The sequence below is a fragment of the Ziziphus jujuba genome, chromosome 3, assembly GCF_031755915.1.
Source record: "Ziziphus jujuba cultivar Dongzao chromosome 3, ASM3175591v1".
Classification (NCBI taxonomy): domain Eukaryota; kingdom Viridiplantae; phylum Streptophyta; class Magnoliopsida; order Rosales; family Rhamnaceae; genus Ziziphus; species Ziziphus jujuba.
The window spans coordinates 34093100-34235921 of NC_083381.1; the positions used below are offsets into that span (position 1 = coordinate 34093100).

At 32.6% G+C, this 142822-nt stretch overlaps 15 protein-coding genes and 2 long non-coding RNA genes across 32 annotated transcripts; 9 read left to right on the forward strand and 8 right to left on the reverse strand.

Moving 5' to 3' along the window:
- Window positions 1–111: 111 nt before the first annotated feature.
- Window positions 112–1088, reverse strand: LOC107435286 (NADPH-dependent aldehyde reductase-like protein, chloroplastic). Its single transcript, XM_016046854.4, has one exon. The coding sequence runs from the start codon at window positions 1075–1077 to the stop codon at window positions 259–261; it is 819 nt and encodes a 272-aa protein (XP_015902340.2). The 5' UTR covers window positions 1078–1088; the 3' UTR covers window positions 112–258.
- A 669-nt stretch (window positions 1089–1757) lies between these two features.
- On the reverse strand, window positions 1758–6187 carry LOC107435291 (pentatricopeptide repeat-containing protein At4g13650-like). The gene is given in 6 exon segments (XM_048477028.2): window positions 1758–1898; window positions 2017–4924; window positions 4927–5064; window positions 5143–5203; window positions 5479–5529; window positions 6137–6187. Coding segments are annotated over 5 exon segments (3117 nt in total). The 3' UTR covers window positions 1758–1898; window positions 2017–2108.
- Window positions 6188–16163: 9976 nt separating this feature from the next.
- On the forward strand, window positions 16164–19987 carry LOC107435296 (PHD finger protein ING2). Of its 2 annotated transcripts, none has more exons than XM_048478274.2 (7): window positions 16164–16347; window positions 16468–16539; window positions 16665–16867; window positions 17852–17915; window positions 18337–18593; window positions 18731–18769; window positions 19332–19987. In XM_048478274.2, the coding sequence occupies exons 1-7, from the start codon at window positions 16302–16304 to the stop codon at window positions 19437–19439; spliced, it is 789 nt and encodes a 262-aa protein (XP_048334231.1). In that variant the 5' UTR covers window positions 16164–16301; the 3' UTR covers window positions 19440–19987. The 2 variants fall into 2 exon arrangements, with proteins under 2 accessions (XP_048334231.1, XP_015902351.2); XM_016046865.4 differs by having other exon boundaries at window positions 16169–16347; window positions 16665–16897.
- Window positions 19988–27315: 7328 nt separating this feature from the next.
- LOC107435301 (protein SINE1) lies at window positions 27316–30424 on the forward strand. Of its 2 annotated transcripts, none has more exons than XM_016046870.4 (3): window positions 27316–27488; window positions 27970–29317; window positions 29690–30424. In XM_016046870.4, the coding sequence occupies exons 2-3, from the start codon at window positions 27977–27979 to the stop codon at window positions 30182–30184; spliced, it is 1836 nt and encodes a 611-aa protein (XP_015902356.2). In that variant the 5' UTR covers window positions 27316–27488; window positions 27970–27976; the 3' UTR covers window positions 30185–30424. The 2 variants fall into 2 exon arrangements, with proteins under 2 accessions (XP_015902356.2, XP_015902355.2); XM_016046869.4 differs by having other exon boundaries at window positions 27317–27488; window positions 27966–29317.
- A 254-nt stretch (window positions 30425–30678) lies between these two features.
- On the reverse strand, window positions 30679–32813 carry LOC107435303 (protein NDH-DEPENDENT CYCLIC ELECTRON FLOW 5). 2 transcript variants are annotated; one of them, XM_016046874.4, is made up of 3 exons: window positions 32223–32813; window positions 31496–31960; window positions 30679–30999 (listed from the first exon to the last, which is right to left on the reverse strand). In XM_016046874.4, the coding sequence occupies exons 1-3, from the start codon at window positions 32724–32726 to the stop codon at window positions 30805–30807; spliced, it is 1164 nt and encodes a 387-aa protein (XP_015902360.3). In that variant the 5' UTR covers window positions 32727–32813; the 3' UTR covers window positions 30679–30804. The 2 variants fall into 2 exon arrangements, with proteins under 2 accessions (XP_015902360.3, XP_015902361.3); XM_016046875.4 differs by having other exon boundaries at window positions 30860–30999; window positions 31439–31960; window positions 32223–32812.
- A 1798-nt stretch (window positions 32814–34611) lies between these two features.
- LOC107435302 (BTB/POZ and MATH domain-containing protein 4-like) lies at window positions 34612–42460 on the forward strand. Its single transcript, XM_016046873.4, has 4 exons — window positions 34612–35201; window positions 38220–38562; window positions 38761–39025; window positions 41843–42460. The coding sequence occupies exons 1-4, from the start codon at window positions 34810–34812 to the stop codon at window positions 42115–42117; spliced, it is 1275 nt and encodes a 424-aa protein (XP_015902359.2). The 5' UTR covers window positions 34612–34809; the 3' UTR covers window positions 42118–42460.
- An 839-nt stretch (window positions 42461–43299) lies between these two features.
- LOC107435292 (cationic amino acid transporter 4, vacuolar) lies at window positions 43300–50133 on the forward strand. Its single transcript, XM_025067895.3, has 15 exons — window positions 43300–43487; window positions 43723–44114; window positions 44567–44768; window positions 45614–45698; window positions 46227–46367; window positions 46477–46595; window positions 46678–46774; window positions 47086–47258; window positions 47352–47418; window positions 48076–48234; window positions 48391–48658; window positions 49043–49151; window positions 49378–49490; window positions 49664–49739; window positions 49830–50133. The coding sequence occupies exons 2-15, from the start codon at window positions 43964–43966 to the stop codon at window positions 50011–50013; spliced, it is 1944 nt and encodes a 647-aa protein (XP_024923663.2). The 5' UTR covers window positions 43300–43487; window positions 43723–43963; the 3' UTR covers window positions 50014–50133.
- LOC107404042 (uncharacterized) lies at window positions 50043–52027 on the reverse strand. The gene is made up of 2 exons (XR_003053944.3): window positions 50984–52027; window positions 50043–50627 (listed from the first exon to the last, which is right to left on the reverse strand). It is a non-coding gene; the product is annotated as an uncharacterized LOC107404042 (long non-coding RNA).
- Window positions 52028–52990: 963 nt separating this feature from the next.
- LOC107404045 (cationic amino acid transporter 2, vacuolar) lies at window positions 52991–61204 on the forward strand. The gene is made up of 14 exons (XM_016010978.4): window positions 52991–53647; window positions 54398–54599; window positions 54969–55053; window positions 56020–56160; window positions 56271–56389; window positions 56485–56581; window positions 56730–56902; window positions 57010–57076; window positions 57782–57940; window positions 58466–58730; window positions 59689–59797; window positions 60000–60112; window positions 60616–60691; window positions 60808–61204. Exons 1-14 carry the CDS (start codon window positions 53485–53487, stop codon window positions 60962–60964), a joined length of 1926 nt encoding a protein of 641 aa, XP_015866464.3. The 5' UTR covers window positions 52991–53484; the 3' UTR covers window positions 60965–61204.
- Window positions 61205–69876: 8672 nt separating this feature from the next.
- LOC107404041 (NAC domain-containing protein 87) lies at window positions 69877–72788 on the reverse strand. The gene is made up of 3 exons (XM_016010974.4): window positions 72011–72788; window positions 71476–71777; window positions 69877–71132 (listed from the first exon to the last, which is right to left on the reverse strand). Exons 1-3 carry the CDS (start codon window positions 72201–72203, stop codon window positions 70230–70232), a joined length of 1398 nt encoding a protein of 465 aa, XP_015866460.2. The 5' UTR covers window positions 72204–72788; the 3' UTR covers window positions 69877–70229.
- A 5478-nt stretch (window positions 72789–78266) lies between these two features.
- LOC107404046 (ricin B-like lectin R40G3) lies at window positions 78267–82293 on the reverse strand. Of its 2 annotated transcripts, XM_060815795.1 has the most exons (4): window positions 81589–82289; window positions 81287–81409; window positions 78737–78965; window positions 78267–78508 (listed from the first exon to the last, which is right to left on the reverse strand). In XM_060815795.1, coding segments are annotated over exons 1-4 (924 nt in total). In that variant the 5' UTR covers window positions 82159–82289; the 3' UTR covers window positions 78267–78506. The 2 variants fall into 2 exon arrangements, with proteins under 2 accessions (XP_060671778.1, XP_060671779.1); XM_060815796.1 differs by lacking the exons at window positions 78267–78508; window positions 78737–78965 and adding an exon at window positions 79007–79449 and having other exon boundaries at window positions 81589–82293.
- A 1337-nt stretch (window positions 82294–83630) lies between these two features.
- On the reverse strand, window positions 83631–88612 carry LOC132803201 (uncharacterized). Its single transcript, XM_060815484.1, has 4 exons — window positions 88259–88612; window positions 88109–88166; window positions 87786–87886; window positions 83631–83921 (listed from the first exon to the last, which is right to left on the reverse strand). Exons 1-4 carry the CDS (start codon window positions 88610–88612, stop codon window positions 83631–83633), a joined length of 804 nt encoding a protein of 267 aa, XP_060671467.1.
- Window positions 88613–94252: 5640 nt separating this feature from the next.
- Window positions 94253–95748, forward strand: LOC132803302 (uncharacterized). The gene is made up of 2 exons (XR_009638387.1): window positions 94253–94378; window positions 95372–95748. It is a non-coding gene; the product is annotated as an uncharacterized LOC132803302 (long non-coding RNA).
- A 7205-nt stretch (window positions 95749–102953) lies between these two features.
- Window positions 102954–106057, forward strand: LOC107404040 (aquaporin SIP1-1-like). The gene is made up of 3 exons (XM_016010973.4): window positions 102954–103637; window positions 103851–104123; window positions 105671–106057. The coding sequence occupies exons 1-3, from the start codon at window positions 103341–103343 to the stop codon at window positions 105821–105823; spliced, it is 723 nt and encodes a 240-aa protein (XP_015866459.1). The 5' UTR covers window positions 102954–103340; the 3' UTR covers window positions 105824–106057.
- A 9697-nt stretch (window positions 106058–115754) lies between these two features.
- Window positions 115755–120330, forward strand: LOC107404047 (pentatricopeptide repeat-containing protein At5g15010, mitochondrial). Of its 12 annotated transcripts, none has more exons than XR_009638315.1 (5): window positions 115756–116135; window positions 116260–116323; window positions 116535–116604; window positions 116958–119704; window positions 120170–120330. XR_009638315.1 is itself a non-coding variant. In XM_060815731.1 (4 exons), exon 4 carries the CDS (start codon window positions 117022–117024, stop codon window positions 118879–118881), a length of 1860 nt encoding a protein of 619 aa, XP_060671714.1. In that variant the 5' UTR covers window positions 115756–116135; window positions 116260–116328; window positions 116535–116604; window positions 116958–117021; the 3' UTR covers window positions 118882–119902. The 12 variants fall into 12 exon arrangements, 4 of the variants coding, with proteins under 4 accessions (XP_060671715.1, XP_060671714.1, XP_060671711.1 ...); XR_009638317.1 differs by having other exon boundaries at window positions 120174–120330; XR_009638318.1 differs by having other exon boundaries at window positions 116958–119684.
- Window positions 120331–121801: 1471 nt separating this feature from the next.
- Window positions 121802–126012, forward strand: LOC107404044 (apyrase 2). Its single transcript, XM_016010977.4, has 9 exons — window positions 121802–122708; window positions 122936–123064; window positions 123157–123213; window positions 123314–123406; window positions 124164–124369; window positions 124837–124925; window positions 125056–125273; window positions 125413–125602; window positions 125687–126012. The coding sequence occupies exons 1-9, from the start codon at window positions 122361–122363 to the stop codon at window positions 125800–125802; spliced, it is 1446 nt and encodes a 481-aa protein (XP_015866463.3). The 5' UTR covers window positions 121802–122360; the 3' UTR covers window positions 125803–126012.
- An 881-nt stretch (window positions 126013–126893) lies between these two features.
- On the reverse strand, window positions 126894–137198 carry LOC107404043 (cyclin-T1-4). The gene is made up of 7 exons (XM_016010976.4): window positions 136890–137198; window positions 136216–136555; window positions 131727–131808; window positions 131239–131373; window positions 130007–130182; window positions 129776–129927; window positions 126894–128023 (listed from the first exon to the last, which is right to left on the reverse strand). Exons 2-7 carry the CDS (start codon window positions 136458–136460, stop codon window positions 127059–127061), a joined length of 1755 nt encoding a protein of 584 aa, XP_015866462.1. The 5' UTR covers window positions 136461–136555; window positions 136890–137198; the 3' UTR covers window positions 126894–127058.
- Between the last annotated feature and the right edge of the window lie 5624 nt (window positions 137199–142822).

Here is a 142822-nt window from a genome sequence, read left to right on the forward strand (position 1 = left end):
TATAATCCATTGATCATTGATCCACATGGACCCATCTTTGACTAATATTGCTCGATATTGACTATCAATGTAAATCAATTATATCTATATATATATAGATGAGTCTTATAATTAGAGAGAAAAAAATGAAAATGAAAAAATATAAAGCACAAACGGTTTCACGTGAATAAGTCTTACAACATTAACTACAATGATTGATGAAAAGAAAAACACATAATCAGAAAGTGATGATGATTATGATGATGCACATATGGGTTTTTAAATAACAAATCCACCATTAGCTCTAATGATCTGCCCATTAATCCACTCCCCAACATCACTTGCCAAAAACCCCACAATGCCACTCACATCCTCAGGCTGCCCAAGTCTTCCGAAGGGGCATGCATCCACCAACCTCTTTATCAGCTCCTCCGTTTTACCCGCGTAAAACAGCTCCGTCGCCACCGGCCCCGGTGCAACACAGTTGGCCGTGATTCCTGTCCCCTTCAGCTCCTTCGCCAGTATCTTCGTCATCGTCTCCACCGCGGCCTTTGATGCCCCATAGGCCCCATATCCTGGCGAGAGCGCCCCAACCAGTGATGTGGTTATCATGATGATTCTTCCACCACCCCCATGTACCAATCGCTTGGCAGCCTCCCTGCTGACCAAGAATGCACCTTTGGTGTTCACATTGAATGTTGAGTCCCACTCCTCCACTGCTGTATTGGCCAAAGTTGGATATTTTGGATCCAACACTCCAGCACAGTTAACCAAAATATGGATTTCTGAGCCGAATTCTTGCTGGGTTCTGTCGAAGAGGAACTTCACCTGATCTGGATCTGAAACGTCAGCTTGAACCGTGATTGCTTGTGGGTGGTTGGTGGAGGAGGAGTTGGCGTTGAGTTGGGAGGCTAGTTGGTCTGCTTGTGTGGAGCTGGAGGCGTAGTTAACAACAACTTTTGCTCCTAAAGAGTGGAGGTGGATGGCTATGGCTTTACCAATGCCGCGGGAAGCACCTGTGATGATTGCTACTCGGCCATTGAGGGAAGAGGAAAACTCGTGATCTAATTTTAATTTGCTCATGATCTCCCCTGCCATTTATATATATATATATATATATATATGATGATGATGATGAATTGAAACTTTTGATTCCTTGAAACTGGTGGAACCGTGATTGGCTTTGCAACACTGCAAGTACCGGAAGGCGGATCTTGAATGTTGGAATTCATCGGGGAGGTGGTCATATATATATATATATATATATATATATATTTATATCATATAAATTCTTTACGAGGGGGAAGAAGAACGTCACCACATGCCTAAGCAATTACTACACTTCAAACCTTCTAGAAAAAGTCAAAACAGACTGTTAAAAAAGTTATCTTATTTTGGTTCTTACAACCAAAAAGTCAAGCACATGCCTAGGACCGACTAGTCTAGAATATGCTTTGTCACCAGCACTAAATTATTGTAAAACTTATTTTTTAATAGTTGTTTAGAGTAATTGATGATAAGTTTAGTTTGTAATATTTTTAAAAGTTTTGTTCATCTTGATTTGAAAATTGCAAAAATGCAATTGTACCTTTAAATTTTGCAACGTACTCTTTTTTACGTGTCTATTTTAAGTTGCTTTTTAATGTTAATTTGATGGCATAAAATTGATCCAGCATGTCAATGAGAACGGCGGATCAAAATGGAGAAGGATCAATACACAGAATCAAAATTATAAAACAAAAACAGGTAAAGAACTCACCATTTCTTTGGAAGCACCCAATCAGCACTAACTTTTGCATCAAATTTTCTGCTTGCTGTGAGAGTGATTGCCATTTTCATATTATGACCCCAAAAGAACTACCGCCTGTGATGTTGAGAGTAAGAAGCAGGTTGCTTGGACAAGCGGACTGGAAGGAAAACTACAAAATTTGAATGTAAAGGGGGAACAAAGTATTTAGTCAAAATTAACTAACTGGATAAAGGCTGTACAAATCTGCTAGCAAGCAGAAACCAAAATGAAGTAGTTGGAGTTCTTACCGGGCTTCTATAACAGGAAACAATAATAGAGAGCACAATCATGCTCCAAAGATATGAATTAACTCGTCTTGATCACCTGTCCACAGTCGAATCTACCAGTAATCTCTACAAGAACATAGTCCACCTTCAAAATGATGAAAACGATATGAATCCCGTACCACAATTGCACGATTTGAGATTTTTGACACATATTTAATCCAATTATGGCAATCATTACAGACACGGAGGTTCTTAATCACGTGTATAGGAATTGTATTAGTTAAACTAAGTAGTCCAAAAGCAATTGCCAGCTTCTCGCTGTGAGTATATACTGTTGGGTCCTTCTGTTCTTGTTCAAGATTGTTTAAAAGATTATAGCGTTCCTGCATATAGCCAATTTTAGCTGCTTGCTTATTCAAATCTTCTAAGAATTCATATATCTTATCTGCAGATGGATGGAGACGGTCACCAACAAAGAATGCATGAATTGAGTTCTCAACCTCAATCCAGCTCTGACCAGGCTCTTTCTTCACACCCCTTTCTTTCATTAATTGCCTTGTCTGATCCCTAAGATCCCATTTCCCGGTTACAGCATACATATTGGATAGGAGAACATATGTTGCCGAGTCTTCAGGTTCCAACTCTAGAAGGTTGCAGGCAGCAACCTTTCCAATTTCTAAGTTCTTGTGAACCCTACAAGCACTTAAAAGGGTCCTCCAAACCATGGCATCTGGTTTTATAGGCATCTCTGCTATAAATTTTCTTGCATCGCTCAGTCGTCCAGCTCGACCAAGAAGATCAACAACACAAGCATAATGTTCAGGCTTAGGAACTAATTCATGCTCTTTTGTCATAGATTCAAAGTAATCAAGCCCTTCATTCACCAAACCTACATGGCTACAGGCAGTCAATACACCCACAAAGGTGACATGAGTTGGCATCAGACCAAGTTGTTTCATCTGCTTAAAAAGAGCAAGTGCTTCAACCCCACATCCATGTTGAGAATAGCCAGTGATCATGGCATTCCAAGAAACCTCATTCTTTTCAGGCATTTCAAGAAACTCTCTTGTGGCATCATTAATGTTTCCACACTTCGAATACAACGTAATTAAAACATTTGAGACCTCTATTTCTGAAATGTATCCAGTCTTTACAATCATAGCATGGATTTGCTTTCCTTGTTTTGTATTTGTTAAATTAGCAGCTGCACTAACTGCAGAACAAAAGGTGAATAAATTAGCCTGAACTCCAACCTCATTCATCTGAGAATATACTTGCAGTGCCTCCTCACAGTATCCACTCTGTGCAAACCCAGATATCAACCCATTCCAGGATATATTATCTTTAGCATCAATTTTCTCAAATGCTAGGTATGCTTCTCGTATCCTACCACACCTGGCATAGAGACTAGCAAGAGCATTGCCGATTGAAAGATCATCAGAATAGCCAAAGGCATACGACTGAGCATGGATTTGTCTTCCTTGTTTGAGTGCTTGAATACCCGTGCATGCACTGATTGCACTTGAAAAGCCTATGTTGTCGAATTGGATTCCTCGGTATTGCATTTCTTTAAAAATCTTAAGAGCTTCAGTAAACAAATCATGCTGCATGTACCCTGCAACCATAGCTGTCCACGCAACAACATCATACTCTGTAAGCCTTCTCAGAATTCTCAGCGCAGTATCTAGCTTTCCATACTTGCCATACATATCGATAAGCACACTGCACACGTACACATTATGCTGAAAACAATTTTTAATAACTTGAGTGTGAATCTGCTCTCCTAGATCAAGAGCTCCAACAGAGGTACAAGTTCTTAAAATACTTGGATAGGTGAATTGATTAGGAATCATGCCCTTTCTCTGCATCTGCCTAAAAATCTTGAATGATTCGTCAATATCATCCAACTGTCCATAAGCAACCAGCATAACATTCCATAGGACCACATTTTCTTTCTCTGTCGCAAGGAAAAACTCATGAGCAGTTTTGACATCAGCGCATTTCACATAAAGATCAAGCAGCGAACCTTCAAGGATAATATCTGAAGACATTCCTTCTTTTATTGCATATGAGTGTAGTTGTCTTCCTTTATTCAATGCTCCAACTGATGCACAGGAACTCAAAAGACCTGCTACTGTGACACAATCAGGTTTTAAGCAATCAAGCTGCATGTTCTTGAACAATTCCTGAGCTCTATCACTAAATCCATGCTGAGCTAGACCGGAGATGAGTGAATTATATGAAACTTCATCCCTGTTACTCATTGTGTGGAAAATTTTTTCAGCTGATATTAGGTTCCCCAAGCGGGCATATAGTGTTACAAGGGCATTGCACACATATGTTTCCAAAGAAAATCCTCCCTTGAAAACAAGACAATGAATCTGCTCTCCCATGGCAAATAGCTCTATCTTGGTGCAGGCACTTAGAGCACTTGAGAATATATATGGAGTAAGGGAGATTCCCAATATATGCATTTGGCAGAATAGGAGAATAGCTTCCTTTTCACAACCATTTTGAGATAAACCAGAAATCATAGCCACCCAAGAAACACTTCCCCTCGAATGCAATTTGCTAAAGACCTTTTTAGCAGAATTTGCATGCCTGTTTTTAAAATATAAATCAATCAAGGGATTACACACGGGTGAACTAGCACCAAATCCATGATAAATTATCCTAGCATGAATTTGTTCAACATAGTGGATACCAACATTACCACCACGACATGCCTTCAACAACCCAGCAAATGTGGTCTCATTAGGGTAAACTTTAGAAGCTATCATTTGACGGAAGAGACCCAGTACTTGACCTGTCAACTTCTTTGCTAGAAACCCATCAATGATCTTGTTCCACAAAGACACACTTCTGTAAGGCATATTTTCATGAATCTTAACTGCCAAGTTCAAATCACCACATGCAAGATAAGCATCATAAGTCCATCACAGAGTACTCCATCAAAACGGAGTTTCAAAACCATGCAATGAAGCTTTTTAGAATCTAAAAGGGACCTAGAATTCAAACACCATTCTAAAAGACAGAGATAGCTCTGAGAATTAGCACGAATGCCACATACTTACCTCAAATGTAGAAAGCCATCTTCCTTAGATTTAGAACACTTAATTTCATGAAATGGAATATCATTGAGCACACAGGAAGTTGCTGGACTACTAAATCCAGCTAAACTTGGCTTGACCATACTCCCAAGGAAAAACTGCAAAAATGTTCCAGAAAAATAATTTAAAAATAATTTGTGAAAGTGAAAAGAAGGTTAGATGGTGTTTGAATTTGTACATAAAGGACAAAGGAGTATCTCTTTAAAACTTTCTCTTCCTGTCTTCTCCATGCTCTTCCATTTTTTCACTGTTGACTCCAATATCAGTATGCCTATGCATCTTTAGAGTCATAAAACTGGCTATACATTTAAAACTATGTCCACCGGTCATGTTGAAAAAACAATCTTTAGCCATTGGAAAGAGGAATATCTACCTTCCTTGCAGTCAGTTTTCTCTGTTGTTCACTTTTGGCACCTGTGTTAACCTAGAACAAACTTTAAATTTTTAAACACGGACAAAAACCAATAACAAATCCGGTTCCAAATTAATCAGAGTGCAATGAAGAGTGAACCAGTCTTTTACCAAGCAAATATCTCAACAAACAAGTTTAACACAATCGTATTAAATAATACTAAAACAGCCATGAATCCATGATTATGGTAATGCCAATAAAATACAAGGGAACCCAGAAGCTACAAGCACTGAAAATTAACAAAATCAGATAAGGCCATGAGAACAAGTCATCAAAATGATTTATAGTCATACAAATCAAAAGCCATAAGGCACAATTTACTCAATTTAAATGGATACAGAGGAAAAAGCAAGTCAAAGACATGCAAACCAATTAATGGAGAGACCTTGCATATTAGATACGAGTCATTGCACATTAGTTATAAATCTTATAACGCATTGACAACCATATGGACAAAAACAACATTAGTAACAATGGATACAACAACCAAAAGCCAAATAAATAGGAAATTAAATCAATTAAGCAAGTTACTTAATATGATAACAGGAGAAGAAAATAAATAAATAAATTACATTATATAGTTTTCAACAAGGAAAAGAAGGTACTTTAGGGGACTCACCATTCCAGAGGTATAGATCAAAGCTGCAGTTTTTGGTTCTCTTATCCTCATTATGACAGCATCAAAACACTGCCAAAAAAAAAAATTTAATAAAAAGAGAAGATAGTGAATTCTCAAAAATGATATGGCCACGAATTGAATATTTAACCATTATTTTCAATGTATACGTCAAATATTAAATGGAAGATTCAACCAAGAGTAGTCTACGTGTTAGCATTAGAATGTGAGAGAGCGTCCAAGTGCATGTGGAATGTGCACCGTTTGAGACAGAGAGACAAATAGATAAACAGAAAAAGAAAGAGAGTGAAAGAAGAGTGACTTCAATATATGCCATAAGAGGTACGTATTATCAAACTATAATCACTTGAAGAAGCCATAGTTTTCTTCAGGTATAACTTCCATCAGTGACTCACGCATGTTATTTCATAGATAATTACCGCTTAACAAGACCGCTCCTCCTTATAACATCTTCGTACAGTGATGAAGAATATCTATGTTTCAAAATACTACCGAAACAAATTAATACAAATTTATTCCATACCTTGGGGATGTATTATGCATTATAAGCTTGCAAAGCAATTGACTTAAGATTCAACTTGCAATCCAGGTCAACTGTGGGTACAATGTTCCTACAAACAGTAAAAAATGACAAATAGTGTTAAGTGAACACAAAGATTGACAGCATCAAAAGAATTTTTACTCTTTTTGAGCTATTGTTCCCATAAATATGCAGATCTTAAATTATACAGGAAAGATATAACATTAGATGTGACAGCACCTAACACAATGATCAGAATTAAAGTTGACCAGATCAGCAAAATCTTCCCCTTTTTTTTTTTTTTTTGACCGAAAACCAGACAACCAGAGATTATCAAGGCCCAGGCAAAGAATAGTCAAAACACAAGTAAAATTGTGAATCTAAAAATTAAAAGCCTTTTGTCAACAACCTTATTTGGCATGCACATCAATTTAAATCTAATGCCACCAAATTTGGCATTCATCACAGATAAAACAGTGCCCAACAGAAAAGCACAAATAGTGAAAGCAGAGTGTTGAAAACCAACTTCTGAGATTGACAACCAACTGCAAGCAGCGCAGTGGAAGACATGATTTAGTTACAAAACACAACATGACTTCCGAATCTTTTTTAACATGTTTTGATATCAACTATTGGAAGAACTTAGGAAGGAAAGCAGACCAGATTACACTTTTGAGCTATTCTAAAAAATCAACGTAAACTTGAAACATATTCGATTTCCTTGTATTAATATCTCAGTTGATATATGCCTTCAAAATGAGTCTTCATCAAATGCAACCAGATGCCGTTTGTGGATACATGGTTAAGAAAAAAATGTTAATTTCAATCTGAATATAGTAACCAAATAATTGGTTGCCCAATTATAACTAATAACACAAATCCACCAAATTTCATGAATGGCAATGGTCTTTCTAGATGCATCATAGCATTGATACATTCCCATCCAAATACAAAAGAGGGTGCATAAGTATTTGTATTTTAAAAAATGAAAATACAAGCATTGAAACAATAGCATCATTCAAAGAAAAATACTTGGCTCATTTATTCTCTTCAACTCATAGTCATGATAGATACGACCAAACCCAAGAATCTCGTAATCCCAGAATAAGCCCGACAGGCCAACGAAAACCCAAAGTGGCACAGAAGTTGAAAGGAGAGGGAGAGAGAGAGGACGCGAGAGAGAGAGAGAGACTTACTGAACCATATATATATATATATATATATATAGATATGTGTGTGTGTGTGTGTGTGTGTGTGAAATGGGTGCTTGGAGGAGGAGACTTACTTATTCAATTCTTTCAGTTTTATTCTACTTTGAAGCGAGATTCGATTTAAATAGATGCTGAAATCGACTCTGATAAAACATGCCCAATAAAAGAAACTGCAAAAAATGTTGGGAAAAAGTAAAAAACAATTGGGAAAAGAAGTGGAAGAAAACTTAAACTAATGTGCTATAATTGCTGCACGACCACAACAATGATTGAAATGAATCGTAAGAAAGAATAAAAGAGGGAGTTCAAAATACCTTTTGCTAGCCTATTCGAATTTAGGCATAAAACAGGTATACTGGGCCGGGAATGGGAGGAAGGAGGCGGATTGTAAAATAGCATGTATTTTGACCGTTGGGGACGCTGGGGTTTTGGGCGACAAATATTAGAAACCATATATCATATACACACCAATGTTCCTAAATTTATAATTTCTTTAACATAATTGACAACAAAAGTATTAAAGAAATAATGGATAATAATTTTATTTTTTTAACTATGAGTTTTTTTTTTTTTTTTTTGGGGATAAAAATTATGAGTTAAACACACACACACACACACACATATATGTATAACGAATAATTTACATATGATCAATCATACAGAACTTTTATATGAATTTCACTGAATTAGCCATGTTCACCACCATTAATAAAAATCAACTCAAATCAAATTATTTTCGATGGCAATTTACATGTTATCTTTCTCGTTTTCCCTCTTTTTTTTCCCCCCATCAAATTTATATTTTTATGTATATATATTATTTTGACCTCTAATTTGTAGCAGACTTTGTAATTTCTTTTACACTATACCCTACCATGTTATTACTCCCATTATACAATATTGTCTAGTAAAAATGCTATTCTAGCTAGCCTATAAATTTGATGATGCAAAAAATTGAAAATGTTATTGAGCATAATATAATTCAAATTTAACTTGAACTTTCTAGATTAAGATAGAGTAGTGGGAGAAAGCACCAATACATTCAAGGATGGAAAAGAAAAGAAAGGAAATGTCTAATGAGGGAAAAAAAAAAAAAAAAAAAAAGGAAAGGAAAATATTTGTTTACAATTTTTGTTTGGATAATTAATAATAAATAAAGCAAATTATTTGAAAGGCTATAAATATTTTCATACAATAAGAGTAAAAGTAATTTTGGGATATTAAAAAATTTATTTAATTTTTTCCTTTTCCATCATTTTCTGTCAATTTTAGGAGGAAATTAAACTTGATTAAAAGAAAATAAAATAAAAATCAATTCCTTCATTTTTCTTCCTTTTCCCTTCATTTTCATCTCATTTTAATGATCCAAACAAAGAATTTAAATCATGTCATTCATATTCTATTCCATCAACCAAAACATAGTGTCATTTTTTTACAAATCTTGGGTTAAATATCAATTTAGGCATTGAACTTTGATATGCTTTATCCCTTGCTCCCAAAAGTATAAGAATTCTTGCATTATCTCCAATCCATAGTTTTTGTTTTTTTTTTTTTTTTTGTTTTTTTTTTCACCATGTTGGTTTAATTATGTAATTTTATCTATTGAATTTGGCCAAATTAGTCATATTCCCTACACGAAAAATAAAATTATACTTAAAAAAAATTTGTTTCAAAACGAAGTTATATACTATAAATATCATAAATCTGTCCATTGAAGGTACTTGATTTGACTAAAATTACACAAACATAATAATTTAGGGACAAGGTGATAAAATTAAAAATTTTAAGGGCAAAGTTAAAAAAGAATCATAATTTGGGAGTTATCCTAAAATACTTTTATATCAAATGATTTTAAAGGAGTATATGAATGGATAAGTATAAAAAATTAATAAACCTAAACACATATAAAACAATTGGATCTAATTAAATAATGTAACATCATTTAGTATTTGATATTTAATAAATAGTATTATGGTTAAGATATCATTCTTCACACTCAAATTTAAAGATACAGTTTAACAAATTTAAATAATGAATCAGAAATATGTTTATAATGAAATTTACAATGAATCGCACTTGCTTCAGAAGTATTATAGAGTTTTTAAATATAAAGTTTTGAAACCATTTACATAGGCATTTAACTTTCATAATTTTTTTTTTTAATTCTTAAATTTGATTTTAATTATTACACTATCACGTGTAATTAATTTTTTTTTTTTATTAACGTGTAATTGTTATATATAAGAGTAAAGTTATCAATTTATGAAAATTTTATTTTTTTGCTAATATTTTTAATACATATAATATGTACACATACTTTGAACATAAAAAAAGATATATGTATCATTATGAATATAGATGCACCATTTATGACATTGTGTAACTTCACTTCATTATCATTAACAAAGAAATTGAGCAATCTATTTAACATCTTTATAGCCTTTTTTTGTTTTTTTGGGTGAAAACATCTTTATAGTATTAGTTCTTATGTTTATGGGTAATTATATTTTTGCAACCTTTGGCAGCATATGAGCTCATATATAGTGGTTTTGTCATGAAGAAATATATACAAAAATAAGATGAGAATATCTCTCCACTTTTTCTATTTTATTTGTGTTCTATCTTTACTATATTTTTTATATTCTTGTTAACATTTGGTTAGTTTATAATACGTTATCAGTATAAGTCTCTACCAATTTGATTTTTGATTGAATTAAGATCATAAGTTTGTTATTATTGAGATATAGTATATCAACTTGTTAGTGTTGAGGTAATCATTTTTCATATATACAATTATGTTTTGCATGTAGTATTGTGCATGATACACTAGAAAATTTTGTTATTAAGTTTTTGGTAAAATTAGAACTTTTTTTTATAATTCACGGTTTGATTTTTTATCTTGAGTAAATGTTTTATTTTGACGATTTTATATAGGATTATACCATTAAGTGCATTTTTTATTCTTATTGGTTCATAAAAAATTGAGAATCGAGATCGAGATTTTCTTGCACATATTTCTTATGGAATTCCTTAAACTATTTGTAGTACTCTTTAATTGATATAACATATTTATAGCTATATAATATATTTGATGGTTTATAATTATTTAATAATTATCTCGTAATTATGATTGTCATTATTATACTGCTACCTCTCCATAATTATTTGTCATTTTGAATATAATTGTCATTTTAGACATATTTATGTTTTGCACACATGGGAAAATTACATTTGAGATTATATATGTATTATTTATAAGTTTTAATTATCGTTTGATTTGATGGCATTATGACATATCTTTATTATATATTATTTGTCTTTAACAATTTATTATCAGGTGACAGATCATTCTTGAATGTTATAGTATTAATATTTACTACAATTTATTTATTTCTGTTTAGTTAAGTTTATTGCAATTTATTTTGAACAATAATAGTTAGAGTATGAAACCATAATGTTAATAGTTAAAACATTAACCAAATTATAAAATCATCCTTGGAGAATTAGACAAGTTTAAAGACTTTGGTTATATTTTATACAACTGAAAAGGTTTCCATTATATACAATTGGGTGAAAAACAATTTATAACCATTAATACCATGGAGTACAGCCACCCAATAGGGGAAATAAAATATTCTAGGAGGTTTGCTAATATATTTCAAACCATTCCCTAAAGCATATATTGTATTATTATCATCCCCAAAAGTGGATTCCATTTTATTTAATATGATAATTTGCTAGTAATCATAAACATATAATTCTTCCAATTGTTGTTACGAGAAAGAAACTTAAAAAATGGACATAAAGGGAAAATTTCATATTTTTTCTAATACATATATTGACCAATGTTATTGAAATTGCAGAAGTCATTGGTTTTGTAATGTTGTGCACCAAAACATTTTATTTTCATATGTCAACCCTTTAAGGTGAGCGAAAAGGAAATAAAAATGATAAATTTATCTATCTGACCAAATGGGAATATCATGAATTTTTATATACAAATAGTTTATCTTGAAGATCAAATGTTGAGCAAATGATAATATATAAAATTAATCTTGGAGATCTTATGAGATAATAAAAATATATTTCTTAAATTATTATTTATTTTTATAATGCAACTTTTATTTTATATAATGTTGTGATGATCCGTTTCAAAATTAGAAATTAGAATTTAAATTTTATTTAGTTTGACTAGGATTGATTAGTTGAACTGTTAGTGGACCCTAACTTTAGTTTTTTATTCGTCAATAATTTTCATTTGAGTAGTATACCATAGAGTAAAGCTCATCGATACGAATTTGTAAACCGGTAACATTCTTAATTCTGAGTTACTATTAGAAAGTTATGGTTTTGAAAAATTTTTAAATATCAGTATTTATTTATATCAAAACCAGTCCAGATTTTATCTTTTAATGGATCCAAGATCTATATATACCGCGAGAATTATATCCTTAATAAATAGATTATAAAATACCCAAAAGTCTTAAAAACTCTCCTTAGACCCCATGGGAACCCAAAATCGGATCAACCTAATATGCTTTATCACCAAACCGAAGTGGTCAGTTTTCATCATTTTCTAACCATCATCATTCACATGTGTCAGCCACCATGATAGATGACTAAACGGTAATCAAAACAATCAAATTTCACAGCGTAACCCCTTCAGACAAGCTTGGGTTGGGCTCGCAAAGTCGCTGTGGTGCGTTCAGAGGTCGCTAGTGGGTTGGCTTGATCTATGGCCATTTTAGCTTGACCCATATGTGTTACCTATCATTTTTGGACTCTTTGAATTCATTTACAACATCCTTTTGCAAAGACTCACTGTTTGAGAGATCCATTAACATAAAATTTGGCCAAATTTTTTAACATGTTTTCCGACCATCGGTAACATTTTTGGACCAAGGCAAGTACACCATCATATTCCTTATTTTTTGGCTTTCCAACAATATAAAGTTTGTAACTTTTAAACGTTATTTGATAATTTTTTATTTTATTTTTGAATTAATTAGTTAAATACTGGATAAATTTTGATTGCATTTGGATATAATTGGATAAGTTGGATTACTATAATTAGGTGTTAGTGGAATTCAATAGAAAGTTTAATTTTAATAAATTGGCCTCCAAATGAAAAATCTCAATTTTGGATATCAAATATTTAGGAATGGCAATATAATTAGACTGTACGGTGTTCAATTTTAGAAATTTTAAAGTTATTAAGTTATCTTGGAACATTAGCATGCATTCAATATCTTTGATTTAATTTTTAGAGCCTAAAAATATTTTATTATTATTTTTGACATCTAGACTGATATTTAAGGCAATCCAACGTAAAAGCTTATTTGAGCTGTGATCTATGAGTGAAATTTATTATATGTGATATATATTTATATATATAGATATATATATATATATATATATTACTCTAATATTATCATTTCTAGAATTATTTGAATTATGTACTTTACTACATGTTATGAAATAATTATTTAACTTATCACATTATGGTACATAAAAGGGAATGGTTTGATTAAAATAAATTTTGATTCATGGTTATACAGGTGTATATATATATGTGTGTGTGTGTGTGTGTGTTTATGTTGTTATATGTGGGAACATTTTAATACAATGATTATATATATATTATTTAAATAGTTATATAAATATACTAGATTACAGATTACTGTGTATCATGCTATAGCATAAATATGCATTTGTTGGATTATGGTTATGTGCCCTTATTTGACCATCTCTTACTTAATCATGTGATTATTAAGATTGGAGGATGTCTCTATTTATGACTCCTCTAGGACGCCGAGGGTCGCATTAATAGTTTTCCACTTTCCAAATAGTCAGCAACACATTAGAACGTTAGTGTGGTCGGACGACAAGTTATGGTAATGGATATAATACATAGAGCTATTGTTGTTACACTATGGTTATAATATATGGCTATTTATATTTTTGATTACTGATGATTATAATTCATTACTAATAAAAATATTATTTTATTATAATATGGAGGATATTATCTAATTTTAATTTTTTTATTTTACGATTTATGAAATTACTATGCTGGGGATAATTAAGGATTATATGAAAACTATTTGTCAAAATAAAGGAACTTTCAAAGGGTAAAAATGAGGTCTTGAGAGAAATAATTTTATTGAATAATATTTATTTTCATAATTGTTTACTCACTAACTTGTCTCATAGTTTTATAGTTTTAAAATTATTTCCTCCAGACTAACAGTTGGTGCTTACTGTATCTAGATACCGTTCTATCATTATCATCTTCATATATTCCATCATTACCACATCTTCATATTTGACATATTTTTCGCTACTGATGTATTGCATCTTTTCTACTTTCTTATAAGATTATTACACATTTTGTTTTATTTATATTTGTACTCATTTACTTTCTTTTAGTATGCTCTAGTGAATTAATATAATATGTATGTATTTTTTCTTTTTTTCTTTTTTTTTCTCTTGAGTTAGAACATTTGATGGGTATGACTATAATTTCAAAATTCTTATTAAAAATTGTTTTTTTTTTTTTTTCCTTTTATGCTATTAGCTTATATTTAATTTATGAGAAAGTTCCATAGAACTCTTGATAAACGGGATTTTCCTAGGCAAGGCTAACTAGGATGTTCGAAAAGGGCTTTGCGAGTAGTCCTGTCAAATATAGTGTATTATATTGTTTTATTTTGTTATTAAAGTCTCTAAGAGGGCAAACATATATGGTGAAAAATTACACCGGATTCAGAAAATCCTAATCTATCACCATGCATATATTACAAATGAGAATTGATCAATATGTGATCATTCATGCTAGAAGCATGTAATTGAAAATATTGCTTATAACAAAATTATACCAAGAGCATATTTTAACAATTGGCAATTTAATGATTTGTTAAAAAAAATAGTTTTATTATTTATAAAGCACGCTTGGAATATGAATAATCCTAGAAAAGGAAGTAGATTTTGCAAATGCAAATAGAAATATATATCTAATAATTCATGAAATATTTTGAGAAATCCCAAAGGTGGTATGTTTTTAGAATTTAAAACTTTTTCCGAGAAAGTTTAAAAAGTGATTAAAGCTCTATAAATTAATATGCTTATATTGCTATGATTGTAATATATTGAACCTTATGAAGATTTTAATAAGACAATTTTCCAGCTGTGAGGGGGAGAAAGCTAAAATTAAAACACTTGCATGAAATTTTGAAATATATTATGTTGTTTTATTTGCAAGTTATAAATTTTATCATTGTAACTATTCAAAAATGAATGGAAGTTCTTGAAGGATAATTTGCTATTACAACTATAAATGAAATCATAAAGTACACTTGAAGTATGTTAGAGTTTTTGTTGAAAAAGACAAAGTTTCTTAGAAGGAAAACTCACATGCAACATATTTTTAATATATAAGTTTTTGACAATACTATATGAATATAATGATAATTACATTGCTTATATTAAAAGAATGTTAAATATTTACTTGAAATATGTGGACTAAAGAGAGTATGCATATCAACAATAAGCATATTGTACTCTTTTTCGTTAATCAAGATTTCGTCCCATTTGATTTTCTTGGTTAGATTTTAACGAAGCAATATAGTGAACATTTTTATCATAGATAAGATTCATAAGTACTACAACAATCTAATATATGCTTAAATTTTACTATTTTTTCTTCGTCAAGGTTTTGTCATACAAGGTTTTTATAACAAATTTTAACAAGGCAATTTTGTCTTCACATGCATTGAAAGTGCTACAATCAGGGGGGGAAAATATAATGACTGTATTTTTTTTCGTTTGTTAAGGTTTTATTCCATAGAATTTTTCTGATAAAATTTTAATGAGACAATTTAACATTCACATATATAAAAAATGCTGCAATCAAGGGAAGAAATAGATTGATTATACTCTTTTTCCTTTACTATGTTTTCGTCCCACTAAATTTTTCTAACAGGATTTTAATAAATCATATTCCATATAATGGCAAACATCTAAGGGAAATATTATAAATATAAATGTCACCATTTATGACATTTATAACTTCCTTCATTAAAAGAAATTGTATAATCTATAAAACATCTTTATAATATATATATATATATTTTTTTTTTTGCTTGAAATAACATCTTTATAATATTAATTCTTATGCTTATGGATAATTATATTTTATAATCTATGACTTATATATGAGCCTATATATTGTGGCTTTATCATGAATAAATATATACAAAAATAAAATATTTCCACTTTATCTATTTTATTTGTGTTCTATTTTTACTAAACGACTTCGTTTTTCTGCTTCCTTCTCGTTACGGCGGGCAACGCAGAGCTAGCTGCAAAACCCTAAATAAGCAAACCCTAGGTAGCAGAGAACCTCAAAGCACCGTCAATGGCGATTGCACGAACTGGAGTGTTCGTAGACGACTATCTGGAGTGTAAGCTCCTCTTGAATTCCTCTGCTACTTTCTCTGATTTTCGAACTATTTTTAAAATTTAGGTTACATTCAATTTCGCGTGAATTTGAATTGGGATTTCGTTTTGGATTTTTCCAACAGATGCAAGCACTTTGCCCGCTGAGCTTCAGAGGCTCCTCAATACCATTCGGGAACTCGACGAACGCTCCCAATGTAAAACCCCCTTTTCAGATATCCTATTTTCTATGATAAATTTTATTCTTATTGTCCTAATTTTTTTTTTTTTTTCCTGGGCGGATAACTATATTTTCTGTTCAATTTTGGTGGTTGGATTAAAGCCATGATAAGCCAAACAAGACAGCAGACTAAGTACTGCTTGGGATTATCTTCACAGAGCTCAAAAAAAGGGAATAACAACAATGGTAATAATAATTACTATCATTATAATAACAACAACGACGAGGACGAGGCTGCAATTGAGAAAATGAGAAAGGAAATTGAGGCTCATCAGGACAATGCATTGAGTTTATGTACTGAGAAGGTATTGTTGGCACGGCAAGCTTATGACCTGGTAGGCCTTTCTTCATTAGTATACTCTTTTGAAGGAAAATAATAGTTTACCTTCATGGCTTTTTTTTGGATTTTCTCAGTTCTGTTGAGTTGAGTTGAGTTATATAATTTACTAAAATTCTATTTTCTTATTTATTTATCTATTTATCATAATTATTTAAAAAATTCTTTTATCTGGTTTGCTATAATGGATCATGGTTGTAGTTGAATAATTTTACCCCAAAAAAAAAAAAAAAAAAAAGGGATCATGCAGTTGAATAATGGGTTTCCGATTGTTGGATTTTGTTTCAAGATCTTTCTGTACAGAAAGCATTGCCACCTTCTCAACTGAGGATTCTCAGTAGAAACTTCTCATATCTAAGATTATTGTGCATGGTACAAACTTTAGTTGTTTTCCCTTAACAAGTGATAATAGTTTCGTATCAGCCTGATGGACTTCACCTCCTGCCGATATTATCATTCTAGTTTTTACATATAAGAATTAGGATGAACTTCGGTGACTAAATTCATTGGAGCTTTAAGCATCTAATGCTTGTTATTTGGTGAAATTATATTTCCTGTTGAATAGTAGAAGGTTTGTATCACATCATGTTTCTTCCTCATGTCCTCAATTCAGACAATATTTCAATCTTTCAAAGAGACCACATGGTACTGGTTTGTTGCCTGTACAAAATTAGATGCCTCAGTACAATTAGGAATGTGACTTTATCTTAGAGAGTCTCTGGAAATAATAAAATAGATTCTAATAACACTGCTTAATAAATCTGCCAACCCTGCTTTGTGATTGGGTGTTTACTATGTTGTGCACTGTATCTGATTTTCAATGCTAATGCAATATGTTAAAGAGCCACTTTTGTGTCTTCCCTATTGATTTTAGCTTCAAATGCTATCAGCTTTTTTGAAAAGTACTTTGTAACTGAAATTTATATAAACTGTGTATGCTGTGTTTCCTCAGATAGATAGCCATGTAAAGCGACTCGATGAGGATCTAACCCACTTTGCAGAAGATCTAAAGCAGGGTAATTAGCAGTAAACCTTCCTGTGTTGACAACATATGCTGCATTTATGAGGGCATTATGAGCCATTGTTTTACTGCCCGCAATAGAGCTACTAATGCTATATTTCCCTTTATGAAGCCAATGGATGCTTGGTAGGCCATGGAGAACATAAGAGTTCAACTTAGGCATAGTCCCAAGTCATCTAAGTTAAGTAGATTAACAATATATGTCGAAAAAGCAGCCACCCCAACCCTTCAAAAACTAGTCAATGAAAATTCACTAGTTTTCTTTAGGATTTCAGGGTAGCCTGTTCCGTAGGCTATATTAATGATTTCAGGCAGAAAGAATGTGACGACTTGAGTTTACATTCTAGAAATTAGTTCTGCGGTCAGTTTGCTGATTACTTATTTTTCTTCTATTTCTTATTTTCCCATTTTGTCAGAAGGGAAAATATCACCTGATGAACCAGCAATTCTTCCCCCATTGCCTATTGTCCCCAAAAGTGAAAAGCGCAAGTCTATTTATGGAACACCTCAATCAAAAAGGCTTGATTACAGGGATAGGGATTGGGATCGTGAGCGTGATAGGGACTTTGAGCTAATGCCTCCTCCAGGGAGCCATAAGAAGGAATTTGTTTCCCCCATTGATGCTGATCAGCCCATTGATCCAAATGAACCTACATACTGTGTTTGTCATCAGGTTCTGACTTTGGTTTTATATCTTTAATCATTTTCTTTTTGAGTACCTTTGTACTTTATTTTCTGAAGATTGCTTCAATTATGATTCAAATACAATACCAAATTGATTAAATTGTATTAATTATCTTGACTCTTCAGGTGTCCTTTGGAGATATGATTGCTTGTGACAATGAAAACGTGAGTTCCTTTACCTACACTCTTATAGTTTCTATCTAGTTTTATGTAATATAACTTTATATATGAAAAGAGATAGTGGAATGTTGACGTGCTTTAGGACGTTATAAAAATGATTTTCCATTGTTGACATCTTTTGGGCTAATGTGGTTAACTAACTAAAAGGTCTTCTGGTTAGCTCTTTTAAGCATCATGTTCATATAAATAAATCGTCTAAAGTAAACTGGTCACTGGGTTGGAATTAAAGTAAGCAGGTCAAGAATCCTAATGCAGGGATCTGAATATTTCACCCTTACTGGCATCCATAGGTGGGTGGAAGGTGTGGTAAGATTCATCATAATCGTAAAAGAGCATGTGGAAATCCAGTTCCTTATTTGTTTCACTCAGGAAACTTCCAGTTCAAAAACTTATAATACTTTAGAACTTTGGATTTGACTTTTTGAAGCATTTTTTATCTTCATCTATTCTATAGATCTTAAGAGTTCACATTACTCGTTTCATGCTATTGCTACATAACTTCTCACTACTTTTTTCTTGATATTGTGTCATTGTTGTTCATCGACAGTGCCAAGGAGGTGAATGGTTTCATTACTCATGTGTTGGGCTGACACCAGAGACTAGATTCAAGGGAAAGTGGTATTGTCCAACATGCAGGTTACTACCACAGTCTTGATGATTATGTATGTATTGCACAGCTTTGAATCACTTCGTTGAACTGTTCATTCTTCCAGTATGTTTTTGCTACACAAAGAAGTTAGCGAAAAGTTAATTGACTGGAATTAGTCAAGCTAAGGATTGTTAGGGTTGTGATCTACTCTAAGGTACAATATTTGAATGTCTTCCATTTTCCAAAAACCTTGAACAGAAAGGTTTAAAAAAAAAAAACGGATTGGAAGTTGTGTATATTTGAGCTCTACCTTTTGAAGTGGCAAATTGGTAAGTTAGAAATGAATGGTTTGAACTTTGAAGAAGAAAACGGTACTGGCAAATGATTTCTTTGTCCTAGTCATTTTGCCAGAGGAAAATGTAATAGACCTGTATTGACGAAACCTTGTTGGTGGGAAATAGTTTCAACTAGCTTTTTCACCTTTTATTTAATTTTTTGTGTTTGATTGATTGTAAATATTTATTTTGTTGGTAAATCATCTATGTAGTAAAACTGGAATGAAATGGGAAAATGACTGTGAAATTTAAATGGATTGGTATTTATTATTATTATTATTTTTTTCTTTTTGTGGTAAAGAATGGGTTGGTTGGTAAAAATCATTTGTATGCATCCATCATTGGATATGGATTGCAATGGATGCGCCTCTCCCCTCTGCGAGAGGCACATGTAAATTGTAAGGAAATAAGGATGTGTAGAGGTTGTAATGTCGAATCCGTTAGGCTTTTCTAGTTTTGTGTTGGCGCGAAGTTTTGGCAATGTTTCAGAATTTGGGGATTGGGGAGGGACCGAATTCCAAAGGGGCATTGATGCTAATTTCCAAAACCTTAGCCTGCCACTGCAAACCGCGGAAAGCCCAAATATATTACGACAACTTTTAAGTTTCCCACCAAAATTACACTACAAAATAGGGGTGGACATGAACAAAATCATATGGATGAAACCAAGTGAACCGAACTTATCCAATTTAGTTTTTGGAGTAACCTATTTTGGTTCAGCTTAAAATGTAGAAAACTGACTTTAACCAGTTCGATTGACACTGAGTTTGGTCAATTTCCAAACCAAATTTACTTGTGTATATAATTTTTAGAATTTTTTTTTATAATAATATATATTTTTTAAATCATTTACAACAATTTTGCTTTAATTTAGATTCTTGAAGCCATGATTTTACAAATGTAAGTATGAGTGGCATATTTATCAACTTAATTTCATTTTTTTTTTATTATACAGATAACATAATTTCGGATATTAAATTGCATTTCATCATATCTTAACCACGAGATTTCATCCTAATAATCCAATAACAGTTTATCAATACCACCATTTGATTGTTAAAAAAATCTAATCTCTATTTCCATAATTTCATTTAGTATTTGAAAATTGAAAAAACCCTAAAATATTAAAAAACTTTGAAAACTCTGGACTTGGAGTTGGGCAACACCACCTCTTAGTCCATCCACGATCAACGGCGTTGATAGTAGACACCACCTCATGACATCTCGAGGTCAACGGTATCTAGAAGCTAATTTTTCTGTAAGCACTGTTTGTTTTAGTTTTTGTCGTATCTGTAGTCTTTTATTTTATATAAAACACACCATTTAATAAGATAGATACACTCTGCCTACAATAACATGAAAGCAAAAGGCTTCAAGTAAAAATGAGAGGTTTTGATTGTGTAAGTTGTGTCCGAGGGCCTATGGCTACTGGTTTGAGCAAGGCTGATTGGCCTACATTCTTTGGGAGCATTTACTCATTTGTGAATTCACTCAATTGGTAAAAATCAAGGGTTGTAAGTAAATGAAAATACAAAACACAAATTGTATCCATCCATCATAGGATATGCATATATATATATATATATATATCTTGCAATCTGTGCATATGATTCATTTTGTGGTAAATTGTAAGGAGATTGAGGTTTGTCAAGTGGAATTTGTTGGGCTTTTTGTATTGGCGGGAAGTTTTGGCAACGTTTCAGAATTTGAGAAATTGAAAGGGTATCGATGCTGATTCTCTGACTCTGAATTATTTTTGACAAAGGTTTCAAAATCCTCTTTACCTTCCAAAACCTTAGCCTGCCAATGCCAGTCGCGGGAAGCTCCAAATATATTTCTCCTCCAAAACTAGTAAGTTTCCCACCAAAATCATACTACAATATAATAAATAAATTAGATCCCTTTTGAAATTACCCTCCCTAGACGTTATTATTTTAATTTTGCCATTTGGTCACTTTCATATGTATATATTTTTAATTATTATCAAGGTCATTTTCATTGACTATTTCATTTTTTCTTGACCAATCTTGATAAGGTTATGGTTTTTCGGAGGGTAGATATAAAGAGGGAAAAAAAAAAAAAAAAAAAGAAGAAGATAAAAACAGAAGAAAATGAAAATATAAAGATTTGCTGTAATATGGTCCAATTTGGCTAATTGAGCTTTGCGTTTCTTCTTTTATTATTATTATTTTTTATTTTGTCTATAATGCATTTACTTAAAATAAATTAGAGTAAATTACATAAACACCCCTTTAATTTTTAGTTTTTTTCATATACACCTTTGCTTTTTTAAAAATTGCACATACATCTTTTGCAGTTTCAATAATTTTTTTCAAAGTTTTAATTTTTCAGTCAAACTTCAAAATATGATGGTGAATAACATGATTTATTTTTTTATTTTTTATAATTAAAATACCCCCAATGTAAAATATTAAAATGTGAAAAATAATTATTCCAACTTGTTTAAGAACTAAGGTTAGGAGTTTTGGCTTAAAACTGCATAGAGATGTGGATCAACTGAAGCCTATTACCTGGAAAGTCTTATCCACAATGGGTTTGACGAGACAAATGCCTTTCAAGTTAGTATCTCAGGAGGATCATATGGATTTGATTATGCTTCCAATCGATGATTTTAATGTTATTTTGGTCATAGATTTTTTAGTTGAGAAGAAAGCAATACCCATTTCTGCTATCAATAGCTTATTGATGATCGGAGGGCAAACTGGGATGGTACTAGGGTAGAGAAAACAACTAAGTAACTCAAAATTCTTATCAGCACTTCAATTTAAAAAAGAATTTAGACGCAAAGAACCTTCTTACATAGCATTAGTAGTGACAAAAAAACGTGATAGCAATGAACCAACTCCTTCCACGATGATAGAAACTTTGAAATCCTTTGGCGATGTAATGTTAGCTAATCTATCAAGAAACCTTCCCCCTCAACAACACATTGACTACAAAAATGAATTGATACCTGGAGTGAAACCCCCAGTAAAAGCACCGTATTGGATGGCTACATCAAAGCTGGCGAAATTGTAGAAGCAATTAACATAATTTTTAGAAGTCGAGTTCCTTAGGCCCTCGAAGTCATCATATGACGCATTAGTGCTATTGCAGAAGAAGAAAGACGGAAGTCTATACTTGTGTGTGGATCACTGAACATTGAATAATATCATTGTGCGAAACAAATATCCAATCCTTTTAAATGATGACTTATTCAGCCAATTTAATGGTGCTAAGTACTTCAACCAATTTAGTGGTGCTAAGTACTTCATAAAATTAGACTTGAGATCGAGATATTAACAAGTAAGAATTACTAAAGGAGATTAGAAGAAAACTACTTGTGTTACTCGATATGGGGCTTTCGAGTACCTGATGATGCCATTTGGATTGAACAATGCACCAGTGACATTTTGCACTTTCATGAACCAAGTCTTCTAATATTTTCTTGACAAAGTTTGTTGTAGTGTATTTGTAAGGCATTATGATCTTTGATTTTACCTTTCAGGAGCATGCCAAACATACTCAGTTGGTTTTTCAAAGGCTTCAGGAAAATCAATTGTTTGTGAAAAGGGAGAAATGTGCTTTTGTTAAGAAATGAATCCAAATTTTGGGTCACATTATTGAAGAGGGGAAAATTAGCATGCATATGGAAAAAGGTCAGGGCATTTCAAGAATTGAAAACTCCTGATACTGTCAAAGAACTTAAATCATTTCTTGGATTGGAAAATTACTATTATTGATTTGTCCAAGGATGCTCAAAGATAGCAACATCCCTAAGAAAATTGTTGAGAAGGATGTGCCGTGGGAATGAAGCAATGAATGTCAATATGCATTTGATAATTTGAAGGAAGCCATTATGAGTGACCCGATATCGGTGCTTTCGGATGTCACAAAACCATTTGAAATACAAATCAATGCATCATATTTTTCTTTGGGTGAAGTCCTAATCCTACTTCAAGACGGTCATCCCATTTCCTATTAAATTAGGAAGCTATCAGGGGCCAAAAAAAATTATATTGCCCAAGATAAAGAGAAGCTTGTCATGATTTATTGTTTGAAGACATGGAGACACTACATATTAGGGTTAAAATTCATCGTAAAAATTGATAACTTGGCTGTTAGCCACTTTCTCATGTAGCCAAAACTAACTCTAAAGCAGGCTTGTTGGCACTAATTTATTGTGGAGTTTGACTTCCACTTTGAACACAAAGTGAGGACCAACAATCAAGTTGTTGATTCATTACGTTATAAGATAGAACTTGCAATGCTAAGGGTACTGGTTAATGTGGCGGTTAGCACTATAACTATTTTGATATGAGAATTCATAAGGGAACACTTGGGAAGAAATTCTTGCACATAGAAGATCATAAAATTGTGTAGAATAGGAAAAACATGCCAATTTGGGAAGAAGATGGCCAGCTTTGGACAAAAGGAGATAAATTGTTTGTCTAAAAATTTGGCGATTTAAAGAAGATGCTTTTGTGAGAGTGTCATGATACCCTATGGGCAAAACATCTAGGATGGTAAAGAATGTACACACTGATCAAACAAGGGTACTATTGGCATAAATGCATGATGACGTTATAAACTACACTTGAACTTGTCTTGTTTGTAAAGAAGATAAAGTGGAGAGAAAAAAGTCACCAAGATAGTTGGAGCTGCTTTTTATCTTTGCCTGTTCGTGAAAGAGTATGTCGCTTGATTTCATTACAAACCTTCTAAAGATCGAAGATTTTTCTAGTATTTTGGTGGTTATAGATAGATTTTCTAAATATGCAACTTTCATCCCATATTCAAAGTACTGCACGGCTAAGGAGACAACTTGTTTATTTTTCAAGTTTGTGGTAATGTATTGATGAGTGCCCCAACATATTATTGACGGTCGAGATGTCAAATTCACAGGATCTTGTTGGTCAGAACTGTTTAAACTTCTTGATTCCCAGCTAAACATTTCCTCCAATTATCATTCACAAACAGATGGACAAATGGAAAGGTTCAATGACATATTGAAGGAGTACTTGTGACAATTTGTTAATGCCAATCAAAAAAATTAGACATAACTCCTCAACCTAGCCCAATTATGCTTCAATGTGTAGAAGGGCTCTTCCACGTGTAAATGTCTGTTTGAGATATTTAATGGTTAGAAACCACTGTTACCTTATACAATAAGTAAATACCAGGGTAAGAATCCAACGGTTTTCAACTTCACGAAAGAATGAAAGAGTAATATGAAAATAGCTAATGCCTACTTAAAGAAAGTGGCAACTTGATAAAGAAATGGGCAGATAAAGGACGAAGGCTTTTGGAATTCAACATTAAAGATATGGTGATAGTAAAGTCTACACGAGAACAATTTCTTTGGCAACGAGATAGAGACCCTAGATTAACGAGAAAGTATTAAGGTCCAATGCCGATTGTTGCCAAAGTTTGAGGAGCCTTGTATAAGGTGGTGACTCTAGAATGGAGGAAGGTACATCTGGTGTTTCATGTTAGCAACCTCAAGCCATATTACCTGAATAATGAAGGTCCAACATATAACAACTTAGCGAGTGCTTATGCCAATATCAAGCTATCAAGATGATAAAGGAAGCAGAGGAAATCCTAGCCAACATAGTTAGATACATTTATCAACATCCCGTATAAGAATGCCTCGTCAAATGGAAGGGACGAGGAGATGAAGAGATTAGCTGGGAGAAAAAAGAAAACTTAGCATCTTGCAAGCAAATGATTGAAGAATTCAAAGCGGCTGCATCATCGAGACATCGATAGATTGATTGGGGGAGGTTGTGAAAGTGATATGTCCATTGTATTTTGGCTATAATCACGAAGTTAAAGTTCATCGGTGATTAGTTAAGTCCATTGTTACTTATTTTGACTTATATTTTACGTTATAAAAAACAATGCCACTGTGATTTCTCGTGTATTTTGATGTTTTTTCCCCACTAGGATAATAATAGCTAAATAAGTTCTTTAGAGAGGATGGCTAGTCGACGAGGTATTGGGCTAGACCACCAGCATAGGTGTGAACTTTTAATATATGCTTAAAACTTTTATGCTGTTCTTTCTATTGAGATTCAATAAAATGAATGCATTTCATTAAGCCATTTTATTGCTTTGTGTGCTTGTCTTTTTTAATATTAACTATTGTTATTTGCTTTATTGTTTCTTGGTGCTTGCAATATACTAATATATGATAATTTAATCCTATTTGAAAATTCAAGGTATACCTATATTTTATCCTTTTCAATTGTACTAACTTTTGCTTATGGATATTTTACATCATGATGTAATTTTTGCTATTAATTAATGAAATTCCATTTTTTACTACCAAAAAACACTAAACTACCTTTTATATTTTACGCTCATACTACAAAATCCTTATATTGCTTAGTTTAGTCAAATCATGTAATTTTTCCTAAAGAATCTGGCAAAATTCATCATGTATATTATTCAAAACCAAACTAAAATAGAATTAAATAGCTTTTAAGCAGAGTTAGATAGATTATAAATGCATGATTTTCTCAAATTTATTCATTAAAATGCATAATTGAACTTAACTAATAGTAATAAGGTAATAGTTCAAAAGTCAAGGTGAGAGATTTTGTACTAATAGGGCAAAAAATATAAAAAGTTGTATGGTTAAAAGGGTAAAATAAAGGTATCCCAAAAACTCAAATAGTTGCTTATATTCTATTGGAGTTAAATACATAGTTTAACTCTTTTTAATTTTTAGTTGCTTAAACTTTAAATTGTTCATTACAGAAAATTTCAATGGAGTTGATTATATAAATATATATATATATATATATTGATAAAGTGGACTTGTAATTTAATAAAAATATTATTTGAATGTAATAAAGTAGTAATCACAGTAATAATTAGTTTTAATTATGGTAAACATATAATTTAAGGAAGATGTATTCAATTTAGAATTTGAAGGATTTTAAAAGTTTTTTAAAGTTTTGAGGTATTCGATTTAGATTTTAAGAGAGTCCATACAAATCTAACGATATTCAATTCAAATTTTGATGGATTTTATAAAAGTCCATTAAAATCTAGATGTATTCAATTAGGACTTTATAGAATTTTTTTAAAATCTGGTGGTATTCAAAAAGTCATTGATTTTAAAAGACTTTAAAAAATGATGGATTTTAATGGATTTGAAAGGATTTTAACAGGGAAATTGTGAAGAAAATTATCAATATGAAATCCAGCTTTAAATCCAAAGATTTCATTGGATTCTTATAAAATCTTTATGGAGTGTGTAGAATTCCATAACAATCCATCAAATCCTTTAAAGTCTATAATTCATTTTAAATCAATCAAATTCTAAATTGAATACATCCCTCTAAAAGGTTCAATTGAAACTTTATATATATATATACACACACACGTATATAAATTATTGATTTATATACGCGCTCTACTATGTGGAAGAGAATCAGCGTATTAAATTATTTAATAAATGAAAATTCTCTACAAGGGGGGCATTATCGTCCAGGAGGATAATTTCATTTGATATGGAAGATGGAGAGGATAGCGGTGGAATTTGGAAGAAAGATTTGAAATAGAAGGACAATTGACTCCCAACGTAAATAGCGCCCAGAAAAGGGAAAAATCCTCAATTTCATTAGACAACCCGAAAGCCACGCCCAATTCAATTTCTTCGCTTTCTCTCCCCTCGGTCCGTCTCACACTCACTGTGAACATTGAAAAACAACAACAACAACAACAACAACAACAGAGCTTTCAGGGTTTTTACCCCTCCACACTAGAGGTACTTTCAGAGTTCCTTCCCTACTTCTTCAAGTTCTGGGTCCTTCTTTATGTTTATGAAATCTTTATGTTCTTGAAATTTGGTTTCTTTATCCACTTATCGGAACGATGTTTGTCAATTTTATGCCAGGATCTGAGTTTCCCATATGCTATTTTGAGTTGAACAGCCTTTTTTATTTTTTATCCTTTTTCTGAAATGACCCACTTGAATTTTGTTTAGCAAAATGTCGATAGAAACATGTAAAAATCTCAAATTTTACAACTCTATTGGGTTCGTTTGTCTTTTGTACTTGCAGCTTGCAAAATTTTAAAGCCATCCGCAAGAACTATTTTTTTCCCTTTATTTTGACAACTAGAAAGTTTGGATTTTTGCATGTCCGTTTGTTTCTTTCGATTGGGATTTTTTTTTTCTTTTGTTTTCCTGTATACAGCTTCTAAAATTGAACTGAAAAAGACCATTTACTTTTGTTTTTCTTAGAAAGGTTGAGGATGGGGAGAAGTCTAAGTCCGATACTGCAGCGAGAGTTGGCAAATCTGGATAAAGATGCTGATAGTCGTAAATCAGCAATGAAAGCACTCAAATCCTATGTCAAGGATTTGGATTCCAAGGCCATCCCTCTCTTCCTTGCTCAAGTTTCTCAAACCAAAGAAACTGGTTCTTTATCTGGTGAATGCACAATCTCTCTGTATGAAGTACTTGCCCGTGTCCATGGTGTTAAAATTGTTCCTCTAATAAACAGCATAATGACCACCATAATCAAGACATTGGCTTCAAGCGCCGGTTCCTTCCCTCTCCAACAAGCATGCTCCAAGGTGGTTCCAGCTATTGCTAGATATGGGATTGATCCAACCACACCTGAAGACAAAAAAAGGCATATAATTCATTCACTCTGTAATCCACTTTCGGATTCACTTTTGGGTTCTCAAGAGAGCCTCACTTCAGGAGCTGCTCTATGTCTAAAGGCTCTTGTGGATTCTGACAACTGGAGGTTTGCGTCGGATGACATGGTTAATAAGGTATGTCAGAATGTTGCTGGGGCTTTGGAGGAGAAGTCCACCCAGACCAATGCACACCTTGGCCTGGTTATGGCTCTAGCAAAACGCAATGCTATTATTGTTGAACCATATGCTAGGTTGTTAATACAAGCTGGATTACAGATATTAAATGCTGGGGTAGTGGAGGGGAATTCGCAAAAGCGATTGTCGGCCATTCAAATGGTTAATTTTTTGATGAGGTGTTTAGATCCCTGGAGCATATACTCCGAGATTCAGTTGATAATTGAGGAGATGGAGAAGTGTCATTCTGATCAGATGGCTTATGTCAGAGGAGCTGCTTTTGAAGCTTTGCAAACTGCAAAGAGAATAGCTGCAGATAAAGGGTCAAAGTTTGAGAAGTGTCCTGGCTCAGTCACTGGGTCAAATTTTAGTAGGAGAGAACAAAGCAGAAGGAGGTATTTATCAAGTGCTGGTGATCGATCCCCTGCATCTGTTTCACCTGAATCACAGACCCTTGATTCCTTTATTGACTATGATGAGTCATGGATTGAGTCCCCAATTTCAACAAGACAGGTTTCTCAAAACTCAGATTTTGACCGTAGGAGTGTGAACCGAAAACTATGGAGTTATGAGAATGGAGGAGTTGATGTGTCTCTCAAGGATGGTTTGTTCTCAGAGGTTGCTCGGGCAAATGGCATCTCTAACATGTATTTGGATCACTCGGGGAATAATGAGTTTGCTAAAAGTGAAGGAGAATATACAGAAGAGTTTGCGGGGTTCTTGCAGAAAAATCCTAAAAATGGAAAGTCAAGAAGCACCACGACCAGTCCCCTAGTAAGTTACTCAAGCATATTTCTCACTAATTTTGTTTTGTTTGATTAAATATAAAAATAGCATCTGAGAGTATAATACTATAATATAGTGATTTGAAGTTTTGCAAGCAGTACTTAGTTTCTGAAGAAGCCATAGTGTCTACGATTGTTTTGTTATTTTTTGTTTTTCCTTTTGTATTTTATTTGGCTATTTATCTCTATTTCTAGACTGTAGCCTAACTGAGCAAATTATGGATGCCATTATATATATAAAGGTTAGTGGTCCCTTGTATTACCTAAGCATGTATTTATCAAATACTGGGAAATGTTTAGTTGCCTACATTTTCATGTGGTTTTCCTTCTGACAACCAATATATTGTCATTTCGCTTGCAGAGATCACGGACTCCAATTAATGTTGACAGCATTATCTTCAGAACTCCGAGAAAGCTTGTTCACTCTCTTCAGGATCCAAACAGTGTGAATTCAGATTTTTCCGAAAAACAAGGTCGAAGGTTCAGAAGCCTATCCCTGAGCGAATTTGAGTGGAGCCCGGGTTCCAGATATGACCAAAATGATATTTCACATCAAGTAAAGTGCGATTGCAGAGAGAATGGAAGCTCATACGCAGATGGTAATTGTGAGCAGTTCCAAGGTGGTACTGAATCGGTGTCCTCCACAGATGATCTTCCTCATAACTCTAATGAACAAGTGTCACAGAAAGTGGTTCCTGAAGAGAGAGTTGAAGCTAGAAGGTTTGGCTTCCAAAAGACCCGTCAAAAGATGGCCTTAAACTTGGCTTGTGTCCTATGCTTTTTATTGTTTCTGGCACTTGCTTCACTACTTTGGATAAGCGATCCAAACGAGGGTCACTATCTTGTGCCAACTTAATGTACTCATTTTGATTTTTATGTATCATTTTCTTTTGATAGTGTTAATCAGCTCTAGAAATTAGTAAAACCTTCTGAAAAATTGAGTTTATTATGGCAGCATCTCTACTCCATATATGTTGTTTACAGCAATTAGGATTCAGTCATTCTAACCAGTTGTTGGATGTTTGCTGTGCTCAAATGAAGTAAAAGATATGTTTCTTGAGAAAAATTGCAAATTTGATTTCTCAGTTTTGCTATATTTGTTAGTTCTATCACATGTAAGACTTACAGTTGGATTCCTTCCATCCAGCATTATTGTGTGAGTTTGTGTCAGTAGAAATGCGTTATGCATCTAAATGGCAATATTGGTAAAACAAGGCCTGTTGCAAGGTTTATGTGATCAATATGCTTTGGATTAGCGCTTTTTTTGTTTTTTTTTTTTTTTGGTGGCTAAAATGGTTTGGATTAGTGTTGATTTTTAATTTGCATGAAACTTTTTGGTAGGAAAAATACTAAACATCAATAGAATAAAGTTTCTTATATAAATGAGTTAAAATACATAAAATTTGTGTTACCCTTTCACCTTAAAGATGATACTCTGCCTACAAATAGGATAAAAGCAAAAGCTTCAAGTGAAAATTAGGTATTTGGATTGTGCAAGTTCTGTCCTCCCCTCCATACTTCTTCAGGGCCTATGATTATTGGTTTGAGCATGGCTGATTGGCCTACACATATATAAGCATATTTGCCATAGCATTCATGACTTGAGCCAGGACTGAACATGTATAGTTCATCGAACCCTTCTCTTCCTACTATTATTGAGTTTCTTCTACCCTGTTGCACTCCAAAGGTACAAAATGAAAGAAAGGTGAGTCTTTTACTAATTGAACTTTATGGAGGAAAAAAAAAAAAGAAAAAGAAAAAAAGGAAAAAAAAACAACTAATGTTCTGGATGCCTCACTGGGAGCAGTTACTCATAGTGAATTCACACGATTGGCTTTAAAGCCTTGTTATGATGTGGAAACTTTTTTTTGGCAACAATGATGTGGAAACTATACAAAATGAATGAATACATTACATATAAACACTTTTACAATTAATGGAAGAATACTTCTATGTCTATCTGAATTGATAAAAATGGAGTTCCCTGTAAAGCTTGAAGTTTTTGGTTTCACATGAATTAGTTATGCAACGTTTCTTAATGATATATTCCTGGATTTTATAAAAGATTAAATGGAATCTTTTCAAACACAATTACTTTCAATGCAATTACCATGCTGCTTCAGCTTGCTAAGAGAGGTTAGAACTTTGGTTATGCAAGAAAGGGTACCCTATCAATGACTGTGAAGTTCCGAGGTGCGCTGGTGTATATTTGACTCATTTGCTCTCTCAAATGCTTGTAGCCGTCATTTTCTTCACCCACTATTTCTTCTTCAGTTTCGCTTTCAATGCTTTTGGTTTCATCAACATTATTTTCATTTCTTGGACCCCAAAGTGATATTTGGTTCCATAGTTGGCTGAAACCAAATATCTTTTTCTGTCCAAAGTCTGGAGGAATTATACTAAAATTTGACAAAAATGGCCTCCGGCCAATAAAATCTGATCCTTCTAATCCGATTGCAAAAGTAGCGTCTGGTGAGCTTACTGTCAAATGGCTTAAAATAGATCCTGTCAGTTGGAGCGGTGAAGCTTTAGAGTTTGAGATGACAAGTTCCGAGCTTAAGACATCTTCTTCGAGAGTCACAATGTATTTGAGTTCAACCATGTCCTCTGCATCAGGGCAAATCAATTCTACCTGCATTCTCAGATTTCATTATTTGTCACCTAATTAAGGAAACTTCTAAGCACCATCAGATAATAGAAGCCAAAAAACACAAATTGTATCTCAAAGGGCAGGTTTGAAGAGAAAAAAATTGTATTTGTATGTAGAACTCGAAAATATAAGAAATTAAAAAAGAGGTTTAAAATTGGCTCTAAGCAACTAAACCTGTTGATCATCCAATCTTTTTCAGTCTTAGCACTTTTCTAAAGTTGAGAGGCATAACTAGAAAACAGACCTGAATTGAGTCCTTGGAATCCCCTCTAATGTCCTGAACAGCCCAGTTAGTTGGAGTACATGAAACTTGATCACCATCACCATCAAAACTTGCTAAGTTAAAGGCTAAGGACACCCCTCCTTCAATAGCAGCAGCACCACTAGCGTCCTCTGAGACGGAAGAGTGCAGCAACTCATCAGTGCCTCCATGCCACATGGCAGCCTTATAGGATGTGATCAAGCCACTTGGCAGCATCAAGATGGCAGAGCTTCCATTTTCCAAACCCATCTTGGCAACGCAGCTTTCTCCAATACCTTCAAAAGTGACTCCATGGCCACTGAACTCATTCTCCAAGTAGTCCACATTTAGGGGCTGCGGTGGTAGTGGGTATGAGATTGAAGCCACTGAGATTGATGGAACCAATAGTTCTTTGGTTTTATAGTGAAAGTAAGGGCACTTGGAAGGTTTTATTGTGGAAGAAAATGGGAGCAAAGTGGGTGAGAAAACTGGACTGCAGCTAGCCATGCTCAAAGCTTCTCAGCACCAAGTTTTGAAGATTTTATCTCTTTCATTCTTTTCTGTTTGTGGATTGGGGTCCAGCTCTCCTTATTATATTGCATACTTTGGTTGGCAAGTGGATAACTAACGTGACAAATTTACTGGTTAGGATATTTCAAGCTAGAATAGAAGGTATTCACAGATATTTATTTGTGATATTTGTTTTTTTGGAAATCTTTATGGATATTTATGTTGGATTTGTTTATTTATTGTGTTGGTCGATGTTTATTACCATACTTTTGCTGACTAATTAATCTTCTGAAATCCTAATGCATTTCATGTTGTACATATTTATGGATTTCAATCTATGTACTTATTTTGTTAGTATTAGACTTGTGTGAAATCTTTTTATAATGGTATTGCTTTCGGGTATAAAATTAATCATACTAATAAACAAAAAACACTTGTGAATCCTGCCTGGCAGTGCCACCGCTTTCTTATCTACTGAGCTTTCATTTATCTTGTATCTTTTTTCATTTCTTTCAGTGGTAGTTTTCTTTTTGTCCAAAGTTTACTTGGGTGTTTAACTATATATAAGCAGGAGGCTTCGTTTTTTTGTTTTGGTTTTTTTTTTTGGGTAAATAGCATGAAGCTTCTTATATTTGCAGCAAAAAGGTTTTAAAATTTGGAATTTGCACATTTACCGACTAGTGCCATTCAAAGATTAATATGTCCGTATTTTGTTGTGATTTCAACAAATTTAGGAAATTTTGGAGGTGTATGTATGTATATGACTTTTCTGGAGATACGTATAAGATTGAAGCTACTGAGAATGAGTTCATCGATTTGGTAGTGAAACCGATGACATTTGGAATGTTCAATTGTTGAAGGAAATGGATCCAAGTCTTGTTGGCTCGGGCCTCATAAGTCAAAGCAACGACTGACCAATGTGGTGGTTGAAGTTGGGATATTTCCTAGTTTCAGATATTCAAAGATAATTTCTTTTATCATATCCATTCATAAAAGAAAAATTATATATTTTAAAGCTTACTACTTTATTCGTTGAAATTAAGAACATTAATTCTCAGTTTTTTTTTCCTTAATTTTTATTTATCAATATTAATAATTAAGTGCATCGAAAATCAAATCTTTAAATACATTTTTTAAAGAAAATGTTTATAAAAGATGAAATGTATAAAAGGGATGTAATGTAGTGTGAGTAAGGTTTTAAATATTCGAAATTTTCATCGAAATTTGTTTAAAATTTTTATTTTTTTAAAGATAAAAAAAAATTTAGATTTTAAATAAAAATGGATAGAATTTCTATAATATCTATTGAAAATTTTAAAATTTTATTGAAATTTTCATGATAATTTTTTTTAAAATATCCATATTAAATTTTTAATAATTTTATTAAAAAACTATAATATCTATTAAAATTTTAAAAATTTTCATGTAACTTTTTAAAATTATCATGAAAATTTTAAAAATATTTATCAATTTTTTTTTATAAAAATGTTCATAAATATTATTGATGTTTAATAAATTATTTTATTAAATTAATTTTAATGATAATTTTTTTTTATTTTTAAAATTTTTAATGATATAAATAAAATAAATTAAATAATTTTAATAAGTTTTATTCACATATAATTATATATATATTTGTTATATATATTTTGTATAATGATGTATTCCTTAAAATCCATTGAATGAAAAAAAAAAAAAAAATTCCCAAATATGTAATTTTTGAATAAAAATTATTAATGTATAGGGATAAATGTATAAATTTCAGAAATATAGAGGCAGGTAAGAAAAAAAGAAAAAAAAAGAAAGTAGAGGAAACAAACAAAACAGAGAAACAAGTTGGAGATTATTTAATATTATATTGAGGAGAGCATAAGCAAATGGGTTAATTAAATTAAATTAAAGAAAGGTGGGTGGTATCTACTTTCCTTTTTCCAATTCCATCCATCAGAATCAGAAGACATTTTCCCTCCCTCAGTTTCCCGGAAAAAGAGAAGCGCTGAAGAAGACGTATGTGTGTATATCTATATAAAATAATATGAGGAGAAGGTGAAGGTGAAGGTGAAGGTGAAGGTGAGGGAGGATGGTGAAGAAGAGTGGTGGGGGTGGAGTATGGCCGGCAAGGTCAAGCTCGCAGTCAGTAACGGAGACGGTGAACGGGTCGCACAACTTCGTAATAAAGGGGTACTCACTGGCGAAAGGGATGGGAGTGGGAAAGCACATAGCCAGTGAGAATTTCACGGTGGGAGGGTATCAGTGGGCCATCTACTTCTATCCCGATGGCAAGAACCCCGAGGACAACTCCGCTTACGTCTCCGTTTTCATTGCCCTTGCCAGCGACGGCACCGATGTCCGCGCTCTTTTCGAGCTCACTCTCCTCGATCAGGGTGACCATCCCAGGCACAAGGTCCATAGCCATTTCGATCGTTCCCTCGAGACCGGCCCTTACACCCTCAAGTATAGGGGTAGTATGTGGTGCGTGCCTCTATCCATCCCTATTTATACCTTTCCCCTTTCTTTTCTTCTTTCTTCTGCGTTTTTTCAATTTCTATATTTTCATTCTTACCTCAATTTCTTTCTCTCTTTTTTTATTCTAATATTTGCATGTTTGATGGTCGTGACTTCTCCCTCTTTTTCTCCATGATTGATGGTTCATGGTTCATTTGATAAGAAAATTAAGGGTCGTCTGAATAATCCTGTCGATAATCTCTCTCTTTTTTATTTTTATTTTATTTTATTTTATTTTTATATACAAACAACTAGGTGCTTTTCTCTTATCACCCATTAATTAGTGATATTAATTGTCTTGTGAGACTGGGAGACATGAACATGGGCCCACTATCTGTTATAAATTTATGTTTTTCACTTCATAAACAAAAAATTATTAAGTTTTTGGTTACACCAGAGTAATGCTATCGGTATCAAATTTGTTATGCATATCGAATCTCTCGAATCTTGCCTAGTTTTACTTGAGCATATTGGGGCTTTTTGCAAAGATAAATAATATAACATCACATTCTATTCAGAATTTGGTAAGCTAACTTGACGACTCTTGTTTAATATTATCGTTTAGTTGCTGTATTCTATTTTTCAATAAATGTATGTCCACACGTATTTTTTAGTTATGTAGGTCCTTTTTGAAACAGCAGAGTGCAAAGAGTTCTATGGGCAATGAGTAATTGTAGTTCCAAATGCGTATTACAAAGGCTAATAGCTGAGGATTTTACTGGAAAGAAACAAAATTTCTGTTAAATCTCAATGCAATCCTCCAAATAAATCAATTGTCTGTCCAAATCGAGAAAAAATCATTACAATCTGCGGAAGGGTATCTGGAACAATCACAGGATGAGTAGCATCAAAATAGGAGATTTCTAGGAATTGCTCCCAGGAACTTTAGGCATCACACTAAGTTTGGTCTGCATCATATGGAACCTAAAGACAAGCTTCTTTGTTTTCTTCATTAGAAATTTTCTGTATTTTATCCTTTTCATTCTTATTTTATATATGTATAGATTTAGTACATGGACCACCAAGAAACACTTCAAATACATGAACTTGAAAATATATGAACCAAAAGATAAATATTGAATTTCGGTAATGACTTGCTATCGGATGTGTGTAGATGCCTTGTTAAATGTGGTTAGCTTTATTGTACATGAATTTAGATAAGCTCATGAACATGCATTGTCATAATAAGTTTAATGTATAAACTTGAGACTCTTAGGTTGAACACATGTGGGCTTTTGTACCAGATTGTATCTAGGTTAAAAAATATATTTTGTAATAGATCATATAAGATCTGGAGTAAGTCCAACATCACTGTCATCATGCCAAATCAAAGTTTGTGCTTTAGATTCTGATTGCCCTTTCTTTTATTAGGCTTTTATGAGCTGTTTCCACTTGTCTGCATCGGTGGCTTTACTTCTCTATTGCTTTCTCTACAGTAATAAATTTAATTTTACAATTTAAGACCATTTCTAGACACTTCTACGATACAGTTTGGAAATGATTGATGTTTGAAGTTGGCCTGCAAAGTAAAACGTGAGCATATTTTGGGAATAATGACTTTTAAGAGTTTTAGTTATTAGAAAGGCTGGGGATCTGGGTGCATAGCACTCCAAGTAGTATGTATCTTTTACTGAAGGGCAGTTATTTCCTTTTTATGATTCTTTCATTGATTTAGTGCAGCCTTAGGAACATATATTTTCATGCAAAAATCAAGTTTCTTATTTTTTTCTTTTTTTTCAGTTCTACATAGTGATTAAGGAACTTACAGTGGAAAAGTTTCTAGCCTCTTTGTTGATAATCTTTTGTTAATATCTTTAATATCTTCCTGGATTTTGTCATTAACATTGCATCACCTTGTGCACAGTGCACTTCAAAAAGGGTGGTTGGACGTATCTTGGCATAACGCATATGAGATATGCATAATATCTAGAATTTTCTGTTATTTAGTTTGACCCTGCAACCATAGTTGTCAAAATGTATATCGTAACCTATGTTTTACTTGAACTCTTCACTCTATGCCACCATATCTGTGTTGGATACTTGGACATTGACAAGGGTATGGCTGTTGGATACTCCAAATATGTAGAAAAACTTTAAAAAATTGACGGATCCGACACTTGGACACATATCCACACATGAGACTGACACAACAGTCGAGCAATGTAGATCATAACATGTATTGTTTTGTGGAAAAAAAAAAAAAAAGTGTATTGTGTATCAAAATTTATTCTGTATTGTATATATGATACGCTTTCCAACTGTAATATGCTATAAATATGTATATTTTTGTGTATGCACTTGTCATATATAGTTATAGGTGTTTATGGTATTCCCAAAAAATTATTTTCCTAGTCCCTGTATGATATTGTGTTAAACATAGATAAAAGCATCGATCATTAAGGTAAACTATAAACTCCATCTTAGATCATTGAAGTCCTAAAAACTTCCTAAACAACTAAAGGTTCATTTTTCAGTCATCAAATTCGTTTTTAATGGCATCAATAATCCTTATCCTTTAATCTCAAGGAAATTTCACTCCTTAATTTTTACAAAACAAAATAGCTTTGCACTAAACTTTGCCTGTTTTACACAAAAAGACATTTTGATTAATATTTATGTATTGTATGTATCGGTGTATTATACATATTTATTATGAATCTTATTGTGTATTAGACAATATGGTGCAAGTGCTGATACACATAAGATATGTATCATTTTCTGTCTATAACTAAACATGTCGTGTGTATTGTATCATATGCTAACAACTATGACTACAATAAATTAATTGGGAACACATAAAAGTGCTTACCCACTGCTACAAGTTGCTTACGGCTTCTTTATAATAATTTTTTAGGAATCTTAGAATTCATTTATTTGTTTTTGGTATCCATTGTTGGAGAAGCTTATTATTATCCAATTCTGTAGTATGCTTGTAAGAAACATTTTTACTTCTGTGTGGATTAATCTACAACTTTTTTGTTTTAGGGGCTACAAACGTTTTTTCAAACGGACTATGCTTGAATCATCAAGTTTCCTTAAGGATGACTGCCTGAAAATTCATTGCACAGTTGGGGTTGTGGTTTCTGCTATAGATAGTTCAAGATTACAGTCTGTACATGTCCCTCAATCTGATATTGGAACACATCTTGGTACGTTATTGGACAATGAGGAAGGTTCAGATGTTACTTTCAATGTATCTGGGGTGAAGTTTCATGCACACAAGCTGGTATTGGCGGCTCGCTCTCCTGTATTTGAGAAAGAATTTGATGGAATGGAAGAAGATAATCGTGAAATAGTTATTACAGATATGGAATCAGATGTTTTTAAGGTAGCATTTCTCCTAAATAGTTTTATTTTTATTTTTTATTTCTTTGCCAATTATATATGTTTGAATAATATGTTTATTTACCAATATATATATATATATATATGTATAATTGAATTAAATAGGTTTCTGATGGCAGAACTTGATGTTTACCGTCTTGTCCTTGTTCAATTAATAATTTCTTTTATGTGTGCTGTGCAGGCTTTGTTGCACTTCATATATAGAGATACTCTTACTGAAGAGGAGTATTTAGAATCAAGTTCATCTTTATCCGAGAGGTTAGCTGCAAAGCTATTAGCTGCAGCAGACAAATACAATTTGCCTAGGCTTCGACTTATGTGTGAATCGGTTCTTTGCAAGGATATATCTGTGAGTTCTGTTGCCAATATCCTGGCATTGGCTGACCGTTACCATGCTATGGATCTGAAATCCGTTTGCCTAAAATTTGCTGCTGAAAACCTAGTTGGTATGTTTGTCCTAGTTTGTTTTTCTTTCTCATGTTTCTATTTAATATTGTTAAGTTATCATCAAGTCCAAAAAGGTTAAACTATTGGGAAGGGTGTCCACCTATGTATATCATCCCAAAACCACATACTTGACACAATGAACACTCCCGCTTACGTCTAGGCTTAGCCAGTTACAAATAGAAAGTGGCTCTACATCTGCAGTAGAATAAATGACGAGAAATGAAGGTTATTTAGGATTTGGCCTCAATAGCTGGCAACAATGAGAGCTTTGATCTCATGTTAAGTTACCATCACTCCTCAAAATTCAAGTTATTAGGAAGTGGGTTGAAGTATTTCAAGCCAATGCAACACATTAACACAGTTAACTAATATAGAATGATGTAGGCATAGCTTTCATGGCCTATGGGAAGTATTGAATAATTTTTAATGTGTTTTCTTTCAGTTCCCTTTTTAAGAGTCTCCATTTAATGGTTACTTTTTTATTTTTTATATTTTTTGGATAAGAAACCATTTAGTGGTTACTTTTAGTTACCATACTATATTTAGATGTCTGATGACATACCATTTGTGTTTTTCTAGTTTATTAAGCAATAAATATGTTTATTATGAGGTTAGGTCATTATTATGTTATGTTATTATGTTATGTAGAAAACTGGCTTTTTATGTCTTTCCTTATTATTTTGTTTTCTCCAATGCCCCAGCTCTTTTCTTGCACTGTGAGATTTAGCGATCTAAAATTTTTAACTGAAAGCTTGTTTCAAGAAGTTTAATATTATAGTTACAAGATGATTGCCATGAGGCGTTGCCTTGAGTTCAACTTGTCTTTGGAATCTTGCTTTTGCCAAGAAAGATATTTAATAAACAAAACCGAATGTTTATGGATATCACCAAGAGGGCGAAGGGCAGGGGTTTGTTTCTTCTGAGAAAGTGATGAATCAATAATAGATCTGAGAAGAGGGGGTGATTTAGGATGCAAAAGTCTAGACTTGTAAATGGAACAATGAGGTCTCATATAACCTCCATTATAAATTTTTTTAATTGATCTATCAAATTAAGCAAGAAAACAATAATTAATTATTCATAAAAATCGTTTATGTCTTTTTTTCAACTATTAACATACAGGAGCAGCCCAAAAAAAAAAAAAAAAAAAAAACAAAAATGAAAGTGGCTGGAGGTAGAAAAATTGAGTTTTTTATTCAATGATTTAACCCAGATTTGAAGGATGTGAGAATGAGAGGTCAGAACCATCCTCCAATTATATCATTTCTGGAGTAGGTTCCTGTTATTGGGGAAAATCAAATTAAATACAGAAAAATGCAATTATGGGAAGAGGGAAGGACGGAAGGAGTAAGGGTTATGTTACAACAGCAGGATTTGGTTATCTGGAAATCAGGTGCAACAGAGCATTTATTTAGGTTGCTGGAGTAGAAGTAGGTAGAAAAAGGAGAGATGTAAGGCAGTAAAGGAGGGACTATGTTACTTTTGTGTAAATCACTTCATGCAATCAGATATCTGCTAATGGCAAAAGTCGTTTAGGGAAACAGGCATTCAAAATTAAACGCAGCACTGTCTGTGTTGATCATCTGTTAAAATTGTGCCACATGGACGTGTAATAACTCATGGATAACATGATTTTGCATTATTTGTAAGTTTGACTAGATGATAAATGTCAATCTCTCTTTTCTTCCTGTTTTCTTTCTCTCTGTTATTCTTCCTATAGACTCTCTCTCTCTAAGTGGATTATTATTCTTTTTTTTTTTTTTTTAAATAGATTGTTTGCCAATCTAAATTATATTGAAGAGATCTCAGTTTCCAGAATGCATGTAAACTGTATTGCTTTTGCTTCCAAGTCATTCAATCTCAAAAAATCTGTATCATGATATTTGTTTATGTTATCCTTATACATATGGGTTCGGTAAGGAGATTAACTTTTTCTTGACAAGGTGAATGGATTTATCAGTTTGAGGTGGAGGTGAAAGTATCATAAGCTTTCCTTCACACACTCGGCATCACTAGTTGGAAATACAATTCCAGTCGGTAGGAGGTAGCAATATTAAGATAAATCAAAGGAGATAACTTTAGATAGTTGAATCCTGTAGTATTACATCATTCAATTGAGAACTCATGTGGAATTGCGTTTTCTGAACATGAATGAGCACTAAATTGACTGTAGTTGTAGGATTGGTTAGCATTAGACAACAAAACTTGTTTGTAGACATGCCAATTTATGGCTAATGGTGCAACTATATGTTAACTTTGTGATGGTACACATCTCATGATTGTTGAATATTGAAAACTGTTATGGACATGGGACGAAAGAGGAAGGGGGAACAAAAAAAAGGAAGATAAAATGGCAAGATTTGTGATTAGACATGGTTATCAATGTTAATGATGCAACCATACGGTGTATAGAGTTCGCTAGCTATTTTGTCTTAAATTGCTGGATTTTTTTTTCCTTTTTGAGAGATTCTGGTCATGCCTATGTTGTCCCATCTCCTGTGTGTGTTGATGTTGCACACAGAATCTCCAGCCTTTTTACAAGCAAGATTTTAGCTGTTGATGATGCTTTAGCTTAGCTAGATATTACATTCAGTACTAAAACAGAACCTTGGCATTATTAGTTATGCTCCTTATGATTCAAAACTGCAGCATATTGTGTTAAAAGGTAGTTTTTGGCTCTTCAGGAGATCCTGAAGTAATTGAAAACCCAGGAATCAAGGAAGGAGCCTGAGGTTTTCGTTACTTCTATATGCTATTCTTCCCACGGTTAAACTTATCAATTTGTGGTCTCTGATTGTTATCTCATCCTCATGCAGCTGTGATGGAATCTGATGGATTTGAGTATCTCAAAGAAAACTGTCCATTGCTGCAGTCAGAGCTCCTGAAGACAGTTGCTGGATGTGAAGAGGAACTCAGTGAAGGGGGAAAGACTCGAAGTGTTTGGGCTCAGTTTTCCGATGGTGGTGATACAAATGATAGGAGTGTTAGGCAACAAGCTTGGGAAGATGGCGGGGAGAGAAGTCGAAGTTTGTGGGTACAGCTTTCTGACGGTGGTGATGCAAGTGGTAGGAGTCCTATGCAAGAAGGTTGATAAGCTAAATGTCAGTGTTATTGACTAATGAGGTAGATGAGATGACATGCTCAGGCATCAGGAAGAGTGCAAACGCCAGAATGAATGTGAAAGGACATTCAGTAGAAACTCTTACGCTTTTTTTGTTTTTGTTTGTTCCGCCTTTTTAATTGGTTGAATGTTGTATCATTAATGTACTGAAAATTGATTATTAGGTAGCAAAAGATTAAAAAGAGAACCATTTTTTTTTTTTTTTTCTTCCTTGAGGAGAAATGAGAACGATGTTATGTATGCATTATTGGTGCAATGATATTACAGAACATATTTCTGATTAATAATTATACATGTAACTAGATATGCTTAATGATCTTGTTGATTACAATTTACAGGAAAGGGGTAACAGACAATGTTAATGGCTTTTGTTGGCAGCAGCACCATCTCAGGAAAAAATGTTGCAGTCATGGGAGTTGAGTGTAACTCAAATATATATGATAAAGCTCCAAATATATATAATAAAGCTCCAATGAAGACATTTTTAACTTGGTTCAAAATAAGAATGTTCAATTATTTAAGTATGTTTGAATTTGATAAGTGGTAATATGTCAAATCAAATTTAAGTGATTGGACAATTGATGGTATTTTGATTGGAATCTAATTGTATATATATATATATATATGTTTTTTTTTTTTTTTAATGGTATGGATATTTGGACGTTTTTAACCCTCCCACACAAATATCAATGGTGAAGGATGGTATGTGCATGGCAAGTTTCACATGGCGGCTATCATGATTTATGAGCGATGAAGCCAATAAAACCAAATCTGGAATCAGGATGGATGATACTTTGTGGTCCTTCCTTTGTATATGGTATTATATGATATATTTTTATGATAGAAGAATTGAGGCACAAAGTAACAACCTCATCTTCAAAACCATACCCTCTTCAAATGCCAAAGCGTTTGTCATTGTCAGCCAAAGACTTCAAAACCATAGGCAATAGCAAACTAGGAAAACTAATTATAAAGCGCGGCAAGTGATTTATTTATTTATTTATTTTTCAGACATATCTATATATATATATATATAAATATATATGTTTGTCAATTAATGAAGCTTTTCATATAGTCCTCAATCAATATATATATATATATATATATAATTTAAAAGAATATTTTTGTAGTTTTCTGAAAGTATAAAAATTCACAAAACAGAGGGGCTAGTATAATTAAAGAGAAAATAAAATAAAAAAAAAATTCGTTTTTAAGTTTGGAAAGCTAATGATTAAAAACCAACAATAAGCAAAATGCCAAATTAAATGTAAACTTTGGTTCGATGGTCAATACTTTTGAGAGATCATCCTTTTTTTGTTGAATTTTGAGAGAGCCATCCTGTATGTATTGTTATGTTTTTATTATAAATTATATTTTCTATTGGACTGTTTGTATTTGTTTTGATCATTTTATTATATTAGACTCTTGTAATCTCTGTTATGAAGATTAGATTTTTTTTTTTTTTTTTTTGGGAGAATTGTTTGAAGATTAGATTATATTTTTATTTGTCACAGTTGTTAGTTATAATACTTTGTTTTCGGTAAATCACGGTTGGTATGGCATGCTGGTTTACAGTAGATAACTAGTACGGAGCAGATAGGACTATTTGGATACGGCAGGCAAGACGAGCAGAGCAGTTTCTTTCTTGGACGGAAATTAGAAACTGCCATTTTGCTCTATTTTGCACTTTTAAGGAATTACGTGTCTCTTGTTTGGGAATCTCAGGCGTCCGGGAAAAGTGGGTGTTGCTGTTGCTGAGAGCAAGTAAGCAACACAGAGAGCAGAGCGGGAGTGAGCGTGGTGTGTGTTTGGGTTAATGGGCTTGCAAAGTGGTAGTAGCGGAAAAACATTTTCATGGGGCTTTCGAAACTTGATTAGGAAGAAGCAAGTTGATTCTGTTCGTCTAAGGCCACATGGTAATCTTCAATTGGCTCGGAAGTTATCTGCTCTTGACCTCGTTGCAATTGGTAATTCCTATTAATCGTCTACTTTCCTGCACTCTTTGGAACTGCGCTTTTAGCTAAAATTCTTCGTTTACTGGTTTCTTTTACAGTTTGCTATATTCTTAGTTTTCAAATATGTAATGGGTACGGTGCTTTTGGTTTTATGGCCAATTGCTTGCAAAGTTTTTCTCTTTTTGTATTAATGGGCTGCTGCAAGTAATCGCTTTTCATGTTAATCCTTCATATTTTTTGTTCAAGAAATTGTTCTTAGAGATAAAAGCAAATTTGTTCTAGAAACTGAAAGCTTTGTTGTGTTTTCAATTTTAATGGATTTTATTTTGTTGGTTTTTTTAAGTTATTGCTGCAAATTCAATGTGAATTTAGTTCCCCACCCTTTACCTGTTTTCTTATGGGTTTCTTTCTCATAGAGGTGTCCATATTGGTTGTTTTTCTTTATTAAATTTCATTTTAATCAGGAGTTGGAGCAACCATAGGAGCTGGAGTATACATTCTTGTTGGAACAGTTGCTAGGGAACATTCAGGACCTGCTCTTACTATTTCATTCCTAATTGCTGGTATAGCTGCTGCACTTTCAGCATTTTGTTATGCAGAGCTTGCGTGTCGTTGCCCTTCTGCTGGGAGTGCCTATCACTATTCATACATATGCATTGGAGAAGGGTAACCTTAAAAACTGTTTTTTCAATTTATTGTAATGCACTAATTCTCATCTTTACCCACACCGTAGGGCATTGACTAATTTTGATTTTTGAACATTCGATGAGCCTATTAGAGAATCTTCTTTCTGCAATGTCCATACCACTCTTTTTTTATTTATCAATTATTATTATTATTATTATTAATTTTTTTTTTTTTGGTGAGGTTGGGGTCCGGTATTTCAGTATTTTATTGCACTTTTTGCTGAGAGCATGGTTAAACTCTCATACCACAACACTATGCGTCTTGAGAGTTGGGTGTGGGCTATGATTTTAAAAGGTTAAGAGTTTTTATTGCTGTTTATGCTAAAGGATGTACTAAATCATATCCTCTACCCATATTTGTATCATTTTGGGCAAAACACGACATGCAAAGCAACATATCATGATTCATCTAAGGGCTGCATTATGAAAAGATGTATAAGATACATAAACATTTATCAAGACAAAGATTTTTATTTATCTTCTAACTGTGAAACAGACTAAATTTATTGTAAATTTCTATTGTCTTTTCAAGAATAGGAAATGAACTTTTTTGATGGTTACAATGATTCCAATGAAGATGAAATTTATGACTGAAACACTAAACACACACACACACACACACACACACACACACACGCATATATATACAAACAGGATATCTTGACTTTAATAACATGTGGATGCATTGGTGGGAAGTATGACTCCTTGTGTGTGTGTACACATGTGCTCACACACACACACACACGCCACATGATTCGACTGTTGATTCTTCTCTGAATTTCTGACATTGTTCAGTCACTAACTGGAATTTGTTCTTCAAATCAGTGTTGCTTGGTTGGTTGGTTGGGCTCTGATTTTAGAATATACAATTGGTGGTGCAGCTGTTGCTCGTGGAATAACCCCAAATCTGGTACTGTTTATCTACTATATTGTTGACATGATCATCTGTAAATTGCCAAGACCTTGCAAGTTGAAATAGAAAGTTTTATTTATTAGTTGATCAACTGTACTTTGGTGTTTATCAATTTATTCTTTTCATGGACAGTGCTGACCCTTAATGTTTTCTGAAAAAACATCAATTTGGAAGTTTCTATGAGGTTTCTAAATAACCTGTGAGTTTACAAGAGTGTGGAAGAGAACCTAGAGCTTGCGTGTATTGGAGCTTCACTTTGTAAGATTGTGTGTGTATCTGTGAGGGTGCAAATTGCTATAAATCTCTTTAATTACTTGTTTGATGCTGGAATTTTTATCTCCCTTTCTGGTGGACAGACAATCCTGCTGAAACGTGTAAAATTTGTAATTTTTGTGTCTGTAAAGCTTATCATTGATTATTGGATCAATCAGTTGTCTCTTGTGTTAAAGTAGTAGCATTATAAGACATGTGAGCTATCCTCAGTTCTGATATGTACCATATTATCCCCTCTTTTATATATTTCAGGCCTTGTTTTTCGGAGGTGAGGATAAGTTTCCGGCTCTGCTTGCCCGCCATGCCATTCCTGGACTCGGTATTGTGGTTGATCCATGTGCAGCTGTATTAGTTCTTATCGTCACTGTTCTCTTGTGCATTGGGATCAAGGAGGTGCTTAGCTTTTCTAGAAGTAAAATATTGCATTCTATTTTATTTTGTTTCAATAATCTTTTCTTTGTTATTTTTCTTACTTCTTTCCGAAATACACTTGATTTTTCAGAGTTCATTGGCCCAAATGATTGTTACTACAGTTAACGTGGGTGCCATGCTTTTTATCATAGTAGCTGGTGGGTATCTGGGTTTCAAAACTGGATGGGTTGGATATGAACTCCAGAGCGGGTAATTGGTGTATAATTTTATCTACAGTCTGATATTTTGTAACCTAGGAGTATTTTAACTCACATTTTGCTTTTGATTTTAGGTATTTTCCATTTGGAATAAATGGGATGTTTGCTGGATCTTCTATAGTCTTCTTTTCATACATCGGTTTTGATTCAGTTACAAGCACAGCTGAGGAGGTATGGAATTTGTATGGGAGATTAGTGTTTGGTGAATGATGTGATAGGAGAGTAGGAAAGAAAAAATCCAAAAGACAACAACCTAAATTATGAAAACTTAAAAACAAATATGCTACAATATATTCTCATTATCCAAGTTTTGTACAAAGATCAATAACCTTAGATTGATATTTCCACTTTATGGTTCAGCATTGCTAAAGGTATGAATCTGGACTATTTCAAGAAACTGGCATAATGAATGTTGAAATTAATATTCTTATGAATTACCTTTCACACAGTCTTCTTCCCTCTTAGTTTCAATATTTTGACAGGTGAAGCTTCCTCAACGAGACTTGCCTCTTGGTATAGCAATGGCACTATCGATATGTTGCATTTTGTATATGCTTGTGTCAATTGTCATTCTTGGCTTAGTACCATATTATTCCTTGGATCCGGACACCCCCATCTCATCTACATTTGCTAGCTATGGAGTTGAATGGGCAGTGTAAGCACAATATTTTCTAGTTGCTCTGTTGTATAAGATTGAGCACAATTCATAATAGACTATTCATTTCAAGATTGCCCGTTCTTATTACAGGTATATTATAACAATTGGAGCAGTTACAGCTCTTTTTGCAAGTTTATTGGGTTCAATTCTTCCTCAGGTATATAAGAAGTGGCTTTAACTATTGATTTAGCATATTCATTGACCACTTGATGTTCTGGTTACTTATTTATTTATTATTATTATTATTTTTATGTTCATTGGTTGAATTTTGAACTTCCTCTGAAATTTTGTATAATTATTTGATTTAATGAATGGGGTAATTATTATGAAAAGGTCCGAATGGCTGTCTTTGTGAAAGATTTTCCACTTGTTTGTATACCCCTAGTGAGAACGCTACGTAGAAGTTGTTAGCAGCTTTTCAGAGTCAAGTAATTTTTAGATTACAAATTAAATTTAGGAAGTAGAGTAGTTTTTTGTCTATATTCTTTAACCTTTTTGTATGAGAATTGATACTCAACTCCATTAAAAAAGATAAGTAATTTTGTTTATATATTGTATGGCCTTTACCATACAATTTTGTGTGCATGACCTAACAATAAGATGTATCTATTACAGAGAAGAAACATGTGCTTTCGATCCATAGGACATTATTTGTCATCAATGTAAACTCAATGAACAAGTTTTCTTATTGTTCATTTTGTTTCTGTTTTTTAGTTTTTCATAATTCTTAGTTGTGTTAATGCATTCTTTACAACTCAATTTACAAAGATCTTCAACCTGAGAATGGAAATTTTGGTTTGCCTTGATGTTCCAGCCGCGAATCCTGATGGCAATGGCCAGAGATGGATTGTTGCCATCATTTTTTTCAGACATTAGTAAGCACAGCCGAGTTCCCATGAAGAGCACTGTTACAACTGGTATCTTTGCAGCAGTTCTGGCATTATTTATGGATGTTTCACAGTTGGCAGGAATGGTAAGTTGATCAAAAAGTGTGAAGAAGAGATAATGGGACAATCACATTCTTTTGTCTGTATATTAAATCTTGAGAGCTAGTAGAATGAACAAAATACAGACATCATTTTATGTTTTTTTTGTCTGTATGTATTCTTATCCCTATGTGTGTATACAGGTTAGTGTGGGTACATTGCTTGCATTTACTACAGTTGCAGTTTCAGTGTTGATACTCAGATATGTTCCACCAAATGAGGTGCCACTTCCATTATCACTTCAAGAGTCTATTGAGTCAGTGTCATCGCAATATGGTGGTTACATTGAGGAAAGTGACACCAAACTCCTCCAAGATCCTTCTGTCTCCTGTGAGAACTATAGTCAATGTGCAAATGAAAAGACTGAAGCATTGCTTGATTGTCCTTTGATCAAGAAAGACATAACACAAGGTATCACTACATGCATTTAATCAGTGGAATACATTTTTTGGTATCTAATTTACGTTATACTTATGTTGTTTTTCCTACCAATTGTTTCCTGATTCTACACTGTATATAGAGGGTAAAATTTAGATGGACTCAGTTATTTGAACCATGAAATTTTCCAGAGGACCCCAGGATACAGTTTTGGCTATTCTGATTAATACCTGTCATGGTCATTTGCTAGATGTCATGCCTAAGCCTTTTTATTTTTACTGTGAGCTAAAATACTTGCTATTTAATGGATAATACATTTGTGATTTTTGTAGCATAAACTGCTTATATTTCGTTATGTTATCCACCTTTAAATTCTTAGGATCATAATGTCCTATTGGCTTCATATTAATTCTACAGAGGAAAAGGGTGAACAAAGAAGGCGGAAAATGGCTGGTTGGACCATAGCCATTCTTTGTATAGGGATTCTTATCTTGGCATCTGCAGCTTCAGGAGAAAGCCTATCCAGGTTTGTTATCTTTTTGGAAATTTTTTTGATTCTCCAAATTTCATTCTGATGCATCAGAGCAAATAAAGCAAATATAAAATGCTCAAGTTCTGGCAGTAATTAAAAATGTACTGCTTCTATCTCTCCTATTCAACTGGAACATGATTTATTTGAAGTGATGTATCTTCATTTCCATCATTTTTAATTTTTAACTTATTAATATGTCCCAAATTACCAATGATACCAGAATTCTTCGCATCATATTTTGTGGGGTTGGTGGAGCTCTTACGCTGTGCAGTTTGGTTGTGCTTGCCTGTACAGATCAAGATGACGCGAGACATAGCTTTGGACACACGGGAGGTATGCTTCAAATTTCTACCGTATCAATTTTCCTCACAGCCTATTGGTTAACATGCTTATTAAGGTTCATTGTTGTATGCCTATATCTGACTTAAGATTGTATTGTATTGCTAGATGCATACAAGATCTTTAACTAAATCACACAGTATAATTTGATTAAGTTGTTTTTGCAGGTTTTGCTTGCCCATTTGTTCCCTTTTTACCTGCTGCTTGCATCCTTATAAATACCTACTTAATAATTGATCTTGGGTGAGTGTCAAGACTCTGGTGTTAGATATCGATAACGATTCTGCCAAAGTATAATGAATGTGAGTGTTTGTTGGATATGTAATTCTGCAGAACTGCAACATGGATTCGAGTTTCAGTATGGTTGGTGCTAGGAGCATTGGTGTATGTATTTTATGGCCAGAGGCACAGCTCCCTGTTAAATGCGATTTACGTTCCCTCTGCATATGCTAAGGAGATCTATCGTTGCACATCAGATTTTCAAGCCATGGACATGGGGGACCACACAATTTCCTGAATAAACAAGAAAGTTTTTCTGAAACAGTATTTTGTCAAAGTTGCAAGATGCAACTGGTATATGCTTTGATTGTATAGGAAATTGATAGATTAAATTAAAAATATATATAATTTTATTCTACTGGCCATCGTCCCATGGGCAAGATGAGATGGCCGACAAACATCCCACCACATCTGATGGGACATGTGTTGCCCCGCACAAGTTGCCAAAGTTGCCCGGTAGAATATTAGTGTATATATATATATATATATATATATATGTCTATATATGATCAAAAAGTTGTGACTGGCTTTGCAGTTGCATGTTTGTGATCTAATAGGATCTCATCATACAAGTTCAATCCATATTAATTGAAACTCTCTCATGGAAGCAATTTTTAACTAACTATTGGCACTGGTTTAACAAAATAAAACTGTTTCCACAAATTCACTGATCTGTCCACTCTTCATTTACTTGTATAATTTATTCTGCAAGGAAGGAAGTGCCACTGTTGTTATATGTGTAAGTGTATGGACGGCTGCTACTGGACCTTGTTATGGATGTAAAAACATCATGCCGAAAATCTATTGTTGGAAGCTCATTCCCAAATTAGTTGCCCATTTCTTTCAGCTTCTCTGTTGGCAAGAAACAATTTACTACTACGTTACCTTGGATCCATCCACAAGGTTAACGAATTAAGCAAACAAAGCATGAAACATATAACCATTTCCAAAGATACTATGCTTGTAACTAGAAAAGCATCCAATATCCATGTGACTATCTCAAGCTACGTTAGAACTAATGTATATGTCTTGTTGATGAGGATAAAAACATCAAATAATCCCTAAGATAACCTACAATGTCATCCTTGCAAACAAAACATGAACAAGCAGTTAGGCTATAAGCTGTAAATAGGTCAATAAAAAGAGAAAGCTTTTTTAGCTGGTAATAATACTCAGGAATGTAAGAGCTCCGAGATAGTGCTGCTTACATATATCCTTGGATGGCAGTTTTAAAGCATGGTCTACTCTGAGTACTTCATGAATTTAGGATAAATCTCCCATAGGAGTTACTATCCACTGATTTTTTGTCCCCGTTACGTAATGAAAGTGAGGCAGTTCATAATTTTTTCCAGGATATTATAGGCTTTCAGTGGCCTTAGAATACTTGAAAAGGTCTGAAGGCTGAAGCCTGCAGAAATGAATTATTGAAACAGCCTGAGAAAACTTTTATTTATGCTATGGCTCTCTCAGAAATAATTTATTTTGGGTTCGTATAAAATGCCTGATGCCGATGATGATGAATGATGAATGCCAATTTTTGAAGTACTTCGTCACAGCTTTCTCAAGTGAGCGCATGCCATTCGAGTCTTCAAACTAGTGGCTAGTACTTAATTAGTAGAAAGAAACTGTGTTCAGATACCAAACCCAAAGGTCCTTTCCTTATTCCTTATGAATTTTCTCATGCTCTGGCATACACTCCGGACATGAGAAGGCATGCCTTGCTTCATTAGGAACTTATAAGATCCTAAACCTTCAAAAGAAGCGAAAAACATATAATGCACAAGAAGATGATGCACTTATCTTACCAATCATCTCTTTTCTCGCTTTTGTTCAGCCAGAGGCTGCAAGAGGCCAATGGATCTCTTGGATTGGTCATTTAAAGACGGATCAATCTCCAAGATTTTCTTCAAATCTGCAAGAAAAGAGAAGATGACAAGGTACAATAAACAAAGCAACAGAGAGCAAAACTATGTACAAACTTCAAATCCTTATTAGCATAAAAGAAGAAAAAAAGAAAAGCAAAAAGTATTGTCCAGATATAAGAATAGGTCAACAAAATTCAAAGACATAAAAATGAAACTAATAAGAAATAACATAACCACTTTGATATGTTAAGAGTCTAAAATTAATATGAAATCCGAACTTGCCAGCAATAGCCTCTTCAAAATGTTCTAGTTTTTCATGAGCCTCAGCCCATCTCACCAAAGCTTTCATATATAAAGGATTTAATTCTAATGCTTTTGTGCACTCCTTGACTGGGTCCTCATAATTTGTATCAATTATTTTAATATATGTATTAATATATATTATTTAATAAAAAAATATTTTGGTATATATAATATTAATGTTTAATAAATAAGCATACTTTTTTTTTTTTTTTTTTTGGTTCTTTTTTGTTTTTGTTTTCCGGGCGGTGAAGAATTTGTCTACAGTTATTTGTTTCATTCACATAGAAGTCGGGTCGTTTAAAATATGGTATGTCAAATCGAAAAGTGATAATGAATTATTTATGAGAAAATTTATAGAAAGCAGAATGAGAGAGAATCTAGCGTATATGGGATAATGTGTTTAAAAAGAAATAATAATGATAATAATAAAGAAAAAAGAGTGGAACGTGGGTCAATGTGTGTGAGAGGGAGGGACATTGATTGTAGCGAAGCCATGGGTAACCAGAATGTCCATGCCACGTGTAATTGGTTTAGATAAAATAAAGAAAGTAAAATCTCCAAATTATGAGGGAAGGAAAGGGCAGGGGGGGGGGGTTGATTCAGGGAATCCCAAAGCAGCGGTGGCCCACTTGAATTATTATTATGAATATTGATTCATAATAATTAGTATCATATGTGTACCCTGCGAAAAAACAAACAAAAATCCACAGAGACAGAGGCCCCACAACGTATTATGTCGAATTGTGTTGTGTTGGGAGCGGAGCCAAAATTACCAAAAAAACATCATCCGTTCTTTTATTTTACGAGAGTTGGGAGGAGAGAAGAGAAGAGAAGAGAAGAGGGTGTTATTAAAAGTGTAAATTTGAAAAAGGATAGATTTTGAAGCGGGGCAGTTTGAGTTGATGGCCTGGCATCTACCCATGTATGCATGTGCCCGCGGGCAGACTTAAAAAAGAGTCACCCGCACGTTTAGCATTTGGTGTTTAATACCAAATACAATTGTGTTTGCCCCCCAGAATCACGATATTCATACCACATGCCATTACAATTGACCAACACTTTCTGTCTCACAACAAAAAATAATAATAAATAATATATATATATATATATAAAACCCATTGATTTGATTAGATTAGAGGAGGAAGGGAAATAAGAGAAATTTCAGAGAATCTGGCTGCTTCCCCTCTCTGGGCCTTCCGTTGCTGGTGTTTGAAGGGGATTTCCAAGTCTGCTCTGCTCCGCGCTCCGCTCTGTTAAATTTCTCTCAATCTTTTACGGACGGAACGCGGGCAGCTTAGATTTTATTTTATTTTTATATTTATTATACACTCACAATTAGAAATTTAGGATCAGAGAGCAGACAATCCCAGTTTGCGTTTCATGTCTTTTTACTAGAAACGAATTGAATTGTCCAAATACCCTCATCTTCCTGATATCAAATTCTCTTGTTTTCCTTTTTTTGTTTTTTTTTTTTCCGCAAAAAAAAAAAAAAAAAAAAAAAAAACACATACAACCGAAAAAAAAGAAGCAGAAGCTTTCTTATGGGTCTCGTGGTTGATTCACAAGGAGATGCTTTTGGTGGTGGTGCATCATGGTTTGGCTTTAAGAGTTTGATAAGGAGGAAGCAGGTGGACTCTATTCACACCAACTCTAGGCCTCATCAATTAGCCAAAGAGTTATCTATTCCCCACCTTATTGCTGTTGGTAATTTTGCTCTGCCCTTTGTTTTTTCCCTTTTTTTTTTTAAATAGGTTTTATTATTATTATTATTATTTTGCTTTTTGTTTTGTTTGCTTGGGTAATTTCTCGCCATGGGTTTGTGTTTTTCATCTTTATTTCTCTACTTTAACATGATTGGATGATTCTGATGGTGTTTTCCTCTGCTTTCTCTAAAAGTTTTCAGCTTTGATTTCTTTTCCTTTTCAATATTATGGCCTTTCATTTGTTAACTGATTGGGTTTGTTTTTGTAGCTCTTTTTCTTGCCTGACTTTAAAGTTCAGTTTACGTTGTGCTCGAACTTTATCTTATATATTCGGCCTTCATCCTAGAACTGCTGAGTAATTTACTAGTCTAATTAACTCTTCTCAACTTACTTTTCTCTTTCTTTTTCTGTATGGTTTATAGTGGTTGCTTCATTTGTGCTCAACTATTAAGTCCAATATCTGTAAAATATATATATATATATATATATATTAACTCCAATGTGAAAACATAATGATGATTTTTGTTAGTGTAGGACGTTGAATGTTACTAATTTGTTGCATCAAATATAAGTTCTTGATTATGGTCTTCCATTTGTTCTCTCTTGCGCGCACATTTGCGGTTCCTCGAATTATTTAATATAAAGGGGATGCTTTTCTAACTTTCGGCTCGTTGGACGTGTACATTTTGTCTACTGTAATACGTCCATGTGGAAGTAGCTCATGATTGAATTTTTATACAATTTCATTTAGGAGTTGGCTCGACAATTGGAGCTGGAGTCTATATTCTTGTTGGAACAGTTGCTAGAGAACATGCCGGACCAGCCTTGGCCATTTCCTTTTTAATCGCGGGAATAGCAGCTGCTCTTTCAGCCTTTTGTTATGCTGAGCTTGCAAGTCGTTGTCCCTCCGCCGGAAGTGCTTATCATTATTCATACATATGTGTTGGAGAAGGGTAATTTCCTACTTAAGACCAAGTCTTCCACCACCAAGATAGCCTTGAAAACTGACTGAAACAGAAAATTTAAAAATGAAAACAGTATATTTCAAACTATCCTTTATGAGCAATGCAGTTCGTTTAACTTGTACAAATAGAAGAATACTCTTATCCTTCTTTGACCTTATTTTTCCTGGTTTGGTCATATGAGATAGTTTCCCTTTCTTTATGTGGAAGAAACAACCATCTTAATCTTCTTGTTTAGGATAAATCTTTATTGGGCATGGTGGGTAACAGATATATTTTTTTGACTTTATAAATCAATAACAAGATTGACATAAATTCATTGTTCTTCATTTGATTACTTTGGCACTGTTATGTTTGTAGTGCTGCTTGGTTGATTGGTTGGGCTTTAATACTGGAGTATACAATTGGTGGTGCAGCTGTTTCTCGTGGAATATCTCCAAATTTGGTGCGGTGAATTTTCTTGAACTGTCTAGCTTTTGCGTATTCCTCTGATTTGAGTAAAATTTATTCTATAATATCACAGACGTAAAATAATTTTGCAACATATAGTGCATGGTGTTACATTTGTTTTCTGCCTAACTGGGGTTGGTTTATTTTTTACTATCAGTTTTGTAGTTCAACTGTTGTTGATTTAAATCTCTCTACCTCTAAATGGCTTGTCCTCTGCTGCTACAGTTATGTTGAATACAAGTATATGTATCTTGGTAAAACCATCGAATATGAAACGTATATTTGTTTTAACAGTAATAGGAGGTAGGATTTCTTTAATGTTTGAAGCCCTAATTTAATATGCATTTTTCTCGTGGTACATTTGTAGCAAATTTTTTGATACTGTCAGTTTTGTGCCTATACTTATTGAAATAGCAACAATGATGGCATGACAGTTTATTTTGGAAATTGGTCACGGATTTGTGAGTACATCTTAAGGCTCCAAAAGAAAATTGGTACAACTGTTGAGATTAAGATAAATTCAGCTTTTCACGTTTGAATCATGATATTTGACTTTTTATCAGTGGTGAATCCTCCTTCCAGTTGTGTTTTTTTTTTTTTTTTTTTTTTTTTTGGGGCATACTATTGGATGAAAATTAATCTATCTTTAATTTAAGAATGGAACAATGATGATGGTTTTGCAGGGAATATTTATACTGTTGAGTATTGACTATGACAAAGGGATGCTTAGGATCAAATTTTTGAGTCATTATTCACTACTTAGTTTGTGAACTTTTGTGCCCACTTGTGCAAGGGATCTAATAATCTAAATTTCAGTTTTTATTGCAACAAATGCATTAGTTTTATCTTGTTTCGGAGCTTATGACTTCTTCTGCATGTTTTGCTATTGTTTTCATCACCGGAAGCTTATTTGCTTCATTGATCACTGTTCTTGCCGTTGTGTTGTGATTCTTTTACCTAGGCATTGCTTTTTGGAGGAGAGGGCAGTCTGCCTTCTTTTTTAGCCCGTCAATATATTCCTGGAATTGACATGGTGGTCGATCCCTGTGCTGCAATTCTAGTATTTATCGTCACTGGACTCTTATGTGTGGGAATCAAGGAGGTATTGCAGTATCTTCATCTTTTTCTTTTTCTGATATAATGCTCTTCTAAATTTTCTTTTTAATGTGTGAAAATTGTTATCTTTATCTCATTTAACGAGAATTTTTTCAGAGTACACTGGCACAAGCTATAGTGACTACAGCAAATGTATGTGCAATGATATTTGTCATAATAGCGGGTTCTTATTTAGGATTCAAGATTGGATGGATTGGATATGAGCTTCCTACTGGGTACTTGGTCAACACTATATATTTTTGCTCTTCCTATTGTTATTCTAAGTTACTAGTTTTAGTTAATTTGTTTATTTTCATTTATGGACTTACAGGTATTTTCCCTTTGGGGTTGATGGGATGCTTACTGGGTCTGCTACAGTCTTCTTTGCATACATTGGTTTTGATTCAGTTGCCAGCACTGCTGAAGAGGTAAATGTTCTGTTTCTTGTTCTTATTATTATAATCTTTTATCCTTTTTAGTAGCCATGTCCTCCAAAATGGCCGTTCGTATAGAAGCTACATGAGGGTTTTGACTTGAAGGGGCTTGTTTTAAGTTCATATTTTGTTATCTCAACAGGTGAAGAACCCCCAACGAGATTTGCCTCTGGGTATTGCGACTTCTTTATCTATTTGCTGTGGATTATATATGCTGATCTCTGTTGTCATTGTTGGTTTGGTACCCTATTATGAAATGGACCCTGATACTCCCATTTCTTCTGCATTTGCTAGCCATGGGATGCAATGGGCTGCGTAAGTATATAAGTTATTAAAAGTATTAGCATCAGTGATTTTTGAATTTTTTTGAGGAATCATCAAATCTAGTAATCTGGATATCATATCCCTGCTTATGATTTAAGGAATGTGATAACTGTTGGGGCCGTTACTGCTCTCTGCTCAACATTGATGGGTTCTCTCCTTCCTCAGGTATATAAAGTTGGTTGTCAATGGTGTTATCCTTGTTGCTAATTTTACCTACCATTTTAGATGATCTGAACTGTTTATGTTCTGTGTATGTGATCCACATTATCTAGAAGAGGACGAAATTGCTCAATTGAACTATTTATATTAGCTAGAGAAATAATCTTGAATTCACAGAGCAGAGGAGTATGGTTTACCATAACATATAGAAGGAGGCTATTCATTCTTTTTTTGCATCTTTCACATTTATGTGTAGGTGTTGGAAAATCTAACTTACAAGTAATGATATATGAAAGAGGACTTTACCAGTATGTAACATATTAGGACTTTTTCTGCCGTTAAACAAAGGACAAACAGTTGCTCATTATAAGAAATTAAGAACTTCAAGACCCTTATAAGTCAGGAAGCATGTAGAATATGCTTATATAATTCTGATTAGCCCATATTTTTACCCTCCATTTAAACAGTTACATGAAATTAATTCTTCAATGATGAATTTAATTTTCTTATATAATTTTTCTTTTTGGTTTATCATGTTTCGTTATCATTTGGTTATAAAATTATCATTCTGGGGCTCATCTCTTTTTTCTGTTGGTTTATGTCCATGAAGTTTTTATTCCTTGTACTGCTCATCAAATCTTTTCTTCATTGCAATTACTCATTTTAATTTCTTTAATGAAACAATATGTACTTCTTTTGTGCTTTTCTCAGCCACGAATTCTGATGGCAATGGCGAGAGATGGATTGCTGCCATCATTTTTCTCAGATGTTAATAAACATACACAAGTTCCTATTAAAAGCACAATAATAACTGGAATTTGTGCTGCAACCTTGGCATTCTTTATGGATGTCGAGCAATTGGCAGGGATGGTAAGTATAGTGGTGTTGTCAGGTGGATGGAATTACCTTGTTATTTTTTAGCTGTTGGGACACATGGTGATCCCAATTTAAACCAGAACGAAAGCTACAATTATATGAATATGATTTACTGTTGAAACAGTGACTATAAGCTTTCTCCCTATTTTTGCTTTTGGGAATCCAGTAACAATTATGGATTCACAGGTGCTGTTTTGAGTCTAATTTGTCATCTGGATTAGCATAATCAAACTTAGTGAAAAGCCTTTGTGAAAAGTCCTCTGTTTTGTACTTATGCGTATATTTTCCATAGACTAGTTGTCTTTTTTTCTCCTCCCTCCCCTCTCTTTAAAATGGGGCATTACCCAAGTGCATAACCATGTTAGCAAAATGCTGTACTGGATAATCAGTGGTATTCTTTTGCTGCTAGACACTGCTGACTGAACCTTGTCAATTCTGAATGGTCTCTTGACATCAGACTAGGAGTGTAAAATTGGAAGATCATCATGTTTTAGTGATATAGGATGGTTCTTTTTGCAGGTCAGTGTGGGAACTCTTCTAGCTTTCACTATGGTAGCAATATCTGTATTGATAGTCAGATATGTCCCACCCGATGAGGTGCCAATGCCATCGTCACTACAGGAGGCTATTGATTCATTCTCATTGCAATATGGTAGGAGTACTGAGGAGATCAATAGGGAAGATGCCGAAAGCTCTGATAAGGATAGTAGCAAACCACTGATTGGTGAAGTTATTGTCTCTGTTGAAATTCCTTTGATCGCTAAACGTCTACCTTTAGGCAATTGTAAGTTTCTTTTTTCCTCTTACTCTTGCTTCTGTCTTTTCTCCATTAGATTCAATATTGAACGAAGCTGGAGAGTTGAAATATTGGACAACCCAAATTGACAATACCTATATAGATGTGTCATCCATTGGAATCAATCCCTCAGGGATAACTTGCAACTTTTAAGAAATATATGCCCACGAAATGTTTTGCTCACTTTTTCATAAGGATTTGAAAATGGATCTAGAAAGGTCATGAAAGTAAGTATAAAAGCTGTTAGTAATGAGATAACTCTTAGGAAGTGGATGAGCTTTTAATGACAAAAATTGAAGAAATCTTGGAAGGCCGAATCATATGCTGCATATCAGACACTTTTCGCTATTTTTGCCTTGATTGTTGTTCTATATACAACTTATCTGCTAGCTGCTCTTGAGACATTTTGATGTAACATCATTCAACTTTATTTTTAGTTCCCGTTTGGCCTCTGCAATTCTTTGCAAGATCAGTAATAATTTCATGAGAAATTTTAGTTTCCAGCTGTTTGGACAGTTTTTTCTATGATAATATGTTTCCTCATGAAAAGTGATTCCTAAAATTCTCTTTAGAAAATGGAATTAGTGATTTAGTGATGAAACTAATTTATAAGAAATAAATTTTATCAACCAAATGGAACTTCAAACCAATCCCGCCTCCATTTTTTAATAAATTGAAGTATTGGACATGTTCTTAGTTGAACCATCTTCAATTACTGAATTTATGAAATTTTCTTTGTTTCTGTTGTATGATTGCATTTGCTATTAGCTTATTGCAGGTGGTCTCAGAAGCATTTTTATTTTTTAGTTTGATGTTAGGATCTGACAGCTTTATTCATTGGTAATTTTGATTTCTAGGAACATATCCACTCTGCTGTATCAAGGGCTATTGCATTTTATTTTACTACTGAAAATTTTAGTCTCTACTTATTTATTAATTATTGCAGACACATTGAATGATAATACGAGGCGAAAAGTTGCTGGCTGGACAATAATGTTCACGTGTATTGGGGTGTTTCTGCTTACATATTCAGCATCAAGTTTGGGCCTTCCCTGGTGGGTGGATATTTGAACCTGGGGCTCTACTGTGATGCTACTGGTTGCTTAATTAGTTATGCTTATTCTTAGCTAGGGATAAAAAACCGTGGAGGAAATGGTTCAGTTATTGCAAGGGCTTTTTGCCTGTTGTTCTTTCATTTTATCTCTACTCATATCTTTTATTTTGATTATTAATTCTGTTGCTACATTGCTCTACCAGGTTTCTCCAGTTCGCATCATGTGGAGTTGGTGGTGCTCTTGTTTTATGCGGTCTAATTGTGCTGACTTGTGTAGATCAAGATGATGCAAGGCACAACTTTGGGCACACCGGAGGTATACTTACTATTCCTCTGCATGCAGTTGTTAGCCTTGCAAGGGTATTATGAATTTTTTATGGATGTTTGCAGATCTGTCCTACATTTACATTAACCATAGCTGTTTTTAACAATTCAGAATTTGTAATCTATGTATGTCAGGCCCAAAATAGGTATTGGGAAATATGTGGTGAACAAGTCACTGACATGATCCTCAAATTCTTCCTACTTGTTCTTTGTTATACTAAATGGATACATAAAATAAAAAATAAATAAGAACCTATCATAGGTGGAGGAGAAAATGCATATACCTACTTGTATTCCATCTGAAATGGATCATGCATTCGTAGTGGCCATAAAAACAAATGTTCCCTTTAGAATATGTACCATGATGATTGTTTGATCTTCCCTGTTTACTATAACTTGAGGTATTTTCTGAGCGTCATTTTGATAATTGATAAAACTGTCAACTTACACTGCTGAAAAAGGATTTAAACGACGTGTTGGTCACTCTGTTTTCAGGTTTCATTTGCCCTTTTGTACCGTTGCTACCTATTGCCTGTATTCTCATCAACGTCTACTTACTAATAAATCTCGGGTAAGTATCAACTCAATCGGCTCATGATTTTATGTATGTGTTAATGCTTGGTTGAATATTATGAAACTGTTTTTGATGTCTAGCTAATACAATTGCAATTTCTACGTAACTTTCAGAGTTTCAACATGGGTGCGCGTTTCTGTATGGTTCATCATAGGGGTGGTTGTTTACATAGTTTATGGTCGAACACACAGCTCGTTGCTCGATGCAGTTTATGTACCAGCAGCTCATGCAGATGAAATCTATAAGAGCTCAGCAAACTATGGGGCTTAAATCGGTGTACAGAACATACATGTCGGCCCCATGCAGATGCAGTGTACCAGTAGTTTATTGGTTGTAATATTGATGTAGGAAGGACCGAGAAATCTGTCCTCCTGTTGTATAAATATAATTATTTTTAATCAATGGCTTTCCAATGAAATGATGTATATATAATTTGCAAGAGAAGGAAGGTGTCACTGATATTATTTGTAGCAAGTTCCAAGTATGGGCATGGAAGCTTTTGGATTATTATCTCTCTTTCTTCGTTCCTAATGAGATGTCGTCAGATAATGTTTTTTAGAAGGGTGATGTTAATGGTAGTATATATTCTTTTATTTGGTTCTTTTAATCGTTAGCAATCTAGATTTACAGATAGATAATAGGGGTGGAGTTGAAGGGAAGTCAATTAATCCTGCGAACCAAGTCAGGTTTTGGGTGGGCTACTCTTCTGGATATATAAGAAAGACGTTTTATATATTTCTATAGTTTCAAAAAGAGATGGTTCTACCTGGAAAATCCACTCCATATCAACAAGAAATATTGTTTCTGCCACTTGTACGGGTATAAAATCCTATATAAGCATATTTCACCTAAAAGATAAAAGAATTAACAAAAAAAAAAAAAAAAAAAAATCCTATTTGCGTCGCCTGGTTCATTTCATTACCGTTTTTATTCATCATGTAATTCAATGAAAAATCAGCTCCAAATTCACATATTGGTTTACATATGTGGGTAAGTACATACTTGTATATAAAACATATATGCATATTGTTTTTATTTTTTTTTAATTTTTTTTTTAAGATAATCATATATGTATGGTTAAAAACCATGAACAAAAATATATATATATATATATATATATATAATATCTTGGATTTAAAGGACAGGAGATGTAAAGTGAAAATTGGCGAGTGGCCATGAAACTATTTATATACACGGAAATCATCAATCATTTTAGATGATCAGTGAGCGAAGTTAATTTCCTCTCTCTCTCTCTCTCTGTGTATAGTTGTTTCACTATTTATTAATAAAACAAGGAGCAGGTTCTCCATCTCTCAAGGAAGCTTCTTTGAAGTTTCTCATCCCTAGTCTTTTTCCCATATATGTAAATATATCATGATCTTGAGCTTGATTTGTTGAAGCTAATATATATATATATGTATATGCTAATACGTACATGAATGCTAGTACTAGCTAGATTTTTGATTTTCATTTACCACTTTATTTATGATTTATATATATAATATACATGTAGCGCAAAGCTCCACTCTGGACAAGTGCAACATATATGATGTTGCATGTATGTTTTCCACATATTTATACTAATACCAAACTATTCCAAAATAAAAAATAAAAAACTAAAGAAAATGAAAATGCATGTGTATATGCGCGTTGATATTTACACAGAGATCTAGGGTAAGAGCGAGACAGAGGCCTATGTCCAATCAATGGAGTACTTCAAACGCATGCATCTTTCCACATTAACTATAAGCTTGGAACATAATTTAAAATAGTTTTTTTTTTTTTACAAAATATAAACTGTTTTTAAAATAAAAATAAATCCGTTTCACCATTAATTTTCAAAATCAAATTTGAAAAATAAATTAAATTTTTTTTAAAAAAATATTAAAATAATATTTTTTATTTTTTAGTTTAAAAATTATTTTTAAATATTATTGGCTAAACAGTTTTTATTTTTATGAAATAAATAAAAATGATATTTTATTTTTTTATTTTTCAAACAATATTTTGAAAATTGAAAGTAAAAAATATAGTCAAACAGGATCCTATATATCCAGCTTTTATAATTTTTTTTTTAATTAAAGGAGAAGAAGAAATTAACCATATTTCAATATATACATGAAACAATCATGTTTAATTTGAAAATCGAGGGATTGGATATTGATTAGGCCTGGCAATGTGTCATGTTGAACCGTGTTCGTGTCGTATTGTGTTGTGTTCGTGTTAATTTTTTTTACCCAAACACAATCTGTTAAGTTTTCGTGTTGAGATATGTAAAGTCAAACCCATTCATTAAATTTTCGTATAACCCGTCATCCAACCCATTAACCCGTTAAGCATAAAAATCATATTTTGATTAGATACAAAAATAGTAAAATAAACCCTTTTTTTTTATAAGAAAAAAAATAATAAATGAAATTGTTTGTTGATAAACTAAACATCTTCGAAAAAAATTAAAAAAAGGGCAAAGAAAAGAAAAAAGCATTCACATACCAAAATTCTACATGTATTAATAATTATCAATTAAAAATATTATAAATCAAACTCATACTAAACATTCATCATAGCTAAAGAACATGCGTTTTGTCTATTTAAAATATTCATAAATTACAAACCAAATCAACATTAAAAATCCAACATAACTATTATAAAGCATTAAATATAGAACAAAACATCATTGTTTAAATTTTTATAAAGCTGTATCTTTCCACCACTACCATGTAATAAGGTATGAAGCTCATAGTTCCCTAAAGAAGAAAAAAAATAAAAAATTAAAGAATATAAAAAGTAATCCACAAAGAAATAACTAAATAATTATATACATAAATACGTATGCAAACATATATATATATATATATATATTTATATATTTCTACCTTGAAAACATCAATGCAAATACTATTTCAGCTTTGTTCGGACTTAGATTCCTCAATATTCAAATTGAACATATCTTCAGTTAGTTCTTCAAAGGAAGAATCTTCTACATCTTGAACTAACAAATAGCAAAAACAAAAAGAAATTGTAATACATCCAATGGTGTATAATAATAAGACATATTAAAATATAAATATATCATTATTTTACCTCCTTTTCCAAAAAGCCAATCTCGAGTACACAACAACGTTTACACATTTTCAGGCATCAATGAACTGCGATATTGATCCAACATTCTACCACCAATACTAAATGCAGATTCGAAGGCAACTGTTGAAATTGGCATTGCTAATACATCACGGTCCAAATGAGAAAGTATTGGATAGCGAAATTGCTCTACTTTCCACTAACTAAGAACATCTAAATCTTGCTTTCTGTCTAGCCTTTCTTCATCAAAATATTTATCAAGTTTAGTTTTTTTACTTGAAGAAGCACCATCCTTGTAAGAAATATCAAAATCTTGCACAATACAATATACTATAATTAATACTTCTAATGAATGTAAAAAAAAAAAAAAAAAAAATTAACTTTTATTTTTACATATAATAAATAAAATCAAATTAAAATTTACCTAAAAAATAAGGTCTTCGCTGTCCATCTGCTTAAAAGTTTCATTCACTGTGGTACTTGTATTAAGAACATGAGATAAACTATCCATATACACCTCAAATAGAGATATTATTGTGCAATGGACATGCTGAAACTCATAAGAATTTTATCATGAAGTTTTGTATAAGCCCAATCAACAAAATGAATTTTGTATCGGGGATCTAAGATAATGGCAATTGCAAGAATCAAGCTATACTCTGACTAATATTTTTCAAACTTCAAGTTTATACAAGTCCCCATCTTTCTCAAAAAGCTATCACTTCCTTTCATAGGTAATTTGATGTTGTGCTGTATTATGAACACTTTGGGGAAAAATATATTTGATGTGGGATATTTTGTTCCAGAAAATAAACAAGTAACTTCATAAAAATGTCCCAAAAACTTAGAAATCTTTTCTAGCTTATCCCACTCTTCTGGAGATGGACAACAATTGAAATTTGAATCAGACAATCCTAAATTGATTAATGCACGACGATAGAAAATAGCACTCTCAAGCATGATATGGGTGGAGTTCCATCTAGTTGGCACATCTTGTCTCAAGCCTTTCTTAATACCTGCTATTCTTACTTGTGCAATACAATCATAAAATTTATGTTTCCTACTGGAAGAACCTTTAATATATTTGATGCATTCTCTAATTTTTGAAACTGAATCATCAATCTCCTTTAGTCCATCTTGGACTATAAAATTTAAAATATGAGCACAACAACGAACATGAAAGAATTAACCACTCATCAAAAGTACACCTCTAAAGTTCAACTGATTTTTTAAAATCTCAACAAAGCAATCATTAACAGAAGCATTGTCCAATGTGATAGAAAATATTTTCTTCTCAATTCCCCAGTCAGTTAACAGTAAACTAATTTTATCAGACAGTAAAAGACTATTGTGAGGTGGGGGCATATAACAAAAATTTAAAATCCTTTTTTGCAATTTCCATTCTTGATCAATAAAGTGGGCTGTAAGAGTAAGATAACCATCAGTTGATACAGAAGTCCATAAATCTGATGTCAAACTTATCCTACCTTGAACTGAATCTAACAAATTATGAAGCTTTTGTTTTTCAGTTTTAAACATCCTCAATATGCATGCCTTAACTGTGTTCCTACAAGGCAACTTGAGGTCAGCAGAAATATATGAAAAGGTAGCTCTTATGCCTTTATATTTAACAAAGTTAAAAGGCAAATCATGCTTGATAATTGTCTCTATAACCAAATTGCGAAAAGTTTCATAATCAAAATTTGGAGATTTCATCAAAACATGCTGTTGAGAAGTAGATAAAAGCATTTATTTAACATCACCATCTCGTTTTTTAGGACAAATTAGAATATGATGCAACATATTTCCTGTTCCATGAGAACAATCCCATAAATATATTATTCCACATTGCTTACACTTAGCATGTTTCTTTTTATCCTCACCAAGTGATAATAACTCAAATAAATTCCAAGCAGGTGGTCTAAATTTTCGTTTTGCACCCTTATCTACATGTAAGCCCTTAATCTCCTTTTTTGCATCAGTTTTCCCAATGCTTTGTGTATTGTTTGTGGTAGCACCTACTTTAGTTGGAGGATCGATAGTCTTCGTTAACATTGATTGAATCCATCTGCATGTATTTGAAAAATCAAATATACTATTAATTTAATATAAATTAATGTTAACACATGATGTTGATTCAAAAAATATATTATTATTATTTACTTTTTTTTTTCTTGTGTATGAAAGTATGATAAAAAATTTGGAAATCAGTGAAAAAATAGATTCGGCCATGGTCATTGATCATTTATCTTAAATACAACTCTTATAATATGTGTTTATATATTTAATTCATATAGGACTAATAATTTGGAAAAACAAATACTATAGACTTTTATAAATATAAATTTCCATATTAGGTGCGGTGTTGTTCTTTTCTATGTGGTTATCACTATATATTTATTATATATATACACATGTAAGTGAATTGGCTGTCACTTATGTGAGAAAATAAATTTACAATAAAATATTAGTCTCAAATTCATATATAATCTATTTTCTAATCAATTTCACTTTTTAAAAAAAAAAAAGTATATAATTTGATTGGATTTTGAAATCTGGAGCTTCATCAGGGTCTATGGGATTTTCACCAAAATAAAAAAATAAAAAAATAAAAAAAACTCTATGGGAAAAAAAAAAAAACAACAAGAATGAATGAATGAATAAAAAAATTAGGCTCCGAACTATGAATAGCTGATGGGAGGTTTCAATTAGAGGCAAAATAATTAACTAAAAGAATAACCCAATTAAGAATATAACTAAAATCTTTTGGACATCAAGGAACATTTATTTGTAACTTCCCAATGATTTTCTTAGTAAATTTTAATATAATCTGATAAAATTTAACACAAAATCAAAATTGAAGAATTTAAAAATAAGAATAGAATCTTATCTTGTTATCTTTAAACAACTATTTTTTCAAATCTATGAACTTTCAAATTCCAATAATGTTAAAACAGCTTCCCATGAATCTTGTTGAGTTTTTTATTATAAAATTGAGAGATGAGAGAATAATAATGTATTTAGGCCGAAGGTTAAAGAGGCAGCAAACATTTTATTATCTTAGTTTTAGGGTAAAATTATTATATCCTATAAAATTATAAAAATATCCCATATAAATGGGTTCAATGGGTTCCAATGGATTCCACTAATTAACATCTATTTTCTTAACGTATTTTATTAGGTTGTACTAATACGGATCCAATCCAATATCGTAGATCTAAACTTGCAAATTATCATGCGGATTTGTGTCATGTTAATGGGTCGTGTGGCATTTTGTCAGGTCTGATATTGATCATGAATTTAAAGGCAAGGGGTGAGGTGGTGTGAAGTTCATATATTTATATATATATTCACCCGAAAAAAAAAAAAAAAGAGTTTACGTATAGAAAGAAAGAAGGAAATGGATGTTGAAGTGGAAGTGGGGCAATTGAGAGATGATGAGATGACATAAAGATGAGGTCATGAATATCGGCCAAAGAAAGATAAATAAATAATAAAAAAAGAAGGGCCAATTAAGCTTCATGTTCACATTATCCATTTTGGAATATGTGGCGGAGGCTTCTAATTGGTTGGTGCACCCATCCCCATCCCCATCCCCATCCCCCATGTTTTCATGCAACAAATCTGCTCGGTTTTTGGGTATATAGCAAACTGCAAAGCCACAACACAACCAAGATCACGAATATATATTGAATATGCTCTCTCTCTCTCTCTCTCTCTCTCTCTCTCTCTCATATATATATATATAATATAATATGCTTGCTTAACATCGAATACTTATGATTTTCTCTACACACACATATATAAATATATATATGTGTATATAATTCCACCTTTTTAAAGAAAAAAAAATTGGTGACTAAGAAATTTTAGAAATAAAAAAAGAAGAAATTACTTTCTATTATTAGTACATGTTTAAAGGGTAAAGTGTAAACAAACGGAGGAAGCCAAAAAAGGGCGGTTAAGTTTCCCGCAAGTATGAAAACCCAACGGACGCTTTGCTTTGAATGGAAAGTAAAGAAAATGTTTCTGTTTATATATATATATATATATTATATGTTATTGTGCGGAATGAATGAATTTCATGAATGTAGAAAAAAAGTGGAATAATTCACTCTCACTTCACATGAATTAACCAACAATATATATATATATATATAATATATACATACAAAATGATGAAGAAACTTTTCTTCCACACCCTTATATCTTTAATTTCCTTCCTTCGTCACCTCTATATCATCTTATATGTGCTTTGCTTTCTCAAGTCTCCCTTATCCTTTAATCCATATACATATATATATATATATATATACACCTTATATCCTGGCTAGCTTACTCAGTTACTCCTTCTATCGGTTGCCAATTTAATTCTCTCCCTTTTTTCGCCTCATTCGATGTGTTAACAACTCCTTAGTTCAACTGAGAGTATACAGTTAGTGCCATACATGCCAACTCCTATATAATATATAATATTTTGTTGAAATCCACATATCCAGATGTGATAATTTTTCTATAAAAAATAATGAAAGATATATATATATATATATATGTATGTATGTATGTATGTATTTCTAGGTAATTGGCTAAAATTCCAATAATCAAACTAAATATTTAGTTGTTTTAATTTCTTTTTCTTCCTTTAGGATATGCATATATCAAGAAAACAAATATATATTTATCATTAACAAGGGCCTGAGTATTAATAGCTGTATTTTTGTTTGTGTTTTTGTATTTTTCTCTTTTGCTTCATAATGACATGTAAGATATATATCGTTTTGGTAACAAGTCAGCTGTCAGCAAATATGCACGTATGAACAAAACGAGATGACACTTTTATTTAGATTTTATCATAATTATGATATCTTCTACTATGATACATATATATTATTAAGTATTGATGTGAAAGGAGGGAAAAAAAAAAAGATTATAAAAAGGAAAGACGCGTTTAAGGAAAATTAAAAGGAGAATATATATATATATATATATGTATCCTAAATTAAATTAATTAATTAGTTATAAACAAGAGGTTTATGTAGTTATGATTTATATTTTCACGCAATGAAGATGAAATAATTAGGTTTCGTTTAACAGAAGGCTTTAGGCTTTGTAAGATAAAAGATGCAATCATTATAACCCTCTTTTCTGTAGTTTAAATTAATGATTAAAGTATACAGAAAAACATTTAAATGTTAAAAGGGTGGTGGACGCATCTACTGGATAGATTCAGGGAATGATTATTCACATGCTTCGTCTTCCTCAAACCTTATATAATTATCTTTCTTTTTGTTCATTATATATATATATATATATATTTTTTTTTTTTGGGGGCTAAAAATCTATATATATATATATATATAAATAGTTTTGATATGGTTATTGATTGTGAGAGTTTATAAAAAAGAACATTTGCATAGAAAAAAATAAAATAAAATAAATAATGGGTTATTATTATTTTTAATATAAAATAATGTGTTAATGTTGGATAGTGAATTATTTTAAATTTAACAGTTCAATTCAATCCGATTCAATTTTATCTTTTATTTTAGAGCATTTTCAATCCATCACTACACGATGCTACTATTTGTATATCCGTATCCAGTTCATATAATCATCATTATCATCACTTTCAGTTTCAGTTTCACTTATATGATGAGCATTAATACATCTCGATCGTTCTAAGTAACTATTCTTTCTTTATTAAAATTTTACTTTATTTGCATATTTCTTCATTATAAAGGAATAATAGCTATTTAACTATGATTTATAATCAACTAGTATATATTTATCTCCAGTTGCTTAACTTTAGTTATAAACCATATACTACTGATACTATTTATTTATTTTTCTTTTATTTTTAGCATCTGGAGTTTTCTCAAAGGACAAGTATAACAAGGAATCGAATGCGAATTCAGAAATGACGTCATTAATCATTTATGCCAGCAAACGACAGACGGCGAGAGGTTGAACAAACAATATTCCAAGAGAACGAACACCGGTTTTACAAAATAAATAAATATTTTCACCAAAAACAAAATACTGAAAATTTAGTATATTTTAGTAATATAATAAAGAAAGGCAAAATTAATGATAAAAGAAGAAACAAGCAAATCGATCCACTAATATAATGAAATTAAAGAATAGATTTACATGAGTTTCCATAATAATCATGAAATCTTTCTTTTGGTATCCTATACATGATCAATCAATAAAAATGTAATCTGAAACTGCGGATATATATATATATATATATATATACATATATGTAAAGAACTTCTTTCTGATGACTAATTAAGTACCTAATAATTAAACAAGCTGAACCCCCTTAAAAAAGAAGGGTACTACTACTACATATGTATAAATATGAAACAGATGGAATATATGTTGTAGGAAAAAGCAAAGGCAAACCTGCAAAATAATTTAATAAAATTGATGGATGTACATAAAAGATGGATCAGAAGTCATCCCAATTAAAGGCTTCAATGTCTGAAATGGGAGGGATAGATGGAGCTGCTGCTTGACCATCATCAGGCTTGGAAACATGAACCGATGATGAGATCTCAGCCGTGGTGTTGACGTCAGTGCTCAGACCAGTGTCCTGGGAGAGGCTAACCATAGACTGGTTATTAGATGACAACTGCTCCACCTTGCACTGCCTCATCTCCAATATTAACCCGTCATTATTATTATTATTATAATTACCACCACTAGCTTGCTGATGAGGATGATGATGATGATGACCGTAATCACTGGTGTTATTGCCACCTGCAGGTGGTTCAAAATAACCTCCCAGATTATTGATCAGAGTTGATGATAAATTTGGGTGGATTAAGTTGGAATAATGAGGAGGAGGAGGAGAAGGAGGAATATTTGGGAGTAGTTGAGAGTAGAGGATGGGGTGGTGGTTAGTCATGAGGAGGCTAGGAGCTTGGTAACTAGTACTAGTGGAGGTGGGAAGCTGCTGCAAGCTCTTCAACATCATCATCTGGTTGGGGTTCGGGCTCTGGTTGTGTTGCTTCGTTTGCTGCTGTTGATGGTTGTCATTATTAGAGCCAATATTAGACAAGTAGTTAAAGTAAGCTCCTTGAGATTGAGATGTTCTCGTTGTGGGTGATGGTACTGTGGTGGTCCCCTTGATCAACTCCTGCTGCTGCTGCTGCTGGTGGTCATGTCTCCCATCATAAGGATTAATATCCATGAGAGGTGGGAGTGAACAGCTATCTATTAGCAGATGATCACTGTCGTTATCCACAGAGCTCATCCTCATGAGCAGGCCTCCTTGTATTGGATTCATATTTGGGATACTCTTTTTGATGCCCATGTTCTTGTGGAACACCCTGCACACCACCCATTCATCCTGTGCACCAACAACATCCACTACTCTTCAATTCAATTCCATGATTCTATTAGTAATTAACAATTAAAAGCAATTTAAGTAAAAAAAAAAAAAAAAAAAAGAAAAAAAAGGGAAAAAATTTAATTTGAAAAGTAAGGAACCGGACCCCATGAAAAGAAAACACTCAACCAACCCATAAAGTAAGATGATGATGATGACAAAAAAAATATAGGAGAAAGAATTGTTTTTTTAAATTTAGAGATCTAGAGAGAGAAATGAGAAGTTATTAAAAAAAAAAATAACAATAATAAAATGAAAAAGAAAGAAGAAAGGTAGAAGCACTGGCTAGCTATGTAGGAGGTACCTTGGCAGACTTGGGAAGGTTGTAGTAAGAGAATTTGCCTTCGAGTCTGTATTCATGCATGACCCAGTTGGTCTTCTCTCCTTTGGGAGCTCTTCCTTTGTAGAAGACAAGGGTCTTCTTCATCCCGACGAGGCAACTGCCGCTGCCGCCTCCGCCGCCTTTGCCTTTGTAAATCTCTTTGTCCTTTCCGGTGGCCTTCCAGTACCCCGATTCTGTTGCTCGGTTGGTTCTCATCCCTGTTGGATACTTTCTATCTCTCTGGCAGAAGAAGTACCACTCTTTCTCTCCCATCTTTGCTTTCTCTGCAACCAACATTAACAACATCAACAACAACAACAACATATACATATGTATATCAAATCAAAATCAATTTTATTAATACTTTTTAAGGGAATTAGATTCTTTGGCATAATATTCCCAATATATATGTGCATATATAAAGACATTGAAATATAATTTTTAGCCGTAAGTAGGTATACCCTTCCCCTTGGTGATGAAAACCATATAATAAAAAATAAAAAAGGAAGAAACATACTTGGCAAATCCCAAGGTTCAGACTTATTCAAATCAGCTTCTCCTATAGCACTTGCACTGAAGTTGCAGTTGAGGACCTTCTCCGTCAGGTAATAGCTTATAATCTCCTCATCCGTGGGATGGAATCGAAAGCCCGGGGGTAAATCGATGAGCTCTTCTTCCGGCTTGTTCACCACTATTGCTTGATCTTCCATATTAATATTGATAAAAAACCCTTGGGTAGATGGATCGATCTATATGTATACCTATGTATGTATGCTATATATTCTGTGTTCGCAGCTTGCTATACCACAAGGAGGATGTTGATGAATACCAAACAAACAAAACCCAGCTAGAGTATTCCCCAACACAATCCGATCGATTTTTCCGATTTCTAATTTAAATTTACAGACTACAAACGTGTATACAGAAGGCCTGGCCTATATTATATCACACAACTCAAATTCACAACCTCTCTCTCTCTCTCTCTATATATATATATATACACGCACGCACACACACACACACACAGAGCAATCAATCAATATTCAATAGCACTGTATTTTTATGTATGAAAGAAAGTGGGGGAGAGGAATAAGGAAGGAAAACAGGCAGCTACAAAAAAAAGCCGAATTAATAAACAAAGAAAGGAAGAAGAGGAGAGAGAGAAAAAAAAGAAAGAAAGAAAAAAGGGAGGTTGAAAAAGGAAGGAGAAGTTAAAAGAAAGTAGAAAAAAGGGAAAAAGAGGATCTTAAATAGAGAGAGATAGAGAGAGGTAGAGGAGCTTGTTCAACACCACCACCCCCTATTCAGCAAATAGCCTCTTTCTTATATTCTTCTCAAGATACGTGGTCCGTAAGGCACTTACTCAGCAAGCCATATATTCAGGGCCCCCGCCTCACAAACATTTTACTCCTTTTTATTTTTATTTTTTATTTTGTGTCTTTGTGTCCTGTCCGTGTGATTTCTTAGCCCATATATCTACCTGTTTGAAAATGAATGCCAAATCAACAAAATCAAAAAAAAAAAAAAAAAAAAAGGAAAAAATCAAAATGGATTAAATAATATAAAAATATATGCAGCTTAATTTCTTCAGTTGGAGCCTGGAGGAAGGGGACCCATGTTCTGTTGTTTCACATTAAAATAACATCGTTATCCGCTTAATTTGCCTTCCGCCTCAATCTAACCGATCTTTTTCATTCTATTGAATTTCATTGCATGTTCCATCACTTGAATCTTTATTTCCAACTCTTTCTATAACCTCTCTCTCTCTCTCTCTCTCTGTTCAAAGCTCTAGAATAAAAGATCTAAGTTATTGTCACATGAATTTGTCAATTTCAATTTGTATATATAATTATATATTATACAAAATTAATTATATTTTTATACCCTTTATTTTTAGGATGTTGCAATTTAAACCTTAACTTTATTTTATTTACCAATTTATACCTTTGATTTTTCCTTTCGTTCCGCTTTGAATTTTATTCACTTTTTAATTAACAGAGTTTAATCTCTTTCATCTTACATAACTGATATTAAAATATATTAAATTTCAAGCTAAATATATTAAGTATAAAATTCTAAAATTAATTATTGCATCAACCCTTTTTTGAAAAAATAAATGAAGGATATTATATTGCAAAATGTTAAAATAATTTTAATATTTTGTATTTTATTATCTTCTTCTAGTTTAAACATGATATAGTTTAATACTAGTTATGTAAATTAAGTGGTTAAAAGTAAAAAAAAAAATCCAAATTAAAAAAAAATAAAAATAAAGATCTAAATTTCTAAATTAAAAAAGTTGAGAATTTAAATTGTAAAATATTAAATATTATGAAATAAGTATATTAAAATACAATCAACTTTATATATATATATATATATATATGTGTGTGTGTGTGTGTGTGTGTGTGTGTGTGTGTTTAGTGGTTTTATTGGCTTGAGGATGAGCTAGCTGCTGAGCTAGCGACCAGTTATGATAAAGAATTTGGTCTCTCTGCATATTCCAAATCGCACATGCAGCAGGCTCCAAGATGAAATAAAAAGGGAGACACGGTAATTAAAGTTAGATAGATTTATACGCTTTATTCTATTCTATTATGCCCATTAGACACATATAGAGAGCTGAGTCATATATATATATATATATATAACACATATATATTATATATATCGATCCATAAAGTCAAAAGGTGAACCGAAGCCTAAATTTATTACAACTTAATTTTCCAAGATTGTTCATCATCTTGGTCCTTCAGCTAGTTGCTCTATATATGCTACCGACATCATCCCTTTTTATTCAAATTGGAGACTTTAGATTAAGAGATTGAGCTTAATTAACATTCACATACTCTTTTCACCATATTTCTTCATCCAATATTTTATATATCAATCTTACAAAACAAGATCCACAAAATAGAAAACGCGCATTTTCACCCCCCCAAAAAAAAAAAAAATGCATGATATATACAAATAGGAAAATAAATAAATAAAAATAAGACGCATTAGTTAATTTTACTTTTTATTAGTCTTCAAATTTTTTTAAAAATCTTTTTGTTTTACGTACACTCACTATTATAATAATATTTTTCTTTAATTTCTTATTTGTATATTATATATATGCATTAATAATAATCAGTTAATTTCTTGTCAAAACGGTATATCCTACATATATATATATATATATATATGTATATGGATTCAAAATTTGTAATATCGATTATTTTCTCAATTTATGGTTTTTATTATTTGATTTTGATTTTCGCTGCATGCGTTGGAATAAGATTGCGGTTCGTAGTCTTTGGTATAGTATTTTTAAAACTACATTTGAAGGTTCCGAGAAGTTTCAGATGAACACTGCGAAAAATCATAGTTAAAATGGCATGCAGCTTTACACGAATAAGAGCGTTTTCCTTATAATTACTAAAATTCAACCTGAATAGTAAACTAATATTAAAATGTTCGCAGACGATGAATTAGTCACGATCGGATGTAGTAGTTAAATATATATATATATATATATAATCTATATATTGTTTATAATAATAACAATGAAGGCTTATTAAGAATATCATGAAATGTGGGACTTGGCTTTTGGATAATTTAGAGAGATTATGGTATATAAAGTTGATCAATATTCAATACTGTTGTGATTATAAATACAATTTTTTTACCTTGGTAAATAGTGAATATACGTACATGTACATCCCTTTTATATATATGTATATATATCTTAAAAAAAAAAAAACATGTGTATCCCTTTGGCCAGCTCTAATTAATGAAATTTACATATTTATAAATATATCCCAACTGGGTCTCGTTGGGATGTGCTGTAGAGATTTTGTATTTCTACAAATAACTTATAATTAACATTGAAGGCTATAACATGCTTTCCAGCTCTGCTACTTGTAAATTCAGCATAAAAATCCTCATTCAATATACAATATTTCATGTATTAGTGTTTTTGCGGACAGGTTCAGACAGATTAAATACGCATGAATTGGGGTTTACTAAATTTAATTCTTATTCTGTTTAATAAATATATTATTTGTATATAAGATATGTGGAGATCGTGTAACAAATTAACAATGAGTCGCTTGCAACTGCTGCATTCATGAAAGCCACCTTATAATTTGAAGATTGAACAAGAAGAAGATGAGTTAAGTGTTTTATATATAAATGCATAATAAAATTTGGGGAAGGGAATCTTGTTTGATAATTAGATTGTAAACATGTATTTGATTAATAGTGGATGTGACTGTTTGGAGGAATAAGCAGCAGGACTTAATATATATCTGGAATTTGGTGATGGAGTGGAAAGCACATGCTTGCCACCCCCCCCAATTCCCAAGGCCTACTACTTTTTCTTTATTTCTTAGTTTCCGCCCAATTACAATTATAAATTATTGATATGATCAGCCTGTTGGATTTTTGGTAAATTATTAACTGGCATAAAATTAAAAACCATATAATTTATTTATTTATTTTTTGAATGTGGATGGAATAGAAGATGACGCGTTGAAATGGAATCCTGCCACGTCAGCTCCTACTCAATTAGCTATTAAACAAAATTATTAATTTTAAAAAAGTAAGCGACGTAAAATACGGATACAATTTCGCTTCTCCTATCTTAACTATTTAATCCATGAAAAAGTCCAAAACCAAAGAGCGCGTGGACCCCATCTCATTATTCCTTTGGTCTGTCCATGACCCACTCTCTATTCGCTCTAAAGTAATAAATAATAATAAACTAAATATTTTTAACTAATTGGAACTCATAGGGGCAGTCTCTTTGAAGACAAGAGTTAAAAATGCTCAAATTGTGAAAGCTTTCAAGTTATGATACATCAACATATAATGATAATAATAATAATTAAATACAATATATGATATATGGTATCTTAGAGAATTTCTAAGCTTGCCAACTATTTTGACTTTTTTGATCGCGGGCTCAGATGAAACCGCAAAGCAAAGAAGCCATGAAACCTTCCCCTTTTTCTTTTTTTTTTTTGGGTGGCAAAAACTATGATAAAGAATTTGCTGGATCAAGGAATGAATAATAGATAGGTAACATATTGCGGTTTGATATTTGATTAATGAGTAGATGTTAAATGTTGTGTTGATCTACTAATTGAAAGAAATTTATCCCTTAAAAAAAAAAAAAATTAAGTGTAAGAAAGAAAGAAAGAAAGCAACAAAAGAAAGAAAGCAACAAAAGGAAGAAGAGAGTGTGGTCATCAAATAAAATAATGGGAGTTTCGCTGGTGTAATATTTTGGATACGTGCAATAGGTGTCACTTTTGAGTCTTAAACCTCAATCTCCCATTCCATGACACATATTATTAAATTAAATCAAATTGATGGTAATGTAAAGGCAAGCCAATTATGACATGATTAGCAGACTTTTTTTTTTTTTTTTTTTCTTTTCATTTTTTTAAGCTTTGTTTCTCAACTGTTTCATAGGCTGAGACATCTATCATACGGTTGGCTTTCACTAAGACAGATTGGATATTTCCGATTCGAAGACTTTGGGACTTTGGGAAGGAAGGAAAGCCTATCAAAAAGGTCGCGCCCCCCATTCCAATCCAACGATTGACCACTACTTCTCTATTTCTATTTGTATTTGTATTTTGGATAGATAGAGATTTCATACTGGGGAGATAACCCACCAGCACAACTTACTCCACAACACAACAGCCTTTCTATTTTATTATTCCATTTAAAACATTAAAAGTCAATAGAATTGACTTTTTCCCGTTTTAGTTGTTAGCCAAGAACCAAGACTCAAAAACTCTTTTGCGACTCTCCCACTAAATACCATATGGATACCTAACTGCCCCATTCCATCAAACCTCTGCTTTCTTTCTCTTGGATACGTGCTTATTTTTCTTACCCCATTATTATTATTATCATATTTGCTCTTTCTTTTTCCTTTATTTTTAAATATAATAATTTTCATGTCAATATCAAAGCAATTCTAATAAAAAATTACTACTGATCTCTTTCAAAATTGACATTAAATATTTAAAAATTAAAATATAAATATATTTTTAAATCTCAACTTTTAAAACAATCTAAATAACTGATAGAAAATTTATAAAATTGTCCTGATATGAAATTGACTATATATATATATATACATATGTACATATTTGTCATCCTCTCCTTTCTCTCCATTGCATAGGTTGTCATTTTATCCCTTTCTCCTAGCTAGCCTTCATTTCAACTCGATCATATTTTTCACATCCTTTTTTTTTTTTTTTTAAAGCATTTACAAAATAAGTTTTTTCATACTATTATTTTTTTTTTCAAAGAACCAACGTCGGCCTTGATTCTTCACAACAAAATCTGAAGTCATTCCTTTAAGCTGTAGGCTTCTAGCAGCCTGGGCTGGGCCGAGCCTAGTTTTTTCCATTTAAGCCTCACCCAGATTGTAGGCCCAAGGTTGGGAGACATTATCTTATCAAAAAGCACAAATGAGAAACTCAAATTGATTCTCTTTTGAAGGAAGCTTTGGTCGTATAGTTTTCTAGTCCACTGCCAAAAACAAAAAATAAAAAACAACGTTATCCTATATGATTTGTCTCTAATGTTTCCAACGATGAGGTTACTTAACAAGTCTGTCTGCCAACCTTACTGTTTAACATTTCTTATTATTTATTGTTTGATCCACATCGTTAGAACCAATCAACGTCTGTGGATTGTAAAAGTGCCATAAACAATGGAGCTACTGGTCGGATCTGAGGTGAGAGAATCCATGAGGATCAGAGAGCTCATGTAGAAAGATGATGATACACATTACATTACAAGAATATAATAGGTGATAAATATTACTTCATCACAAATCACAATCAAGGTTTTTACACACATAAGATTTAACATAGAAACATATACCACTTGCAAACACATAATGACAACGACAAGAAGCAGCAGCAGCAGTATTCTTCACACCTCAAATAGTTTTATGAACACAATAAACATTGAACTTGAAGGCATCACAACATGCCCTTCAAAATTCCTGCACAATGCATCATCAACATAAACAAAGTTACAAAATATAGAAGTAAATAACCTTTCAGCCGTTGATCCATCAGAGAATCAAACAAGGAATCTGCTTTAGAACACTGCAATAATTATCTGGGTTGTCTTTTAGAATGGCTATGAATTAAAGCCTTAAAGTTCAAATTTTAAAAGAGAAAAACAAATATCTTATTGGATTGCGTTGTATATGTTTTGAGACACTTACAGTAGGGTACGATCTTCCATCGCTGGTTATCTCCTTTGTTCCAATCCCACAGCACGATAGTGGTGCCATCATGGACACCACCAGATTTCTTATCACCATGAAAGGCATCCACATTAAGGCGAATATTATTAACCATCCTAATTGTTCTGAAACCATCACCTAGATCCTTGCTCTCGGTCCAAAGTATGGATTCATCAAAAACATCTGGAACATAAGGTATCAGCTGTACCTGCAGATGAATCAAAACAATTTTGATGATGACACATTCATAAAAGGGGAAATGCTAGGAAAATGAATGAAAACCCAATCTTGAAAATTTGCATTGTTGTATGCAATTAAATTTTGGACATGGGAATCATTGATGAGCCCTGAAATGCGACTTTGAGCTTCAGCACTGAGTGCACAATAAGAAGAAAAGTTAGTGGATTATAACCAGCATTCTCAATGCCACCCGTGAGTCAAAACAGAATTGAGAACTTGAAAGACGGGTGCAACCCCCAAACTTCTTCTAATAGGACTGTATCCGTCAAACTTAATTAATTATTCTAGGGTTCACTCATAGTCATGGCACAGGAAAATAACCTTTGTTAGCATCATTTCAACTTAATAGCTAGGCCATTCTAGGAATGCCTCTTTATCAATCATAAAAACCAGTCATAGATGTCCCAAAGCAGCAGCTTGATTGGAAAAGCCCATCTAGTTGTGGGATCATGCTGTATGTTTGATCAACCCATAACACATATCCTTTAGTAAAAAATATTTGTAAGAAAGCCAAATGAAAAAGCAATAATAATAATAATAAAAAAACAACCAACTATAGATGAATTTAGGAAATTTGGAGGCCACCTGGGAAGCGAACCCAAAACACCACGTACATGTAGGTAATCTGGTCTATTAATTATAATTTAGCAACTACTGATATACAAAGAACCAGTCCTCTTCCAGAAAGACATATAGCAATTAAGACATTGTACATATTAACAAATACAGACATCTAAGATTCTGACACACTGAATGTTAGAAACAGTGAATTTACTGCCTCATGAGATACATGCTTATGGACACCAATGAGATATTACAGTACAACATAGTTCGATTATTATTACTTACAAGTATTTTATGGTAATATGGGAAATGAAAAAAGAAAAGGGGGACAGTCAAACATAAAAGGAGGTAGAAGGATTGGGCAGGTAGCGAACTGTTGCTTGCAAACACTATATAAAAGGAGAATCACAGATTTCTCAAAACTTGAAGATTGTTGAGTATGAATACATATGCAGAAGTCTAAAACAGAACCCATCATATGTGTCGGTCTCAAATTTCCTGGACGAGCTAGCAGTACAATTCAACAAGCTTTTCCTCAAAAGTTAACAAAAGAGAAAATTTCACTTCATTAGGAGATACCAGTGTGTTTTGTGGACATTTGCATGTGTATCAGCATGAAAGTTCAACTATTGTCGAATATCTAATAATTAGATAACTTTCCATACAAGGAAGAAGTGTCACTTCCTGTATAACAAAAGACTATACAATATGAATCAATGGAATTGCAATAATAACAGAATTTCAGGAGAGGACAAAATACTGAAGAACTTTTATTACAAAACCGAAACCGTTACTTTTTAATTAATCAACCAGGTTACTCATTCCCCCAGCTCTCCTCCCCATCCTTAGTATTTTTCACAACACAGAATTAGGGGCAAAACTGCAGTATTTAATATATACACGCTTAGAGAGGCTTTTAGGAATACTGTAATCCATCTTCTTACCCATTTTCTTATGGTTAGAGGAGTTTTGGCCATGTTTTTTATTGTTTTGGAGTCTCTTGGTTATGGTAAGCAAGTGCAAATTTTTTGCACATGGAGAGACTTTTGGGTCTCTAGCAAGGATCGGGGCATTTACACAGTTGTTCCACTTCACATTTTGTGCGGATCATGAGGGAAAGAAATAGAGATCTTTTGAAGGTGTTGAAAATTGTTTGGGAGTTGAAAAACCAGATTTTTTGGTCACGTTGCAAGGCTCTCCTCGCCCATATTTATTTTTTTTCTTCTCAATTTTTCGGTCACAGGGAGCTATTCTTTTATACGTGTATACCACTTTTGAGTTATTGTTTTTCTTTCTCTGTGTGTAATAGGCTGTCTAATTATTTTTCCAACGGGGAAAAATCTTCTTTACTTTCAGACAGAAAAAGGTTAAACAGACACCATAACATATCTTTATCCCCTTTTTGTACATAAAACTAAATCCCAAGTTATAAGCTAACTCGAAAAGCAGATCTATTTCCAGAATCACGGCCAAGAATATTCAATGATAATTACTTGAACCATGACAGGGGATTATATTACAATTGCATCGAGGATACAGACAGGACCCCAAAAAAAAAAATAAAATAAAAAAGAAAAGACAAGAAAAGAAGCAAGATTAGAAAAAATATATTCTTCACAATAATAATTTAAATGAAAGGATACATAATGATAGAGACATAGATCCAATATTCAATATATAGTAATAACATCCCCAACATACATAAGTAAATGAGAGAAATCTTACAGGATGGGAGGCCCCAATGGAGTGCTTGATAGCCTGACCAGTGGCTTTGTTAATGAGAGCAAAGCTTGGAAACCCTACTTCATCCTTCACTCTTGTACTGTACTTCTCATCTTTGTACCAATGCTGCAACAAGTCAACATATATATGAGTGTATATATATATATATATATATATATGTATGTATATAAAGGTAAAATTAACGAATTAACCAAAAAAAGACAAAAAAAAAAAAAAAAAAAACACTTAGCAATACAAAACATTAATATAAGAAAACGAAAGTAGGGAAATTAAGAAAGAATTACTTGGAAAACATCAGATGGGTCAGACGGGGCAAGAATGACTTTGCCATCTCGGATGGTGAGAGAGAAATCGGGTCGGGCCTTGGAGAAGACCTTGACGGTGGGTTTGTCGGAGAGATTAGAAGGGATGGATTGATGGGTTTGGTGGTGGACGGAGGAGGGGAAATGGGTTTCTAGAAGGGGGTTTTGGCCCAGATCATGATGAGCGACATGATGCACTCCAACAGCAGCACCACCAGCAGAATGGCAATCGGAGGAGTCAAGGGGCGGTGGTTGCTTGTGAGGAGGAAAATTAGCAGAAAAGTTGTTGAAGTCTTGTTGGCCTTGGACAACATGGGCATGGGAGATATGTGTGACATGGGCTGGTTGTGAATGTGGAGGTGCAGGTGGGAATTCTTCATTTTGTGCAAAGTAGGAAGGGCGTGGCGGTGGAAGAGGTTGATCAAAGGTGGATCCCATTCCTATTTCTGATGGCGGAGGCCGTGGGGGGTAATTCGGTCTTTCTCCATATTCTTCATCCTCTCCGCGACGCTGATGGTGGGTGTGGGAGTGGTGGCCATACGGGAATTCCATGGTTGCTGTTTGATGATGCTGTCTTTTTTTTTTTTTTTCCCGCTTGGCAGTGTCCTTGTCGATGTCAAAGAAAAAGTTGAAAGGGAAAGAATATCATTCCATTGCTTTTAGCTTTGGTTTTGGGGCCGCTCCTCGTATGATAATATCTATCTTTATTTGGGTAAATAATCAGATAGTATCTATTATTTAACAAAAAATCTGATAGTATCTATTAATTACTATGGTCGGTGACATGCTAACACGTATGCAGGTCTATTAGGGGTGATAGTTACTTCAGAAAAAAAAAAAAAAAAAGTTTTCTTTGTTGTTGAATTCTTCATCTATTTTCTAAGATAGATGGTGTCCACTGACTAATATTATATGATCTCAAAGAGCTTTAATTGAATTGCTGTGCTCCTGCTTTAATGCATACACATACACTGTTGTTTCAGGTTTATTAAAAGAGTCCCAACTAGAAAATCAATCACTTTTGGTCTTTGCCCCTCCATGTTTTCTTCAATCTGCTTGGTAATCGGTAAACGGTAATGATAGTTGAGCTGCTCCTTACTTTCTAACCCATTATTGATTAATTCGCTGAATAAATAATGCACTTTTTTTGTTGGGATAAACCTTTCAAGTGCTTCAAGCCCACATGCCCATCTCACCTTAAAACCCAAGTATTATCTATCAATTTGGTTTTGGACTTTTAGAGCACATCCACATGTCCATTCACATAACTTGAAAGCCCCAAATATCCATATAACTTGATGTATGCTCCCTTTTTTATCATTTCAAGGCACAAATCGGCTTGGTCATCGGATGCAGCTTTGGTTGTCAAGTCAAGGAAATAAATTCTGATTTCAGACCCGTGGGGTCGGAGCACTAGAGTATTGAAGGCTATGGTTTGAGAGTCATACTTGGATATTCTTTTGGGAATGCCAAGATCATCCAATGGGCCTGGCCGATCAGTTAGCCAAGAAAACTTTGTTGTTCTGGCAGTTGTTTTGTTTATGACAATGGTACTTTCGAGTCACTCCCCAAAGATCTGATAACATTTTTATCTCGGAAAAAGATGGGGAGTTATTTATGTGTTTAATTTATGCTTTGCTTCATGGAGTACAGGAGAAGTTTTAGAGTAAGAGCCTGCAGAAAGGCATAGGGATCTTTACTATTACAGGGGTTTCAGGGATTTGGCAAAGACAAAAGAAACATTTTCTATGCCAGGTTGACATTTTCTATAGGTTAGAGACGGATTTACTAACAAACTGCAGCAGCAGTAGAAGGGCAATTTACTAAAAATTGTCGTATAAAATTTGAAATGGTATATATATATATATATAAGTATATATGAATTAGAATAACCAACCACAAACAATTAGTTGAGGAAAAATTAAAGAATTGATGGCTGTTCACAACAGAGAATCCACACAACTTTTAAACCTAACAACAAATCAAACAAAACAACATGAAAACGTTGAAAGAGCTGAAGAGTTCTAAGAGTCAGCGAAGCTGGTGACAATGGGGACGACCACAACAAGAATGACGAGCAGCAAAAGTATCAACCCAATGCACATCCACTTCCTGCTACTCCTCTGGTAGTCCTTGGCAGTATGAAGCTGTTTGGTTCCATCCTTGACATAGTAAGAAGAATTCAAAACATGGTGTTCAATGTCATCCATCTGCTCGCCCTGTGCCTCCACCATGACAGCCATATCCAAGAACACCTGATGCAGCTCCAGCAGGCTCTTCTCTATCACTTTGGCGGCATCGTGTCTGTCCTGAATCTGTTGAAAAATATTATTGGAATAATATATATGTGTATATATATGTGGATCTACAAAAGTAAATAATAATTTTAAAAAATAATGAAATAAAATCAAGTACCTGTATCTCCTTAGTTTTGATCTGTTTGTTGGTAAATGGTCCGAGATCTGTGTGATACCACAATGTTTTTAAGACATTTCCGTCTCACCGATGCAGATGGTTTTCCTACGGTTATCTCCCAGGATACAACGGATTCGAAAACTCTTGGACACAGCATCTCTGAATCTTTTCTTTCGAACTTTCGATGGACCTGAATTTTACTACACCCACAATGCAAAATATGCAGAAAAAAATATATTTTACTTTTTCCTTTTTCCAATTGATGCTTACGGTAGGGAAATATTTTTTTCAAAACTTGTTTTTACTTAAAATCCATCCAAAAATGAAAACCCACATTAGGAAAGTTAAAAGGCCACACATAATGCTCATAAAGGTCCATTAAAGTCGACTAATTCAAAATCATTAAAAAAAAAAAAAAAACATTGCAAACGTTACAATCCCCCACATGAATGATTTGACTATTATGCAAGACTCTCGTGGTAAAGCTCTGTAGTTGAAACCTGCATAGGATAGGTAAATGTTACTCTTTGAACCTTCTCTTATGAGAGCACATCTTTTTTACTGACTAATAGTAGATGCGATATCTTTGAACCAATTCATTGTTTGTGTAAATGACAACATTGTTCATACAGATTCCTTCCTGGTACACTTCAGTTCTCAATGTTGTGTTCATTTTGGCCTTGAACACCTACCTGGTTCTGTGAGAGTTTCTAAATAATTGCACCCTCAACAATTCTCCTTTGAAGCAATCACTCTTCTCTCTCACATAGGTGAGTCCTTTTTCCAATGTATCAGCATCATTATGCAAAGATTACTATACACACATTTATAGGGATCATTAAAATCATACTTTATGCTTAACCTCTTTCTCTCACTGTTTCATAATAGAAGATTAACTCCCACAATGAACCATATCAATATTTACAATTGCGTTGTCCCATTGAACCTAGATCTTGGGATCTCCATTTAACTAGGTTGGGTTTATATCGTATCGACTTTACTCACGGGCTTTAATCCCATTCCCCTTGATGATTTCTCAACTAATTCTCTATTTAACCCTTTGGTTAGCGGATCCGCAATGTTATCTTTCAACTTTATATAATCTATCGAGATAACTCCAGTTAAGATTAGTTGTCTAATAGAATTGTGTCTACAACGAATATGTTTAGACTTTCTATTATACATCACATTTTGTGCCCTTCAAATCACAGATTGACTATCACAATATATACTTATTGCTGGCACAGGTTTAGGCCATCTCGGAATGTCCTCCAAAAATTGGCGTAGCCATTTGGCCTCTTCACCATATTTATCTAATGCGATGAACTCAGAGTCCATCGTGGATCAAGCTATTTCTATTTGTTTTAAGAACTTCCACATCACAGCTGCTCCTATTAATGTAAATACATAGCCACTAGTGGATTTTGAATCCTTGATATTCGATATCCAGTTAGCATCACTATATCCTTCTAATACAACTGGATATCTCGTATAGTACAGTCCATATTCATGAGTATATCGTAAGTATCTTAATACTTTAATGGTTCCTTTCCAATGATCATCATTCAGATTACTCGTGTATCTACTTAGTCTACTTATACCGTAGGCTAAGTCTGGTTTTGTACAATTCATTAAGTACATCAGACTTCCAATCACCCTCGCGTATTTTACTTGAGATACACTCTCTCCTTTATTTTTGGATAAGTGTAAACTCACATCTATGGGTGTTCTGGCTATATTAGTATCATTTTTACTAAAATTAGCCAATATTTTATCTACATAGTGCGTTTAACTAAGTATGATTACAATTGAAGTCCTTATGATTTTTATTCCTAAAATCACATCAGCAAACCTACATAGTGCGTTTAATTAAGTATGATTGCAATTGAAGTCCTTATGATTTTTATTCCTAAAATCACATCAGCAAACCCCATATCTTTCATATCAAATTTGGATTTCAACAATGCTTTCGTAGTTCGGATCATATGGTCGTCACTACCTACAATGAGTATGTCATTTACATACAAACAAAGAATGACATATCCATTCTCTATATCCTTTACATAGATACACTTGTCATACTCATTTATTTTAAATCCATCACTTAGCATGGTATTATCAAATTTTTGATGCCATTGCTTCGGAGCTTGTTTAAGTCCATCTAAGGACTCAATCTACAGACTTTCTTTTCTTGTCCTGGAGCGGAGAAACCCTCGGGTTGCTTCATGTATATCTCTTCATCTAGATCTCCATTACGAAAGACTGTTTTCACATCCATTTGATGTACTTTTAGATTCCACAAAGCAGCGATCGCTAGTACTATCCTTATGGAATTTATTCTCGTCACTGGAGAATAAGTGTAAAAATAATCAAGGCCTTCTTATTACTTGTATCCTTTAATTACAAGTCTTGCATTGTATTTGTCTATAGTTCCGTCTGCTTTCATCTTCCTTTTAAAAACTCATTTGTAACTTAAAGGTTTACAACCTGGAGGAAGATCTACTAACTCCCAAGTGTGATTCTGTAAGACAGAATCTATCTCACTTTTCACAGCTTCTTTCCATAAATCCCTTTCAGGAGAATTTATAGCCTCTTGAAAGCTTTGAGATTTACTTTCTAGCATATATGTAAGAAAATCCGGACCGTAGGAATTTTCCGTTCTTACTCTCTTGCTACGTCTAAGCTCAACCTCAGTCTTAGCATTAGTTTCTTGTTCTTGATCACTATCATGATTATCTTCATCGATAGTATCATAAGTTCGTTTCGATGAACTCGATCATTCTTCCACCTTATACGGAAAAATATGTTCGAAAAATTATGCATTTTTTTTATTCCATTATTGTATTCTTGTGTATATCCGGAATTTCTGATCTATACATGAGAAATCGATATGCACTACTATTTTGTGCATATCCTATGAAAATGTAATCAATTGTTTTAGGACCTATCTTCACTCTCTTCGGAGTGGGTACGACAACTTTAGCTAGACACCTCCCATACTCGTAAATAATTATAGAAAGGTTGTCTTCCTTTCCATAGTTCATAGGGTGTCTTTATTTGGTTCTTTCAGGGCACCTTATTTAAAAGGTCGTTTGTCGACAAAATGGCTTCCCCCCACAAGTTCTGAGGTACTCTAGAGCCTATAAGCATTGCATTCATCATTTTTTTCAAAGTTCTATTTTTCCGTTCAGCCACACCATTTGATTGCGGTGAATATGGTGGAGTAACTTCATGTATTATGCCATATTGAGCACAATACTCTCCAAATGGAGTCACATACTTTCCACCACGATCACTTTTGATCACTTTAATTTTTTGGATGAGTTGATTTTCAACTTCCGTTTTATAGAGAATAAATTTTTCTATAGCCTCATTCTTACTCTTAAGCAAGTACACATAGCAATATTTCATGCTATCATCAATAAAGGTCATAAAGTACTTATTACCACATCTCTGTCGATGCAAACTTTAAATCACATTCATCACTATATATTAAATCCAAAGGTTCATTATTTCTTTCTATTGTTTAATGTGATAATCTCATAAATTTTGCCTCTACAAAAGTTTCACACTTATGTTTGGTATCAATATCAAACGTGGGAATATGATTTAAGTTAATTAACCTCTGCAGAGAATTATAATTAACATGACTAGTCTTCAAGCAAGTAAACGGAAGAAGTACTAGCTTTATTATTAATATTATTTGGCATTACAGTCATTACATTCAATTTGAACATATCATTGATTACATAGCCCTTTCATACAAACATCCCATACTTGAATAAGATAATCTTGTCTGACTCAAACACTAAGCGAAAACCATGTTTGCTTAGCAACGATCTAGACACCAAATTCTTACGAATATCTAGAACATACAGTACATTATTCAGAGTCAGAACTTTCCCAGAGGTCATCTTCAGGACAATTTTACCTTCCCCTTGGATTTCTGAATATGCAGAGTTTCCCATGAACAACTTCTCCCCATTTGCCTTTGGTTCGAAGGAGGTGAATCTATCCACCACTCTCTTGGGTTAGAACCCATTAGGTTCACCTTAGAGATAACAACGCTTAGGTTAATCTCATCAACCTCTCTTGTGATGTGCTCCATCGTTGTTGTCTCTATGTTCCTCTTTCTCTTCGACAGTCTACAATCCACCATTCTATGACTCATCTTGTCACAATTGAAACATTTCCTTTAGAACTTGGCCTTCTTGGAGATGCCTCCTTTAGGCCCCACCTTAGAACTCTTTCCAGGATTTTTCTTATTCTTGGAGCTACTTCCATGCTTCACAACATTTGCTTTCATTATGGTCTTCATGGATCTTATGTCAGACCTCCTATTGTCATCTTCAATTCGAAGCTTTCCAATAAGAGCCTCCATGTCCATTTCCTTTTTCTTGTGCTTGAGATAGTTTCTGAAGTCTCCCCAACTAGGAGGCAACTTCTCAATCATTACAGCAACTTGAAAGGCTTCATTAATGAACATCCCTTCGGCAAGAAGTTCTAGGATGAGCACTTGTAACTTATGTACTTGACTTATCAATGGCTTGGTATCCACCATCATGTAGTCCAAGAAACGACTTACCAGCATTCTCAGTCTTGTACTTTCAGTCCAAAGTTTCCCACAGCTCTTTTACCGACTTCGTGCCACGGTACACTCCATACAGGGCATTGAATAAGCCATTCAGGACATAATTCTGACATAAATAATCAGAATTATTCCACGTATCCACCGCCATCAAAGTCTCCTTATCACTCTTATCATCACTTGGTGGTGCGTCCTCATTTAGGAACTTCGCATGGCCTAGAGTAGTAAAGTAGAACAGCATTTTCTGCTGCCACCTCCTAAAATTAGGCCCATCGAACTTCTCCGATCTCTCTGCATGACCCGTAGGTGAAGGCAGTTGTGCAGCATGCACATCTCTACTAGCCATTTCTGTATAATCACAAAAAATAGAAATCAATTAGTTGTTATTTCTATTTCAACAAACTAATTTAAACAAATTTCCAAAAGAAAAATACACAAAAATGTGAATTTTAGGATTTCTGTATACACCACAAAAATTACTGTATACACCCACAAATTACTGTTAACATGTACTGTCTATATGTCACTGTTCATATGTAACTGTTCATGCGTTACTGTTCACTACCACATGTCATAGTGTGAGACTGCCACGTGTCATCCTGAAAGGGCCACATGTCACCTGCCATAGGTCGACACGTGGATAATCGTTAGCATGACACTTGGCTTGCTTCGGATGTGACAAGTGTCACCTGCAGTAGGTCGACACGTGGCACAAGCAAAGGCCAACATGCAGCTCCCTAAGAATCCGACATTTGGAGATGAACGAAACGTGGCTCCACTACTATGCGACACGTGGCATCATCATGGTGCACCATGTGCCATTGTTTGGTCTCGCCATGTGGTGATCTGTTTCAGTGACAGGTGGCATGGCTAATCGGGCTGAATTTCCTTGGGCCTTTTTAATGGACTGGGCTTGGTCTTGAGCTGAACAATAACCTATTCTAACCACAGGCTAGGCTTTGGAATTGGGCTAGGTTTTCCAGAATTTAAAATTGAGGCCCACTAACCTAGAAACCTATCTAAACCCGTTTTTCCGATCCGTTAATCTGTTTTTCGACCCGTCTTCAACCTCTAGCCGGTTTTTCTCGACCCGTTTCATTGGTAAACGGATTTTTCTGATCCGGTTCATCATTTTTTATTAGTTTTCACTATTTCGGTGACCAAAAAATACCGGAAAATCACCAAAATGTTTAAAAATTCATGGGTAATTCGATTTTGGAAAAATTTTGATTTTAAACAATAATAAAAAATTGCACAAAATTTTTCAAATTCATGGAAAACAATTTTTTTTTTTTTCAAAACTGAAACATACAAAGTAAAGGAATAAAATATATATATATATATATATATAAATTCATGGGCATGAATCTGATTGGTTTAAAACAATATAAAATAAACAAAATAAGACACACGCCCACCACACAATCTTTCACACGGGTTTCAAGCTAAAACAAATATAATATACATATAATATATATATATATATATATATATATATTTTTCCTCCTCTAATCACAGGTCCAATAAATCCACACATATATAAACATATATAAACGTGAATTGTCTTAAGATTGTCGAAAAATATTGTGGGAATAATATATATGTGTATATATATCTAGATCTATAAAAGTAAATAAAAATTTACAAAAATAATAAAATAAAATTGAGAATCTGTATCTCCTTAGTTTTGATATGCTTGTTGGTAAATGGTTCGAACCCTGTGTGATACCACAGTGTCTTTAAAACAATTTTTGTTCCATCGGTACAGATAGTTTCTCGACATATGTCTCCCAGGACACAACGGATTCAAAAACTCTCGAACACAGCACCTTCAAAACTTTCCTTTCAAACTTTCGGTGGACCTGAATTTTACCACACTCACAATGCAAAATATGCAGAAAAAACTATATTTTACTTTTTTCTTTTTCCAATTGATGCTCATGGTAGGGAATTATTTTTTCATAACTTGTTTTACGTTAGAAAAGTTAAAAGGCCATGCATAATACTCGTAAAGGCCCATTAAAGTCCACTAATTCAAAATTTTCCTCTGCCATGTTCCTCAATTGCCCTCCCCTCCATTGGAGATGATCTTCTCTATCACCTCTTCATCAGGGTACTCCCCTTTCACCGTGAAATACCTTCTCCCCACCGTCTCCTTGTACTCAGTCATCGTCTTCTTTGTCACTATCTGGAACTCCATCATCAGCTCCTTGAGCTTCTTCTGCAGTCCATTTATGACTGCAACTCTGGTTCTCTAAATGGTCGGGTTGCTGCTGCTGCTCTGCCTTTTGTGGGCTGCGTTTGAAAGGTCCATTTCTTCCAGCTGAGATCTGACGGCCCTGGCTTTCTTGAGAATCGTGATGATGTCGGCGTTGATCTTGTTGCATAGGGATTTCAAGGCCTCGGATTTGTGGAAGGACTTGCTCTCCTCATTGGATTGCTATAGGCGTCCTAGAATCTCTCAGAGAGACACCATTTCCTGCTTCACCTTCTCGGCCTCTTCAAGGAAAAGGTTGAGGTCGCTGTCCATGTGAGACGTTGTGGACGATGATATCTCCAAGTCCTCAGCTTCCAGATCCAGATTCTTCATGGCTTCTTTCTTCAGATCCACATAGCTGGTGAAGGATTTTGTCATCAGGTCGTTCATCTTGATTAATCTCCCTGTCCTTCTTCTTTATCTTCAACCGTCAATATCACAGAGCTCTTCCACTACTCTCTGGGGGAAACACGAAAGCAAAAGAATAGACAAAGAATATGAAGAACGAGCAGAAGTAGGTTTCAGTTGGTTTTCAATTTCAAGAGCTTAGCAGATGGCCTTGTTTTTATCTTAAGCCAAACGCTTTAACAGCTATCTTCTCATTTCAAAAAATATTTAATAGATTTACAGAAGACAAGACAGCCTTAAATAACCAAATTAAAAAAAAGAAAAAAATCAAAAAATGGCGAGCTACTAATGGGGTCCACCTCTTGGCTAAAGTCAAGACGATTATCATATTTAGAGGCCCAAAGCTGTATCAGCTTTAAACCTGATGCTTATTCTAAATACATCACAAAATTAATTTTATACACTTTCATTTTTATAATATACATAACATATTAAACTTTTTTTTTTTTTTTTTGGGGCTGAATACATGACATATTAAATTTTTGTACAATAAAAGTTATATCTTTTCATGATAAGAAAACTAAAATTTATATTATTATTCTCTGTTATATGTTTAACAATAACGGACAAAAAAAAAAAAAAGTAAGTTGAATAAAAATACTCCAAAATATAGGGTGCCTAAAGTAAATTTGAGCTAAAAATAAAAGGCAAAAGATAGAGTTAATTACAAAGAAAAGAAAAGGGGGGAAAAAAAAAAAAGAAACAAAAAAGCTAAAATACATAAAAGCTAAAATACATTTTATCTTTTTAAACTTTATATGTTTGACATTTTACCATCTAAACCTTTGAACTTATCATTATTATCACATAATTTATCATTTTTGTGTCACTTTGATCTAATTAGTACGGAAAATGTTAAAAGCCTAATGGAAGTTAACACGCGCAACTCACTGGATCCATTTTAAGGGCAATTGATGGAATTACGAAAAATTGATAAATCTCAAACATCCACACCATTCACACATGTGCAAAGAGAAATTCCAATACCAAACATCTATTAGATAATCTTCAGATGTTCTCATTGTCTACAACAAAAGCATGCTGCACATTACCCCAAAAAAAAAGAAAAGAAAAAAAAAAGCGAAAAAAAGAAAAGAAAAAGAAATACAAACTGATGTTGCAAACTTTCCGTTTATGCCCTTAGCTACATAGAAAAACAGAATATCAAATGGATGATAACAGGGCCACAGCTTAAGGTATAGGCCGCTAACGCCTAAGTTTAGGGGCTCATTTTATTGGGGCTTTTAAAAAAAAGAAAATTATATAATATATATATATATATATATATATTAAATAGAATATAATTATTACTTTATTTTGTAAATACAAAAATTTTGATTTAAAATTTTTTTAATTATTTCTAATTGATTATTTGTGTTTAAGTGAATTCTAATTGATTATTTATTGTGATAATTATCCTTAATTATTTTTATCTTTGGAAATAATATTAATTAAGTTCAATTAGATATTTTATATTCTATAATTGCTTATATTTTAATAATAATAAAAAAAAATATGTCAAATATTCCTCTTATTTATGCACATTTTCTCATTTGTTTATGCGATTTTTCTCATTTTGTGCACTTATTTTCATCCTTTCTCATTCACTTATTTTTTATATTTATTTAATCTTGATATCCAACCTATATCATTTGCAATTTTGATCTAAATGGCTCTAAAATAAAAAATAAGCTTATAAGTTATTATTTATTTTAGTAAATACATATTGTTCATTCTTATAATAGTTTTAATTTTTGTTTGTTTTTTATGAATTCATGATTTTAGTTATTTACTAGTTATTTTTGCTGTTCGAAAAAAACTAGAATTTGTATTCCTCTAGTTTTTGCCTATAATTTTTTTTCTTTATATCTTGATCCAAATAAATTGATTAGATTTATTTTGAAAACTAAAACTTAAAAAAAAAATAAATAAATTATTTTCCCATGCATAGATTTAGTATTTTTTGTTAGTGCAACTTCAATGGAAAGAAGTTTTTCAAAATTGAAATTAATAAAATCTTATTTATATTCAACTATATCTCTAGAAGATTAACCAATTAGTAATTTTATAAATTGAGAAATATTATTATCAAATCTTAAATAAAAAATTTAATCAGTAATTTTACATCTAAAAAATCCAAATATATATATATATATATATAGATTTCATATCAAAAAATCTATTTTATGAAAAATAATATTTAATTAAGACCCAAAATATTGTTTTTCACCTAGGGCCTCAAAAATTGTTGAGACAGCCTTGGATGATAAAGCAAAGGAGCCTGCATACCATCCAAGTGCAAGGCCTAGCGACCCCTCTTTTTCGAGAAAATAATCTAAGATAATTTTGAGAAGATAACATGTATAGAATCAACATTCTCTCTTTCCACATGAGGGTTACACATCTTATGCAAGTGAAGGTGTTTGTACACCTAGTGTAGCGTAGTGTTTTTTTTTTTTTTTGGCTCTTTCTCTATATACATGTATACAAATTTGCCATAGTATGCGTCTAACTCCCATTATAACATGTGTAATTCATATATGGCAACATGTTATTAGAATTTTTTATGTAAACTGTTCATATAATCCACTTAATTGATCTTTATGCTGTAATAGTGGGATTAAACATTTGTTTATTGATATTTACTGTGAGGTCTTTTTCGAGCTTATTCTCTTATAATGCTTTGGTTGACTTATTAAACTAAATAACTAGTTTTCCCCTTCAGTTAAGCCTCATTATAAACCTAAGTAGATAATTATTATAATTATTTTTTTAAAAAATTATATATATATATATATATACACATATAATAGAATTATAACATGTGTGCGATATGTGTCAAGTGTGTATGAGTTTTGTGACATATGTCAAGTGTGTGTGCACATTGTGATATGTGTGTGGACATGTGTCAAGTATATGTGTGTGTTAGAAAACTATATCATTACATTTTGGGGGCTAGAACAGATATAAGCCTAGATGCTTATAGCTTGGTGAGCTATTTGAGAAAATTTGTTGGTAGAGAGCAAAATACAATTCATTTAGGGATTTTAGTTGCTTAAAATACAAGTTACAAATTATGGTTTTTTTATCTACTGCTACTTTAGGTATGTGATTGATTTATTTAAATTTCTATAATATGATATATGCTTATGGAATTGGTAGTTGATCTTGGAAACACATGCATACTTCTTGACTATTAAATAACCAGAAAAAAGGTTTATTGATTTCATTGGATTAATAGCATGATAATTTTCATCAATTGGTATCAAAGCATACACATCGAGTTCATAGGCTATATCTGTGTGGATGCACCGGTTCTTTGTCTTACTACAATAAGCACCAAAATCATATTTTTTCCAAATTTGTAAGTTTTTGAACCTCTTAAGACCTAGGCTTTGTTGAATATTCATTTTTTAATTTTTCGATTGGAATGAAGAGTTTTTTTTTATGAATAAATGAGAATTTGATGACAATTTGTGCAAATCCATGCTTAAAATTGAAAATTTTTTTCTTTGTTTAGGCTCTATGCCATAGTTAACATAGTGGTGTGAAATGTTAAGTACTCACCTTTCATGATGCTTAACTTTTTCATGCTATGAAATTGTAAATGTAATAATACAAGTTAGCATAGTGAATATGATATTTAAGTACTTGTCTATTATAAGTCTTAAATTTGTCTATTTTATGAAATTGACAATGAAACTCTTTTCTCCCATTTTATTTACTAAGGTCTATGCATGTGATTAGATCATCCTATCAGTGGTTTAATTGCTTGGTAGGATATTTAGATTGCCAACAGAAGTTGATTAAATACCACGAATTGTATGTTCTAAGTTGACCTATTGGTAACTTAGTTTAATGCATTTAGTTATGATGTTAGTTTAATGCATTTAGTTGTGATGATTTGATTAATTGTCTTTGGCTCTTGTTTGGGTATTCTTTGTGTTACAAAGACCTTATAAAAAAGTTAGAAAGATAGCATTTGCATAATTTTATTATGCATTTATAATGTTTTCTATTTCTTCAGCCAGTAGCACTTTTGGAAATACTCTGCCAATAAATATCATGATAACGTTGAATGTGGCTAATTATTATAGGTGGAGCAATACTTTGATGATGAATTTGACTCTTATGAAGCTAGAGTTTACTTTGGAAATAGATCCACCACCAATTCCCAATAATGAAAGTACTGCCAAGGCTAGAAAGTTGTATAAAGATTGGAAACACTAGAATAAGTGTTGTATGATTGTATGGATGATTCTATATATATCAGTATTCTAAAGGTACATACTGCTAAGAATCTCTAGGATGAGATTAGTAAGAAATTCATCAAATTTGACAAGAATGAGAAGCACAACTTTTTAGATTTACTTACATCCACTATATATGATGAAGTTAGTGGTGTAAAAGAGCATATATTGAAGCTTTCCTCATTTTATAACAAGCACAAAGACATGGAAATAAATTTGGATAAGACTTTTTTGACTTATACTATACTAAAAAGCCTTCCATTGCAATTCGATTACATTAAATTAAGTTATAACACTTAAAAGGTTGCATGGACTTTAGACGAGATCACAGCCATCCCTATTAAAGAAGATGATGATATTAAGCATAACAGGTCAAAGTTTATTGCTATGGTGAATAAGAACCAATCTAAGAAAAATTCTTCTAAATGGCACAAAGGTGGAATGGATAGAAAGAATTTTTTTTTTTAAAATGGAAAATGCAACTACTGTCACATTGGTCGCAAGAAGATTGATTGTTGGAAATTGAAGGCACAACAAAAGAAGAAAGGTAATTCATTATTATTGGATTCCTTAGAATCTAATATGATTGAAACCAATATTATTAATATGCATGTAAATACTTAGTGATTGGATACTGAAGCAACAATTTATATAACTAATTTGTTCGAGGGAATGACAAATCAAAGGAGGCCAAACAATCTTCAACAGCATGTATATATGGGTTATAACTTAAGAGTGAAGGTAAATATCTAAGCTACAATTAAGTTGAAACTCATCAATAGACCTTTTTTGGAGTTGTATGAAGTCTTTTTCATACCCTCGACAAGGAAAAATTTGATATCTATATCCCGTTTGGATAGTTGTGGATATAGTTTTGTTCTTGGAGATGAAAAAGTTGTTTTGTATAAAAATTATACCATGATTGGATATGAAATTTTATATGGCAATTTGTATTAACTTAATTTATATAATGATATTTTTGTTAACACTGTTATTGCTCTTGTGGTTGCTTCTAAACGTGCCATAATTAATCACTATTCTTCTATATTACGGCAGAAATGTCTAGAACATATATTTGTATAGAGAATAGAAAGATTGGTGAATGATGGTATACGTACTACTCTTGATTTCTTATATTTCTCTACTTGTATTGAATGTGTGAAAGGTAAGCAATCTGCTAAAGTTAGAAAGAATAAAATTGGTAGATGTGGAGATATTTTAGAATTAGTTTATTAGATTTTATCATCTTTATTGATAATTTCTCGTGTTATGGACATGTTGAGTTTATTCATGAAAATTTTGACTTTTTTAGTAGCCTTTAACCAATTTAAAGTCAAAATAAAGCTTCAAAAGAATAAAAAGTTAAAGGTTGTCAAATCTTATAGAGGTGATAAATATTATGATAGATGTGATGAGAATGGACGGAACCAAGGATCTTTTGCAAAGTATTTGCAGGATTGTGTCATTGAAGCTCAATAGATAATGTCAGGTACTTCTCAGTAAAATGGTGTTGTAGAAAGGAGAAACTGCACATTGTTAGATATGGTGCAATGTATGTTGGTAAATTCTAATTTGCTAAATTTCTTATGGGAAAGGCTTTAGAGAATGCAACTTACATTCTGAATCAAGTACTAAGTAAGTTTGTTCCAAAGACTCCACATGAATTGTAGCTAGATATCATTTTCAAGTGTGGGGCTGTAAAGCTGAGGTTATACCCTATAATCCCCAATTCACAAAACTGGATCCTAAAGCTGTTAGTAGTTTTTTCTTTGGTTATTGTATATGATCTAGAAGTTCTAAGTTCTATTGTTTATCTCACACCATCATGATCGTTAAATCAGATAAGACAATTTATTTTGAAGTTGATATTGGTTTTATTGATAGTCAAGTATCAAAAGAGCTTGAATTTAGAAAGGAAAATGTATTCATTCCCATAGTTGATGTTCCTATTAGAGATGTAGTTGACCCAATTTTAAAGATATAGTTGACCCAATTGTTGAGCTACCAATGGTTGATCAAAATGAACCTATTAAGGAATAAGAAGATGTTTGAGAGGAAGCCAATGTTAATGTGCCTGTTAGAAGGTCACAGAGGATTTGAAGATCTACTATACCCATTGACTGTGTGGTTTATTTTCCAGAACATGAGTTTGATATAAGTGATGAGTATGATCTAATTACTTACGAGGATGCCATGAGTAGTTCACATTCTAACTTCTGGTTAAATGTTATGAAAGATGAGATGACATCCATGACATTGAATAATGTTTGAGACTTGGTTGAATTACCAGATGGTAGTAAACCTGTTAGATGTAAGTAGGTCTATAAGATCAATGTGATCCCAATGGTCAAGTGGAAAGATGTAAAGCAAGATTCATTAACAAAGGGTTTAGCTAGAAAGAGGAAATTTACTATAGAGAAACCTTCTTTCTAGTATGTACAAAAGATTCTTTTAGAATCATTATGGCATTTCTAGCTTAGTTTGACCTAGGGTTATATTAAATGAATGTCAAAACTGCTTTTTTGAACAATGATTTGTGCGAGCATGTTTAGATGGTCCAATTGTATGGCTTCCAAGATGTTAGAAATGAGAATTTGGTTTATAAGTTCAAGAATTCTATTTATAACTGAAACAAGGCTCAAGACAATGATATTTGAAATTTGATGAAATTGTCATCAATAATAGTTTTAAGAAGAATATTGTTGATCGGTACATATATATGAGGATCAGTGGGAGTAGTTATGTATTATTAGTATTGTATGTCGATGACATATTACTAGCGTCCAATGATACTGTCCTATTGGCTAAGATAAAGAAAATGTTATTTAGTCCTTTTGATACAAAAAATCTTGGTGAAGCCTCATTTGTTTTAGGCATAAAAATTCTTCAAGGTAGGATTAATTGTATATTACAATTGTCTCAGAGAACTTATATTGACAAAATTCTAAAAAGATTTGGTATGCACACTTGTTCTCTTATTAATGCGCCGATAGTAAAAGGTGATAAACTATCCAAAAGTCAATATCTTAGGAAAATGAGTTAAATAAATATAATGAGAAAGAAATCATACTCTTCTGTAGTTGATAGTTTTATGCATGCTCAGGTTTGCACACGACATAACATTGCTTATGTGGTTGGCATGCTTGGTAAATACTTGAGCAATCCCGCTCTCATGCACTAGAAAATAGCCAAAAAAAATTTCAGGTATCTTTAAGCTATAAAAGACTATATGTTGACATATCGGTGCACACCAATTGCATGTGCTGATGTTGATTACTATGACAGTGTGGATGATAAAAAGTGTGAAGTCTCACATCGGTTGGAAAAGAGAATGAAACACTCCTTATAAATGGGTGTGGATACATTTCCCTTGCGAGGCCTTTTAAAATCTTAAGGGCTGGATTGTAAGAGGATTCCCTAGGCCCAAAGAGGACAATATCGTATGCGGATGGTCTGGACTGTTACATATCGTATCAGAGCTAATATCTAGATCGATGTGCCAGCGAGGACACTGGACCCAAGGGGAGAGGATTGTAAAGTCCCACATCGGTTGAAAAGGGGAACGAAACACTGCTTTTAAGTGGGTATGGATACCTTTCCTTTGCGAGGACTTTTAAAACCTTGAGGGCGGGGTTGTAAGAGGATTTTCCAGGCCCAAAGAGGACAATATCGCATGTGGGTAGTCTGGGCTGTTACAAAAAGTCCACTATTCGGTATATGTTTGTCACAGTAAGAGGAGTTGTTTTTTGAAAAAGTGCCAAGCAATCAATTACAAAATCCTCAACATTTGAGGCAAGGTATGTGGTGTGTTTGAGGTAACCGGTCATGCTATTTGGCTGTGAAATTTGTAAGTGATTTGGGAGTTTACTTTATTAAAAGATCTATAAGGATGTATTGTGATAATTCTGCTGCTATATCTTTCTCCAATAATTTGAAATGGACATCCGAAGCTAAATAAATCGATACAAAATTCTATAAAGTAAGGGAGAAAGTTGTAAAGTGTCCCGTTTTTTTTGAGTACATGCACTTACAATATGTTGGCAGATCTACTAATCATAGGTTTATCTCTAGGTTTATTTGAGGAATATGTAGCTCGCATGGATGTGTTGGCCGCAGAGGGTTAGTGGGAGTACAATAATTTGCATCAATTATTGCTTTGATGAGCAATATATACATATATGTGGATCATTAATGAGATGGTTACACACATTAGTTATTGCTCTTTATGTGCAAGCCTTCGTGAGACATTTTGTCTCTGTATATATGTATTTTGGACCTACTAGTGCTATAACAATGAATCTCTATGACCTAAACTATGTACATTGTTGTATTTTGTTGATATGCAATGTGCTTAGGTGAAATGATCTTATGTTTTGAGGGGTTTTGTGAAGTGAGTTTTTATTTATGTTATGATTACACAATATAAATTGAAGAATGTTAGAATTTTTTATGTGGATTGCTCATAGTCATGTAATTTACTTAATTTACCTTTATATCCCAACAATGGGATTGGACATTTTGTTTACTGATATTTACAGTAAAGTCTTTTTAAACTCTTTCTTTTATAATGCTTTATTATTATTATTATTAAATATATATATATATATATATATTAATATATTATGGAATTGTGACATGTGTCAAATGTGCGTGAGTTTTGTGATATGTGCATGGATATGTATCAAGTGTATGTGCAAATTGTGACATGTATTAACATGTGTCAAGTGTGTGTGCACATTGTGATATGTGTGTGGACATGTGTTAAGTATACTTGTGCTTTAGAAAACTATATAAAGGGTTTTGGGGGATAAGAGAGATATGGGTTTATATGTTTATGGCTTAGTGAGTTACTTGAGAAACTTTGGTAGTAGAGATTAGAGCTCAATTCATTTGGGAATTCTAGTTATTTGAAATACAAGTTACAGATTATGGTTTCTTCATTTGCTACTGCTTTAGGTTTATAATTGATTTATTTAGATTTCTAGAATATGATATATGCTTATGGAATTAGTATGTTAATCTTGGGAAAATATGCATGCTTCTTGATTATTAAATAATCAGAAAAATGTTTATTGATTTCATTAGGTTAATAGCATGCTAATTTTCATCACATGTTGCAGACCAAAGCATAAAGTAATATGTTGTCTAATGTGAGTTGTATTTTTATTAATCCTTAAATCATATCAAATGTTAGAATTTCAAATTCAAAAAAATGTTAAATATGAATTTAATAACATATTAAAATTCTATTTAGTGAAAATAAACCATGTTTAACCCAATGATTAATCAATATAATTTTAAATTTCAACTTTCGTTGCCATATAAGGACTGTAAAAGGAAATTCATATGTTAATTTTGGTAAAAAGAACCTTATTTGAATCTGATTGTATATATTCTTTAATGTTTTCACTTTAACAAATGAAGAATGAACAATTCTTACCAAAATATTTTCTCATTAACTCTTTGTTCTATATTTTCTCGTTAATTCTTTGTTCTCTTTATTTATATTATTGATCTAAGCGAATTAAAATCATCCAAATTTACATAGGAGGAATTTCCTTTTTCTCTATCTTAGGATGTTGGTATTCTAAAAGAGCTTTTATTAGTTGATCCTGCAATTTTAGATATTAGATTAGCTCTAATAACTCAATTGGCAGCTTATCAACTTTGGAATTAGAAAAACTTACCTTTGTGGCTCAAAGTGTTCTAACTTTTATAATATGAATGGAAGAAATATTTGAATATTGGACCACCTTGAAAGACTTGTATGTACAACCAAAAGAGATATGCATAAATATGTCCTGTTATGTAGTATGGTACTTATAGTTACACATATTTATCTATATACAGTTTTGGATTGCTACTTCACTAAAGATTTGTTTTAACTCATGATTAATGAATAACATTTATTCATTTCACTACTAGTTTCATATGGGTATTCTATTTTCAGTGGGAAGAAACAATAGGCTAGATGGCTAGTTTCTTAATTGTGTAACCATAGCAGATAATCTAATGAGCTTGAAGCTTGCCAATTCCGCAAAATTGAAGTGCAAATATTTATGGCTTTTTCTAAAATAAAATGAAAGTTGGCTCTCACATCACTCAAGACAGCATAAAGTGCCATCAATGCACTGTGAATATGGTGGTTGGCCTAAGTAGGTAGAGAATCACAAGACATGAAAGCATTGTATGAATCCGCATAACAATTTACGGATTTGGATTAATAATGTTGTGTCATATTTATATCTGTATCATCTAATAAAATTTAATAAACTAATGGATTTTAATAGATGAAACACGATAAACCTATTAAAAATGTGCATTTTTGTAATTATGTTATGACATTAATAAAACTTAGTTTATTATTTTAAACATGTATAAATATATTCTTTTTTAATTTAATATTTTAAAAACCTAAACACGGGCTAGTGTTTTTGTAAGATTTAAAAAAATATATATTTTATCATTGCAAACCTAAATCAAATGTAAATTTTCTAATTTATATAAATAAGCTAACATGTGATAGATTATATGATAATTTAACAAAAAATATTTAAATTTATTTATTTTCATAAATTTAATTGGTTGATAAATTTCATATGAGCAGCAGATGACACAAAATAAATATATTCAATAGGAAATGCGGATTGGCCTATTTTGGCTTCCACGTTTAGCGGCTCTTTTTAATTTACAAAAAGTAAAGAGGGCGACATAATTTATTAGACATTGTGTACCAATAAAGGATGCAAGAATAAAAAAGGTTTATGAATTAGGTCCTTAAGCTTTGGGTCGTTTTCTGCTTGTACTTTTTGAACGTTCTGCAAATGGCTTATTTAGTTGTACAGATCTATCAATTTTATTCAATTCCATGGGATGCCCTTAAAAGATGATCATGTCATGTGAGCTGCATAGGTAAATTTTGGTAGGCCTTTAACACCTCTCTTACTTATTATGCCAGATTGACATAAAAATGATGAATTAAGTGGTAACAACATGATTTTTAAAATTTTACATGGTAAAGTGTCAAATACATAAAAGTTTAAAAGAAAGAGCTAGATTTGTTATTTTTGTTTTTAAACTTTAATTTATAATCTACAATAAATATTTGTACTCATTCAAAGAAAAGTATTTATAACTTTTTCATATATTAAATTTAATTGAAAAAGTAAAGACTCCAAAAAAATTATATATATTAAAAAAAAGAATAACTTTTTTTTTGGCTTAAAAAAAAAGAAAAAAAAGAATAACTTATGGGGGAAAAAGAAGTTAATGTAGTATTTGGTTTTATTTGTTGATAAAAATAATTTTTGGTTTCGTTTGTAATTACCCAAAAAAAAAAAAAAAAAAAACGAAAAAAAAAAATGCGAGGAACCGTAAAAGATATGAAAACTAAAAAAAGTGTGAGTGGGGATCTTATCAGTATAGTCATCAATCTCATCTCGTAGTTAGAAGGTGGGTTTGGGTTGGAGTTGGCGTTGGGTTAGGTTTAGGATTAGTTTTCAGGTGGGGTTTTGAAGTTTAGGTTGTGTAGGGGTTTGGTTTTATATCTTTATCTATTTATTTACACGATTCTGTTATATAAATAGAATACTTGCTTTTCTCTGAGAAGTCTTCATATTCATTCTGAATCTCTCTCTTTTTAGCTCTCTGCCCCCATCAGCATCATCATCATCATCATCCGAGAATAAATCCACAAAAGGCAGGCAGGCAGAGAGTCAAAGAGAAAGAGAAAAGAGAAAAGCAGATATTATTATTATTATTATTATTTTTTGTATATACATACATATACACATAAATCTCTATCATTCATTCATTCATGGGTGCCATAAAGGCCGCCATTGGAGACACTGTGCTCACTTTCATGTGGGTGTTCTGCGCATCGTGTCTGGGAGTTCTCACCAGCTTTATTGCAAATATTGTCGGGGTTCAGGGCTCGCTTTGGCCCTCCCTCTTCATCACCACTGTCCTTGTCTTCCTCCTCGTCTTCATCTTCACCTTGATCGGCGATGCCCTTGGTGGGGCCAGCTTCAACCCCACAGGCACTGCCTCCTTTTACGCCGCCGGCCTCGGCCCCGACACCCTCTTCTCCATGGCCCTTCGTTTTCCTGCTCAGGTCTTTTTCTTCTTTTCTTTTCTTTTTTTTTTTTCCAATAATTTTTAAATTGAGTAATACCCCATATTCTATCTACCTGGGATTTCTTTACCCTTCTTTGGGTGGATAAGGGTATGATATGAATTGAAGACTTGTGCAAAAAAATCGCTACTTTACCTGACTAGGATTTTCTCTATATTAACCCAATTCATACAATACAATTGTGTTTGATAGGCACTGGGAGCTGTGGGTGGCGCTCTAGCCATCAGGGAGGTGATGCCTATACAGTACAAGCACATGCTTGGAGGGCCTTCTTTGAAGGTTGACTTGCATACTGGAGCCATTGCTGAGGGGGTTTTGACTTTCGTGATAAGCTTTGCTGTCCTTGTAATTATACTTAGGGGTCCCAGTAGCCCACTCTTGAAAACCTGGTTCCTTGCTGTGGCTACTGTGGCTATGGTGACTGCAGGTTCTCCATACACTGGACCTTCCATGAATCCTGCCAATGTCAGTAAACCCATCTCTCTTTCTATTCTATTTCCCAGTGTCATTGTATTATGTCTGTTACTTTCACATCAATTCTATACAATGCTGTCTGTTTTTTCTTAATCACTTCAATCGTTCTGTCTGTAGCTGCAGATAAGTTTTTGCTTCATGCTAACGCGTCATTGTTTTAATTCTATGGTTAAGCAATTTTTGGTGATTTTTTTGGAATACATCCTTATGGTTAAAGCAATTTTTGGTGATATTTTTTGGAATACATCTTTTGAAGATCACATTTTGGTTGGGATGAATGTTTCTCTGTACCATAACATTTCATATACATTCTATGGAACTTTGGTTAGATTCTATGCATTTATAATGCTTCATATATTACTGAATTCATTTTGTTTATTCTTTTTGTTGTCTTTTAACGTTACTGCGTGCTATCCTTTGAACTTTTTGTAAATTAGTATTATTAGGATCTGACATCCATGACGCCCAAGGAAACTACATTGTTGTCTCTGTTGACTGGTGTTTTAAGCACTGTTAAACCAACCAAGTAACGGAAATAATGACATTCCATTTATTGAATATACTAACAACCAAAAGATGAAGAATTTGGTTCCTTTCCCTTCCATTTTTGGATTGTTCTTTCTTTTATTTTATTAATGTTTTGATCATGAATTAATATTCTTCATTGAAACGCAAAAGTGTGGTTAATGTAATTGTAGTTTAAAGTTCTACGGTTTTACATATTGTGTTTTTCCTGATGATGAAAATATTTTCTTTGAATTAACATAAGTTTATGGTATGTTAAAACAATTAACTGCAACATTTGTGTAGGTTTTAAATGGCAGTATAAGGTATATGGATCTATTTAATAGACCAAAAGGTGTTATTTTATAAGGGTTTAAACAAAAATTTTAGTTGGGTTTTGGATAGTGATTTATGTATGTATGCTCATCCTCGCTCTGTCTGTTGGCATTGGAAAGTGTTCACAATAGCCAGGTCCTGAGTTGAAGAAACAGATTGGTGAAAGGAAATAAATATATATATATATATTTATAATTTTCTATGTATGATCAAGTCCCTGTGTTGTAATTTTGGTCTGTCTACATGCCTCGTAGGATAACCATTTTTGCATTCTAAAGCTATTCTGTATGTGGAAGAATGATAATTTGCTTTTATTTCTATCCTTCCCTCCCGAATAGTTGGTCAATCCAATCATATTGGAAGGTGATGGTAAAAATCTTGTCTAATAGGATAAGATAAGAGTTAAATGTGGTGGGAATGCTCTTACAAAAATGTTGGGGAGCCTGCTGTCCTCTTATCTGAGGCATCTAGAATAGCTATGAAGTATGAAGAAAAATGAATTGAGAAAGAGTATTAGAGTCGAAGAGATATCTATCTTCCTAACCATCAAATGTCTTCTGATGATACATCCTTGTTTGGTTTTATCAATCAAACTTTTCTTGAATTATTGTTAGGTTCTTGTTTTGTTTATTTACATGCTTTATGTGCTCTTTGTTGAGGAGGGAAATGTTAACATGTATTTACTTATGATGGTGCAGGCTTTTGGTTGGGCATATGTAAATAATTGGCACAACACATGGGAACAATTTTATGTTTATTGGATATGTCCGTTCATAGGAGCAGTATTAGCTGCTTGGATCTTCCGTATTGTGTTTCCAGCACCAGCACCGGTCAAACAGAAGAAAGCGTGAAATGTATATTAGCTTAGCCGTTGGAGATGTTCCCAACTCTCAGATCTCAAGTCAGGAACAGGAAGCAATAATATTTGTTTATCTAGTTAGTTATATCTATCTATCTATCTATCTGGATCTGAACTGGATGTACGTACATGAGACCATTCTGTGTTTGGTGACAGCTCAGTCACTTTTTACATTTAGTATGTGGATAAATTTGCAGATAACGCCTGCTGTGTTTGCCTTTGCCCTTTTCTTCGTCTTATTTTATTTCTTTTTCTGTTGTGACTTCTGACTCGATATATAATTATAGGTTGGAGAATTTAGAAATTGGGATGGAAACATTTTTACATAGAATATGAAACACGCATATGGGAGGGCCGTTGTTCTTTCTGATCCTCTCCCCCTTGTCCTTGACCAACAAATATTACTCTTCTATTGTTATAGCAAGCAACCCTATGAATTACTTTTTAACAGAATCATGCGTGGTCTTTTTTTTTTTTTTTTTTTTTTTTTTTTTGTAATTTTATTTTTCATCAGAATAATTGGTACACATTTTGCTTTGGGATTACAAATGCCCACGGTATATTCTGGATCTCTAGATAATGTCAATAGTTTATTCTAGAATTTTAATTTAATTTTATGCATTATGGGGTTGCATAAATACATTGTGTATGTACAGCCTTCTCCTGTCGTATAGGAGATTGTTTTAAACTTTATTCTTGGACTCTTTGAGAAATTTCTATTTTCTATTAAAGAAAAAATGTAAAACAAATCCATTTGAAATTTTTGATACACGCGTTTGGATTAAATAATTGAAGAAGTTGTCATCCTTGGCTCCTCCCTTGTCTTTATTTTTATTTCAGAACCTCATCCACTGATTTATTTTACCGATCCTATTAAACGATATATGGAATTATGAGTTTCATGTGAGAATTTCCACTGATTTATTTATTTATTTATTTTTAAATAAAGATACTATGAAAAAAAAAAGAAGAAGAAGATAAAAGTAAGTTCTGACATAAATTTCGTTTAGTTAACAGATTTTATACAGTTTATTATTAATTTATATTTTTATTCCCATTTAAAATTACTATTACAAGCATTTAATAATTATATCTATTCTAATAAATTTTTTATACAGTCTCATTCTTCCTCTCAAATAATACATAATATATATTTTTCTTTGTTTAACTCATATTGCACTATAAGTTAAGATTGTAAATACAATAATTATACATAAATTAGGAAAACTCAAAAATATTAAATAGTAAGATGTATTTAGTTTTTTTTTTTCATTTTTTTTTTACGATGATTCTTGTTGTTTTGTGATTTTTAGTTTGGATTCTTTTTTTATTTTTTAATAGTTTGGATTTTTTTTTTATGTCATTTATCAACAACTAGCATAAAACAATAGTTTTCATAGTTAGTCAAATCGGAAAAACATTTTTATATTTGAACGTTGTGTGTTGAAATTCATCTTTTGTTTAGATGTTTAAAATTAAATGTTTTTTAATTATTCAGAAGAATCCATTCGAACATTATTACAATGTTTGGCTCTTATCTACCCAACACTACATAAATATACGGATATTGTGTAACATACATTATGAAATATGCCTTTTTTTTTTTTTTAATCATTGATGGTTTATAGTCTAATTGAATGAAAAAAAATATATATATATATATATATTCAGGATGAAAAAGATATAGACAATAAAAATGTTGGATTAGAATGTGTTGTTGATTGCACCAATACACTTACAAGAGACATGGAAATGATTTATTTTTTGCACATTTATATGTAATTTTTAATGTACATATAAATTTTTTATTGGAAATTTTAATGCTTTGATACTTTATATTCTATAGGTTTTTACAAGTAGAGATTCACTCATTAACTTGGTAAAGGATATAGGAAAAAGAAATGGCATAGTGATTATGATTAAAATATCTACCAAGTGTGGAGATGAGAGAAATCCAAGATTATTTTCTTATTTATGAGAGAAGTGATATTTATAGACCTTTGTGAAAGTTATGTGAAAAGAGACATAAGGTAAGTGGAACTAAGAAGTGCAATTGTCCGTTTACTTTGAAAGGTTATAAATTGGCTAACAATGATAATTGGATTTTACAAGTTGTTTGTGGGCTTCATAATCATCTAGCAGTTCAACATCTTGAAGGACATTCATTTGCTGGAAGACTTATTGAGCAAGAAGATAATATTTTGATTAATATGACCAAAAGCGAAGTTATAGCAAAAGAGATATTGATTACATTAAAGAGGAGAGATAAAAGTAATGTTAGTATAATGAAGATCATATATAATGCTCAACATAGGGGTAAGGTCATTGAAAAGGCTGAAAAATCATAAATGAAACAATTATTAAGCAATTTGTTTGAGCATGATTACGTTGAGTGGTATCGAAATAATGAAGAAACAGGGTCTGTTACTTACTTGTTGTGTGTGCATCCTTTCGCAATCACTTTGTAGCAAGTTTTTCCTCAAGTGTTAATAATGGATCTCACTTACAAAATAAATAGGTATCATTTGCCTTTGTTGGAAATAGTTGATGTGACATCTACTAAACTAACATTCTTTGTTGCTTTCGTATATCTTGAATCTAAACGTGAGGGTAACTTACATATGGGCATTGGAAAAATTAAAAAGCTCGATGCATGAATATGTTTTTCCAAATGTTATTATGACATATCATCGAAATAGCTTTATTGAATATCATCGAAAAAAGTTTTTCCTACCATAACTAATCTTCTTTGTAGATGGCACGTATCAAAAAATATATTAACTAAATGTAAGAAGATGTTTGAAAAAGAAAGATCGAAAGCATTCATTTCTAGATGGAGTGTGTATGTGCTTCCGTCCACTTAAGAATAATATTAACAACATTTGCATTCATTGGAAATAGATTTTTCTGAATATGTGAAGGTAGTTGAATATGTTAAGAAAGTATGGTTGAAGAAATACAAAGAGAAATTTGTATCAGCATGGACCGACAGATTCATGCATTTGGGAAATGTTATAACCAATAGGTGAATATTCTGTTGATATATGTATATTGATATTATCATATCTATTGCATTTACACTATTCTATTGAATATTTATTAGAGCAGATTCTGCTCATGCAAAACTAAAAAGTCAACTAATTTTGTCCTAAGAAGATTTTAAGGAATCATGTAACAAGATTCATGCATTGATAAAGCTTCAACATATACCTGTAAATGCTTCTTCTAAGAAAAGTTTGAATGTTATGCAACATCATTTCAAACCTACAATATTTAAAAAGTTAAAAAGATTTATTGCAAAGAGTGCGTTGAATATAATCTTTGAAGCGCTTAATTGGCAGGTTCTGTTGATCCAAATATGCATCTATGTAGTTGTATGTATCGCCACATACATTGGTTTTCTTGTGCACATAAGATTACAGAATATAAAGTGAAAGTAGACCAATTCCTTTCTCATGTGTAGATTTTCATTGTAATAAACTTGATTTGGTAATTCCTCCTAAAGATATGGCATCAAATATGTACTAAAGTAAATATATTTGTTCATAAGTTCAATTGCATTTACTTAGAAAGTTGAAAAAAATATTAAATCCAGCATCCATTTCTCTTAGTGAACCTAATGCTAAGATGACTTCACAAGATTGATCGAAAGTAAAATTGAATATTTTGACTCATTGTGATCCATATGGCTTTAAATATGTAGAATCTAAATAAAATAGTCCTTCACTATAATTTCAGCAAAGTGTCCTTTTTTATAGGTCACCAAAAGCTCCAATAAAGAAAGTGTATTGAACACTCATAGCCATATGTCAATCATATTTGCAATCATTTTCAGATAAGTTAAGACTTTACATTGCAGATGTGCAAGATGTTGATGCTGATGGCAATTATGCTTTTAGAGTCATTACTAGATTGATGAATAAGGGTGACAATAAATGGGATCAGGTAGGAAGAGACTTGACAGATGAGTTGAAGTCTAATACAAAAGAGGACATTGTTTTATATGAAACCAGTAATAGAGTAGAAGAACTTATCCATACATCATATTTTGAGAGCAATCCAAGTTTTAGTCAATGGATGAGAATGCTAGATATGGACATTTGATAACTTCCAATTATGATTTGCTCTTAATGCATATATCTAAAAGACAATACCCTATCTTTCTTCCTCTTTATTCAAAACCACCACATATGAATTGTCTTAAAATTATCTCCATTGGATTTGCTAATGATAATCATTTTATCAAGGTATTGTAATTTTTTTTAATAAAGTTTGTTTAATTTAATTATATTAATATTTATATTGATAATATTTTTGTTAGCTTTGTTACTGATAGATGCTTTAGACATCGAAAATATGTGCCTAAGGATAGGAAACACCATATGCACTCCAAATAAAAGCTTTAAGGACTTAATTTTTTATGAAGTGGCCACTTAGGAGACAATAGATTTAGACAGTTCATGATTTTGATCAAATTAGTTTATGATTATGGCACTAAATAGAATCTCAAAATGATCTTTTTGTACTTTTATTTTAATGGTTGATATAAATCAGGTCTATTGTAATTTTGAATTTTTATCTCTAAATAAAATTAGAACATTTGTTAATTTAGTTCACAACCGAATATCTCTAAATTTAGTTTGAACATTTGCAACCAAACAACATTTAAGATGTTTAGAATTGTACAACCAAACATATTTAAAGTTGTAGAAAAGTTTATGATCAAACCATTTAAAAATATATTCTTAAAAAAGCTTGGAATTGCTGGATTGGACAAATTTGAATATGTTTAAAAGTGTACAACTGAACATAATAAATGAGGTTCATAAGCTCACAACCAAACTTCTCCGAACTTGTGCAAAAGTTTATGATCAAACATTCTAAAACAATAGATTATAATTTTAAAAATATTCAGAAGTATACAACTGAACAACTTTGTAACTAAACTTCTTCAATTTGCACAGAAGTTTTAGAAATAAAAGCTCTAAAATAATAAATTACAACTTTAAAGATATTCAAAAGTATATGATTGAATAGCTTTGAATATGTTTAGAAGTTTACAATCGAACATTTTCAAAGTTTTACAAAAGTTTACGATCGAACCATCTAAAAATATATCCTCAAAAAAGTTTATAATTGCTGAATTGAACAAATTCAAATATATTCAGAAATTCACAACCGATCATCTTTGAATTTGTATATAAGTTCGCTGGATTGAACAAATTCAAATATGTTCAGAAGTTCACAACCAAATATTTTTGAATTTTTTATAGAAGTTTATGATCGAACACTGCAAAATAATAAGTTACAACTTTGAAGATATTCAGAAGTATATAACTGAACAATTTTAAAGAAGTTCAAAAATACAAGACTGAGAATCTTAAATATGTTCAGAAGTTTACAATTGAGCATTCTACAACAAAAGGATTTTAAAGTATTACAGGACACTACTTTAAGATGTTTAGTAGTATATGACTGAATATTTTTAGACTTAGTTAGAAGTACACCACCAAGCACCCCATAAAAAAATATTTACAATATGAAAATTGTTATAAAAAATGTCAAAGCTACATCCAAAATACTTATATATATATATATATATATACATATTCAACTAAATACATAGTACTTAAATTATCGAATTACATCCTTCGAACTAATCCTACCACATCAAAAGCTTAATGACATCCAGAGTTATCTCCTCCTACAATATTTACTTAGAGGTGTGGAACTAATTTGTACTACTTTATCAAACAACACATTAGTTAATTGTAACTTGTTGGATTATGGCATCAATCACAGATAATGCTCGTGAGATATGTTGCAAAAAATGTAAGTAATGGATAAATTATAATATATGGAGTAATTTATAATTTTTGAAAATATTATTAACAAGTGCAATTACGAAGTAACTACCATCATGATAGGCACATAGGTAAATTCTTGAATTATAGTTACATTAATGTTCTGGGTTTTTTCTATAACATGTGAGATGCGTTGTAACCAATCAATGTATTTTGGTATACAATGTCATGGATGTATTACTTTAGCACAATGCTATTTAGAAAATAATGATTATCCTATCTCTCCCAATATTGATCAAGAAAACTATATTGAACATTATATCGTCTGTAGTGCATCCTCGATTGGCATGTTTTGAGAGAAAGGTGTTGGAGGAATTGTTTGCACTTTGCTAAATTGTCGAAGTTCCCTTTCTAGGTTATATGACTCAATGATGTTTATGCATTGCAAACAACCAGTATAATAAGAAATTGAGGTACAGAATGTGTATAAGGATTTCATATGACCTATCACATAATCGCAAACCAAATTATAATTTAAAATAGATATTTATATGTATGTACTTAGTTTAGAAAGATAATTAATAACTTCACCTCATTGCTTTTTAGCACATCAAGTACATCATGCATAACTTGTAAGTGATCCATATTAAATCCAAAATCTGTGCACGTTATCTAATGAATCACATGAGCTTGACCTTTCTCAAAATTCAAATTGACAAAAGGTTTGGTAAATGGAATATGCTCATAAACCTAAGCCTAATGGAACAAAAATAAAATTAATATGCTGTAAATAAAAATTTCTTACTCTGCAAACCATACATACTATCAAAGGAAAATAAATATGTAATTTATAAAATACCTCAAGTAGAGTCAAATATGCGGCAATTTTTCGAACCGCATACCTACTTGCAAAACCCAACTTGCTATATAAAAATGTTAAAGTTGCAATCCCCCATGTATAAGAGTGGACGTATCAAGATTTATTAACAAACTAAGGTATACAACTAGGACTCTTGTTCCACTTTTATCATTAAATATTGTGCATCCTATTAAATATAATAGATAAACTATATCAGAAAATTATATAAATTCTTCACTGGCTGAATCTAAAACCTTTATGGATTTATCTTTCTACTAGTTTAGTCTGATTGCCCTTGAAAATTTTGTAACTCTGCATAAGCCTCATCTTTGTTAACTCCTAATCCATCAATTAAAAGCGTTTCTATCTCTCAAGATAATACAAGGTACAATACAGATTGACTAACAATAGAAATATTAAGAATGGTACTAATATCATCTAGTTTAATTGTCATCTTACCAAAAGGGAGAAGGAAAGTTAGTTTCAAGTTGTCACCTCTCAACAAAAGCAAATATAAAAACTCGGTTAATAAAGCGATCGGTGATTTTACCAATGTTAATAAATCTAAGCAGCTAACCATGTCTTCCATTTAGCATTTGGAGTTGTTTCATCCTAAAACCATTTAACAACCTTACATGCATGATTCAAACATATAAATATGTCAATTTTTCCAATACAAATTTTAATAAAGAAAAAACAAATCAAACTAAAGTGAACAAAATCTTACGTTCTTTTCCCATATTGCTACAGCTTTATGATTTTTAAAGCCCTTAAAAATTGATGGATTTTCTAGACCACTTGGAATGGTCCATTCAAATCTGACTATTTAAGATTTGCATTTTCCTCCTCTATATTTTCTGTCATTAATTCAGCACCAGTATTCACCGCCATTAGACATTTGGCATCAAAATTCTTACTAACTTCATTTTCAATATTTGCATTTAGCATCACAACAATCTCTGTTATCATATCAATTCATATCAATTCCAATTTCAGGCTTTATAGCATGACGTCTCCTATTTGATGCTATGGGTTGAATACATGAAGTTGAAGTAAAACTACGTAACTTCCCTCCATGAGTTTTTGCTATATTTATATAAAATTAATTGAAAAAAAGAGGTTCAGAAATTTTGATAAATTATATATAAATTAGCATGTTAAACTAAAAGAATGATAATATATATATATATATATATATAGATATACACAAATAGAATTGAATTAGTCCAATATTATACTCTGCTATATATTAAAGTAATTTTCAGCATGTGCCCAATGTGGTAAAATATGAGTCTGAGAATCATTAAAATCAATAAAAACAAGAAACATTACAATAACATAATTTTTCTCAAGTAGCTTTGAGAAATTGACAGGACACTCAATGTGCAATACACAAAGCCATATATATAGATGTGTTACATATTTATATCTATTTGATTGGTGGTCAACTCATAGCAAAAGTAACTTTCTTTTAAATATGTATATATGACATATTGAAGAAGATAAAAGTGATTTTCAAAAAGAAAACCATTGCTCATATATGTAAATATTCTAACATGTGTGTGTGTGTACCTTTACGATCAAAAGTCTAATATGTAACAAGGATGTATGCATACATGGAACTATACATTTATAAAACTTTACATATATATTAAAGCTGCTGTATATACACGATACATCACATAAGTTATGGCATATATATGTAACAAAAATTGATAAGAGATGTTAGATGCCACATACCTAGACGTATAAAATATTTGAGAACTCATATTTTGTCACATTGGGTAGGGGTACAACCATCTACATACTGCATTGCCTCAATTTTTTTATTTTTGTGGATCCTAAAAATATATATATATATATATACATATACATATACATATATACATTATCGAATTCTGAAAGGCTAGAATTGTGTAAATAAATATACATATGTGGAATAAATTTGAAGGCTAATTTAAAGGCTAACACAACATTGATTAATAATTAAGTTGCACAAAACCTAAAGGACAAGTTGTCGTCTTTTGACATTGTAATCACAAATGACTAGGGTGATGTGCATGCATTATGTTTAACTAACCAGTGTCGAACATATCCATGATCACAATACAAATTGTTTAAATGGAAAAATTTGTAAAATTACATGAGATTTGCCAAAATTGGAATACTATTAGTTTCCTTGGCCCAAACCCATTATGTTCGGAATTGTAGAATGATATTTAGCTTTCAGTTGGAATCCTAAGTATTGGTTTCCTTTTGCCTAAAAGCCCTCTATCTAGAATCTTGGAATGAGATTTAGATTTCAACAAGAATGACAACTATCAATCCTTTCCCAAAGCCTGCTAATCAATAGTAGAAGGAGGTTTAGCTTCTAGAATCATGGAGAGATTTAGATGTTTGATTTGTGAATTATTTGTAAAAGATACGTGATTTTGAGAATTGTATAAATTGTGAATACTTTGGATATTAAAAATATTATATTAAGTAATTTTATTTTTTTGTCTAAAATTGAAATTTTTTTCTCTTAGTTAAATAGTATCATATACCTCTCAAATGGGTTCGATTTTCATTCACCACCCTAAGCCCTTAAAAGAATGAAGATTGTCCAATTCCATCTAGGTTTGATGAAAAATGAAGAAAAATCATTAAGACTATTGAAGTTTAAAAATTCATCCTTAATACCATTAGGTTTGGATACATATTACTATTTAACATCACCAAAGTTGATTATAACTAAATCAATTTATGCAATGTCTATTTTCCTATTCTATATCAGGATAAGTATAAATTTGTTATTCTCTAGTTTACTTTATAATAATTTATATTTAAAACAATATTATTTACTAAAAATTGTATTTTGATAAGAAAAATATTATTTATCATCAAATGATAATTTAAATAATTATTATTTAAAAATTACTTTTAAAATTTTAGTATAAAAATTAATATAATTCAATGCTTTAATTAACAAATTATCATATAAAATAGTGATTCTGGATGACATATAATAAAACCTTTTTTTATAGGGACTAATAATATAAAATAAAAGGCAAATAATTGCATTGTTTTTATACCTATATATATTGTTTGAAAAGAAAATAAAAATAAAATAAAACGATGTTTTTAGGTTTTTGACACATAAAAGAGTGAGAATGATATTTTGTAAATCAATCTAATCTAAAATTACTTCCCAAAAATGGTAAGCAATAATTCTCCAAACCCATAGAAAATGTGGTAATTTTTTTATTTATTATTTTATTTTAACCTCAGGGTTTGAGCAATTTTTTAATCAAATTTGGGGCATGTGGCTGAAATATTTTATAATCCTAATAATACGTAATTCTCTTGCAACCTCTATAAGCAAAACTAAATCTTTTATATATTCTTTTTCCCTTTCCAACCCAAATGAATCTTTAATTAATATTACCCCAAAAATAAAAATAAAAAAATCTTTAATTAATATTCAATAGATTGAGGGGGAAGAAAAGTAGAAACAATAATAGATGGAAAAGTGTTTTATTGTTTTTTGGATACAATGTAAAATTGATATCTACTGGGTATATTATATTTACTTTCTGGTGCATCAGTTTACCAGTGAAAGATGAAGAATTTGACGACGCATAGCACTTGGGTCAGCTGAGGTATCTCTGTATTTCACAGAGCCGCTTCTAGGGTTTTGGGGTCTGTTCAGATTATCTCCTTTATTTTGGTTGATTCTAACTAATACATCCTTTTTTCTCATTTTTGGTTTAATATTGAACAAAGCCGTTGTTGTCGAAGAAGAGGGCGAACAAGTTCGAGAGGCCACAGAGTGACCGCAAGATCTCTGGTACGGTATAACCTCTGCTATATTTGATTTTCTGATTGTAATTATTGCTTAATAACACTATACGAGATTTTTTTCGGTATTGACATTTTTATCTGACCCCAGTTATTCTTAAGCGAATAATTTCTATTTAGTTTTCTTAGTAATTCTTTAATTCCGTTGATACATATTTTCTGTTTTTGTTTATGGTTAATTTGATCCACCTGGAATGAAGAGAGATGTGATGATAGCTTCTGATGCCCAGTCTTACTTGCATGCTTTATGTAATATGGTGTATTTCAATGGTAATGATTGACTATCTGATCTCTTCAGCTTTTGAACTTTCTCAATAGTTTGTTTGAAGTTTTCTCTAGTTTTTAACTTTTTTTACTTCCAGTGTTTTAGTTAGTAATATGCAACATGATATGAGGATGAATGCCCATCAGTTCTGCAGTTGAATGATGTATATTGGCATGCACTACCATCTCATCTCTGTTGCATATTTACGCTATATTACTTATCTTATATTCCTGTTTTTATTTTTTTATTTTGGCTATTGGATCTTCAATCATTGCCCCATGATGAAATGTAAATTGGTATCTCCTTGACTGATAAAATTAGCTAGTAACTTGTACCGCATTGGTTGTTGATCACACAGGCTCTGCTTTGTTAGCAACTTTATTTGAAGTTTCGACATTTTGTATTTGGTACCAGTTTGGGACATGAGAAAATCAATAAGAGCCATATCCTCAGTTTTGCTTCCTAACACCCATCTTGATAGACCCATCTCTATACCAAACTCGCCCTTCCGTGTTATGCCTATTGCTACTGCAGCTACTTTTGACTTGAGGCCTGACTTGAGGCCTTCTGCCAGTCATACTCCATCAATTCCTCAGAATTCATGTTCCCAATTCCTCCTTCACTCATTCTCTTCTTCCTTACATCCTTCCCATGTATCCTCACATGCCCCTTCAATACACTCAGATGAAGATGCTATTGTTGGTGGTGATGATCACCACAACAGTGATGATGATCACCACAACAGCGATGGTGATGAGTGGGAAGTTTTGTGTGAAGAAACCAACTTCAAACAGTCAGATTCAATAACAGAAGAAGGTCTTGCCCAGGACGTGAAAGCTTTTGTGGATATATTATGTGATGATTCGGCATGCTCCGAAATGAAAAGTAAGCTTGAACAATGTGGTATTACAGCTTCCTCAGAGCTGGTAGAGCAGGTTCTTTCAAAGGTTCGTAATGACTGGGAAGCAGCTTACACTTTCTTTCTTTGGGCTGGCAAGCAGCCAGATTATGCACACTCTGTGCGTGAATATCATTCCATGATCTCTATTCTTGGGAAAATGAGAAAGTTCGACACTGCTTGGGCCTTGATTGATGAGATGAGGATGCATACAGCTGGTCAATCTCTTGTTACTTCACAGACTCTCTTGATCATGATCAGGAGATATTGTGCAGTACATGATGTGGGGATGGCTATAAACACTTTCTATGCTTACAAACGTTTTAAATTGGAAGCTGGCATTGAAGAATTCCAACATCTTCTTTCTGCTCTTTGCCGGTACAAGAACGTCCAAGATGCTGAACACATGCTTTTCTGTAACAGAAATGTCTTCCCCTTCAACACCAAAAGCTTTAACATTATCCTGAATGGCTGGTGCAATGTGATTGTTAGTCCACGTGAGGCAAACAGAATTTGGAGGGAGATGAGCAAGAGAGGTATCCAACATGATGTTGTCTCATATGCAAGTATCATATCTTGCTACTCAAAAGCCTACAACCTAAATATGGTGCTCAAGCTCATCAACAGGATGAAGAAAGCAAAAATTTCTCCGGATAGAAAAGTTTACAATGCAGTGATTTATGCTCTTGCTAGAGGTAGACTTGTCAAAGAAGCTATCAATCTAATTAAAAAAATGGAAGAGAAGGGCATAGCTCCAAATGTTGTCACTTATAACTCAGTAATTACGCCCCTCTGCAAGGCTAGGAAAGTAGATGAAGCTAGAGATATCTTTGATGAGATGCTACAACAGGGCCTTTGTCCCACTGTTCAGACTTACCATGCCTTTTTCCGGAATTTTAGGACTGGGGAAGAAGTCTTTATGTTTCTAGAAAAGATGAAAAACATGGGTTGCCTACCAAGTGTTGATACCTATAAAATGTTGATTAGAAAATTCTGTCGATGGCGACAACTTGATAATGTCTCTAAATTGTGGAGAGAGATGAGTGGTTGTGGAGTCAATCCTGATCGTAGCTCTTATATAGTTTTGATACATGGTCTCTTTCTAAATGGAAAGTTAGATGAAGCATACAAGTATTATATAGAGATGAAGGCAAAACATTTTTTGCCAGAACCAAGGACAGAAGAGATGCTTCTGGCATGGGTGTCTGGTAGAGAAATTATGGAGTCCCAGATGGAAAATATAAATGACAACCAATTGGATTGTAGTAATCCGGAAAAGAAAGCCAAGTCCATCTCCAAAAGGATTTATCATCGTGGAGACTTTCTTCATGAACCTGAGACTAAAAGAGTTGTGAGAAAGCAAGGCTTTTCTTTCTGGGAGTAATAGGCATTTGTAAATGTAACTCTCAGTGTTTTACTTGCTGATGGCGGTGGAGTGACCTTCAACATCAACAATGTTGACTGTCACAAACCATATTAAAATAGCTGAAATAACATTGTCTCATTAAGGATTGGCTACAAGTCAGTGAGTTCTGCTGCATGGTTTATGTCATTGAGCTCAAGCAGGTAAGCATATTTTATTATTCAAATGGAATCATGTACTTTGATCAGAAATCTGTTTTCTTGCCGCATAAGCCTTAAAATGCTTGTGGTGAAAAAGCTAAAGTTTTCAACTTATCTTTGGAACCAGACACATATGTAAACAATGAACACCTGGATTAATCTTATCTTTTCAACTCTAACTCATCAGTCTCATCTGGGTTTTGTTGTGTTGGGTTGGGTTATATTTTGCTTCATCTTTAGGTAGATTTGTTAATGATACTCATTTTGTGGTTATTTGCATTTTATCTTTTAAACTGGTCAGTCCAATATGAGGTAGGCTAGATTTAGTTTGAATTTAGTACACTTAGGTTTAGGTAGCGCTTATTTGCACGATAATATTCTACCCTGAACCACGGTGCTATTGCGGAAGGCAGAGAGATAGAGAGGAGAGAAAGACTGTTGCTGCTGCTGCTGTTGTTATAGAAAGGGAGATCGTAAGGGACCATAAGTCGCCATGGGAGAGACACAGTGCTTGTGCTGGTGCTTTCATGTGGGGGTCTCCTCTGGTGTGGAATGCTGTTGGGATTCAGGGCCTGCTTTGAGCCTCCCTGTTGACTTGCTTTTGATAACGAGAATATATTTCAAGTACTCCAACGTGACTGACGGTTGGCTTTCTTGTGTTATTTATTATTGATTTCCTTTTGCCAACCACTTTGATCATGCATTTTACTTGCCTAAATTATAACATATTTTATTATACAGAAATGGTTCATGTTAAATTTGTCTAAACCTGCGAAATTTTTTGTGAATTTTTATAATCTTTTGAAAACAAAATTTATGGTTTCTTATACCATCTTATTTTATATATTTTACCAAATTAAGTTCTATAATGAAATATTATTTTAAAAATAAGCACGTGACACGAATGGGATGATGAGAAAGGCATCGAGCACTCTAGTGTAGGCTTGCGCTTGAAGGTTGAGTTTGGCATATTTTATTTATGTATCTTCAATTAAAACTCGGAGATAAGCAAGATTTGCTAGAAAGCCTTTTTGTTTGTTTTATTTTATCTTTTGAAATTATATATTGATAAGTTTGATAACGAATTATATCGTTATTTTTTCTGCAAGGTAGGGAGCATTTGCGTGTGTAATTCGCGTATTGTAACCCGGTCTATGTTAGTTACCAGATCTCGCTGACTCCTCCTCATCTCCACGAGAAGAAAATTCGTAGTTAATTTTTTGTAATTAATGTTAACATTTAATTTATAATATTTAATAATTTGAGAAGATTTTATTATTATTATTTTTTAAAATAATAGTTAGCTAAAAATTTGAGAAAATCTTGCCTGCTACAATGGTACCAGATCAGCTGGTTTCACGATTTAATGACATATATTAAAAATAACCACGTCAGTTGACCATTTCCATGAATTTTTTTATTTTTATTTTATTTTTTTTGAATATTGGAATGTGTGCGAGATTGCACAGTTTCTTCTTTCTTCTTCCAAAAGTAGGGGTTTTTGGCTTCAAGAGTTCTCAATAGTCATTATTGTAAAATTTACAATAGAATAATATCTTCAAAACAAATGATCAGATCCATATTTCGTTTAGTTTGTTAGGAGAAGCCATTGTGGTTTGGCTGATGCTTAAGGAGGCTAAAGCTTGTTCAGCAACTACTTGATGAAAATACTTAGGTATAAAAATGCAAAGTTACCGAATAATAGTTAGATTGAAAAATCAAGTTAATGTAAATCTCGGACAAGATTATCAGAGTAGCAGGGAAAAAGTATTAGAATACCCATTAGTTAATTGCTACCCAAGAAAACATTAAAGTGCCCCAATCTTTTTTATTTTTTTATTTTTTGGGTTAAACCACCATGGAAGATCTCATAGCAGTATTTTTTTGCCCGTCTGTACCCAACCCAAACCCAGATTGTGAAAAATTCGAATTGAACCAAAAATGGGTCAATTTTAAAAGCTTTGGTGATTCAAAATATCAAAGGAAAAAAAAAAAAAAAGAAAAAAAAAAAGCTACAAAGTTTAAAGGGTCTTTGTGTAAGAGCTTCGGGTGGCTGCTAAAGATGGAGAAGAAAGAAGCTATGGATGGAAGAAGATGAAGGAGAAATGCAGCTTCTGCAAAAAGATTTATATTTTTCAAAAATAATATAAAAGAAAAATGAACTGAGATACTAGGCTGGCTATGATTTGGCATAATATGCGGCATTTTTAGAGTGGTAACAGTTGATTTAGCATCACTGTAATAGGTAAGATTTTTTTCAGTAATTTTTATTTTTGATTATACTTTAAAAACTAAAAAATATATATTAAAAATTTCTATAGATATTTTGTTTTTTTGTTTTTTTTTTAATTTTTGATTATATTTTAAAAACCAAAAAATATATATTAAAAATATATATATATATATATATATTTTTTTTTTTTATGGCTAACGATATCAATAGATTTTACATTAAAATTTGTTTTGTTGTTATTTAACAAACAAAGAACAACAATGGTAGACAACCAAAAAAGAAAAAAATAAAAAAGAGGCGTAGTGCATTTGACAATGGAGACGAGTAGAGTGGACCACTTTGAACGAAAGCGGGTCCAAATCCAAATTGAGAGGCAGAGGCGGGGCAGAGAGTGGGCTGTGGGTTTGGATACGCGGGTATGGGCAAATGGGCAATGATGGGTATTACGATATATTAGGGGGGGAAGGGGGTGCGGTAATGGGTGTCACAGTGAGTAGCCCGTTTGCTGATCCCGTGCAGCAGCAGGAGGAGGAGAAGAAGAGCACACAGTGCGTTGTACAGTACAGTGTTTGCGTCGTCTTTACGTACATAATTGAATTGAATTTGTCAATTGCTTTGCTTGCCTTGCCCTCCCCCACCCCTCCTGTGTACTGTACCCCGATACCCATACTTATATTTCAGCTGCTTCTTTTGGGTTTGGTTTGTTGCTGTAAACTGCAATCTGCAATCCCAATCCAAAATGCTGCAGCAGCAAATAATGATGTGAATGTGGATCGTGTGGATGTGGATGTGAATGCAAATGCAAACAAAACAAAAACGTGTTTTCTTGTATTTGTTGTTGGAATCCAATTAATTATATTTATAATATCCCAATCTCCAATCCCAAATCTGGAGAGCTGGAGCCCCTTCAGGAAACCACCTCCTCCTCCAAGCAGTCCCTCAACGGTCAGATCCGTTACCGATCTCCTTCCTCCGCCGAACTCCTGCTGGACGCCCAGTCCAATTCCCCTCCCTCCTCCTCCTCCGATCAAGACCACCTCCACCTCCTTGACTCCTCCTCCGACAAGATGCTCAAGCGGCCCGGTGGTGGTCGCTCCTCCCTCTCCGACAAGATCCACCGTTACAGAGGGGTTCTTCTCGTAATCGCCGTCCCTCTTCTCCTCGTCTCCTTCGTTCTCTATGTGATGCCTCCCCGCTCTTCCTCCAATTCCTTGCAGGAGTACACCTTCAACCACCGCAAGGTTCCTCCTGAACTCCTCAGATCCACCTCCTCCGATTTCTCCTCCTCCTCCCCCACCAACACTTACGCCGTTATCTTTGACGCTGGTAGCTCTGGCAGCCGCGTCCACGTCTTCTGCTTTGACCCCAGTCTTGATCTCGTTCCCATTGGCAGAGATCTCGAGCTTTTCGACAAGGTCCTTTTTTTCTTTTTCTTTCTTTCTTTTTTTTTTTTTTCTTTTTTCTTTTGTAGATAAATAATATTTATTATATTCATCTTCTGCTGCTGCTCCTCCTCCTTCTCCTCCTGCTGCTACTAGTCCTAAGTCCTACTGTTACTGTTACTGCTGCTGCTGCTTCTTGTATCTTGTTTTGATTTTGATTTATTTCTGCTGAATCGAATTTGTTTGGAGGAACTCAACAGACAAAACCAGGGCTCAGTGCATATGCAAACGACCCTGAGGCTGCTGCAAACTCTCTGATTGGCCTCCTCGATGAAGCACAGAATGCCGTTCCCAAAGATCTGCGTCCCTCTACTCCTGTTCGGGTTGGGGTAAGACTTTTTTGGATTTTTACTCTCTGCTCCTTACCGCCACCATTTACTTCAATTTCTTCTGAAATTTCCTATTTTTCATAATAACCCAGGCAACTGCTGGCTTAAGGTCCTTGCCAGGCGACACCTCTGATCGGATTTTGCAAGCGGTATTTCCCATTTCCCCCTGCATTTAAAAAATAAAATAAGATAATAGTTGCATGCTCTCACCCATAAACTAGTCTTCCTCTTTTCTCTTTTCTTATTAAGGTTAGGGATTTACTGAAACACAAAAGCTCCTTCAAAGCTGCCTCAGATTCAGTCTCTGTTATTGATGGAACCCAAGAAGGATCTTATGAGTGGGTATGGAATATTGAACATTGAATATTGAATTTCATTTATCAACTTCTTTAATTTACTTTTTTGTTTCATGCATGGATTTCCAATTCCTTTACTTTTGACTGCATTTAATCCCTGTATGCATCTTATTAGCAGCTCCTAGTTAGTAATTGCCAAATTATATACTTGTAAAGTAGGTATTATCAGTGCATGATGGCAGAATCTGTATCTTCATGCTACCTTGTAAATAAAACTTGGAAAGGAAACAAAAAAAAAAAAATATATATATATATATATATATATAGACACACACACATATATAAAATAATTATCCAATCATAATGCAGTGAAAAAAAAAAAAAATCAGGCTGAATTAAAAATGACCAATTTATCGTGACTAATTTGAACTGTATCTTTTTCAAGGCCATATATATCGTGACTGGGTCAGAACTATATACATATATATATATATATATATATATATATCTTTTTCAAGAGAGGAAGTAATTGAGATCCACTTAACACAGTGTAATTCAAAGTTAATATTAGTTAATATTTACCTGCCATAAACTTATAAAAATTACAACAATCTATAGAAATTCTGTTAGTGAAGCCAACATCCGACTTAAAATTCTGAATGAATTTTCTGAATCATCATGTACTGTATTTCCAAAGTAATTATTTAGGATGCATGAACGACGATTACTGATTAGAATATGTGTTGTCCTCATGGAGAGCAATATACAATCATGTATTTTTAACTTGCTTGTTGTTTTTACAGGTGACGATAAATTATTTACTAGGAAATTTGGGGAAGAAGTATTCAAATACAGTAGGAGTAGTTGATCTTGGAGGTGGATCTGTCCAAATGGCTTATGCTATCTCGGAGACAGCTGCTGCAAAGGCACCAAGGCTGTCTGATGGACAAGATAGTTATGTGAAGGAAATGTATCTTAAAGGAGCAAAATATCACCTCTATGTTCACAGGTTTTGGTCTTTCCCTGGAAAAATTGATGTCATGATTCTATAATGTATGACTGTTTGTGAATTATCTTATTGGGCTTAACATTTTTTTTTTTTTTTTTTGGGGGGGCTGGTTATTCTTCTTAGTCTGTTCTCATATCACCTATCACTATCTAATTGTTACAATCATTACATGTCTAAAAAACAGTGTTTCCTTTAGTCTTTTAGGAAAAGTATAAAATCACACTTTTACTTCAGGACGTGTTTTAACTGGGGCCTTAAAACTGTTATCTTTTAAGCAATCTCATCCCTGAACTCAAATATGTCCCTTTGTTAGGTTTTCTGCTGAAATTATAATAAATAAATTGATTATTGTTGTACTGTTCCTATTTTCTTTTTACTCTGTTTGTAATATATTGTGTGTTTCATTTTTCTTCAATTTTCACAGAATTCTATGCTATGTTAATTTGATTTTTGCATCTTGTATGTAGTTACCTGAGTTACGGCTTGCTAGCAGCTCGAGCAGAGATTTTAAAGGTTTCTGATTCTGGCAACCCCTGCATCTTACTTGGCTATGATGGTATATAGGACTTTTCCTTGTGGATTAATATCGTCCACAACTTTCTTTTGCATCTAATATTGTTTCACTGAATAGAGATATTATGTTTCTTTGTTGCATCTAATGTATTATCACTCCATCTTTTTTTCAGGGTCTTACGTATATGGAGGAAAAGAGTATAAAGCATTTGCTTCATTGTCTGGCTCTAGCGTTGATGGGTGCAGGAGAGTAGCTATAAAAGCTCTCAAAATAAAAGAATCTACATGTACACACATGAAATGCACATTTGGTGGGGTATGGAATGGTGGAGGAGGAGATGGACAAAGACACTTATTTGTTGCGTCATTTTTCTTTGACAGGGCTGCTGAGGTTAAGTATTTCAATCCTTATTAATATTTGATTTGTGGATTATTTTTTTTATTTTTTATTTTTTTTTTTTTTTGAGGTACCATGATGTGGTCATGCTAACAAATAATGTGTCTATATGTATGTATATATATGTATATAGGCTGGTTTTATTAATCCCAATGAGCCGGTAGCCAAAGTTCATCCTGCTGATTTTGAGGAGGCAGCTAAGCGTGCTTGTCAAACGAAACTTGTGGATGCCAAATCCATATATCCACATGTGGAGGAAGACAATTTGCCATATATATGCATGGATCTGGTTTACCAATACACATTACTTGTAGATGGATTTGGTACGATGTCAATGACATTTTAAAGTCGGTTAATTGAGAAAATAAAACAACAAATTCTAATATTTCCATTTAACCATTGGACAGGTCTGGATCCGTGGCAAGAGATTACACTGGTGAAACAAGTTAAATATCGTAATTCACTGGTTGAAGCAGCATGGCCTCTAGGCAGTGCCATAGAGGCTGTGTCATCGTTGAAATGATTGGGGATCACTTCATTATTATTACTATCTAAATTACCCACTGAAAATTTCGGCAAGAATCTTGGATTTTGAGAATAATGGGAGATATTTTAGTTTTATTTTTTATTTTTAAATTTAATTTTCTCCATTTGTAATTATAATTCTGATTCAATTCAATTTAGTTCAATTAGTATGCCTGTGGGTTTGAACGAAAATGGCCATTCTAATTCATTCGTGTGCCTCTCCGGATATTTAGTACATTTTTTTCATTTGTTATTCCTCTACTCTCAAATTGACAAAAATAAAGTAACACAAAAAGTTTTAACACCATTTCAGTACTAATCCAATAGATTTATTTCTAATTTAAAGACCATTATTAGGTTCAAAATCTGAGCAAAAACCTCCATATCTAATTGTATAATAACCTAGGTTTGAGCTCATCTGAGTCATCATTTTCATCCAGTAAATTGCCTATCTTGCATTTACCTATCAATTACCCATAAAAGGATCAAGAGAGAGTCAGCCAGGCATTACATAGGAGCAAATTCAGAAATTAGCCTTACCAATGAGGCACATTGCATTACCCAATCTACTGGCAATTCGTAGACCATACCCATTCCATTCGACCTTAGACAGCCAAACACACACCAAACGTAGGAATTGATGTAAAAAATCAAAGAACGGGATGGGAACAAAAGATGAGAGAGGAGACAAAGAAACCCTTACCTTGGAGCTTCCATACAAGACAAAATCTGCCAGTGAGAAGAAGCTTTGAGATCGATGAAGCTTGGGTGTTTTAGCAGCTAAGCTGTGCTTCTTTCTGAAGCTTTATTCTTTAGCTTTATTTATTTTATTTTTCTTCTAATGTCAGATCTGCCTTTTGTTTTCCTCAATCACCATGTAAACAGAGAATCCATTGAAGCATGAAAAGCATGCGTCAGCTACATCTTCATAAAAGAAGATGAGGTGCACTTCTTTCAAGCACTGCCTTTCCATTATGCCTCCGGACGTTTCACCATCCCCACAAAATCCAGAGACACTAGCTTCTAAATTTTGCATATTTTTGTATTCGAGACCAAAAATACATTTAGACTTGAAAAATACAGATATCATGAGGTCGGACAAGAAAGACAACTTCAATTACAAGATTCATCATAGAAGGATTGCATAGTCCCATGGTTGAATTATGTCGTGCTCTAAAAATTCATTATAATATTGTTCTAACAAAAAGAGAGGAGAAGACAAACTATTTATCCATTAAACCTTACACAAAATGGTCAATCATGTCGTTGCTTCCCCTCATTGGTCAGTGGGCTTCCTGCCTTTCTCTTGCGGTGGTTTGATTTGGGTGACTGAAATTCAGCATCATCAAATGCTGATACTTCCCCTTCTTCCACATTATTTAAATCTGGACCAGATTGTTGCCCCTTCAGCCCTTGATAATGTTCATCTCTCACACCCTCTTGATGTTTCCCCTGATGCAACTCGTCATTTTCTGGCCTGTTTGAGGACTTCAACCAGTTTTGTCTCCTGTCCCGCTTGGTTTTCTCACTTCCAGCAGCCAATTCAATACCATCTTCTAGCTCTCTCTCAATCAGATCATCCTCATCCATCAGGTCTGTTCTCCGGGCTACATCACCAGACTTCCTACGTTTCTCCAATGCTGCCTTTACTTTGTCCCTGTCAATTTTCTTGAATTCTTCCTGAGGTGACCGACCAAGTGTACCTCGTCTATTTTCTAAATTCCGGCCAAAATGTTTATCCTTCAATTCCCCTGGTTCCCTTGTTTCACTTCTCCCAACATTACTTTCATGATCTTCTTCACCAGCTCCCTCTGAATCCAACCTTGATATGTTTTGAGCTTCCCCTACCTTCTCTTGGTAAGGCAATTGCTCCAGTTCAGAGTGTTGATTATCTTTGAATTCCCCATCCACCTTCTGATCCAAAATTTTCAATTCCGTACTTGCATAGTCATTACTCCGACTTTCAGTGACTCTTGGAGGCCCCCCTTGATTATCAGCATATGATAACTCAGATGCTGGTCTAGATAATGCAGGCTTTGAGGTTCCAGGTCTCATACCTCCAGTCTGTGAATAACTGTTGGTTGTTACATGTTCTTCATTGCTAGTGGCAGCTTTTGCAGGAGCCCGATGAGTAGCTCCACTTGCGGCACTTCCTTCAACATCACTGGAAGGTGGGACCCGATTTTGTTCATACAGTTCCAACATTTGATTGCTAACTTCTGCAGGAAAGTACCGTCCACAGTCAAAGCTGATAGCCAACAAGTTTATAGCAACTTTAAATAAATTTAGACATCATGATTGCAAAACACAAATACACACTCCGCAACTTTTCAAAAATATTTCTTTTCTCAACTGTCATTAAACCAGTTTAAACTTATTAATTTTTTCCTCAGACCTGGGAACACAATAAAAATTTGTGGGGTCAAAAGAAAAGGAAGAGCTTTGCGTGACAAGAAAAAGGAAAATACAGGTTTTATGGTAACTGGTTCCTGCACAGACTTGGGATTTCGCCTTATTCTAGACTAGATATAGAGACTGAAATCTTTTGGTGACATAATATAAGCATAATTAACATGGGAGACTAAAAAGCTCTCGTGTGCAGGAGAAAACTGTTGGTAAATGTGTTTCGGCAGTGACCAAAACTTATATTTTCGTTCACCTCACAAAGTTATTCTGCAGAAGTAACTCATGATGAGGTTCCACAACATGTTGGCCCAGATTGTATAACAAAGGAGAGGAAGGTTAGGGTATCAGAGAAGCCTGATCAACAACTAAACTTCTCTGATAAACTAATCTCCAGATAACTGTCTATGGACAGAACAGTTTCAAAATAGCATCATTGAAATAGGGAAGTTTGTGGCATACTCAAACCAAAAATGGGAGAACCCAGTATAATGGTATTGAAGGTCAATTTTGAAAAATAGAGAGATGTAAAGGTTTATCACTTATTAATAATCCACATGACACTGCTTTTTTAAATTGCAATGCATATTGTTTAAATAATTTTATGATATTGCTGAGGAAGTTGGAGAGAGCTTCTCATTCAAGTACTAACTCACAATGCACCAACTTATAAGATAAACGGCAGCTAGTGAGGAGCACTACCTTGCTAATACCTCAAAACATAAATGCATAATTCATAAATGTAAAATATCAATACATTCCTTAATAGTTTGATAATTCATTTGTTGGGTGGATAGGTTCCCCAGTTAACAAACTAGTTTCATCAATTCAAACTACTTGAAGTTAGCAACGAAAAGATCCAACTGATGAATATTAAAACTATAAGGAGCAAACTGATGAATCTAAAAAAATAATGGTAGCTTTCTCTAATTAGTGAACTTCAAGGGAGATCAATGAAAGTTTCCTCTTCACATATACTTTATGTATGGCGTGAAGACTACTGATGTTTTTCACCAAGAGAGAGCTTATTAACCAAGCTACTTGTAATGACCCACTCAAAAGCTAGGTAAAGTAATCCACTAAAATGGGGCGTAGTTTGTATCAACGTTGCACTCTACACAACAACTAGACTTGCTACTGCATTTCTAAAATTACAAGTTTAACATTAACACTATACTTAGAATCTATTGTCTGTTTCTGATAATTATTGTCTACTTCTGAGAATTAGGCTAAGTGACAAAATTAGAAACCATTTTAAGTGACAAAACTAATTTTTTTTTTCCCCCCGAAATTAGCATCTTGCCACATTAAATCTCATGTAAAATTGTGATAGGGAGTTATTTAATCATGTATGAGCTTTGCTTTTACCTTTTTTTCATCTCAACTCTATGTATGTATGTGACAACAAGATGTATGGAGTTCTGGGTTTTTGTTATCTTCTGCTAGTATTTTCTTCATGAGCACGATGTTCGTACAATTTTGGCCTATAATACAACCTTTTTTTTTTCTTCCCCCCCCCTCTTCAGCATACAGAGGAGAATTTAAGTAGAAAATAATGCAATACCAACCTTCCAACTGGCGTGGGGTTACATCAAATTCCTGCCACCAGACCTTCTCACCATCTGATGGGAGCTTTACTTTAAGGAACTTAGCAGCAAGAAAAATGGCACCAGCAGCAATATGATGAGGCTTGAATTGCAAGCAAAGAGACGTCCGAAGTCTGCATTCCACATACAATTACAAGAGAAGAATGAAGACAGGCCTAAATGGGCAATCTAAGTAGACAAAGACAAGCATACCCATCATTGACAAAGTTCCATGCAACTTGAGCAAGAGCATTCTGAGCTACTTTGAATTTCTTTATCGCCTCGACAAGGGGTTTGTATGGATGCTGCACATTAAGATCAAAACCCAGAGTTGCAAGAACAACCCTTTCTCCAAGTAAAATTAATTCCTTCTGTTGTTCATATACTTCCTGCATGATATTTGCAAATGTATGAATAAACCAAACATAAATAAATACAAACCTTTTTGAAACTATACTATGATGACAAAACAATAGTACTTTAGACTATGAAAAGAAATATAGGGAAGAAAAGGGACACAAAAACAAATGTGGAAACCAATTAAATATGGAAAAATTACAGTGACACCCTCTGTTGTTTTGCTTTTATTTATTATTTTATTTATTTATTTATTTATTTATTTATTTATTTTTGTTGTTAGATCTACCTTTGTAATTCCAAAAATTTACAGTTACATCCCATCAGATGTTAAATCTTTTATATACTTACGGTTAAAACCCCTCCATCAGTCTAACAATACTTTTATGTTAGTCTGCAGATTTTTTACAAAAATTAAGTTTCAAATTCTAATGTGTAACCTAACAACACTAAAAGATTGGTTCACACAAAAGAACGTTACACCCACAGAAATCTAACTCAAGTTGGTATGGTGTTATTTAATGTAAAAGTTTTTCCAACAAAACTATTACAATAGGTTTGAGAAGTTGGACACAGTAATTTTGTAAATTAAAAAAGTTAAAGTGTAGACTGACTGTCTGATTGACAGTGGGATCATGTTACAAAGGATTCCAAGCTAGAAAGTCAATGATTTCATCAAAATCATACATGTTAAAAAGACATCCATTGGTCACTTTATCGGGAGGGGGAGAGAGAGAGAGAGAGAGAGGAAAATAAAACAACCAAGGAGGGAAAAATGTAAGCATTTATACCAATGCCAAAACTCAAATTAAGTTTCATAAGTATCTTCTTTACTATAATTGAAGTGATTATATGTTTCTTATGTTACTTGAAATATAAAATTAAAATAAAATAATGATAAAATAAAATTAAAAAAATGACTCCACATAACAACCAGCAGGCACACTATAATGTTGTGGTTTAGCCACTGAATGGAGAACAACTAAAGTTAAGAACAAAACATGGTGAGAAAAAGATCAATAACTCTGCAGACTATACACACACTTCGAAGAATGGTATGTACAAGCATACTACAGCCATAACTATACCTTCTGCTTGATCTTCTGAACAGCAGTGGGGTCCTTTTTATGAATGATTTCATATGAGACAAGAATAACATCTTTTAATGGCCGTGGAGTTTCTTCAACCTTCCCAGCAAGAAACATACACACTGTTGCAATGGTCTGTAGACCAATTTAATGGAAATTAAGCACTAAATTTGATCATATGCCCCATGAAAATATATTAATTAACAACTAAACCTGTACATCTTCTGTTGCTGCATTTTATTAATAAATATAAATCATTTTGAATGGTCCAAAAGGGACAAATAACTCAATCCACCAAATTCAAGTACAGTTATATTGTAAAGATTTTATATTAAAATAAGTGGAAATTCAAATTCATCTTTGCATACTGATCATTACTTGCGTTGTTTGAAAATCCCAACTAAAAAGAAAGAAGAAAAAGCAACTGGAGCATGAAAGTGCCCACCACCCCACCCCTAGGAGAGCATTCAAGTTGCAAGCAAACTTACTCTCCTATCATTCTTTGCATGGGATTGACGAAGGAAGAATCGATGACAGAAAATTATGGCTGTTGCAATTGTGACCTGGGGTCTGCAGTATAAAATAATCAAGCATCATAATCATGTTGCACCAATCTCCCTCAAAAAAAAAAAATAATAATAATAATAATAAAAGAAAAATATGACACAATTTCAAGTTCACCATGCAATTGTAAAGTTTAAATGTTGTTCAGCTATAGTGTGAACAGCAAATCCTTGACAACCAGATTTGACAGTTTAATATTCTTTGACTGAATTGCACAGGAGAGTAAAAGATTAATAATGACTTAGGTTGTTAGAGCAAATAACTAGCCTTTGAACAGATTGATATCGTCAATTTGTCAAGGTTGATGTAAACCACTCTTCCAATCAGATAGATTTACTAATGTTTCCACTAAAAGATATATCAAAAACTATTCTTTCTTCTCAGCCAAATGTTAACAAAGCATGAGAAAGACATGATAGAAATCAGAGAAAGATGAGGAGATAAAGGGCAGAGAAAAAGAGAGAGAAGGAGATGAATGAGAAAGTTAAGGATGAGGAAGATGATATGGTAGCAAAAAATGAAAGGTTTTATTTTATATTTTTTTTCCTTTGAAAGAAAACAAAAAAAAAAAAAAAAAAAAGGAAAAAAAAAAAAAAAAAAAAAAAAAGAAAAGAAAAGAAGAAGCCTAAAGCTACTTCACATAACAATAGAAAATACAAAAGAGGAATTAGGAGCTGAAAACTCAGAATAATCTACACCTTCTCTGGATGGAAAAGAAGAATAATAATAATCCCATCAATACTGCCTGTTCCCGGGTATAAAATAACAATACACATCTTTTCTCTAATGTATAAAAAACATAATATTCTATTATAATGAAAATGAAAGTGCATAAATAATTCACGAGGATAATAAATCCTCTAAAACAGAAAAATACAATCAGTTTTTGGTCTGGGAAAACCAATAGTAAATAGATCTTAAAGTTAGTAATCAACAGTGACAACAGGATGAAGAAAACTCCCAGGAAAATCCAACTTACTTAACCAAATCAATCCAAAAGTACTGCTCTTTCATGTTGAAAAACATGATTTATGAACTCATTATCCTTTGTACACATCATACATCACTCAAGGGGCAAGCTGACATATCTCCTTTATTTGCAATATATTACACGTACTGATTGAACTCTGAAAAAGCAAGCATATCAACTGTGATAATTTCAAATCCAGGGAGAGAAATCTCATAAATCAAAAGGTTGTGATAGGTCCCAAATCTTTCACTAGGCAAATTGGGAGTACAAGTAACCTCTTATATAACACCCATTTCCTTCTTTTTTTTTCTCTTCATCCTTTGGACATCATTACATGACTCCTTTAAAGAATAATTATAATTTTCGTATCAAGGTATAACATCCACAGGTTCCTTCTTTCCTTTTGCTGCAATATGACAGTCATATCCCTTTTCTCCCTCTCTTACGTCGCTTCCTTATCATACGCCTTTCTATATAGTCTGCTCAACTATTCCCTCATCCTCACTACTGCACCAGCCTCAAAAGATTGGTTAAAAAAGAACTCTTCTCTTTCAAAATAGCTCTAATATACTACAAGATTAAAAATTTAAAACCTATAATTTCCCCACTTCTAAAGTTTCTTCTCAAGGTTGACTTTAGTAGAGCTAGAAATCTTAACAATTCTTGAATTGGATGCAGCTGATGTTATTATGCTAGTGCAAATTAGATACCTCAAAAAGAAATTTCTTGCAAATCCCACAATAATTTTCTGATTAATGGCTTATCATTTAAGCCTTCGCTTTTAACTTGGATATTTGCCTACCAAAAAAAGCTCAAGTGTTTATCTGGCTCCTTTTGCATTGAATGCTAAATACACATGTTACAAAAAGAAGTCCTTATGCTTGCCTGTCACCATCCTTGTGCACAGTGTACAAGGACAACCAGCAAATCCATTGGTCATGTATTCCTTCATTGGCTGCTGCTGAGTTATGGTCATGGTTGGTGAGGGAAAACGGACTTTTATGATTATTTCCTTAATTTTGTTCACCTTTAACGATGAGCGAATTTAAAAGTTTAAGAGAAGCAAAAGAGAGAATATTCTTTGGATTTTTGCAATGCTAGCTTAGAATTTTACAATGTGGTTTAAGAAAAAGGTAGGATATTTGAAGATAAGAATTGTGACGCGCGGATTTATGGTATATCAAGTTTTGGGCTTCTTATGGGAATCCACTTCTAAAGAGTCTCAAGTATTTTCCAATTTCTTTGGTCTGTTTGAATTCAAAGTATGTTGTAGAATTTTAGTTTAGTTTCCTTCACTGTTTTTGAGGACTTCTCATCCTCTTTAATATCACATAATGCTTTCTTCTTGTAAATAAATTATTTTCTATATGTTCCTAGTACCAGGCCCAAAATCTATTAGATCCTCTCACCAAGCTATTATCATCTTAGGAAAAACATACACTTTTTCTGGGCATTCACCTCCTTCCTACTTTCTCTCTTCACTTCCCAGAAGAACAAATTTATTGATTTTCTTTTATAAACTGAACCAGATGCCCCACCATTCTGTGACACTTATCAAAATTTCACTTGAGCTTTGAACAATTTTTCTACTAATATTGCCCTTCATTTTTTCTCCTTAACACAAAAGCTTACTTTATGGATAGATAATAGGATCAGATATCATCAAAAATGGTAAAAACTAAACTAACAAACTACTGTTCTACATAGTATGAATATCCCTCCAACAAAATCAAAGAATTTTGAATATGCCTCCAATTATGCCTCCTAGCATAGACAACCCTAGATAATTCCTATGCTTTACCTTGTGCACCAGATACGGTCAATGCACCTTCTTCCTTCCTTGCATCATACCCAAGTTATGCTACTGATATTGTTTTCACCATGGCCAAAGATGTTTCTCCTGTCAAATCTCCCATCCTAATCTTCATAACTTTAGCTTTCGTTTCCAAATACAATCCTTTTATTTCTATTATTAACTCAAACATATTTTAAAACTCAAATATATCTTGTTTATCTTAATCAATCGACCACATGTCTCCCTTATCTTCCAGAAAACTCTACATTTCACAAAGGAAGATACCCTCTAATCCTATTCATCCACTTGTTGAGCATAACTTGAAAGATTTACAAAGAACTTCAAGTCACCATTTCCTCATAGAAACTCCCAAGGTCCTTAAAACCATTTATGCGGGTCAAAACTACCAAAATTAATGGCTTCTTCCCCATCACAAAAGAAGAGAGCTTTGTCAATTCAAAAAGGATTAGGTCTAATTCTTTTCAATAGAACTCAAAGCCATCAGGATTTGAATCCATGATCCCTCAAACAACCAGTGCTCTTTTCCATAAAAGATCAAAGTTACCTCTTCCTCCACCACTTATTTCAATATCCAGAGCATGACACCATCCCTTTTCTTTCCTTACTTCTAGAATAATAACTTTGAAACTTCTTCCATCTGATAAGCTTAGATTTGCCCAAGAAAAGGACTACTCCCTTTTTTTAGTAATTTAACATATTTTCAACCCTAACAAAATACAAGCTATCACATTACTTTCCAAAATATCATTCCTTTGCAGCTCCAACCATTGCTTCCTCAGATAAAAGATACCTCCACAAATCCAACTTCAAAGAAAATCTAACCATTCTATTTCTCTTATGTGATTATTACCAAAGTTTCCTAATCTTTGATTTTTAACAAGAACATCCTCTTTGCTTCTAAAATATTTTGCTCAACTGTTTAGAATGTGCCATACTCTTCCTTCTGCCCTTCTTACTCTCCATCATGTGCTTCATTCAGTGAACTATGTTTCCAGATTTTGAAACAAAGTATCAGCCATGTACCGAATTACCGTGGAATGTTATGTATTGGATACATGGTTCTGATCAACCCCATTTGGAAAATTCATAATTCTTAACATAAATTTATTATGCATGATAAAGAAGTATTCAGGTCATAGGTGATAAAGATATTTCGGGCTCCGATTAATTGTTCACAGAATAGAGCATGTATAAGACCGTTATACGCAATCCTTCAACATTAACATTTAGAATAACGATTTAACTGCCTATAACAACAATGGAAATGATGTCATCTATGTAGCATATTGACATATGCAATAAAAATCAAAGAATCCTCCCAAAAAAAAAAAAAAAAAAAAAAAAAAAAAAAAAACCTTGATGCAAACTGGCCATACAAACAAACGACAGGATAACCCAGACAAAAAAGGGTCCAAATATTTAGATAAAACTACATAATAGCATTTGATAAAAATAAATTTTGAATAAAGATAAACCTGTAACGGATTAATGCCCAGAACAAGAATTCAACATAATAAAAAATACAAAGAAAAAATATATATAAAAGCCAAAATGCATAGCTAAAAAATCATAAACTAAAAGGAATAAGAAATTTTAGAGAGAAAACAAGTAGATGGAAAAAACTCACACTTTAAGTCTCATCCCCAAATCTTGTAGGAATGTACAGTACGATTTGCGCAGATAAGTCTCTTTCTTTAGGTCAATGCCATCACGCCTGGATGGAGAATTGTCTTCAATTTCCTTCCTAGAGAAATACCAACGTGCTCCTCCGTCATCGGGCTTGTCCTGAGCATGCTTGTAGGAACCACCACCACCACCACCGGCACCACCTCCTTCATACATTCCATGATCACCAGACAAAAAACCAGCCATATGTATCTTCTTCTTCTTCTTCTTCTTATATCATCAATCATAAAGGACTTACTAAATCACCATATTAGTTTTATAAGAAGATTAGCTTCCTCTTCCTGTCCATGGACAAGATAAATTAATATGGAATGGGTTCCAGAAGAAAAAATTTAAATAATTAACACAAAAGTGTAACTGGGTCAGTGTGACACTTACTACTGAATATATAGATGTCTTTACTTAAGAAACGAACCCACTGAACCCATTAATTGAAAAAAAAAAAAAAAAAAAAAGCAACAGCAACAACAACAACAACCCAGAAACTAAACCCTAAATCAGAAAATAAAATTAAAAAAAATAACATTACACAAAAAAGAGAATTGCCCTGAATGACAAGCAAAACAAAAAGCGGACAAATTGACATAAACACTGATGGACCGCGAAATCGGATACCTTAATGAAGAAATTGAGATTTGATGGGCTGGGAGATTAAAAGGGCGGAATGTGAGAAGAGAAAGAGAGAGTGACAGAGCCACAAGTCACCCGAAGATCGCCGGGAGGGGGGGGGGGGGGGGGGGGGGGAGGGAGAACGGAAGAGGAGCAACTGCGACGCGACGGCCTGCGGGGAGTTGATGGAGCTGCGACTGCCGTGAGAGAATGTGATAGCGGACTGCTAGATTACAACAAGCCTGCTTAGGGTTCAATTTGCCAGATCGATCCGGGAAAATCAATCTTTTTGTTTTCCCAACTATTTTTTAATTACCGTAACCTTTTTTTTTTTTTTTTTTTTTCCCCCAAAGGTATATGCGTTTTCATTTTATTATTAATATTATTTAATTATCTAATTTCATTTAGAACTGGTGTATGCTTTTAAAAAATCATATTTAAATTTCATTTGCAAGTTTTTATCAATTTATTTTAATAATTAAATATTATAATTATATTTTAAGTATTACTTAATTATAAAATATTAATTTTAATTTTGTTTTAACTTTTTCTTTTGAAATCAATTTTGTTTTAACCTTTTAACTATAAAAATTATTTTAAAAAAACTGACAGTTAGGTCTATTATGATATATATATATAAAATTTAAAAGAAATTAATGATTATTTTTTAAAATTGTAAACATTTAAATGTAATTATGATATTAAGAAAGGATCTAAACAAAATAAAATTTACTCATCTATAGATAAAATTTCTTTTTATATGCCATCATCTTATCCTTGACAAATAAAATAATATGTTAAAATAGACAAATTGATAATGTTAATCTTTCAACATGGAATAATTATAACTATCACAGAGATATATATAACTAGCCGCCAATTAAACAAAGATTAATAATTTTCACATAGATCATATATAATGATATTTTATTTTATTCAGCATAATTTTATAACTTTTTATGTTTTTAATCTAATGGGATATATAATTTACCTATAATACAATAATACATAATAGTAATACGATATATATATATATATACATATGTTAGTTATTTAAACTGCAAACCTTGAGTGACATTGCCTCTACGCAATGAGAATAAAAAAGAAATGTATAATTTTTTTCAGAAGGTTTATAACAAGACTGACCAAGCCAGTTTGACTGAATTGATACAATTGGATTTTTCATCTATAGTCGATTTGATTTGGTTCGAATAACTGGTACAATTCAATTTTTGATTCATAGTTAATTTAATTTGGTTTGGATAATTTTTAAATTGAATCTAATTGATTATATATATAGATTAATTTTATAGTGGTGATTCACATTGCGGATAATCAGCACCATAAGAAAAACCGTGTATATATATATATATATCTAATATTTTATTAAATTAACCATGATTTTATATTTTTAAATTATTTAGTTCAAGATGTTAATAATATTAAATTGAAATTATTAAAAAAATTAATAATATATTTTTAAAAAAATTATTAAAATTTTTAAAATATTATATTGAAACAAAAAAAAATAAAAACATTATTAAATTTTTTTTAAATAATAAAATAATATATTATTGGACCAAAGTCTAAGCCGACAAAACTGAACGAGACAAAACTAATTATAGTTGGTTTAATTTGATTTTGTTTTTCAATGATTTAGTTTAAAAAAATTGTTAAATTATCACTTATTCTAAAGGCTTAAGGTTATTGTTGAATTACCACTGATCTCAAAAGTTTAAACTAGTAGAATGTCGATTTTTTATGTATTTATTATGCAATTATCAGGCTTTGTGTCTAACATTTCCCTCACTTTTATACTGTAAGCGTAGGATGTAAATTTGTTATATATTTATATCATGCTTTGTATCTAATATTTCCAAAAGCAGCTAGTAGGATATGGATTAGTTATGTATTTATTATGTAACTATCAAACTTTGTATTTAATATTTCCCTTCATTTGTAGGCATCTTTAGCTTAAACATAGAATGTGGATTTGTTATATGTTTATCATGTAATTATCAAGTTGTGTGTCTAACATTTCCCTTATTTGTAGGCATTTTTAGCTAAAGCATAAGATGTGCATTTGTTATGTATAGATTTTTAGGATTTTGTGCTATGACACATAATGATCCCAAACAGTGTTACTAAAATTGAATGATTCATGATACAAATCGGATGATTCGCATCGGATTTGATGTAAAATGATCCAAACCGTTTGTTTGAATTGGTCTAAAAGTGAATTGCATGTTTCTCCTATTGAATAGTACAATTTAATCGAATCATTGATTCACCATTTTCTTCTTCCCTATTAAAGACGATGTAGAAGCTGAAAAGAAAACAAAGATGAATGGTAGAAAATAGAGAAGAAGATGCAGAAATGGAGAAGAAGACAAGAATGAATGGCAGAGATGAAGGAAATTTGTTATTATTTTATTTATTTTTTTAATTTTTATTGGTTAAAAAGTTAAAAGTTGAAACAACAACTTGATACGATCGTGTGAGTGAATAAAGAGAACAAAGAAAATAATAAAGAAAGTTGAAAAAATAAATTGACATGACCGTAAAAGTTGAAAAGATTATTTTTTTTCTTTTTTTTTCTTCTTTTTAATGTTTATTGGTTAAAGAGATGGATGATAAAATGGAGACCACGTGAATAAAAAGTGATAATAGTATATAAATAATAAAATAATAATAAAATAAAAAGTGATGTGTAATGTATCTAATTATGATATAAGCATGTAAACCTAATTTACCAAGCATAAGGAAAGTGTGGCACCACCATCAGATTTTACCTCCTTCAATATTTCAATATTTTACATTTTTTTTTTTTTGTTGCTTGAGAAAACATGATAGATTAAAAAAAAAAAAAGAAAAAGGGAAAAATAATGATCCAACTTGGGATCATTGTCAAAAAATAGAGGAAGAAAAAGATAATAGATTGAGATTGAAGTATATACATTGTGGAAACTATTATTGGGGAGGTATTTTTAGAATCAGAAATTACTTAGTTAGCACACGAAAAGATATTGTGCCATGCATGAAAGCTCTAATGATATTTGTGATTTTTTCAAGAAATTAATAGATAGAAATAAGAAAAAAAAAGAAAGAAAAAGATGGAGATGATTTTTTTGACAATGAGGAAGATGAACATGGTAAAAAAAAATTGATGATGGATGCTTTTATGAAAGATAGTAAAAAATCAACAACCACGACCTTAAATATTTTGTGGAACAAAAGAGATAGAGATAATGTTTGTTCAGATATTTATAGATGTTTTTATGCAAATGCTTTCTCTTTTAATTTAGTGAAAAGCCCTTATTTTACATCTATATTGGATTCAGTGTCTTCATTTGGTCTAGATTTGAAACCCCCATCTTACCATGAAATAAGGATTAAATATTTGAAAAAAAGAAGTAAAAATAATTAAAAAGGAACTACTAGAAAAATATAGAGTTGAATGGAAAAAAACATGATGCACATTCATGTCAGATGCTTGGACATATGAAAAAAAATAGATCTATTACTAATTTTTTAGTGAATAGTCCAAGAGGGACTGCGTTTCTAAAAAGTATTGATACACCAGGTATATTTAAAAATACACAAAATTTATTTGAGTTTCTTAATTCCGTAATAGATGAAATTGGTGAAAATAATGTAGTTCAATTAGTGACAGATAGTGCAGTAGCATACGTAAAAGCTGGAGAATTTTTATGGCCAAAAGGAAAAAATTATTTTGGTTTTCTTGTGCAGCACATTGTCTAAATTTGATTCTAACTGATATTGGAAGCTTACGCATACATAGTGATATAATGTCTAAGGTAAAAAAGATTACAGTGTATATTTATAGGCACTCTTGGATTTTGAACTTAATGAGAAAATATTTTAAGGGAAGATAATTGATTAGAACTGTCATGACTTGTTTTGCTATTTCTTATTTGGTTTTGAGAAGTTTGGAAAAGAATAAAATTGGACTAAAAGCAATGTTTGGTTTTGAAGAATGGCAGAGAAGTAATTATTCTAAAAAGTTAGATGGTGCAATGGTTACGGATATTATTCTTGGTGATAAAACATTTTAGACATCAATTAATTATTGTTTGAAATGTGTATTTCCATTAGTAAAAGTATTGAGGCTTGTTGATGGACACTTAAAACCTGACATAAGTTATATGTATGAAGCAATGGACCATGGAAAATAACAATTGAAGCTAATTAGCTGATTTCAACAAAGTTCAAAAGTATTACAAGCCTATTTGGGATATCATTGATAAAAGATGTGCATTACAATTTTATAGATCCTTTCATGCAGCAGCCTATTTATTTAATTCAAGGTACAGTACAACTTTATTTTATTTATTATTTAATGATTTATTTATTTTTTTATATAGTAGTCTAGCTATTAAATATGATATTTTTATGTTTTCATTAATTATATTTAATTATTTTTCTATTTTAATTTATTACCATTTGAATTGAAGTGTAGATTTCAATATTTTCTTAAATTTGATGCTGATTATGAAGTAAACTGAGACTTTATGGGACAATGCAAAGAATGTGTCCAGAATCAGACTTAAGGCTTAAAATTGATAAACAACTGGATCAATTCCAAAATGCAGAAAATATGTTTGGTATGGATATGGCTATTCAAATGAGAAATAAAAAATAACCAGATAAAATATTGAATTTAGTTATATAAATTAAATTATACATTAAATTTATTTGTTTTTAATTTTACAGCTTTATGGTGGGAGTCAGTTGGTGGAGGTTGTAAGGGTTTTAAAATCTTGCCATTAGAATTCTTAGTTTGATTTGTAATGCCACTGGATGTGAAATAGATCGAAGTATATTTGATCAGGTATAATATTTTTATTTAAATATTAATAAATGTTATATATGATGTAGTTTAAATATTATTATTATTTTTTTAAATAGGTACACTCAAAGAGAAGAAATTGTTTTAAGTAACAAAGATTAAGTTTACTTGTTTTTGTAAAGTACAATCTCCAATTAGAAGAAAAACATAATAAAAGAGTATTAGAAGATGAGTCCAATAATCCTATTTATCTATCAAATTTAGAATCTGATGATGAGTGGATTACCCAAAAAAAAGATTTAGTCTTGCCTGATGATACAACTTGGATAAATATCAATGAATATTTTGAACTTGAAAAAGAAGAAAAAAAAAAAAAAAAGAAGAAGAAGAAGAGGTAATTGTAATATATAAACAATTTACATATATTATTTTTTGCAAAATAGTCACTAACATAGTAACATATATATTTACCTATTTAAAAGTTTAAGAGATCTTAGAAGTAAAGATATGAAAAAAGAAATAATTGATATTCGAGAAAATAATAGGGATGATGAAGAAACACAAGACCATCATATAGAAAGAGGAGATGACTTGGGGGATGATGATATTGATTGCTTTTATTTTGAAGATTGACATTATTTATAATTTACTACTTATAATTAATTAGATTTTTCTATTTTTATTTTCAAAAAATAATATTTATTAAAATTTTATTTTATATATATAGTTACCATTTTAAAAATTAGACATTGAATTTAAAATTAATAATCATGTTTGGATTTGGATTGATAAATAATAAATTGATATTATTATAATTTATTATTGTTATAGATAGATTTAATTCGATATTAGATATACTAGTATTATAAATAATATAAATTATTAAATACTATTTACCACTGGGTATGATATATTTCATTTTACAATACACATTTTACAATTTTACTAATATTATTATTATTATTATTAGGAGGAGGAGGGAAAGAGAAGTCGCCCCGAAAAAAAAAAAAAAAAAAGAAGAGGGAAAGACAAAAGCTCTCTAGGGTTAGCGTTTCCAATGTTTTTCCTGTTCTGGCAGGTTTTTTTTCCGTGCGAGTTTGCTAGCCTTCATGGCTTCGAAATGTTATTT

Coding starts and splice junctions, on each gene's coding strand:
- LOC107404041 (XM_016010974.4), bottom strand. CDS start 72,203: ATGGAAGATCAAGCAATAGTGGTGAACAAGCCGGAAGAAGAGCTCATC. Junction 71,778..72,010: donor TGAACCTTGGGATTTGCCAA/GTATGTTTCTTC, acceptor TGTTGGTTGCAG/AGAAAGCAAAGATGGGAGAG. Junction 71,133..71,475: donor ACCTTCCCAAGTCTGCCAAG/GTACCTCCTACA, acceptor GTTGGTGCACAG/GATGAATGGGTGGTGTGCAG.
- LOC107435303 (XM_016046874.4), bottom strand. CDS start 32,726: ATGGCTAGCTGCAGTCCAGTTTTCTCACCCACTTTGCTCCCATTTTCT. Junction 31,961..32,222: donor ATTCCAAGGACTCAATTCAG/GTCTGTTTTCTA, acceptor CTGAGAATGCAG/GTAGAATTGATTTGCCCTGA. Junction 31,000..31,495: donor ACTTCACAGTCATTGATAGG/GTACCCTTTCTT, acceptor GGAGTGCAACAG/GGTAGAAGAAACTCAATAAT.
- LOC132803201 (XM_060815484.1), bottom strand. CDS start 88,612: ATGCTGGTAAGTCGTTTCTTGGACTACATGATGGTGGATACCAAGCCA. Junction 88,167..88,258: donor ATCCTGGAAAGAGTTCTAAG/GTGGGGCCTAAA, acceptor GGTGGATTGTAG/ACTGTCGAAGAGAAAGAGGA. Junction 83,922..87,785: donor TATTCAAGTATGGGATGTTT/GTATGAAAGGGC, acceptor ATTTTTCAACAG/ATTCAGGACAGACACGATGC.
- LOC107435296 (XM_016046865.4), top strand. CDS start 16,302: ATGGCGATTGCACGAACTGGAGTGTTCGTAGACGACTATCTGGAGT. Junction 17,916..18,336: donor TGCAGAAGATCTAAAGCAGG/GTAATTAGCAGT, acceptor CCATTTTGTCAG/AAGGGAAAATATCACCTGAT. Junction 18,594..18,730: donor CATACTGTGTTTGTCATCAG/GTTCTGACTTTG, acceptor TTGACTCTTCAG/GTGTCCTTTGGAGATATGAT.
- LOC107404045 (XM_016010978.4), top strand. CDS start 53,485: ATGGGTCTCGTGGTTGATTCACAAGGAGATGCTTTTGGTGGTGGTGCA. Junction 53,648..54,397: donor TCCCCACCTTATTGCTGTTG/GTAATTTTGCTC, acceptor AATTTCATTTAG/GAGTTGGCTCGACAATTGGA. Junction 57,941..58,465: donor TCGAGCAATTGGCAGGGATG/GTAAGTATAGTG, acceptor TTCTTTTTGCAG/GTCAGTGTGGGAACTCTTCT.
- LOC107404046 (XM_060815795.1), bottom strand. CDS start 82,158: ATGGAATTCCCGTATGGCCACCACTCCCACACCCACCATCAGCGTCGC. Junction 81,410..81,588: donor ACCCATCTGATGTTTTCCAA/GTAATTCTTTCT, acceptor GACTTGTTGCAG/CATTGGTACAAAGATGAGAA. Junction 78,966..81,286: donor CCATTGGGGCCTCCCATCCT/GTAAGATTTCTC, acceptor ATTCATCTGCAG/GTACAGCTGATACCTTATGT.
- LOC107404043 (XM_016010976.4), bottom strand. CDS start 136,460: ATGGCTGGTTTTTTGTCTGGTGATCATGGAATGTATGAAGGAGGTGGT. Junction 131,809..136,215: donor TTGGGGATGAGACTTAAAGT/GTGAGTTTTTTC, acceptor TTTATACTGCAG/ACCCCAGGTCACAATTGCAA. Junction 130,183..131,238: donor TTCAGAAGATCAAGCAGAAG/GTATAGTTATGG, acceptor AATATCATGCAG/GAAGTATATGAACAACAGAA.
- LOC107404040 (XM_016010973.4), top strand. CDS start 103,341: ATGGGTGCCATAAAGGCCGCCATTGGAGACACTGTGCTCACTTTCATG. Junction 103,638..103,850: donor CCCTTCGTTTTCCTGCTCAG/GTCTTTTTCTTC, acceptor TGTGTTTGATAG/GCACTGGGAGCTGTGGGTGG. Junction 104,124..105,670: donor CTTCCATGAATCCTGCCAAT/GTCAGTAAACCC, acceptor ATGATGGTGCAG/GCTTTTGGTTGGGCATATGT.
- LOC107435301 (XM_016046870.4), top strand. CDS start 27,977: ATGGGGAGAAGTCTAAGTCCGATACTGCAGCGAGAGTTGGCAAATCTG. Junction 29,318..29,689: donor GCACCACGACCAGTCCCCTA/GTAAGTTACTCA, acceptor TTTCGCTTGCAG/AGATCACGGACTCCAATTAA.
- LOC107435292 (XM_025067895.3), top strand. CDS start 43,964: ATGGGCTTGCAAAGTGGTAGTAGCGGAAAAACATTTTCATGGGGCTTT. Junction 44,769..45,613: donor TACATATGCATTGGAGAAGG/GTAACCTTAAAA, acceptor TCTTCAAATCAG/TGTTGCTTGGTTGGTTGGTT. Junction 46,368..46,476: donor TGTGCATTGGGATCAAGGAG/GTGCTTAGCTTT, acceptor TTGATTTTTCAG/AGTTCATTGGCCCAAATGAT.
- LOC107404047 (XM_060815732.1), top strand. CDS start 117,022: ATGAGAAAATCAATAAGAGCCATATCCTCAGTTTTGCTTCCTAACACC.
- LOC107435286 (XM_016046854.4), bottom strand. CDS start 1,077: ATGGCAGGGGAGATCATGAGCAAATTAAAATTAGATCACGAGTTTTCC.
- LOC107404044 (XM_016010977.4), top strand. CDS start 122,361: ATGCTCAAGCGGCCCGGTGGTGGTCGCTCCTCCCTCTCCGACAAGATC. Junction 123,065..123,156: donor CTACTCCTGTTCGGGTTGGG/GTAAGACTTTTT, acceptor ATAATAACCCAG/GCAACTGCTGGCTTAAGGTC. Junction 124,926..125,055: donor CATCTTACTTGGCTATGATG/GTATATAGGACT, acceptor TCTTTTTTTCAG/GGTCTTACGTATATGGAGGA.
- LOC107435302 (XM_016046873.4), top strand. CDS start 34,810: ATGGTGAAGAAGAGTGGTGGGGGTGGAGTATGGCCGGCAAGGTCAAGC. Junction 35,202..38,219: donor AAGTATAGGGGTAGTATGTG/GTGCGTGCCTCT, acceptor TTTTTGTTTTAG/GGGCTACAAACGTTTTTTCA. Junction 39,026..41,842: donor TGCTGCTGAAAACCTAGTTG/GTATGTTTGTCC, acceptor ATCCTCATGCAG/CTGTGATGGAATCTGATGGA.